The following is a 144,179-nucleotide window of genomic DNA, read 5'->3' on the forward strand; positions in this document are numbered from 1 at the left end:
CCCATTTCTCCCCCTCCTCCCTCCCAGCTGATAACCCGCTAAATGATCCCCATACCTATGATTTTGTTCCTATTCTGGTTTGCTTACTTGGATTTTGTTTTTATTTTTTAGATTCAGTTGTTGATAGTTGTGAGTTTGTTGTCATTTTAGTGTTCAGAGTTTTGATCTTCTTTTCCTTAAGTAAGTCCCTTTGACATTTCATATAATAATGGCTTGGTGATGATGAACTCCTTTAGTTTCATCTTGTCTGGGAAGCACTTCATCTGCCTTTCCATTTCAAATGATACCTTTGCTGGATAGAGTAATCCTGGTTGCAGGTTGCCTTTCATCACATTGAATACTGCTTGCTAGTCCCTTCCTGCCGGCAAAGTGTCCTCTGAGAAATCAGCTGATAGTCCTATAGGCACCCTCCCGTAGGCAACTCTCCACCTCTCTCTTGCTGCCCCCAGGACTCTCTCTTCATCTTTCACCTTTGGCATCTCAGTTATGATGCATCATGGTGTGGTCCCCTCTGGGTCCAGCTTGCCCAGGACCCTCCGTGCGAGGGTTCTGTATGTCCATCTCCTTCACAAAATTTGGGAAGTTTTCCTCTTTTTAAAAAAATTCTTGCTTCCTCAATCTGCACTGGTTGACTGTTTTTTTCTTCCTTATGTTCCAAATCATTGATTTGAACCCCGTTTTTCTTCCCTTCACCATTGGTTTTGTGTGGATTTTTCTTTGTTTCACTTAGCATAGCCTTCACTTCTTCTCTTATGCATTTGCCATACTCAATCATATCTGTCAAGCCTGTGAGCATCTTTATCACCAGTGTTCTGAATTCTGCATCTGTTAGGTTGTCTGTCTCCTCATCCGTGAGGTTGGCTATCTCCTCGTCGCTTACTTCTCCAACTGGAACCTTGATCCGCTTCCCCTTTTGGGCCATACTTCTCTGTCTCCTCATTCTGACAGGCTCCTGTGTTTGTTTGCCTCCGCATCCCAAGTAGAGCTGTCACTCCTGTTATGTTGTAAGGGGCAGAGCCTTAGCGATGCATCAGTACAGGGTGACCTGTTTCACCATATTGTGATGCTGTATGTTGGGGAGGGGCCCGAGAGGAAACAATGCTGCCTGCCCAGCACTTGCCCCTTTTCTAGGCATCTCTCCCACTTCCGCACTGGACTGGCACCTCTCTAGCTGCTGCCCTGGCTGTCATTCCCAGAGTGGGTGGGTCTACGGACGTTCTAGGTCTGTGGGGGCCCTTTAAACAGTGGACTCTGCTGAGACCGGCAGTTTCTGCCTCCACCCCAACCCCCACTGGTCTGCATAGTCAGAAGCAATAAGGCTTGATTGTCCCTTGATTTTCCCCAGTGCTGGGACGGTGGGCTGCGGGGTCCGGTGAGGAGCTGGGAGCACTCCCCAGGTGTGCCTCTCGACTTTTTAAAATGTGTGACTGCGCTTTCTGGCGGCCTGCTGCTGCCACCGCTGCTGCCAACACCAGACCACGTCCTCTTCACCCTGGCTCTGCCCCTCCTACCTGTCTGAATGAGTATTTCTTCTTTATATCTTTGTTTGCTGGGCTTCCGTGTATTTTGGTTTTCTGGAACTTCTGGTTGTTTTTAGTTTTGAGGTAGTCGTATTCCTTCTTAGTTGTGGAGGGAGATGCAGCATGTCTGTCTAGGCTTCCATCTTGGCTGGAAGTTCGAAAATCTTGATCATTATTTTTAAGGCCTTCACCTGTGTTAGGGTGTGGGGAAGAAAAATTTTTTCTCCTACATTTTTAAGTACTTCTGGCTAGAATAATAATCAAAATAACATGAGACAGATTAATAGGAAAAAAATCACAAAATTTATTTCATATGTACATTTGGGGATTCTTTTAAGAGTATGAGACCATCTTGAATTAAGATGAAGGGGGAGGGGCAGTGGTTGTGGTTTTGGACTCAAAGGGCAGGAAGGAAATTCACATAGAAGATGGGATAGCAAATGTTTGGTAAATAAATGTTTGCTGAGCCGTCTTTAACAATGGGACACAGAGAGTCTTTGATTAAATAGGTCTTATTGGTTCCTTCCTACACACTCATAGTGATAGCTCCCTTCCTGAAGCAGGTCTTCTATCTAAATTCTGTTAAGCCATTAGAAGAAAAGTTAAAATTTATTTTTTGTTGTTTTTTTCCTAAGTTTTTCATTTCTTAAAAATAACCAGCTTAAAATCATCAAAATCTCAAAGAGGCATATTTTGGGGTAAAAAGCTCTGCTCTCCTTCAAGGGTAAGGGTTTTCTGTAGTCTTTGACATTGTATAAAAATATTGGCATGTTCATATAAGTCCATTTTATGGGATAGGCTCTAGCTTTTATGAAATTCTCAGAGGAGTCTGTTTTATCCAAAATGTTAAGAGCTATAACAACATACACTTTGCTGTATATTATACCTGAAAATTACTAATGAGAGAAAAGTTTTCAGAGAAAATGTCAAATAAATACCTTCAGCCAAAAATAAATCTATTTGTTTTCAAAACTTACACTACACAGAAATGCAAGTTTTCTTGAGGCTGACTCCATGAGGGCATTTTGGGAGGGGGCAGTATCTGAATAGATTCATTTCCAATTTGGAGAATATCCTATGTTCCATTACCACACAGCCCACAACATGCTTGAGATTGCTAATTAGGGTGCAAATTGTGGTGGTATTTCTGGTGACCTGGACATGTGTTCAATAGAAACAGAAATTAGCCCCTCAATTCATTTTATATGGGCCAGAACACATCTGCCAGATGGTTATAGCTCTCAATAACTATTAAAGTGGATCACATTTGAACAAATGGCTTAAATATATAGTGTTTTAAAGCTTATTCTGAAATTTCTAACATATCCATGGAGATTAGTCTTAATGAAAAACTACATTAATCTACCTCATGTATTGTGATTAGCCTGAAATGGATAATTCCTCCTCCTTCCACCAAAGTCAAGCTAAAAGTGCCTTTATCTACTATCATATAATGCTAACAAAACATCTGGGAGATTTATTGATATAAGTGTATCTATTAGGACATGAAAATTAATTCCAATTCCCTGAGGTATCTTATTTTAATTTAAAAAACACGATCCTCTTCTATTAATTAGCATGTTGAAGGAGTAAGTTCGAGATGATTCTAACAAAGCATTTATCTTCTAAAATAATAAAAAAAGCATTAACAATCTCAATCTAATTTGTTTTATACTTTTAATAACAGTCTTGAAATTCCATCCATAGACTCAATATAGCTATTATCTATTATCTCAAATTTAAAGCTTTATTTTGGAGGTGCATATGTATTACAAGTCTCATTATTAGTGGTACCATAGTTTTAATATCATATCTTTCAAAGATTATTAATGTGAGTGCAAATTCATTCCATCTGCTATTATTAAATTTTCTGTTGACTATAAACCTCATATTTATTTCACTCTCTGTGTTTTTCTCATCAACTGGGTATGCCATAGCATATGACCAGGAGGTAAGCCAGGTATACTCTATAAATAACTCTCTCAAACATATAATTTTTGTGTAGTCAAATATTTTACTCTATAGTTCTGTTATTGATATATACTTGTACTTTGAAGCTAATCTTAAATACAGCTAAAACACTTAAAGAAACAATATGATTAACAGATTAAAGTAACATTGCATCTCATATCATACTAAGAATACTACTATAATGGAGCATGCTGGACCATTTAAAATAATTTTGTCTATATCAAATGATGGCGTCAGATGAACTGGATTGTAAAAACCTAAATGACATCATTCTGAAACTCCTCACAGAATTTTTCCATTTACATATTTGTTTTGTTGCAAACATGTTTGTATTCAAATGTATCATAGAATTACTCTAAAATAGAACACTGGAAACTGGAGTATTTTCAATCATACCAAAATACAAGGACAAAATAAATATTTTTGCATATTGTTTCTGTTTTGTAATCTTTCATACTGATCACCTACCCTGTAAACAGTCAGAAAATAAATACTTTAGGCTTTTTTAGCCAAGATTCAAAATAAAAAATATTATGGAGGTCATTATATAACAAGAAAATAGAATTCCATAAATCTTTTTGATGAAATTCAAAATATAATTGAAGACACTTTTTGTTAATATAGGTCTACTATTGAAAGGAATAGGATACTACTTTAGGAATAATATTTCATCTAATAGTGGTTCAAAGTTGGTGTTACCTAGCATCAAAATCAATTGCAAGTATTCATTTGTCAATGTTGATCTATAATGAGATTTTACGTATTTCTTCATGATGTCTTTTCACTGAAATTGGTACTTCCAAATACTTATACTAACCCATGGAAGGCATTTATAGAATTGTTAGATTTTTTTCAGTTGCCTATTAGCATGTCATATTTCAGATTTTTCACTACCAGTTGAAAGTGAGGTAGAAGCTCCTCGTGCAGTTAAAGGAACTTTGCAATGTGGAAATTTCCTTTGAACTTAAAATTATTAGGATTTAGTTTGAGTATGAAAAGTGTATCTCCTACAAAATTGTGTGGTAATAGAGGTGTTTCTTTTTAATCTTAACTTTTGACAACCTAGGAAATATATAAAGCAGCTTGACAAGTATGTACTCACAACTTACTTATGATTCAAACAATATTAGTTATAATCAAAGTAACTTATGCACTATAAATTTTGTATGTAAATACTGTTATCAGTACTCAATTTTGTCTTGTAATTTTACATCAAATTAGTTAAGAAATATTTTCAAATCTACAACAAAATGCAATTTTAAACTTCATTCAGCATTCAAAAACAATAGTGGATGGTGGTTCTTCTTGATCACAAAAATTTTAATCTTGGCTCTGACCTCAAAAAATAACAATAAAATGTCACTGCTAAATTATAGCATTGCTTTGTGGTAGAGCAAGTCAGGGCAGTCAGCTTCTATTTCTGACACACAGTCACAAAATTGATAATGATTACATACATGACAGCCAACAAAAATCACTGTTGACACTACTTGTAGTGGCTTACACAATATAGTCTTTTATTCTTGAGGCACTTATTAACAATAAGTTGTTGTGTGAGATTATATAATATGTGCAAGAGATATATAAGTCTTGTCCAGAAAATGTCCAACCAAAATTGTCAATATAATGAGAATAGTTTTCATTTTTTGTGACACTGATGTAACCTGACAGCCAAGGAGAGTGGACTAGAATGTGTATGCGTGAACAATGATGGAGGTGGTAGATGACGTTGAGTGAGCTTATGTACTCTGTGGCCATTGCATTCAAAATGACTGGGCAAGTAGAGCAATGAATCTGCATCAAATTGTGCATTAAGCTTGAATATTTCTCCATGAAAACTATGTAGTAATTCATAAGGCCACAGCGGTGGGCAACTGGTTATTGGCAGCTTCATCACAACAACACTCCCACTCATGCATCACGTCTCATGCAGAGTTTTTTCATAAAACATCAAATCACCCAGGTGACTCAGCCCTCTCATAGTCCAGATTTGGTGCCCTGTGACTTCTGGCTTTTCCCCAAACTAAAATAACCTTTGAAAGGGAAGAGATTTCAGATCATCAATAAGATTCAGGAAAATATGATTGTGCAGCCGATGGTGATTAGGAGGTCTCAAGGTGCCTACTTTGAAGGAGACTGAAGCATCGTTGACCTATGTACAATGTTTTTTGCATCTTGACCTTTTCCAATAAATGTCTCTATTTTTCATAGTACATGGCTGGATATTTTCTGGACAGACCTTGTATTGCAGGAAACATCTGAGATGGACAAGTAGGAAAGGACTGGAGAAGGGGAGAACCTTCATAGTAAAGCAGTTCTGATTCCTGAGAAGAAAGAAGCTCTTGTATTGTAGTTTAAAGAAAGTCTTGGCTAAGCCAATGGGAAATACTTGAGTCAAAGTCACTCATCAGAGGAGCCCCTTCTGTGTTCCAACTTTTTTAACAGGGAGAAGCCTCTGGGCAGTGTGGCCCTAGCACAGTCATGCTGATAGATTTCAAATGCAACAGCTGAGGCCACCAGTCAATTACATTTTCTTCAGCAATGGATCTGAATGATGCATCTTTATGGTGCCAGTCTAACACTCCACACAGATTTACTTCTCCACACTTACTTAGGGAGAAGTTCCACTATGGGTCCCTTGCATCTGTCTCCCTGAGGGGAAATTTAAAAGAGAGAATTTTGTAGAATGAACTAAAGCCCCAGTCACTACACTTGATCTTGTCTGCCACTGGTACTCATTCCTCTCTTTCTATGCAATCCATTCCTATTCTCCTTTGTTTTCAGATATCACCTCTGCATATTTTAATTACTTACCTGATCTAGTGACCTAAACCTTCATTCCTGAGCATCTCAATGTTTGATGATCATACTTTTCTCAGGTCTGCGTTGCTGCATGTATCTGTTTAATGAGGCAAGGGAGTACCAAGAGTTGCTCAAGTCAATAACTTGGGTTCCACATGTGTTTCTCCTTGCCCCCATTGAGTGAAAAGCAGACTTATCTTCTCCTGCCACTCATTCAGTTACCCCTGTTAGTATGGTAGTTACTATTCTTACCTGATGGTATCTGGATATAAGGAGTCCTGGTAGACAATGTGCCTGGTGGCAACTGTAGCTTATAAAGAAATGGAATCATTGCTGATTCCCTTGGTGAGAGTATAACTTGTTTGGGTTTCAGGATCTCCATCCCTGCACAGCCAAGAACTATAGAGATGGGAAACACAGAATCCCCCACTGGGTCATTGAGAATGATGGTGCATAGGATCACTCTACTTTTTGGTTCCTGAAATTGTGTATTTTTACTATTGGGGACAAGTGACATATTGAGGTCTCCGATTTAATGCACATAACAGATAACAAAGAATGGCATTTTATCCTTTCAGAGAATCGACTCTGAACTGTTGCTGAAGCTGAACCTTTAAAAGCTGTTCTAGCATTCTGTGAGGTTAGCTCTTTCTGGATGGTTTGGTATGTAATAAAACTACTGGATTCTATAGTCCTGGGCCCAATCCATACCTCTTTCACTGCTAAGTAGATCCCCTGGTGTGATGTTAGGCCATGTAAAAACTGTTGTAGACTCTGACCAGTGGTGTCCACGGTGTTGTGGATGTGACGGACAAAATCACAGGGACTGCACTAATCCGGTGGAGAAAAGGGACAGAACAGCCACTCTGTAAATCAGTGAGAGCACCATGACCTTTGCCTGGACAGGCTTTTATCACTTTCTGGGTGGATCACATCAAACAAAGTTACAAATCTCTTTGTAAAGGTTGCTTTAGATCAGAGGTTCTCAACCTGTGGGTTGTGACCCCTTTGGGGGTCAAACAACCCTTTCACAGGGGTCGCCTAAGACCATCAGAAAACACATATACAATTACAGATTGTTTTTGTGATTAATTACTATGCTTTAATTATGTTCAATTTGTAATAATGAAACTACATCCTGCATATAAGATATTTACATTATGATTCATAACAGTAACAAAATTACAGTTATGAAGTAGCAAATAATTTTATGGTTGGGGGTCACCACAACATGAGGAACTACATTAAAGGGTCGTGGCATTAGGAAGGTTGAGAACCACTGCTTTAGATGATTGTTACAATAGTCCCTCTCTATATCGTGGTTCACTTACCAGGGCCTCACTGTATCGCGGGATTTAAAAAAATATTATATTTAATTATTTATCGCAGATTTTTTGCTATATTGCAGGATTTTGTGGTACTGTACACGTATGTTAAACTTATGTAGGTTTAAGAGTGTAGAATATGTTTAAGAACATAAGTAAGTAGTGTTTATAAAAGTGTGGAAAAGGTTAATAAGAGAATGGGAAAGGTTAATAAGGGACTGGGAACGGTTTATGTGTGGGGGAAGGGTTTATAAAGCCTTAAAATATATATAAATACTAAAATAAATGTAAGGTTCTTACTTCATGGATTTTCACCTATCATGGGGGGGTCTTCTCTCTCTCTCTCTCTCTCTCTCTCTGTCTCTCTCTCTCTCTCTCTCTCTGTGTCTCTCTCTCTCTCTCAATTTTGGTGCTGGGTACAGGCTCTTGACTCTGGCCGTGTTCTCTGCATGGACAGGAACAGTTGTGGGACCAGGCAGATGCTGGGCCCACCAGGGGCTTAGGCCCTCTATGGTTGGAAGCTCGCTCCTGGAGGCAGGGCATGCTTCCCTGGGCTCTGCCTCTGGGGCCCTATAATCCACTGCTGCAGAGCAGGGTGTTCCTGGACTGCAACATGGAGACTGTGAGTAGTGCACCCCAGATCCTTAAGGAGAGAGCTGTTAGAGAAAGATGGCAACTCTGAAACCTGCAAGTGTATATTCCAAAGAGGGTGGAGATCTGCTTGCATGAGCAGCTTAAGGACAGATAAGGAAATGGGGGACTTCTGGGCATGGTTTTGGCTTATAGTCTTTTGGGGAATAAGAGAAGTTCTGGATCTCATGGGTGAGAGGAGCTCAGAGCAGGAGTGCTCTCAACCCCTCAAGATTGTACCCTGTTAAATAAAAACTTGTTTCCTTCAACACAAATCATTGGGTCATATATACAGTTGACAAGTGGCTGAACTCCTTTCTGCACAGTTATAAGGCCTATCTGCCTTTCTCTGTGCTGTGATGTAGTACTTTCTCCTTTAGAATGCAACCAAAAAAGAACTGCCAAGGCTTTTACTATTTGGTCATAATGTCCTTTTTGAGTCACACCCATGCAATCTGTCAAATAAAGACACCGCAGTAACTTAGAGGAGTGAAGCTAAAGGAGAAAGAGTATTGTTAAGCATAACCATATCTGCTAACTAGTATTCATGAGTTTGTACAACAGCAATACCTGCTTACCCTGCATTGTTTTCTTCATCTCCAGATGCACACGTGGATACATATGGATATTGGCATTATTTTGTTTACCATTTTCAAGAAGGAAGAATGGATGAAACTCTTGGTAGTGTGATGAGTTGGCTGGGACCCCTGACATTAAAGCAGAGGCCACATATGAAAATGCAGAGAGAGGCATGGCAAGGACAATAAATGAGTGAAAGGAAACCATAATGCCTACAGAATGCTCATCAGCTTCAGTGTCATCAAAGCCAGCAAGAGTGGTAAGAACATTCTCTATCCTGAGGGATGTCACTACTCAGCTCCAGTAGTTCGTAGCCATGGGAGAATGTGGCCCAAAGTTAAATTCTGATATTTAAAAGAAAGTAGAAATGCATTTAAAAATTATCCCAATTTTTAAATATTGAAAATTGATTTTCATTTATGTGTTATACAATAAAAGAAATAGCTAGACATTAGATACAGCCACAGACTGCCAGTTCGTAACTTCATCTTTAGAGTCAGCCAAACCTTAGTTTATTCTTCTTTTGTAACTAGCTATGCAGTTCATGGGCAAATTTCTTAATTTGTTAAAGTCTTTGTTTCAACACATTTAAATTAGTAATAATGATAAATACAGAGTTTTTTTAAAGATAAAGTATGATTATGAAAAAACCCTTAGTACAGAGACATATTCAATAACGCAGTGGCACACAGTAAGGGCTTGAGATATAGTAATAGTAGTATGGTGATGGTGGTAGTAGTAGTAAGTATAAATGTTTACTTCTTGTACCAGGGATCCCAGTGAGATTTATTATTTGTAGTTAGATTATTAAAATGTTACAGTTTTTGGAAAAAAGAATTTACACATTTTTCTCAAGGCAAAACCAGGCAAAACAAACAAGAAAAGAACAAAAAGAAACAAAAAATCCTCTGTAGGTTATTCTTTAAACCCTTGAATTTAAAAAACAAACAAACTGAGACTGCCTGCAAACATCACATCACATGTTTTCTTTTAAAATATGTTAGAACTTTTATGAAATCCACAATTTGGCTACTTGATAGTAAATCTATCAGTTACTAAGACAGAGAATTCATATTCATTAATCATTTTACTTTGAATACTGTAATGTGATTGTATACAACTGCACAATGAATATAATTATGTAGTCTAAAAAGAAGACATTCTGGGAAAGAAAAGCAATTTTGCTGTTTAACTAGATGAGCCATAATTGCATGATTAGCTCTAATATATAATACCATAGGAGAGCTAATCACATGGTTTTGAAAAAAACTTCACAGTTTCTGAAAAACTAAATGATCTTCAGTACTCTCATTGACCATAGAAAATTTTCTTTAAATAACATAATCTACATGGGGTTATTTATAAACTCTTAAGTATGTTAAATAAATATATGCACTGGGACCAGGCAATATAATATCAAAATATTTTGAGCTTTGATATTTGAAAATCTATTTTAAAGTTTCTTGCAAACTCTAGTTGGCTATTTCAATCTGCTTGCCTAGGAAATTATTTCAAATTGTAGGTTTCAAAGTAAGCAAAAGACATACTTCATAAATAGAATGAGTTTTCTAACAGGGGACTCCCTTTTCAATTCATACATTAATCACCTTCATGGAACTCTATTTTATTCAATCCACACAGTCCTAAATAAAAACAAACTTATGTCCCTTTCTTCTGTAAGAATCCTCTGAAGTCCAGCCACTATTTGTAATGGAAATAAAACTGGAAATAACTATCTATTAATCAGGAATTGGTTGAATAAACTATAGTATATCCACATACATTTGAGTACTATGGAGTACTATGTAGCTGTAACATTTCTCTCTCTTTTTCTCTCAACTTCATTGAATATACTTTGTTCTATGCATTTGACTTTTTTAACCACCTACATATTTCAATAACGATAAAGCAAATTTAAATTTGAAAATTCAATTACTAAAAATCAGACTCAATATGTAATAAATGAATCTAATTGTGTATTTCTATGTGGTATAACCACATAGAGAGTAGAAAGGTCCTTTTCTCCTAATGATTTAGACTTTCCTTAAACTTGCTTTTATAGAATAATTCCAAGTTTTTTGCTGGATTCATTTGAAAATAATTCATTTCCTACCATTTGGGATATTTCCTGGGTCAATGTGACCTACAGGGAATACGTAAATGCTTGCCCACCCCCATCATTCATGATTCTTCCTGCTGGATTTTTAAAAACGTTCACACATCTCTGATGGAGAATCAGACACCAGCTCCAGCACTCCATGAGCTCCAGAAATCCCAGATCAAGTTCTCAAAGTGGGTGGGTTTAACCCCTCCCACTTGTTTTGAGATGGGTAAGGAACATTTTCCCCCTTTTATAGGGCTGGCAGATTGCCTGGCCCTCCTACAATTATCTCCAAAAATGTGTTCTCTCCCAGTCATCCTTGACTCACTCTCCTCACTGCCTTTTCTATACCTTTTTTTTTTTTTTGTGGGTGATGGGCTAAGTATTCTGTCCATTTTGGGATCATTACTTACCAAGTTCAGCAAAGCTGCCCTCATCCCTCTTTTATCCTCTTGTGTTTGTCAGCTTTGGAGCTTCAGCTGAAAGTAAAAGCCCAGGTATTATAAGCAAATGGTTGAAAGGTCCTGGTCAAATTTCTACAAGAGTCAACAGCTGACTAGACTACAGACTGCCATTATTGGGCTACTCAACCACCTTAATGAATATATGCTTAATAGAATAATTTATGTGATTAGTGATAAAGTCATATGTTATTTTTGTGAAGTACCAATTAAAGAATAATATAAATTTTATCGGAATGACATGGAGAATTTCTTTATTGCTTGTGAAGCTCCCACATATCCCAGAGTCAAGAGAATAGAAAGAGATGGAAAATGCCTGATCCTCAGTTTAACCATTAGGGAAAAAAAATGGATAATACCTATAATGTTAATAAAATGTCAGGAAGTAGATATAAAAGCATATAAATTAAAAATAATAAATTACAAAAAGGAAAAAGGAGGTAAAAAATTGGGGATGACTTCACTGGGGATTAAGTAATAAAAGTGGGTGTATTAGCATTATCTTGCCCTTAAATTTACATTACAAAATAAACCTAAAACAAATGGAAAAAATAAAATTAGTCTAAGAATCTGCTCTCAGGGAAATCATGACTGCAATGAGTAAATATTTAGGTTAGAAATTTTAGCTAACTATTATATTAATGAGCAAATAGTGTATGAAAAACAATGCAATAGAGAAATAAAAAGAAAATTAAAAATATGACTGGTGCTCATTATGTGAAAATGTCTAAACCAGCTGAACCTCAAACACTGTATGATGCCTTTCAAAGCTCATGTTTACTCCAAGTAGACCCTTTATTATCTCCTGAATACCCTAGTAATGACTAACCTTGTTTGATACAATCTAGGGTGATGCATGAAAAAGTTTAATTAGAAAGGATAATTAAGTTAACATCTAAATTATCAGGAAAATGCTTATATACAAATAAATACATGATATATGTATAGAGGAGAATTAAATATACTTGCAACCTTGCAAGTTAAATATTTTCTTCATGTCTATCAATTAAATCAGGTGTATATTTGATCTATATTATGAAAGAATGCACTCAGAAATTGGAGGCAACTTTTTATTGAGAAGAAATTCCTTCAAAGAAAGTCCTTTTCTAAACAAAAACATATTAAACGTATTGACTCAGAATTGAGATAGTTAATATTGGATATAAACATTAGGTAGTTTAGGCTATATAGTATATTTACTCAATAGCAAAGTTGATATTGTGGTCGACTTCCCAACATCTGTGCATCCCTCACACACAGTGTAGCTGTCATGCGTTTATAAAATTGTCTAAACCCAAGAGCAAACACTTGAAGGGTCCAAGGCAACCATGAAAATTCTGCTCCTGTGTTTGGAAACTCAGGCATAAGCCAGCCAGTGTATTGCCATTTTCCCCTAGTGACAAAGGTTAGTTTAATATGGCATGCAACCAAGAGGCCTAATCCATCCAATAAAATGGAATTTTGTTGTGGTCTGAGGGAGGAGGTGTTGTCTTTCTCTTGAGCTGGTCATGAATAAAGAAACATGTAGCTTTGATTGGTACTGGTAACTATCTTAAAACCAGAAGGGTGAAAGCTGCCTTAGGTTGAAGCCATTGATGGCAGAATGGAGAAACCAAAAGAGTGAGCCCTTAATGACATGGTAGAACAGAGAGCTTATTTAACTCTGGACTGCCTGTTATGTAGGCCAGTACACACCTTTTTTTGTTTAGGCCACTATAAATTGGCTTCTGTGTAACACGCGGCCAAAATTATACTAATGAATCTGTTCTTAAGGTAAAAGTTTGGTTCTCTTATATGAAGTAGTTGCCATGAAACAGCTAACACTCATTACACTAAAATAAATACTATGTATTTTATTATTTACTTGATTTTGCATGAATGAACTTAATTTGGTTATGCCATCCTTGTGGAAAAATACAAAAAAAGACTGGTTCTATCTTGGTATTCAGTGGGTTGCAAATGAACAATAATACTTAAACAATAGCTTCCTTTTTATAAGGTCCATTCCATATTAGAATAAATTAAGACCCTTCTTTAAAAAAAAAAAAAGCAACTAACACTTATCAAGTGCTTATTATAAGCCAGGCGTTGTACCAAGAACTTACCATGCATTAAATAATTGTACACTTGAAGGCTATATAATTTTATTAACCAATGTCACCCCAGTAACTTCAATTAAAAAAAAAAAAAAAAAAGTCAATGGCTTCATGCATCCTGCAAAATGAACATTAAGTCTTCAAGCACCGATTTGTCAGAAAGTATCTACTGATTTTAACTTTATTTATTTTTGCTTTTTCATATGATACACTGACAAGAACTATAAATATTTATAATTTAAAAACGGGGGGAGGGCATTCATAATAGAGCCACCTAGTGGTAAGAAGCATAAGATATGAAGACAATAATTATTACATATTTTGAGATTTCAGAGCAATTTTATAAAATAATAAGATAAGAGAGAATTGTATTTCTATAATATACAGATAATACAGAATATATAAATTGTATAACTATAATTATTTGGAAATATATAATACTAGTAAATTATGAGGATACCAATTATTTGTATATGTGCACTTCTTATTGGCAATAAACAAATTACCCTGTACAAAATTTCTATGACCCTTTCCCTATTTTCTCCCTACGACAATGGGTCAGTAGCACAAAACTTAATGTTTGCTTCTTTACATCTTATTTGTCTTGCATGTAGATTAAAGTTATTGATATTTCCACAGGTTCTTTATGGAAGAACACTGGTCAAGCATCCTAAAATTTCTAGTTGTCTATGAATTAAAAGAAAATTACTAATATCAACATTTTTTGTGAAATACATTTCTTTTTAGGAATACTTTGAAACATCAATAGTAACAAGAAAATACACTATTATTTCACCAATACAGACAAAATATATATAGTGGTCCTCTATTATATTTTGTTTTGTTAATAAAACCATACAAGTTTCAAGTGTAAAACTCAACAAAATATCATCTGCCGTCAAACACATGCCCCTCTGAGAGCTGTCAGTCTGTTTTATATATCCATATTTCAGTTTCAATTTTGTTTGTCAGTTTATTTTGTTCATTAGATTCAACATATCAGTGAAATTATATGGTATTTGTCTATCTCTACTGGCTTATTTCACTTAGCATAATATTCTCCAGGCCCATCCATGCTGTCACAAAATGTAAGACTTCCTTATTTTTTATGGCCAAGTAATATTCTGTGTGTAAATGTACTGCAGCTGTTTTATTCAGTCATCTATTGATGAGCACTTGGGCTGTTTCCAGATTTTGGCTATAGTAATTAATACTGCAATGAACATAAGAGTGCATATATTCTTTCAAATCAGTGTTTCAGGTTTCTTCAGATAGATTCCCAGTAGTAAGGCACTTCTATTTTTAAATTTTTGAGGAAACTATCCTCTCTTCCACAGTGGATGCACCAATCTGAATTCCCACAAACAGTGCATGAGGGGTCCTGATTCTTCACAACCCTGCCAGCACTTGTTAGTTGATTTATTGGTAGTAGCCATTTTGACCTGTGTGAGGTGATACTTCATTGTGGTTTTAATTTACATTTCTCTGATGATTAGTGACAGTAAGGAGTTTTTCACATCAATTGGCCATCTGTGTGTCCTCTTTGGAGAAGTGTCTATTCATGTCCTTTGCCCATTTTTTAATTGGGTTGTTTGTTTTCTTGGTGTTGAGGTGTACAAGTTCTTTATGCATGTTGGAAATTAACCCCTTATCATTGAGTTAATTCGTCTTGTATCATTGGCAAATATATTTTCCCATTCAGTGGGTTGTCTTTTCATTTTATTGATGATTTCTTTGCTGTGCAAAAGCTTTTTAATTTGGTATAGTACCATTTGTTTATTTTTTTTCTTTATTTTCCTTGCCAGGGGAGAATTATCAGCAAAAAGGTTGCTATGAGAAATGTCTGAAATTTTATTGCCTAGGTTTTCGTCTGGGATTTTTATGGTTTAGTGACTTACATTTAAGTCTTTAATGCATTTTGAGTTTATTCTTGTGTATGGTGTAATCTGGTGATCTAGTTTCATTTTTTTGCATATACTGGTCTAGTTTTCCCAACACCATTTATTGAAGAAGCTGTCTAGCATGTTGTATGTTCTCGCCTCATTTGTCAAATATTAAATGACTATAAAGGTTGGGGTTTATTTCTGTACTGTTGTTCTGTTCCATTGATCTATATACCCATTCCTGTGCAAGTATCATGCTATTTTGAGTACCGTGGCCTTTTAGTATAGTTTAATATCGGGTAGCCAGATACCTCCAATGGTGTTCTTTCTCAAGATTGCTGAGGCTATTTGGCGTATTTTGTGTTTCCACATAAATTTTTGGAATATTTGTTGTAGTTCTGCAAGATATCTGTTGGTATTTTAATAGGAATTGCATTGAATCTGTGGATTGCTTTCAGTAGTATGGACATTTTAATGGTGTTACTTCTTCCTATCCATGAACACAATACATGCTTCCATTTATTTGTATCTTGCTCAATTTTTTTCTTCAGTATCTTATAATTTTCTGAGTACAGGTCTTATACCTACTTGGTTAAATTTATTCCTATGTACTTTATCCTTGTTGTTGCAAAAGTAAATGGGGTTGTCTTAATTTCTCTTTCTGATAGTTTGTTATTGGTGTATAAAAATGCCACCAATTTCTGAATATTAATTTTGTAGCCTGCTACTTTGTCAAATTCATTTATTATATCAAGTAGGGGTTTTTTTGGTGGTGTATTTAAGATTTTCTCTATACAGTCTCATGTCATCTGAGAATAATTGTTAGGTAAGATAGGCAGTAAACTAAGGCAGGGAGGAGGAGGGAGACATGTCTCACCTATTGACTCATCAGTCCTGAGTCTGGTCTGATAAGATTGCTGGGCATTTGAATGTCACAAACAGGGATAGCACAGAAGGAGGGGAGTCCTTGAGACTCTATACTGGGAAAGGGAGCCTCTGTAGCAATTTCACTAACAAAGACAAAGAGTCTTTACTAGCTGAGAAAGAAAGCATTTGTTGCTGTACATTATTCCCAAGGTTTAGAAGGGGAAGAAGGAGGGAGAACCAAAAAGCTGACCAAAGTATATAACACCCGAATCACAAAAGTCAGTGCACTTGGATTAGTTGGGTGCCTACTTGTAGCTTTGGCTCAAATGTATAGAATAAACTTACTAACAAACTTACTAACAAATTTATTTCCTCATTCAGACTAGGTGGGTGCCTGCCTGTAGTTCTGTGCTCATGTATGTTTTGTAAATAAACTTACTATTTCATTTCTACTATACATGTTTATCTTTCACGAAAATTCACCTCCTGCAAGCAAGACAAAACTGAGGACCAAGCTCATAGTAGGGTTGTTCTTGACCTGGGTCTCTCCCTGGTAACATATTGTCAGCTTTACTTCCTCCATTCCAATATAGATGCCTTTTATTTAATCTTCTTGTCTTATTGCTATGGCTAAGACTTCCACTATGATGTTGAATAAAAGTGGTGGTAACAGACATCCCTGTCTTCTTCCTAATTTTAAGTTTTTGCCCATTGAGTGTGATGTTGGCTAAGTCTGATATATAATCTTTATTATGTTGAGGTATGATCTTTATATTCTCACTTTGCTGAGAGTTTTTATCAAAAATGGGCACTCGATTTTATCAAATGTTTTTTTAATCTATTGATACAATCATATGATTTTTATTCTTTATTTTGTATTTATGTGAGGTATCACATTTATTGATTTGCAAATATTATACCAACCTTGCATTCTTGGAATAAATTCCACTTGATCATGGTGTATGATCTTTATAATGTACTTCTGAATTTGTTTCCTAACGTTTTGTTGTGGATTTTAGCATCTATGTTCATCAGAGATATCGGCCTATAATTATCTTTCTTTGTTGTCTTTCTTTGATTTTTTGTATTAGGATATGTTGGCCTCATAAAAAGAGCTTGGAACCCTTCTCTTCTCTTGAATATTTTGGAATAGTTTGAGAAGGGTAGTTGTTAGTTCTTTGAATGTTTGGTAAAATTCACCTGTGAAGCAATCTGGACCAGGGTTTCTGTGTGTCAGTAGTTTTTTGATTACTGCCTCAGTTTTGCTAGTTTTTCTTGGTCAATTCAGGTTTTCTGCTTCTCCCTGATTCAGTTTTGGAAGATTGTATGTTTCTAGAAATTTATCCATTTCACAAAGGTTGTTCAATTTCTTGGCATATAGTTGCTCATAGTAATTTCTTACAATCCTTTGTATTTCTGTGGTATCAGTTGTTACTTCTTTTTCATTTTTATTTTACTTATTTGGGTCCTCTCTTTTTTTTTTCTTGGTAAGTCTGGTTAACAATTTGTCAGTTTTGTTTATGTTTTCAAAGAACCAGCTCTTGGATTCACTGATCCTTTGAGTTGTTATTTTTTTAGTCTCTATGTCATATAATTCAGCTCTGATATTGAATATTTCCTTCCTTCTATTCACCCTTGGCTTTTTTTGTTGTTTCTTGAGGTCTTTCAGTTGTAAGGTTAAGTTGTTTATTTGAGATTTTTCTATCTTCTTTAGGTAGGCCTATATTGCTATGAATTTCCCTCTTAGGGACTGCCTTTCCTGTATCCCATAGGTCTCTAGCTGTGTGTTTATTTTCTTTTTTTTCTAGGTACTTTTTTATTTCTTTTTTGATCTCATTGTTAATTCATTCATTATTTAATAACATGTTACTCATCCTCCATGTATTTGCATGTTCTGAGGTTTTTACTTGAGGTTCTCTAGTTTCAAGACATTGTGATCTGAGAAGAAGCTTTGTATGATTTCTATTTTCTTGAAGTTATTAAAGCTTGTTTTCTGTCCCATTATGTGGCCTATTCTTGAGAATGATTCATGTGCATTTGAGAAGAATGTGTACTTTTCTTCTTTGGGGTAAAATGTTCTATAAATATCAAATAGGTTCATTTGATCTAGTTTTCCATTCAATTCTGTAATATTTTTATTAATTTTTTGCTTGGAAATCCTATCCATTGTTGACAGTAGGATGTTAAAATCCCCTATAATGACTGCATTGCTTTCTATTTCTTAAAGTCCTTCAATATTTTCTTATATATTTAGGTGCATATATGTTTACAAGTGTTATATCCTCTTGTTGGATACTCCCTTAAGTATTATGTAGTAACTTTATTCATATCTTGTTATGGCCTTTGTTTTGAGGTCTATTCTGTCTGATATAAGTAAAGCTTCCCACATTTTTTCATGTTCATTTGCATGGAATATTTTTTTTCCATCCCTTCACTTTCAGCCTGTTTATATCTTTTGTTCTGAGTTGGATCTCTTGTAGACAGCGTATATGTGGGTTGTGTTTTCTTATCCATTCAGTCACCCTCTGTCTTTTTTTTAAAGTATATTTTATTGATTATATTGTTATAATAGTTCCTATTTTTTCCCCTTTGCTCCCCTCTGCCCAGCATCACCCCTCCCCCAGCAATCTCCCCGTACCTTCTGTCTTTTGACTAGAGCATTTAATCCATTTACATTTAAAGTTATTATTGATAGGTACTTATTCATTGCCATTTTCCCCCTTTGTACCTGTGTTCCTCTCCCTCTCTCTCTCTCTCTCTATTTTTCCTTCTTAAGGCAGTCTCTTTAGCAACCCTTTCAGTGCAAGCTTGGTGGAGATGTACTCTTTCAGACTTCTTTTGTTTTGGAAGCTATTTATTTTGCTTTCTATTTTAAATGAGAGCCCTGCTGGATAGAGTAGTCTTGATTACAGGTCGTTGTCTTTCATTACCTGGAGTATTTCATGCCAATCCCTTCTGGCTTATAGAGTTTTTGTTGAGAAATCAGCTGATAGCCTTATTGTAGCTTTCTTGTATGTTGCTTGCTGTTTCTATCTTGCTACCTTTAAGATTATCTCTTTGTCTTAAAATTGTTTTTTTTTGTTATGATATGTCTTGAAGTGGGTCTCTTTGGATTCATCTGATTGGGGTCCTCTGTGCTTCCTGAAGTTGTGTGACTTTTTCCCTCAGCTAGTTAGGGAAGTTTTCTTTCATTACTTTTTCAAACAGGTTTTCTATACCTTGCTCCTTTTCTTCTTTTGGAATCCCTATGATGCAGATATTATGTTTCATGTTCCTATCATGGTTCCTTTTGAATCTTTTTTTTCATTTTGTTGCACTAACTTGGTGTTTTCTTCTACTTTCTCTTCCAGCCATCTTGGAACATCCCCCCATTTGTTTATTGTTGCCTTTACTTCCCTAGCCTTGGGGTCAAATTCATAAAATGTTCTTTAGAACCCTTTTTTGCTATATCTTTTCTGTTATTTCAATGATTCACCACTCCCTGAATTTTCTCTTACTTCTGTAAGAGGGTAAGGGAGAAGTGGGGACTTATTGAAAGAAGGTGGAGGGATTAGGCAAAGAACATATGTGAATAACCCATGGATGTGGATAATGGTATGAGGATTGATTGTGGGAGTGGGGAGGTGGGCTGAATGGAGGGGGAATGGGGAAGAGTGGGACAACTGTAATTGCATAAACAATAAAATACTTAAGTTAAAAAAATAAAAGAAAACCACATTAGGCCCCACAATGAGATTTCCAGTTTTATTTTTCATTTATATGGTAAAATGTTGCCATCTTGTGGCTAGTTCATCTATCGCACCTTTCTTTTTCCTCTGGGATAGGTTTTTTTTTTTTTTTTTTTTTTTTTTTTTTTTAATATGATGCTTGAGTGTTCGGGGGCAGATATTATGTCTATTAGGGGGTCATTATTTTAATTAAATAATAAAATTTAAGCATAGTAATTTAAAAATAGAATTAAAGTAACTTTACTGTTATTGTCAGACAATGGGACTTTAATCTGTATCTTCTAGGTCTCTCAGAAAATTTTCTTTTTTGTGGGCAGATTATTCAAATTACAAATTTGAGTCCAGGTGATTTAAAAAAAGTTTGTACCTACTCTGAAAGTGACCACAAGTTACCAAAATGTCCATATATTTGTATATAATTTAGGAACTCTTTCTAATGCATATCCTATTTTAAACAATAGGGGGCATTATGATATCATGTTTTGGTTTTCTTTATGAAGGCAAACTTTATTTCATAATAAAATCTTGGGTTTTCTTCTTGATAAGAACAGTTCTTTCAATTCAAAAGTACATTGTTGTATTTTGACAGTACTGGCAATGAGTATGAGCCTTATTATATATCCTTGAGGGATATAATTTCTTAAGAGAAAATATTATGCTAATTTGTCACTGTTTCAATATATGCGCACATTTATAAATTTATATAAAATCCAAATCAATTTATATTTAATCCTAATATAATAGTTTTAATACATACATGCTTATTCATTAAACTGAGAAATGTTGCTGTATTCATGTGTTTTTAAATCAATTTTTTCCACTATGTGTTATCATGGATGCACATTTTTTTAAGTTAAACTTTATGTAAGGTTGAAAAATGATGAAACTATGTTCTTAGCATTATAAAATTTTAAAATATTTAGATAACTCAGGTATATATTGTTAAAACAAAAATATTTTCAAAGTTAGTGATCTTCTGAAATTAATTAAGGTGTTCTTTTACTATTTGAGTATTTTATCTTTTCAAAGTTTACACAGTTTCACACTGAATATAGAATGAAACAGGATTTAGTAGATTAAATACTTAAATTCAAAATTCTGTTTTCAATGGGAGACTATCTATTTCAATAAAAGGCATCTCTTTCAGGTTTCATGAAGCAGATATAAGGAAACAAGATAAAGCAACTTTTTAAGACCATAATTTGTCTCTATTCAAAATTGTGTAACAATTGTCAATATTTTCTTTCAACCTGTGTTGAAGTTATACGCATATATATACACACACACAAATGTTATATTACTACATTCTATCTCTTTATAAAAAATTAAAACGTTAAATAATAGTCTAAAGTCAGCTTTTAATTTGCTTCCCCAGTTTCAGCTCTCTTTGTCAGGTAAAGGTAATCATCATAGTGAATTTGTTATATACACTGAATTTTTAATGATTTGGGTAAAGGTAACTATTATATATCTTCATTGCATATTTGTAGGCATTAGGAACCACACTGAACAAAATTTTTATATCCTTAAAAAAAATCATGTTGATAGCTCTAAATTAGTCATGGTAAGAGTATTTACACCATGGGAATCAGAAAATTCCACAAATCTGGGATTTATTTATTTTTCCCAGAAAGCTTGAGCTTATTACCAGTAGTCCAATAGTTTTGTTTGTTTGCTTATTTGTTTGTTTTTTATTTATTTATTTATTCATTTATTTATTTAGATTTAGGATTTGTCTTTCTTTTTTAAAAAATTAATTAGTTTGTTTATTTTTTTTAGAGAGAGGGGAAAGGAGAAAGAGAGGGAGAGAAACATCACTGTGTGGTTGCCTCTCATTTGCACCCCCAACTGGGGGACCTGACGTGCAACCTAGTCATGTGCCCTGACTGGAAATCAAACCAGTGACACTTGGCTCGCAGGCCAATGCTCAATCCACTGACCCACAGCAGCCAGGGTGTTTGTTTGTTTTTAAATTTGGGACCACTCTTGGTGTTTTGGTTAGAACAAATCTTTTCATGCAAGGTTGTCCTCCTACTGCAGAAAGGTTAGTATTTTTGGCCTCTGCCCATGAAATACCAAAATAGCAAATCCTAGTCACTGAAACCACTAGAGGGATGACTAAGCAATATGTGGCAGTACAATAACGAAGTATTAATGAAGCAATAAATTCAAAGGGCCGAGTTAGACACAAAAATAGTGTAACAAGTCAGGCTTAGAAAAATAAATTGGGACTGATAGCGAAAGGGATGTAAATTATCATTGTCTACTTCTTGGGCACATTGTTAGTCTGCTTATTGATAGGACCAGAATGTAGAGAGATGGAAAACAAGGAAACCATTTATGAAGTTGTAATATATATATATATATATATACCTATCTTTTAATTTGCCAACCAATAGCATTCTTTCTCTTCTGATAGCATTATACTTCAAGTGACCTCTTCTCTCCAGAACTGGCTGCCTGGTATGATGGCCACGAGCGCTCAGAATGAGGCCAGTGCAGTTGAGGAACTAAATTTTTAATTGAATTGATGTATATTAGAAATGTAAAATATACACTGGACTTAGAAAACTCTCAAAAAATAAGGCAAAATATTTTTTAATAATTATTTTAATAAGGTATTAAAATGACAATATTCTGGATATGTTGGGATAAATTATATTATATGCTATAATTAATATATTAACTTCACTGAATTCTTTCTACTTTTTAAAACATGGCTACTCTTCAACAGAACATTTAAAATTACATATGTAGCTCACATGTTATTTCTATTAGTGCTGCTCTAGAAAGATCATTATTTTCATGCTAAACCCATGCAATTCTGACCTTTTTGATTTGTAGCTGCTCTGGAGGTAGGAAGTGATGTAGCCCTGGCCAATCAGAACACTGTGTCTCATCTTTTTTAGGGACATTTACATGGCCTAATTTCAATCAAAGAGAACGAGGCACAAATTTTAGCACAAACTGCTGGGAAAGAATGTATCTCTCTCTGTTTCTTTTTTCCAAATTATATACATACTTTAAAAATTTTTAGAATATTCTTAACATTCTATAAAATACCTTCAAAATAACACTTTTAATGATTGCATATTAACATATTATCAGATGCTTTGGTTGCTTTTAATTTTTTTAATTATTGATGGTATTAGAGATGCCCCCCATTTCAGCCTCATTTGCCCCCTCCACCAAGCTCCCCTCCCCACCCTGGCCTTCACCACATTGTTGTCTATGTCCATGGGCTAGGCATATATGTATATATGTTCTTAAGCTAATCTCTCCTAATCCCCTAACTCCCTCATCTCTGAGCTCTGTCAGTCTGTTCCATGTATCCATGCCTCTAGTTTTATTTTGTTCATCAGTTTATTTTGTTTATTAGATTCAACATATGAGTGAGATCATATGGTACATATTTGTCTTTCTCTGACTGGATTATTTCTTACTTATTTATTTGTTTATTTATTTATTTTGGGGGGGAATCCCGCTCTGTAACAATTCCTTCCTCTCAGACTTAAGACCCTTTATAATCTTATAAAGATCAATGAGCGAAGGTCTCATACTCCTCTAGCTGCTTCAAGCTGGACATGGTCATCGTCCTACCTACCCTTGGGTCCAGAAATCCCTAATAAGAGTGGGGGTGTGGAGGGGAGGGTGGCCTTCCCACATGGGGAAGGTTCGTGCAGACTCCAGGTCAGTTGGCGGTCCCTGGTTTAACAAGCTGGCATCCTTGTTATATTCTGGGGGCAACAGATTTGGCAACAGGGTTAAAAGACATCATTAAAACCATAACCACTAGATGACAAAAGGCAGGAATTAATTTTTCAATGTCCCACATTAGGAAAAAAAAAGGCTTCTTTGGAGGAAGGTGTGCAAGTCATGTCACACCTATCCAAAGCCTTTTTGCCCACTATACTTAGTTTGGGCTGAAGGGACTATTTTAGGTTTCCCCCTCTCAAACCTCTGGACCCTTTTGGTCCAAGCCATTAGGATAGAAAAGAGAAACCAGTTTTAAAGTGAAGCCCACAGACCACCCCATACTTCACTAACCCAGCTATTTAGTTCAGCCAAACCATTGTGTCTCAGGAGGCAGCAACACAGACAGGATTAAGTGAGGCCTATATGTACAGATAGTCACTCAGGTAATGAGATCATAGGCTTATGCCCTATGAAAACAGAACACAAATATTAATTTATGTGACATAGCCCACAAATCAGTCTTTAAATCTGTGAGACTGTCTTATTGGGAAGACATCCAGTTGCAAGGTATTTGACATTCTTCTTGCCTGAAAATTAAGCATCTTTGATGATGTCACAGACTAGTTTAACTTTCAAATGAAAACAAACTTTAAATAAAAATAAACTTTAAAGACAGCTGTACTAGTTTATAGTTTAACACTGAGCATTGTGATTTTCCTTGAATTGCAAGTTTTCTCCTTAAGATTACCCTCCTTGTCATTAAAGGGACTGCATTAAGTCCAGTTTTAATTTATCCTCTATATTTGCATAAACACAACAAGAGCAGCAAATGATTACATATGATCTTTAAGTCTGCTTTGCTGGGACTTACACAAGAACCTTTAAGGTGACTCTGAACCTGCCCTTCAGGGCACAGAATCTGACAGAATTATTTCAGTAAGCATAATAACATGGGAATATATCCTAAGAATCCCCAAACACCAATATATACATTCCTATGATCATAGCAGTATTATTTACAATAATCAAGATCTGGAAACAGCCCAAGTGCTCATCAGTAGATGAGTGGATATAAAAGATGTGGTACATTTAAGCAATATACTACTAAACACCTACTAAAAAAAAAAAGAAAAGAAAAGGAACTTTTACCTTTTGTCACAGCATGGATGGACCTGGAGAATGGTTCTCTTTTTCTTTTTTTAAATGTGTTTTATTGATTATACTGTTACAGTTGTCCCAATTTCCCTTCCCTCTGCTCCCCTCCACCCGGTGGCCCCCCTCCCTCCAGTTGTCCCCACCATATAGTCCATGTCCATTGGTTGTGCATATAGTTCTTCTCAGCCTCTTCCTATCTTCTCCATTCCCTCCTGCTATGCTTCTTAATTCCTGTACCATCTCCCTCCCTTTCCCCCTTCCCTCTCCCTGCTGACCTCCCCCCAATATGCTCCCCATACCGATAGTTCTTTTTCCACTCTCGTTGCCTATTTAGTTTGCCTTTGTTTCAATTCCCTAGCTTCTGTTGTTGTTTCTTGTGATACAGTTTTCATTTTAGTGTTCATAGTTTTGATTCTCCTTTTTCTAAACTAGTCCTTTTAACATCTCATATAACAGTGATTTGGATCTAACAAACTCCTTCAGTTTTATTTTGTCCTGGAAGCACTTTCTCTGCCCTTCTCTTCTGAATGACAATTTCGCTGGATAGAGTATTCATGGCTGTAGGTTTTGGATTTTCATTACTTTGAATATTTCTTGCCAGTCCCTTCTTGCCTGCAGGGTCTCCCTTGAGAAGTCAGCTGATAGTCTAATTGGGACCTCTTTGTACATGATTCTTTTCTTCTCTCTTGTTGCTTTTAAGATTCTCTCTTTAGTTTTAACTTTTGACATTTTGATTATAATGTGTCTTGGAGTGGTTCTCCCTGGGTCCAGTTTTTCTGCAACTCTCTGTGCTTCCTGGACCTCTAAGTCTATTTCCTTCCCCAAGTTTGGGAAGTTCTGCTTTATTATATTTTCACTTAATTTTTCAATTTCTAGTTCTTCTTCTTCGCCCTCTGGCAAACCAATTATTCTTATGTTCAGTCTCTTGTAGCTATCCCAGAGGTTTCTGATCCTCTCCTCATTTTCCTTGCTTCCTGTTTCCTCTCTCCACACTGGTTAACTGTTTGTTCCTTCTCTATGTTTCGGTTTGTTGATTTGAACTCTGGATTTTATTTCCTCACCATCTGTCTCGTATGTGGTTTTGTTCTTTTCAGTATGAATGTTTTTCAATCCTTTCTCGTCTTTTTCCAAATCTTTTGTTAATTCTGTAAGCCACCTGATAACAATGGCCCTGAACCGAGCCTCTGACAGGTTTCTTATTTGTTCATCTGTCAGACTCTTCATCTGTCGCCTGGTGAGCTGCGCCACTGGGATTTCTATAGTTGTCTGCCTCATTTTGACAGATTTGTGTTTTGCTTTCTTGGGCTGGCTATGGGGGGTGGAGCCTGTGTACTCGTCACAACCCAGTGACCAGCAGCCATCCACAAACTTTTTCGCTGTGCTGTGGCCCTTTGTCATCACTGCCCAGCGACTGGTGGTGATCCGCAACCTATTTTGCAGCGCTGTGGCGTTTTGTGTGGGGGCGGGGGTCCAAGATGGATTCCTGCCATTATTCCACTAGGAGACCGGGATCCGTCCTCCTGCCCTCTGGGCCTCACCGTCCAAGGCGATGTGGTGGCTGCTTTTCCCAGCGTTGGGGTCCGAGCTGCTGGGGCTCTCCACTGCAGCCGGGATTGCTCTCCCTGCCGCTGTCCCTGGTGCTACCGCAAACAGCACCGCCCACCTTCGCTCTTCTTACCTGCCCGAAGAGCGCCACTGGTTTATAACTTTGTACATTGGGCTTCCATGTAGTTTTATTTTCTGGAATTTCTAGTTATCTTTTGTTTTGAAGTATTGTATCCCTCTCTAGTTGTAGAGGGAGACCGAGCGTGTCTGTCTAAGCCTCCCTCTTGGCTGGAAGTCTCTGGTTCTCTTTTTTTGATGGACTTGAAGCTGTTGGTTAGAAGTCTAGAGTTGGTAGCAGCCATATTAACCCCTTAAGGAAAATGCTGGGTTGGAAATGAAGCTAACACTGGAATGCAGAGCCAAGAAGTAAGGAGAGAGACACTGAAAACTGGAACTTTTAGTTACTTTGATTAGGTAAGACCTTTTTGGCTGGGGCTTCAGCAGTGGCAGTGGTGATGGAAAATACCAGATCTAAGACTCACTGCAGTGACAATGGGCCTGTTCTAACTTCAGGTGTACAAGTAGAGATAGGAAAAAGTTGAGAGTATTAAAAAAACAGCCTGACCCTCAACTGATTGTGTTAGGGATAAATAAAACTTTTATTAGTATGTGATATCACACTTGTGTTGAAACTTAGTGTTTTCTAATGCATAATATGCTAAGATCAAATCCTTAGTAACCTAGTTGTCAGCATTTAAAAGTGACTTTTCTTAGTTTACTGTGTGACCTTCTATTTAGTCTATTTTATTTTTATTTTTAAATAAAAAATTATGTATTTATTCTTACATGTTTAAACTTTAGTCACATTCAAAGTTTTGGGTTGCCCAAAAAGTCCTTTTAGTTTTTTTCCTTAAAATAAAAGACACATTTTTTATTTTCACCAATAACTTCATTGATTTGGGTATAGTCTTTATTTTAAATGTTAGTGTATAATCAATGATATTATAAATATGCTATATATTTTAGGCTCTAAACTAGGAATAGATTGATAGTGATTAATTTATGTGCAAGTATTATAGCTACATATGATCAACCAAACACCAAGTCTTCTCCTTTTATAAAAGTCCTATATCCGTGGCTCAGTCACTATGTGCAACTATTGCAAACTAGTTCTCAGTCAAGTGAAGGCATTATCTTTTTAGTCAAGTGCCTTCTGACAGTCATAAACTTTTTAAAAGTGCCATGTTTTTATTTTTTATTAGACATATTTTTGACATTCTGTTTCAATTAAATTTCTATTCATCAGTAATCTTACAATATTTCAACTTTTAAAGGTTTATTAATCTCTAGATTTTCAAAATCTACTTTTTAAATTATGAAGGTGACATGAAAATGTACTTGACAACTGTGCTTTAGTTTTTACTTCTGCCCTCTAGGTTATTTATGATACTGAAATATTTTTCTAAAATATTTTCTTCTCTCCACCTCCTACCTTGATAGACTCCAAAAGAGCTGATCACTAAGAAGAAGATAGAAAAAGTTGAAAAATATTTCACTGAATAACAGATAACTGAAATAAGATAAACTTTTTTATTATGCTAGAAACTTATTAGAAGTCCTCAAAATGATATTGAAAAAATATGCCTCCAATAATGTACTGATTATATTCAACTCAGATACAAGTAATTGAACAAGTAGAGATAGTTTAGTTCTCTTGACACCAACGAAAACATTACCTATTGGAAGGAAGAAAAATAGATCTTTCTAATTGTATAATAGTGGAGGGATACTTGCATAATTATAGGGCTATAGTGACAGCTGCTTACTATGTCCGCTATCATGCACTGCAGATGGTAATTTACTCATGTGCTTCCCATTTATCTGAATGGAAACAATAGGGGGTGGCTCTTATGTATCCCATATAATTGCAGACATTTTAAGCAACTATCATTGAAGATTTCTCATTTTAATATTGTGTAAAACTTTGACTTATTTTCTTTATACTGGACTCTCCTATCCAACAGAACCTTTTAGGTACTATGCCTAGAGTTTTTGTTTTCTTATTTTTTCTCTGTTATTTATTATTTTTGTATTCTAAGGTATATACGAAGTATAAAAACAACACAACAAAATTTCATTGGGTAAGATATGGATCTAATGCAAATATTGGATAAAAGTTTCTCTTTTTATTAATATTTCTAAATGTAATAAGTACAATAGCATAAAAAGGTAGATAGCAAATCTATTTTGAGGTCAGAAAGCTTGTATTTCATAAAATTGCGTTTAGTAGGCATTTTACCTGCAAATATTTTCAAGAGGCATTTAGTGCTCACTTACAAGGCTGTTCCTGGTTCTCTAATCTCAACCATCCAGAAGAGATGTGAGGACCAGGAAATTAACAAAATGGTTCCTGCACAACTGAAGCTACTGGCTTACGCCTTTAAGGACAAAGCCATACCTAGTCTTTAGGAGAGGCCCTCGTCTTTTGAACTGAATCTATTTTCTCTTACTTAGAAAATTATTCTTACAAACAAAGAAACAACAAACAAATAATAATAATTAAAAAACCCCAAGCAAACAAAAGGCTTTATTTCCTAATATAGAGGATATTAGAAGCATCAAAGGAGAAAAGACTAGATAGGAGAAGAAAGGTTTATTTTGGTAACTTCTGGACACAGACTCACATTTCAGCTGTTTTCTATAGATTTCTTCAATCTCCAGGGTTGGAATTAATTACCTCATCTTTTGGGTTCCTGAAACTCTTTTTAAAAATAAATTGATATTACAGTCAGGGTTGATATTAAAAATATTGAACAGCTGGTATAGATGCTGTCCAAGTGCAGAAGTGAGAGCATGTAGCACAGCTATGCTGGCCATTAACCCTTCAGCTTCTGGATCCTGAGGAATTATAAAATCCCAGCACCTTGGCAGCTGGAAAGCATTCAGGGAATAGTGGCAGTGGTTATATGTCATGCAGTATGGACATATATATTGCCTCAACAAACAATCAGAATGTGAGTCAAGGGCCTATTTCTTGTTCCTCTTAACATCCTCAGCTTTCAGAGAACAGAAGATGTTAGTAACTTAAATAAGTAGTCTTTGAACTTAATGTATTTTTAAACAAAAAAACTTAAGAACAATTTAAACTTATATCAGTGTATATCCAAGTTATGTCCCTATAATTTTCATAAATTAGTAGCCAATGAATATTTACAACATACATGGAATGGAGAGAAAAGGACATTATAGCCAGAGGTCTTGGCTTGGCCAAGCAAACTCTAAGTTAAATTCCATTTATCAGGAGTTGTTCTTGCAGTTAAACAGAGATGCCAAAGTAGGTGTGAACTGATAAAAGTAAACAAGAACAAGAACAACAACAACATTACAGTAGTTCCTCTCTATATCGCGGTCCACTTATCGTGGCCTCACTGTATCGTGGGATTTAAAAAAATATTGTATTTAATTATTTATTGCAGATTTTTTCTATATCACAGGATTTTGCGGTACTGTATATGTATGTTGTTCAAGTTACATAGGTTTAAGACTGAAGAATAAATGTAAGTTTCCTACTTCACAGGAAAGTCTAGAACGTAATACCCACGATACGTGAGGACATTTTGGAATGGTTGGTTTTATTCTTTGCTTTCTGAATAGTGCTCATGTTTTCTTTTCCTTAAAACTTAGTTTTCATTTACCTCTTGTTTTCCTGCTTGTTGGTGTCTTAGTTAACAGAAGAAATGAAAGACAGTTTGTGGAAGACATTTAGAAAAAATCTAGTTTCAACAAAACCTGTCAAATACCAAAAATTATTTGTTTATTTTACCTAAAATTTATAGTCAGTAAAGATAATAGCCTCGAAATAATAACAGGCTACCACTAATATCATACAACAAAGATTATATTGCATAATTTTGCCAGAAACCAAATTATACCATGAGGCATGCTTTAGATACTTAGAATTGAAGGTGATATGGATATATTGAACATTTACATTCTAATTATAATCATGGGTAGATAAGGTTCTTTTCACTGTATATTACAATAAGTTAATGAACTTAGTAAGCAAAACTTGAACAAATCATCAGTTTTACTCCAGTTCATTATAAAATGAAGGAACCATTAATGTGGATTTTAATTTGACTTTACTTAAGGAAGATCTAAGCTTACTTGTAGTAACAGCCCAAGTTGTTTTTCCACCATGTAAATAGTCATCTCTAAGTCTCAAACTACAGTGAGCCTGCCATTGGACTTCTATTGTTTTCATTCCTAATCTAATTCAGACCTGATTGCCCGTTATGGAATTTTGAGAAGTTTCTTCTCTTCCTTCTCTCCTTCCCTCCTCCCTCTCTCTCTTTTTTTCCCTCCTTCCTTTCAACATCTTTCTATAGTTTTTATCATAATTGACACAAAATGTATTATATATATTTAATGTATACAATTTGATGTTTTAACATATATACTCCATGAAGCTATCAGCAAAATCAAGATAATGAGCACATCCGTCACAGCACCAAGATTTTTATATTCCTTTGTAATCCTTCCCTTACACCCCTCCCCAAGAGCCATCCCCTGGCAACAACTGATCTATTATGAAAGTTTTATTATTCTGATAGTTTAGTATTATAGATTCTGATTTACATAAAGAAATTTGATTGCCAATTTTAACATGTTTAGTGTGCAGGTGGATTGGCTTCATATAATAAACAAAACAGCATGAATATACTTTGACCACATGCATGCAAGTTAAACCATGTCAACATAAAATGAAATAAATATGCTCCTTTTATAATTGTTGTGGATATTTTATAACTACAAAAAAAAAAATAAAGAATGTTTAATAGTGAATGTTTTAAAGTAACTACTCAGAAACAAAGATTCTGGCACATTATAATTTCCTCAGGTAAATGCACTATTCAGAAAGTCATAATTTCCAGCCTTACATTAAGACATGTATATTTGTTAATCAGGGCATAATGGATAGTAAAGCTATAGTACATACTGACCCTCTAAAATCTGGGTTTAGATTTGTTGTAATTAAATATCAAATAACTTCATTAGGTGTTATGAACTACTCTTTATTTTTAAACTATTTTTTTCTCAAGCTCCTTCTTTTTATTCTGATTTTGGCAAAAAAGTGAAAAACAAGTACCTTATAATGTTACAGTAATTGTGCTAAACATGCATGCTTTCTGGTAAAGTGACAAAGAGTCAAGCAGCCTGCTCCTGTTTTAGACATGGGAGTGAGGAATAATATTTGTTTGTATCTGTGAGTATGTGTTTGCAAGGAAATATAATTAGAATAGCATTCCATTACTGGTGCCTTCTGTTTCTGTATCTGTAAAATAGAATAACAGTTACAAAGTTATTAAGTATGGGAGAACATGTGTAGAAGCAACCTGGTGCATAATATGAAATATTCAAAGAATTTTATATATTATTAGATAAAAGCATTTATATTTTTGTGCTATTTGAATGAAAATGTACACGTCTTCCCTCCACAACTTGCTTACCCTTTAGGAAATAGTTATTGATTTTTGAACTCTGGAAGCTATACCTGTATCTGGTAAGAAAATACTGGATTGAGAGGCTATTGAGTCAGCTGCTTGGAAACAGCCACAAGTGGGTCACTTCTGATTAAACCTGACATCTAACACTTTTTAAAATGAGTTCCTTCCCAGTCTGCTCATGCAGTCCACTTTATTGTTTATAGAATTGCAAACCCTGTTACTTAAAATAACACAGATGCTTCATTTACTTTCTGCTGACAATTAATGCAATTAAGAATAATTGAAAATCCAGGTACTATTAATTCCCTCATAAAATGTCCTTGAAGCAAATACAGCTACAAGGATTTAAAAAGATGATAATCTCATGCAGTGTGGGGACGAGTGCCCTGTGCTTGAATTGTTTCGATTCTATGAGGAAATAAGTACAGAAATTGAGAATGCCCAGATAGGCAAGTACATGCTTTAGTCTTTCACAAAGCACTGCTCTGATGGGAATTGGGAAGAGGAAGCCTGGGTCCCTCACTACTGTAATTTACAAAGCAATGGTTTAAGATGAAATCTCTGTGCATAAGCGGGTAATAATTTATGTGGTCTGACTTGTGGAGATCCGGGCTGTCCCCAAATCTCTCCTCAAGTACCTGTGATAAAATCTGGTTTTATAGTAAGAATTTCATTTGTTAGGATCATAAACTTGAAGATCAGTGTTAAGATTCTTTTAAAACATTTATGAAAACAGGGATGGGAATTAACATTTATTGAACAACTACTGTCTGAGTTACTTTTATGTTTATTATTATAATTTCTCAAAATACTGACCTGATGCCCTAAACACATTTAGTTACCATGAAGGCCTCTTAGCTGAGCAAATGTTATCAAGGAATAAGAATGTTGTATGTGTGCATCCTGTAAAGAATTCAAAATCAAAATTAGTGTGGCCCCCTCGTTTTGCTTTGTATGTAACTCCTCAGAGATCCTGTTTATTTGATGACTTTGGGATCATGTGGATAACATAACTTTGGATATATTTTTGCTCTTGGGTGGGCTGAGGTGAAGTTGTATATCTAGTCTGATGCTCATGCAGAAGGAGTTGAGCCAGCTGTTCATTCTGTATAGCTTTGCATCATGCTTTACTCTGCAATGTTCTTACTTCCTGAATGTTTTAGGGAGTGAGTTCTGCATGAAAATATCCTGAGCTATCAGAATGGCAAAGGAAGTCATGGATTCTGGACTAGCTATTTTAGTTCAAATATTATACATTTCCTATTTTCTCTTGAGAATGTTTTCTTGTTACGTCAGGAATAATTTTAAGATGAATAGAGAAAATAATCAAACCTTCAAGATTCTCTAAACAAGCATTTCCTACAGTCCTATTTAAAATATTTTCATTTTTTTCCTCACTTATTTTATGAATTTAGACTTTCTAGCTTGGTCAGATAATTCTTTTAAATTTTCTTTCCCATTGACTTGTGATTAAAGTATTTACTATTGCATTGGCTTTGCTAGGATTATTTTAATAACTTAATATTGAAAGTTAATAGAACCTCTGGTACAAAGGTCATTCTGAGAGTCAGACTGAAGGTTACCTGGTCATGGGTATTGATACCTGTGATGGAAGAGGGTTTCTTTTTTTTTTTTTTTTTTTTTTTTTTTTTTTAAGTATATTTTATTGATTATATTGTTACAATAGTTCCAATTTTTTTTTCCCCTTTGCTCCCCTCCGCCCAGCACCCCCCTTCCCCAACAATCCCCTCTCCAAGTCCATGCCCATGGGTCGTACATACAAGCTTTCCCGCCTCACCCTTTCATATATTCTTCTTCTTCTTTTTTTAAAATTAATTAATTAATTAGTTAAATATTTTAACAATAAAAAATAACAATTCCTCCCTCTCAGACTTAAGACCCTTTACAATCTTATAAAGGACAATGGATGAAGGTCTCGAGCTCCTCTAGCTGCTTCAAGCTGGACATGGTCGTCGTCCTACCTACCCGTGGGTCAAGAAATCCCTAATAAGAGTGGGGATGTGGAGGGGAGGGTGGCCTTCCCACAAGGGGAAGGATCGTGCAGACTCCAGGTTGGTTGGCTGTCTCTGGACAACGGCATGCTTGGTTTGACAGGCTGGCATCCTTGTTGTATTCTGGGGGCAACAGGGTTAAAGGACATCATTTAATCCGTAACCACTAGATGACAAAAGACAGGTATTAATTTTTCAATGTCCCACATTAGGGAAAAGAAGGGCTTCTTTGGAGGAAGGTGTGCCAGGTACATCTCACCTGTCCAAAACCCTTTTGCCCATTATACTTATTTTGGACTGAGGGAAATATTTTAGGTTTCCCCCATCTCAGGCCTCTGGGCTTTTTCTGTCCAAGCCATTAGGATAGAAAAGAGAAACCAGTTTTAAAGTGAAGCCCACAGACCACCCCGTTCTTCACCAACCCAGCCACTTAGTTCAGCCAAACCATTGAGTCTCAGGAGGCAGCAATGCAGACAGGATTAAGTGAGGCCTATGCATACAGATAATCACTCAGGTAATGAGATTGTAGGCTTATGCCCTTTGAAAACAGAAAACACATGTTAATTTATGTAACATAACCCACATACAAGTCTCTAAATCTGTAGGACTGTCTTATCGGAAGGAAAATCCTTGTCCTTCTAATATTCACTGAACTTGCATTTCTATTCTTTATATTTTTATTCCCCCCCCACTAAAAAATTTTCTGTTTGTTTGTTTTTCCACTACAGTTGTCTCACTTTTTTTCCCCCTCTTGCTTCCCTGCACCCTGCCCCCCCCCACAGTCAGTCCCCACCCAGTTGTCCATGTCCATGGGTCATTCATACATGTTCTTTGACTAGACCCTTCCCCTTCTTACCCCTTCTCTCCCTCCCATCTCCCCCTTTGTTACTGTTAGTTTATTCCTTGTTTACATACCTCTGGTTCAATTTTGCTCATTTGTTTGTGTTGTTCATTAGTTTCCTGTAACAGGTGACAGCATAAGGTAATTTTCTTTTGTTGCCTGGCTTATTTCACTAAGCATAATTCTCTCTAGTTCCAATCATGTTGTTGCAAATGGTAGAAGTTCCTTCTTTCTTTCAGTACTTATTCATTGTCATTTTCCCCCTTTGTACTCGTGTTTCTCTCTGTCTCTCTGTTTCTTCATCTTCTTAAAGCAGACCCTTTAGCATCTCTTGCAATGCTGGTTTGGTGGAGATGTATTCTTTTAGCCTTCTTTTGTCTTGGAAACTCCTTATTTCACCTTCCATTTTGAATGAAAGCCTTGCTGGGTAGAGTATTCTTGGTTGTAGGCCTTTGTTTTTCATTGCTTGGAATATTTTTTGCCATTCCCTTCTGGCTTGTAGTGTTTCTGCTGAGAAATCTGATGATAGCCTTATTGGAGCTCCCTTGTATGTTATTAGTTGTTTCTCTCTTGCTGCTTTTAGGATTCTCTCTTTGTCTTTGAATGTTGGCATTTTAATTATGATGTGTCTTGAAGTGGGCCTGTTGGGGTTCATCTTCATTGGGACCCTCTGTGCTTCCTGGACTTGCGTGACTCTTTCTCTCGTCATGTTAGGAAAGTTTTCTGTCATTAGTTTTTCAAAGAGGTTTTCTATCCCTTGCTCTTCTTCTTCTCCTTCTGGAATTCCTATGATACGGATATTATTACGTTTCATGTTGTCCTGCAGCTGTCTTAGAACCTCTTCAGTCTTGTTCAGTCTTTTTTCATTTTGTTGCATTGTCTGGGAGTTTTTGTGTAGGTTGTCCTCCAGCTCGCTGATCCGATCTTCTGCTTCCTCTAGCCTGCTTTTAATTCCTTCTACTGTGTTCTTCAATTCAGAGATCGTATTTTTCATTTCCTCCTGGCTCTTATTGATAGCTTCTATGTCCTTTTTCATGCTCACGTAATTTTCTGTGAGTTCCTTGTAGTTTTTCTGGAGTTCTTTGAAGTTTCCGCTGAGCTCATTCAGCTTCTCCATAATCCATGTTTTGAATTCCATATCTGATAGTTCGCTCCCCTCTATTTCATTTAGCACTCTTTCTGGGGATTCTACCTTTCCTTTTGATGGGAGGTTGTTTCTCTGTCTCCCCATTTTTTTGACTCCTATTGTTTGTTGGTGCTTCTTGGAATGATCTGCACTTCCTGGATCTGCCTCTGGTGGCGTCAGATCATGTACCAGTCTGGCCCTAGGCAGCCTGTTGGAGACTTCCAGGGATCTACTGCTGTTGTCTGTCTTCTTTGATTGTTAATCTATTCAATCTGTGATTAGCTGTCAGGCTTAAGGACTGTGGGTGTGGCAGCTTAATTCCTGTAGGCAGGGCTTTTGCTTCCCCTCAGGCTGACGCCACTTGGAGGGGAATGGTCTACCCGCAGTACTGGGGATGAGTCAGCACTGGGACCCAGTCAGCTGCTCCTCCAGTTCTCCCCTCAAAGCCACCGTGCCAAACTCTCCCCAAGTGTCTCCAGTCCTCTCTGCCTTCCCTCTGCTTGAGCCCAGGGTAAGTGGGGGCCAAAATATTTTCGTATGTGATCCACTTAAGAGCTCTTTTTCTCCTGCTGTTTCTCTCCGGCTAGCAAGAAAGCCTGTGGCTTTTCGCTTTTCACAGCTGATGCTATTTTACTTTCCACTCTGTCGCTGTAGGCTGGGAAGCCCAGCTGGGGGTTTAGACCCTGCCCTTCTCAGGGGGAATCCCCGGCTGCTGAGCTGTTTCTCAGCCCCTTCAGCTGCCACCCGTGGGAGCCCAGCCAGCCCTTCCACGTCTCCGCACTCCCTACCGGTCACGTTGTGATGTAGCGGCCTTTTCTGTTTCTCCGTGGTTATAAGACTTCTCTCCAGCTGGTGTTCGGTTCGTTATTCCAGATGATTTCTCCAAAATTACATTGTAAATCCAGACTAGTTCTAGGAGGAAGTTAGTGTAGCTTCCACTTACTCCTCCGCCATCTTGTTTCTCTGGAAGAGGGTTTCATGTTCACTGTTACTGAGATGTTCAATGAGAAGCCAAGTAGCTTATGTCAGTATGATGACTAAATGGTCCATTTATTCTCTTCAGATTAATAAAGAGTTAAAATTAAATTTTACACATCTTTTTGGAAAAGTGTCCTTTAATTGAAGATGTTGCTTTGGAAGAAAAATATATTATTAAAGATAAGTCACTAGGTTGCAAAAACCGTAAGAGCTTTCTCAAAGCAGTTTTCTTATGAAAGTAATTTGGTCCCCATGATGATATTTTTTCTAGTGCATTCTGAGATCATTCCTATTTGGGAATGAAGAAACACAAGCACTCTGGGAGACAGACCTTTTGGTCATGAACTCATGGACCCTGAGTCTATATATAACTTCTAAACTAGAGAAACTAAAACTGCACTAAGTTGAAGTGGAATTTTGTTTAATTAAAATTCTAATAAGCTTTAATTACAGTAAGTTTAGAAAGAAAAACTTAAAATAGTTTATAATTAAAGTGATTATTAAAAAATTTTAAGTATTTTATTGATTATGTTTATTACAGTTGTCCCAATTTTCTCACTTTGCCCCCTCTGCCCAGTAGTCCCCTTCCCTCCAGCAATCCCCTCTGCCTTAGTTCATGTCCATGGGTCATGCATATAAGTTCTTTGGCTTCTCTATTTCCTTTACTATTCTTAACATCCCCCTGTCTGTTTTGTACCTACCAGTTATGCTTCTCAGTCCCTGCACCTTTTCCCCCATTCTTCCCCTTTCCCATTCCCATCAATAACCATCCATATGATCTTCATATCTATGACTCTGTTTCTGTTCTAGTTGTTTGCTTAGTTTGATTTTATTTTTTAGATTTGGTTGTTGATAGTTGTGATTTTGTTGTCATTTTACTGTTCCTAGTTTTGATCTTTTTAAAAAAATAACTCCCTTTAACATTTCATATATTAAGGGCTTGGTGATGATGAACTCCTTTAGCTTTACCTTGTCTGGGAAGTACTTTATCTGTCCTTCCATTCTAAATGATATCTTTGCTGGACAGAGTAGGTTGTGCATCCTTTCTTTTCATCACTTTGCATACTTCTTGCCAGTCCCTTCTTGCCTGCAAAGATTCTTTTGAGAAATCTGCTAGTAGTCTTATGTGACTGTTAACTCTCTGCTTTTCTCTTGCTGCTTTTAAGATTCACTTTTTATCTTAATCTTTGGCATTTTTAATTATGATGTGTCTTGGTGTGGTCCTCTTTGGGTCCAACTTGTTGGGACTCTCTGTGCTTCCTGGACCTTTGTGCCTATTTTCTTTGCCAAATTAGGGAAGTTTTTTTTTTTTCCCATTATTTTTTCAAATAAGTTTTCAATTTCTTGCTCTTCCCCTTCTTCGGGCATTTCTATAATTTGGATGTTAGCACTTTTGGAGATGTCCCAGTGTCGTCTTATTCTCCTCTTATTTTTTTGAATTCTTGCTTCTTCATTCTGTGCTGGTTGACTGTTTATTTCTTTCTTATGTTCTAATTTATTTATTTGAACCCCAACTTCCTTCCCTTCCCTATTGGTTTCCTGTAGACTTTTCTTTATTACACTTAGTGTAGCCTTCATTTCTTCCCTTATGCGTTTGCCATACTCAATGAGTCCTCTGAGCATCCTTATCACCAGTGTTTTGAACTCTGCATCTGATAGGTTGGCTATCTCTGTTTCACTTAGTTCTTTTTCTGGAGTTTTTATCTGCTCTTTCATTTGGGCCATATTTATTTGTTTCCTCAATTTATAGCCTCCCTGTGTTTGCTCGTGTGTATTAGGTAGAGCTGCTTTGACTACCTGCCTTGGTGCGCTTGTTATATTGTAAGGGGTGGAGCTGTAGGTATCCACCAGAGCAGGGCAACTCAGTTCCCCACTTTGTGGTACTATATGTGGGGTAAGAGTCAGAGAGGAAACAATGCCACTTGCTGGGCATTCACCTGTTTCTAGTCACTTCGCCCACTTTGGTATGCAACTAGCACCTCTCTAGCTGTTGCCCTGGTGGTGGTTCCCAGAGTGGGTGGGTTTGTGTGTGTTCTAGGACTGTGGGGGCCCTCTAAATGGACTCTCCTGAGAGACAAGCAGTTTTTTCCACTGCTCCAACCCCCACTGTTTTTCACAGCCAGAAGCTCTGAGGCTTATTTTCCCAGCACTGAAACCCTGGGCTGCGCATTCTGGACTGGGGCTGTGATCACTCCTCAGGTGTCCCTCCTGGTTTTATCAGCCATGCACGAATGTGGGACAGTCCCTTCTACTGGCAGTAGCTGCCACCACCTCACCACTGCCACACCACATCTTCTGTGCCCTGCTTCCCATCTCCACCCCTCCTACCTCTGTGGATGAATATTTATTCTTTAAATCCTTGGTTGTCATATTTCCATACAGTTTGATTTTATGGCAGTTCTTGTTGTTTTTTTTGTTTTGAGGTTAGTTTTTCTTCTTCTTATGGTTTTGCAAGGTAGCAAAGCATGTCTACCTTACCTCCATCTTGGCTGGAAGTCTAAGAAATTGTAATTAATAAAATCTACAACATTATTTTTGCTTTAAGTTCTTGAACTCAGACACAATTTGCTCTACTTTAATTTCCTTTCTTCCAATCCTTTTTCTTTTTTGAGATTTGCATGTATAAAATTTGTTAACCCCTAATTATGCAGATACTAGGCTAAAATAAAATACCTGTATTCTCATTTAATCCTCACAATATTCTAGTAAGGTACTAGAGAGCTTTTTTCTCTTTTTATAGGATGAGGAATTTTAAGTATAATATTCTGATTTACCTTCACAAATGAGGAACATAAAATTCAAGTGGTCATATCCTAATTTATCATTTACCTGTCACCTATATGACAGCACATTTGGCATCAGGTAAGTGAATGTAGTGTGGCTTGTAGGGTGCAGAGCTGAGCTGCTTTCCCCAGTCCTCCCACAGTCAAGTGTGACTGGTTGACTGAGGGAGTCTGAGAGAATGGTAATGAGCCACTTCTAGTAGAAGGCAACTCCATGTTCTTTTCCACTTTCTCCAACAGGGTGAAGATTACAACAAAGCTTTTGGAGACATTGGAGATGCAAGAAAGAAAGCCTTCATTTTCAAAGAGAAAATCTGTCCATAGACCAGACACCTTCAGTAGATTATTTGATTATAAAAACTAGAAATACACTTCCTATTGAATTTGAGTCATTGTATCATTATACATTTATCTATTAAAGCAGATTGTATTATGTTAATGCATGCTTATTTGCATTGTTTCCTGCCTTTCTTTCCCAAAAATTTATATCATATTTCATTAGAGGCATTTAAATCTCTTCCTGGTTGCAACTTAGAAAATGCAGATTTCTATTTGCTATTATAGTGATTATCACTATCTCAACGCAAAAGATTAAAAACTTACTATTTCTTAATAATTTTGTTAAAAGGTTGCTGATAGATTTTTTAGTGCATATCATTAAAAATGCAAAATGAAGATTCAGAACAAGATATATATATTGTAAAAACGCTGTATATGTATGTGGTTAGACTACTACTTGGCCATTTAGATGAAATGTGGTAATTTTCAACAATTCCCAGCTGTGAAAAAATGGTATGTATCAGTTGAGAAAGCTGAGGTTTTATTCCTTAAGTGACATTAGCTTTATAACTGTTACCAAGTCACTTTCAATAAATATTGGCTTCAAATATATAGTAACAACTGATGACACTTATTGATAGCTGTTTCTGTATCCAAAAATGGCCTAGGTGCTCATTCAATATTTACTACAGTACTATGAAATAATACTACTTTTGTACCATTTACAAAAGAAAAAGAAAACACTATGTTACAGATATTTGATAAAAGTCACTCAGCTAATTGGTAGCAATCTGTGACTTGAATCATCAACCTGGCTGTGGAGTAAACACTATTAACCGGTTTAGTAGTGCTTTGCAAACTAGAGTGCATCACTTGAAGAGCTGTTAAAACAGTTTACTAGGCCTCAGCCCCAGAGTTTTTGACGTAGTTGGTCTGGAGCAGTGCCTGAGTATTTGCATTTCTAACCAGTCCTAAGGGATGCAAAGGGTAATAAACATTGTGGAAAATTCTACTGCCTTCCTGCTTCAGAATTTTGATAATCAGGACTTCTTTTACAAAAGTGTTCATTCAAATTAGTTAAATCATATTATAACAAAATGCTTTCAATACTAAAATTTCATATATTCAAAAACATTTCATATTTCAACAGCTTATTCTGTACAGTTATCTGACAAAAGTTTTGATTTATAGTCTTTGAGGTTCATTTTGAATATTATGCTTACTTTTTCTTAGACTTTCATTATAAAATCAGAGATGTAGTTTGGATAGTTTAAAAGGAGATAGAAAATAGAGATAGCAACACCACACAAGTATGAGGAAAAAAACAGAAATAGAAATTAAGAGAGTCTACAGAGTATAGAAGAAAAAGTTATAGAAAATTTAAAAGTTATTCTAGCATACGGTCCCTGGCTGGTTTGGCTCAGTGGATTGAGCGTCGGCCTGCGAGCTAAGTGTCGCTGGTTCGATCTTCCAGTCAGGGCACATCAGAGAAGGAAAACTCTGACTCCAAAAAACCTCCACTGCCTTGCAGCATACCTCTTCAGGGGAAAGGCTAAGGGAGTAAACCCCGACAGAAAATCCGGAGCCGGAGTCCCTAAGGCGGTTTGACGTTGTAGTCAACACCGGCAACTCCTGCGGCGCACCTGAAGCCAAGCTGTATTGACTCCGTCTTTCCCTTGGACCCTTCAGCTGCGAAGAGAGGGGGGGTCTGCTGCATGGACAACAGCAGACCCTCCATATCACCCTGCCCAGGCTTTGTAGCTTCAGCTTCACTGGAGAGGACACTCCAGCGTCATCGCAAGATGTCGATTTAACACGGGAGGGGACAGGTGCCGTGTCACTCCCGAGTCGGACTGCACAGCCATTCTCGGCGGTGCAGATAGACTCTTAAGAAGCTACACCATCGTCTCTCGAGACGGACGGCTGCCGACGATTCTATCATACATATACATGTCATGTATATCTATATACAATACACACATACACACAGATTTAGTGCACAATGTGCTTACATGTATTCAAGCTGTCATAAATTTAAAAAATCTTATATTATTTTTCATAATTTCATTATAAATTTTAGTTTATTTTAAACTGGGAAAGTTTGAGATAGATAGCCTTAGATTATAAATAAAATAAATAACCCTGAATAGAAATGGATGACATATGGATAATAAAGCTTGTTGATTTCCCCGATGTTAAGGGTTTCTGTCTTTAGGATCCAGAAAGAATGTCTTCCTCAGGATTATTTGCCTTCTAAAGCATCTGGGGGTTTGGAATCATGATCAGGGAAAGAAGTTCTGAAATAAGAGAAGGATGAAGGTTGGAATGGTCAAGAGAAAAGAATTAAAAAGTAAAATAAGTAAAGGGAACATGTCATAATTAAAAACACTTTTGTATCTTTTAGCAGCTCCAAAATGCACACAGATGAAAGCAGGGCTGCTTGTTTTATTAGTTGCATAACCAATCAATACCATCCTGGAAGCAACAACTGTATAAACACAGAGCCTGCAGCAAATGCTTTGTAGAGCCACCTGCACTCTGATCTAAACTGAACTGCGGTGACATTTCAAACATTCTCATGAGAAGTTTTCTACTTTCTCAGGATACAACATTCCACATAGCCCATAAGATTATTGGAATGTGTTCAGCAGCACTTTCTTAGTCCAGTGTGTGCAGTACAGATTTTCAAATCATAGCTGGAAAATGTGTTCATCTTTGATTTTGAACATATAAAGCTCAGATATAATGCTGTTACTATTTAAAAAGAATGTGTAAGTAATTGCAATCTGTTTCTGATAATTGCTATTGCATTGTTTCTGATGCATATTATTATTTCTTTATTTTTTCCAAATTAGAATAATAATTAACAAAGTTGTATTTTGTTATAAAGTTTATCTTTTCATGGACTATCATATCAGAGTCTTGCAAAATAGGTCTTTGTATAAACCCAAACCAAAATGTGCTTATGAGAATTAGTCCAAACTTCTAAATAGAGTTTTTTCTTTGGATAAAACAGAGGCATGATCTATCTGTTACTGCCCCAAAACTTAGCCTGATTGGCACTTTGAATTAAAATTTATTTATAGTTTTTAAAATAAAAAGAGTTAACAAGTAACAAACATTTTCTCTTTGCTAAGTATTGTGGTAGGGTGTCATTCATTAACTTATTTAATGTTTACCACATCTATGTGAGGTAAGTATTGTCATGATTTCATGGGGACACTAAAAGTGGGGGGCGGGGGGAGTGACTTTTCTTAAATCCCACAACCAGTAAGTGTCTGAGCTAGAACTTGAACCCAATTCTAATTTTTCCTACTCACTGTTATTCTCAATAGCTACAAATTAACTGTTGAGTTGATGGCTCATTTATTAAATTTGGTTCTTTAGTATAAGATAAATTGTGTGGTAATTGTCTATCTATAGTAATAAAAATCCACAGCCATTAATTAAAATGAAATACAAATGCATCTACAAATAAAATGATAAAGAAGAATTAGTTGGAAAAGGGAGAAGAGTAAGAGAGCAGAAAAAGTTTTATTCTATTTAATTCTCTTCACAAACATACATTTATTCTTAAGATCATGGAAGGATGAAGTTTTGAGGGAGAGACATGAAGCTCATAAAAATTTTGGGAGAGAACTCTAAGAAAAAGGCAAAAATACCACAATTTTCTGTAAAATTTTGTGAAAATAAAAGACTTTATGAACACATTGTGAGCATCCTCCCCAGAGCCTCAAAGGTAGTCCATCTGTGAAGGTTCCTAATGCTTCAACTTTATTATCTATGGTAAATTTGCCTCAGGTGATTTTCTTTATTTTACAGATGAGAAAACTTAAGGTAGTAAGTGATGAAAACAGTATTCGAATGTAGGTGTTTCTGATTCCCAAATCAATGTTTCACAACTTATTATACTTTCAGACACTTTATTAGCAAAAGCAGGAGCTTAGGCATGGCAATGGTCGTATTTTATATATTTTTGTGTTCACCTCAGCACAGCTCAAACAATCTTAAGTGAAATAGGTGTGTTAAACCCAATAACTTCCTAAAAAGTATGTGTCATAAAACGTAACAAATTTTATGTAAGAATTAGTGAGATATAGAAAAAAAAGTGGCTTAGGGAGAGGGCAGTATGGGGGGAGGAAAAGGGAATCAAGAAGGCTTTGGAGAGGATCCTGCCAGATGAACATTCCCAAGCAGCACAGTTTCTGCAATCACAGAAGCTAACACCTCCTTTTATCTTGAACAACTCCTTGTTAATGTGGATCCAGGAGGAATAGCTAGAAAATTTATCTACTCATCTTTCTTTGAGAAGCTAGCGATGATCAGAAACAAGACAGATCATAGACCATACGTAAAAATACACATGCCCATTACCAGTCTACCTTAAAAAGACTAAGTAGGAATCACTTCACAGTTAGATGTGTGTGTGGTTAGTGATATGCCCAAATTTATGGAAGAGTACTTCAGGAAATGCATTTACACATTAATACAGTGTACTTTTCACTTCTTTCCTTTAGTCCCAATTTCTCTTTACTTGTTTGTTGATGATTGAAATTCTTTTAACTAGTGGTAAAGTTTTTCATTCCCCTGAGAGAAGGCTCAAAATGTGAATGCTAGAATCCTAGATCATGAAATAGTTTAGCTGAAACACATTTACCTTAATCAGAAATAGGTGGTTCTGTCTGGATTTAATCAACCCAGAAGAATGTTGCGAGGAAAAGGACGAAAATTGGATGACCCCGGAGCTTGAGGGAAGACAAAGGCTCAGAAAGATGAATGTGATATAAACAAATTTCATATTCCATGATTTACAACTGTATCTGAAGTTTTGCAAATTAAATTACACTTGTATGTACACAAACAAGCTGTATATAAAGGGATTTAAGGCAAGTGTGACAATAAATGTGAGTTGTTAGGTTGAAATGCTTTTGAGTCTCATGAATATAGCTAGGTTCTCCTGGTTCCTTATGGAGTCTCTCCTCTCCCCGTTTTAAAGCAGTCAACCATGTTTAAAGAACAATTTATCCCCAGAAGATATATTTGAAAAAACAACAACAACAACAATCTTCAGATTCAGGATGATTGACAAATCCAATATGGAATGAATTAAAATAAATTCACACACACACACACACGTGTAAATTTATAGAACACCAAAGAAAAAGAGATTATAAAAAATGGGTGGAAAGAAAAAAACCTATGAAGGAATAGCAATTAAAATGATGAATGACTTATTAATAGCTCTGTCAGCTAGAAAACAGAAGAATATTTTCAAAGAACTGGCAGAAGGTAATTGTCAATCTAGATTTTCAGCAAAAATATCTTTCAAGAATAAGAACAAAATCAAGATATTTACCAAAAAGCTGTAGAGTTTACTACTGATCATTTCTCATTTTGAAAATCCTAATATATATTTATAGGAAGTAAAGACTGAGTTTAGTTGTAAAAAGGAATATTGAGTAAGGATAACAACATTGATAAAATAATAATGATTTTTATATGCAGTGTATATTTGTAATATATAATCAGTACCCTAATTCCAATAAATTTTTCTGTCCCATTGGAACATCCTGATATGTTTTCAATACCTTCTTCTCCTTACTTCCACAGGCTTTTCATTATAAATATGACTATGAATGTAACCCTCTTCTCTCAACTCCACTAACTTCTTGTACTTTCATGGGAAAGATAGGATATAATTTAAATCTAACTCACTGCCAGCTGTTTCTCTGCAGCTAAATTGTAGGAGAAAAACAAATTATTATCCTGATTAATTTTGATTTTAAATTAATGACCATCAAACTTCAGTGAGACAAGTACTTCCTGGAAATAATACTTTATTTCTATATTTTATTCTCTCTGCCACTGTCCACTGTCTTAGCTGACTATTGCTTACTTTTTTCTATCTCTTCACTAGGCTCATTTTCTGTTGTTGACATTTCCTCCTCTTTCACTTGGAAAATCAAAGCATTTTAAAGAAAATTTTGTACACATCCTATCATCCACCACTGCCTTCTCACTTATTACCACTGATGGATTATCTATGCTCCTACCGGAAACTACACTCTCTTTTTACGTGCTGGACCCTGTTCTCTTTCACTTACACAAAGACATTGATCCCACCAATTCCTTTCCCTCTCTCCTACATAATCAATTTCTCTCTTCTAAATTCATTGTCCCAGTTGCATAGAGACACACTGTTCCTCTCACCGAGCATAAAAGAAAATAACAAAAACACATCTGGACTTCAAATTCTGTACCAGCTACCACCTTATTTCTATTTCCACTCATAACTAGTTTCTGTAAAGAGTTCCTATATTTCTATATTCAGTTTTTGTGAAGACATTTTTGTCTTTAAAACATAAAACTGCACATATTTAAGTGTATAGCTTGATTGATTGTTTTCTACAAATTGACATAGTCATGAAAATAACATCCAGGGCATAATGATACCAGCAACTCAGAGGACTCCTTATTCTCCCCTCCAGAAAAAACTCCCATGAACTGTGAAGTTTCCTGACTTCTAACAACATAGATTAGTTATGTTTATTTTTATTTTCAAAAATCGAGTTATAGAGCATGTATTCCTTTATGTCTGCCTTCTCTTGCTTAACATAACATTTGTGATGTGTACATATTTTAATATATCATTTCTCTTTTAAATTTGCTCCAATTAGGCCTTTGTCCTCAACCCCCCACCAGTACTATTTTCAAGACACAATCCCACATTGCTCAATTCACTGTTCAAATATCATCTTTCTGGCCCCACTTGATCTCTCTTTTTTTATTTTACTCATGTTCTTCATTTTGTTGCTTGAACACTTTAGTCTTGTGGTTGTCTACTTTCCCCACTCATCAGTCTTTCTTTGTCTCTTTTGCTGATTCCTTCTCTTCCTCAATTTTCTCCTAATGTTGAAGTGTCTCAGAGTTCAATTCTTGGTTTGCTTTTTCCCCTCCATCACTTACTTCCTTGTTTATTTCATGGTTCTAAGTAACATTAGAAAGGTCACAATTCCTAAATTTATATCAAAGCCCAAATTTCTTCCCTGCAATCCAGCTTTGTGTATGCAATGGTGCTCTCAACAGCTCTATTGGGATGCCTAATATTGATAGCCAAAACTCAATAGCTACAAAACTGAGTTCCAAATTTCATTCCTCAAACCTGTTCCACCTAAAGACTTTCCATTTTATTTGTTAGCATTTTCATTCATCTAGGTGCTCAAAGTCAAACACTTAGAATTATTCTTGAATCTTCCCTTTCTCTCACGGCACATGCAATCTATCAGCAAAACTATTCATTTTTTTAAAAAAAACACATAGAAGAACACAATGTTGCTTATCGTCCCCAATGCTTCTATGTAGAAGCCAGCATCATTCTGTGCTTGGCATACTGCAATAGCCTTTCTCATTTCCTCCCTTCTACTCTTGACATCATCCCCCATCTCTTCTCAGAGAAGAAGTCATAGCAAAATATCTATTGTAAGTATAGTTTTATTGAATTATAACATATATTTGAGCACTTAAAAAAAAACAAACAAACAGATCCATGTGACATCTCCAGAAAAAAAGAGGTAGATTTTTGTAAGATTCCTGCGTATTATGACATGTAGCAGTAGTTCATCCTTATTGCAGAAGTGATTCCATTATGTGAATATGCCAAATTTATTGATCGATTCTCTTATGAGTAGATATGATTATTCTTTTGTTTTTTTATTGTTATGAGTAGTGCTGCTATAAATATGCTTATATAACTTTTGTAAACATAAATATATATTCTCATAGGCAGAGAACTACCAATGAAATTGCTAAATTGCTAAGTCAGAGAATATCTATATCTATATATTCACTTTTAATAAATAATGCCAAAGCATTTTATTCATTTCTACTATTATTTAGAGAAAAGGAAAGGGAGGGAAAAAGAGGAGAGAAACATTGATGTGGGAGAGGAACATCAATAGGTTGCCTCTTACACATGCCCTGACTAGGAACCCTACACACGACCCAGACATGTGCCTAAACAGGAATAGAACCTGCAACCTTTCACTTTGCAGGACAATGCCCAACCAACTAAGCCACACCAGCCAGGGCAATGCCAAAGCATTTTAAAAATGATTCTACCAATTTTGGGGGTTGGCCAAAATTCTATTTAGTTTTTTCTGTAAAAGAAAAGACACATTTTTTTGTTTTTGCCAGTAACTTTATTTATTTGGATATTTTGAGTATGTTGGCTATCTCTCACATGGTATAATATTGATTATTCTCAATTAATGTCTCAACTTGGTAGCTGTCAACTTCAACTGCTTTACCTGACCATGGAGAATTGTCCAGCGAGAAATCTCCAGCATGAAACTCTGCAAACCACTTTTAACACATTCTATCAGTCACAGCATATTCTCCATACACTGTACAAATCTTTCTTTTGCATTTCAGTTGCGTTTTACCTTTCTTGAAATAATAATGCATAATATGTTAAGATATTGCATATTTTTTCATCTTCAATATTAACATGGCTGCACAAAAATTCACCAATTTTGATACATGTTTTATAAATGTGTGCTGATGTGACAGCTACCACTATACAATCTAACAAAAATCATTTCAAATGAAGTTAAAGACTACTGAGTGCTACTAGAGCCATCTTAAGGAAAAAAAAAAAAAAAACTTTTTGGCCAACTCAATATATTTCCACCAGAATGTGTGAAAGTTCAAAGATTGTTCAACACTCTCCTGCCAACACTGGGCATTATCAAATTTCCATTTTAGCTATCTAGAAATTTCATGTTTATTTTTCTATTTACATATTTATTAGCCATATAAAATCTATTCTTATGAATGCCTGTTCAAATCTTTTGCCCATTGTTATATTATGTTATGTCTCTTCTTACTGATTTATAAGATCCTTATAGATTCTAGAAAAGAGCTCTTGTCATAAATAGTACTCAAAGTATCTTATGCTACTCTGAAGCTCACCTCTTTGCACTCTTAATAGTAGTTTTGATAAACAAGTGTTAGTTTTAGGAAGTCCAGTTAATCTTTTTTTTCTAATAAATTTTAATTTATTAATCTTATTGCTGCTCTGCTTAAAAAATCTTTCCCTATCCAGTGGTAATAAAGATTTTCTCCAAGAAGCATTTATGTTTAAAAATCACATGGATTTTATTTTTATGTATGATTTGAAGTAAGGGTCAGGATTCTTTTTTTTTTTTTTTCCATGTAAATACCATTGCTTTCTTCAATACACTGTAGTAGCTTCTTTCTCATCATTCAAGTAATATAAATTTGTAGTTCTGTGTCTGAACTCTATTTCATTCCAATGCTTACATTTTTAAATCCCCCCCTTTTTTTTCAAATATAAAGCTTTCTTAATTTATGTAAGTCTTCAATTTGCTCTTCATCTTCACATTTGTCTTGGCTTTTTTGACTCTTTCAAGCAATTTTCATAAACATTTTAGAATCTCTTCAATATGTCTGTCTGTAGTGTCTGTCTATATAAACCAGCTAGGTCAATTGGTTAATTTTATTTAAATCTTTTATAACGTCTTGTTCTATTAGGTACTATCAAATATGATTTAGTTTTGTCTACTTTTTCTTATGATTTTGTTAGTTTTGCTTTATGTGTTTTAAGACCATACTATTAGGTATATAAACTGGGGATTTTATGTCCTTCTATTGAATTGACTCTTATGATTATGAAATATCTCCTTTAATCGCAATAACACTCTTTGCCTTAAAGTCTTTTTCTGATAGTTTATTGGCTCTTTTGGTTAGTATGCACCCAGTATGTATTTTTATATTCTTTATTTTCATAGTTTCTGTAATTTTATAATTAAGGTATATTTCTTACATGCAATGTATGTACTTTTGCTTTTTTTACTGGTCTGAGAAACAGAAATTTTTTAGGGGGTATCTTCTCTATTCATGTTTTTAGCAATTTCTGATGTATTTGGATTTAAATCTACTACCTTATATAGTATATTTTTATTGTTATTGTTTCATTTGTTCTTTGTAGTTTTTACTCCTTTTATGCCATTTTAGATAAAGCATATTTAAAAACTTATCTCATTTCCCCCTACACTAGCTTGTTAATCATATAATTTCTTACTCCTTTTAGCAATTGATTTTAGAGCTACATGGTTCAATACAGTAACTACTAGCCATATGTGGCTATGTAAATTAAATAAAGTTAACAATTCAGTTGACCACACTAGCTACATTTCATGTGCTCAATAGCCACATGGGTCTAATGTCTATAGTGTAGGGCAGCACAGATATTGGAACACAACTATTATTGGAGAAAGTTCTATTCAACAGTGCTGCACTGGGGATATGAACAACACTCTAGGTTCATTACAGTTGACCTTAAATTAGTACTATTTCTATTTCCTGGGCAACTCAAGAACATTCTAAAACTTTAACTTTATTTACCACCTTCATGTCTTTTGAGATGCTGTTTCATAAAGTGAAATTTGTTCAATATTTTATCCTCACCTGGTATTGTTATTATAATTTTAAAGTCAATATTTATTTAAAGTTTTTTGAATATTTATACTTTCTGATGTTCTTCATCCCTTCCTACATGACTGTGTTTCTTTCTGGGAAAATTTCTTATACCTCTATTAGTATTTCTTTTATTTCAGGACTGCTGGTGATGATCATTTTCAATTTTTTTTTTCTTTCTTGAAATACCTTTATTTGAGGTTTATCTTTGTGTGTTAATGAGGTACAAATTCTAACTGGCAATTGTTTTCTTACATCTCTTAAGCTGTTGCTACACTGTCCTCTGGTTTTCATTTCTTTCTTTTTTTTTCTGTAGAAAAGTTGGTTGTCATTGTTATTGCTGCTTTTTGGGGGGGGGGTGTCTGTTTTACAATTCCTTTCCTTTCTCTTTACTTTTCAAAACTTTTGCTGTAATATCCTTAGGTGGCATTTCTTTTAGGTATTTTTCTTGGTGCTTGAAGATAGCTTGAATCTCTGGCATGATGTCTTTTCACATTTGGGAAATTCTCAGCCATATATATTTTTAAAATATAGCTTTGTCCCATTCCTTTTTTCTTTCCTTTTGTGACTTTAATGAAATATAATCCTATTTACCATCTTCCATATATGATTTTTTTCTCTAAATTTCCATCCTCTTTTCTTTTTATGCTTCATTTAACATATTTTATACTGGTCTGTCACTAACATGACAAGTAATTTTTGACCAAATGTTGGACATTATGTATGGAAAATTATAGAAGCTCTGATTTTATCTTCATTCAAAGAGGATTTGATTTTCTTTTTGAAGGCTGATAGCTTCTAGACACTTCATTTTAATCTCATCAGATGGGCATTTTAGGTTTTTTAGGCCCTGAAATTTTTCTAGCTTATTTTTAATCCTAGGGGAGTCCCTATCACTTCTATGTTGTAGTTCTTCTGGGTCTCAATTGAAATACTCCAAAGCTATTGGGGCTATTTTACCTGATTGAGCCATATTTGTCGGACTCCTCTATCTTTGCTCAGTTCTTTAGGCTCCCAGCTTCAGCATTCATATTAGTTCCTGGGCATTTACATTGAACATAAGAGGCTAGGAGTCAGCAAATGTTTTGACAAGCAATTGCATATAAAATTTAGAATTCATTATGCTAAGGTTTCCTTCACCTCTCAAAGACAAGTCTTTAGAAATACCAAATCTTGCTTTTGCCTCCTGAGAGCAATAAAACTTTGTAAGTTCTGGGTTCCTCTTAGTGGGAGTTCTCTGTTTCCCACACTGTAAATCAACAAATTCCAAAAGGAAAAGGAGTGGCATGGTGGAGCTCATGCCATAGATTATCCTTCCTTTCTTTCTAGTGTTTTTGGTTACCGTCAAATGTCCTCAGATTGTTGCATTCTACATTTTGTCTTAGCTTTTATAGTTATTCTTGGCAGGAAGATTAGTCTGATAAAGCTAGTGTACCATATGCGATAGTGCCATGTGAGACTGGTGTTATTTCTTGAATGATTGATAAAATTAGAGTGAATTCTTATTGAGGACTTTAAATCTCTTTTCCAGTGAATGTTTTAATTATTTATGTAATAGATGTAAGACTTCTCATGCATTCTGTTTTTCCTTGAATCTCTTTTGGTAAATTGTATTGTTTTGCTGGCAATTTGTCCATTTAATTGAAGTAGTTAAATTTATTTGCATACATTTGTTCACAGTCTCCATGTTAGTTATCTATTGATGAATACCAAACTGCTTGGAATCCTAGTGAACTTGTTGCATTAAAACAACAAATTCTTGTCATATTTATTGTTCTGCAGTTTGGGCTAGACTCATAAGGTCAGCCTGTTTCTATACATGTCAATAGAGTGGATTGGCTGGGCTTGAAAATTAACTTTCATTGAAGACTCATTCAAATTGGCGCTTTCTGGGAACTCAGTTAGAGCTACAGACAAGGTAATCGTTGTTCTTCTTTTTGTGGTCTTCTCCAAGGTCTTTTTAGATTTAACCTGAAATAGTGATTAATTTACATGTTATGACTTTGTTAAACTGACATTTGATAAGTGAAGCACGGGGTGTTAGGTAATGAGCTATAGTTCACCAAAGACTACAAGAGATATTGAAATAGAGAAATTATTATTCAACAGGTCTTGGAGGAGGTACATGGTACACCTAGAGGGGCCATCAAGTAATGGTGCAAGCAGAGAAAAAGAATCTGGGCACATACCTGTGGATGGAGTGCTTTGCATTTCCAGGATAAGGCCATTGGTTTATTCAACCCCAAATGAGTGGAGTTTTGATAAGCTCTGAGGAGATCTTTTCTAAGAAGTGCAAAGGAGAAGGTCCTGGTAGCAAGGGATGAAGGGAACTGTTTATCACAAGGGCTATTGGGGGAGTTATATTAGTAACTTGCATTTACTTGTTACTTTGAAGCTTTCATCTAGGGCATGTGCTTGTATGAGGAAGTTGGTGTCAGTTTAAGACCCCTGCAGGTCACTTGGCCAAGCAAAACGGATGTCAAGACAGAAATATCAAGCAGTAGTTTAAACTCTCACCATTACAACCTTTATCCCAAGAGAAGCAACCAGAAACTTATGACTTTCTGTAACTTAGTCATAGAAGTCATAACCTCATATCTTCTATAGTCATGAATGTGCCCAGATTCAAGGGAAGGAACACAGACTCTCTGAATGGGAAGAATGTCAAAATTATGTTGAAAAGTGGGTATGTGACATGGAGATATTTGAGTCATTTCTAGAAAATATAATCTTCCCCAGCACCCTCTTACTGGTTTTTAAAAATATTTTATTTATTTATACTTAGAGAGGGGAAGGGAAGGAGAAAGAGAGGGAGAAAAACATTGATGTGTCAGAGAAACATCATTGATCTATTGCCTTTCACACGCAGTCCTGCAAACCTAGGCATGTGCCCTGAGCTGGAATCAAACAGGTGACCTTTTGCTTTGCAGGACGACACCCAACCAGCCGAGCCACACTGGTCATAGTAAGTTCTTATTTATTTTTATTATTTTAATTCACACGCAAGGATGTGTTTGTTGATTTTAAAGAGAGAGGAAGGGAGAGATAAACATTGATGTGAGAGAGAGAAACATGGCTTCCCATACATTCCCTGACTGGTGATGGAACCTGCTATGTAGATATGTGACCAGGAATACCTGAATATGTACCCTCTTTTATAGCCTCGAAACTTTTAAGTTTTAGATATGGAAAATGTATTCTCTCAATTGCTAGAAGGAAGATATGGGAGCTAGTGAGTCAGGGAGAGATGCAATGCATGTACCTGTTTAACTCCACAATGATGTTTCACATGTTCAAGGCTGAGATTTCCTCTTCTGAATCTCTGCACCATTCATAGTCTTAAATCACTGTATTTAGCACTGATATTTTACAGTTTTTAATGCATGAAATTTTTATCAGTAAGAGTTTAGTCAGTAATACAGAACTCACTATTTTTTTGAGCAATAATGCAATAAATTAGAAGCTTATGCAAGTTTCTCAAAAGTCTTTAACTATGCAACATTGAAGTGAATGGATGGTTGGCCTCTCAAAGCTCTCAGGGTAGTTTCCTTAGACCATTTCAGCCAACGGGATCAATGTTTATTATTCTCAAAAAGCTCATCTGGAAGTTGCTTTGAACTTCACATCTGCCCAGGTATCTGACCACAACTGCATCCAAGCAGTATTGCCTCCCCTGTCTCTTCCTCCTTCCAAATCACCTGTGAGTCTTTCTCACACAGGCCTCTAACTCAGAACCAAGTGGGCAAGGGGATTCTGAAAATATAGTTGCTGGCTTCTTCTCTGCTGAGGAGATTTTAACATCAAGAAATGTTGATAACTGGATGACTATAGATGATCCAGCAAATACTTTTTTCTTATAATGTATAAAAATTATTTAAGAAAAAGTATATTTTGAAGAACAAATAATAATGTTCAGATTTTTGATTTATCAGAGAAGTAATGCATGTTCTAAATGGGTTACAATGAATATATATAAAGTGTTTCATTAAAATATTATAAAATTATTTGATAATATCTGCTTTATATACTTAGGTGCTCTTGCATTGTAAATGTTTACAAAGGTTATATCCTGTTGTTGAATTGATCCCTTTATCATTATGAAATGCCTTCCTTTGCCTCTTGTTATACACGTTTATTTCTATTTGCATGAAATATCTTTTTCTGTCCCTTTACTTTCTGTCTGTCTGTGTCCTTTCATCTGAAGTGGCGTTCTTCTTTTTGTAGGCAGCATATGTTATGGGTCTTGTTTTTTCCTCAAGTCAGCTACCCTTCGCTTTTAATTGGAGCATATTTTTTTTAACCCCCACCTGAGGACATGCTTATTGATTTTAGAGAGGGGGGAAATGCAGGGAGAGAGAAAAAAAGAAACATTGATGTGAGGGAGAAATATCACTTGTTTGCCCATCATACATGCCCTGACAGAGGATTGAACATGCAACTTTCCAGTTTATAAGACAATGCTCTAACCACCTGATTCTCACCTGGGTTATTTGGAGCATTTAGTAAATTTACATTTAAAGTAATTATTGATAGGTATGTAGTAATTGCTATTGTGTTTTTTATATCTTTATCTTATTTTTTCCTCTTTCTTGAAGAGGTCCCTTTAACATTTCTTGTGATATTACTTTGTTGGTGATGAAGTCCTTTCACTTTTTCTTATCTGGGAAATTCTTTATCTCCTCTTCAATTCTAAATAATAGCCTTGCTGGATAGAGTAGTCTTTCTCATAGGTCCTTGCTTTTTATCAGTCTGAATATTTAACGCCAAACCCTTCTCACATGCAAGCATTCTATTGATGAATCAGCTGATAGTTTTATGGCCTTTCTTGTAGGTAACTAACTGCTTTTCTCTTGCTGCTTTTAAAATTCTCTCTTTCTCTTTAACTTCTGGCATTTTAATTTGTCTTGGTGTGGACTCCTTTGGGTTTATCTTCTTTAGGACTTTCTTTGTTTCCTAGACTTGTATTTCTAACTGTTTCACCTGGTTAGGGAAACTTTCCAACATTTCTTCAAATATGTTTTCTATAGCTTTCTCTCTCTCTTCTCCTTCTGGGACCCCTAAAACGCAAATATTGGTACAATGTATGTTGTCCCAGAAGTTCCTTAAACTTTTAAACTTTCCTCAGTCTTTTTGATTCTTTTTTCTTTTGCTGTGTGCGTGTTTTCCAGTACCTTGTCTTACAAATCATTGCTTTGATCCTCTGCTTTATGTAATCTGTTGTTGATTCCTTCTAGTGTATTCTTCATTTCTGTTATTGTGTTCTTCATTTATGACTGTTTCTTTGTTATGGTTTTACATCCTTTTAATGTTTATGTGTGTGTGTATATTTTTAATGATAATTACAACTCCATGTAATATATCAAATATTTTCTATCTTTACAATTACTGAAAATTTTTCATTTGTCTTTTTTTTCCACTGAACTAAATAATTAGTTTTATTTTCCTACATTTGTGTCTCACTGCTGGATATAATCCAAATTGGGTAATAACATTCAAACTAATAAAAATTCTGAAATTTCAACAAGAAGTGTTGGTCTCTATTTTCTCTGCTTAATCCTTTCCTTGAGACTTACTGGGACAAATTAACAACTTTTATCATATTTTGGAGGTGATATTTCATTTTTAAGTGTAACCAATGTAATCTATTAATTGCTGTAAAAATGAGACCTCCCTCTTGATGCCATGTAAAGAAGGATGTGGATTATTTTATTGCCATAAGAAGTATGGTTAATATAGTTTCTAAGGCCTAAATGTGGGAGGCAATTCAAGAAAAGAGGAAGTAGCATGCCTAACAGAATTGAATTTTCTCCCATTTTTCCTTTTCCTGTTGAAGATGAGAATCTATATTGCTGGTAGAATGTGTTAGCTAATATATTGGAGTTTTGCTTTTGCTTAATGCTCTGTGAGGGAGACATTAAGGCAGCAGTGAGTATTTTTAATCTACTTTCAGTCTTTCTAACATTCAACATTGGGAGCTGTATCGCTTCAGGTAATTACAAAAAATGTTTCTAACTATCCAATTCTAAAGATATGACTATAATTTCTGCTACTTAGCCTAAATTAAATGACCTTAATTCAGAACATCCTGGTTTCTTCATGACTTTTCTAAACTTAGAGTTTTATTTTTAAGTGAGCTTATTGAGTTATAATTTACATAGTATATAATTCACTTATTTTAGTGTACAGTTCTATGAGTTTTAACAAATGCACATTATTGTGTAACTGTCACTTAAATCAAGATACAGAATAGCTCCATCACACCAAAAATTTTCTTGTGTGTGTTTATAGTAAACGTTTTTTTCCCACTTCCAGCTCCTGACAACCACAGATTTTTTTTTTTTTTTTTTTAATCTCTATACATTATGTACCTTTTTGAGTCTGGCTTTTTTTATTTCATGCAATTTATTTGATATTCATCTGTGTTGTTAGTGTATCATTAGATACGCTAGAGTTTAAATGCAGCTATATCTTGTTCACACTTTAAAAGCTAATCTATAATTTGGAAGTGTATACATACTACTCTCAAATTCTTGAGCATAACATCTGTCTGTTTCACTGAAAATTCACAGGGAAAATATAAATTTAGAAAACATGAAGCCTTAAATTAATTAAACAAACTAAATATGAAGGTTAATATATAAATTCTATACTTTTTCAGGTTGAAATAATGCCTTTATAGGTTTAGAGTGGTGACTATTTATGTGGGTCTGTCTAGAATTGCTGTATTCTCTTTATGCCTTCAGGAGAATTTTAGGTTGGGTAATTGAAATCAAACATTAATCAGAATAATTGTTGCTTGGATAAATATCAAATGAATTAATTATTCACTATTCTTTAGAAAGTGTTGCACTTCTTTTACTCCTCAATTCCATATCATCTGGTTATGATAAATTAAATCCCAATCATATGATGATATTTAATTAAGCTTAAATTTGATCTTACCTTTTAGAGTAACTAATAGACAGTGGAGTTGCAACTATTTTCTAATTATACTTTGCTTTGATTGATCCAAATTCATTATGTGATATTAAAGTATATATCACGCCTACTAATTGTAATTGGGTTATTCAAATACATTAACCAGAATGTTTTTTCACATTATATTTGCCTTGTATTAATTTTAATGGAGTTTTAGAATTTTTAAATACTTTCTGTGTTGTGGGATTAATTATAGGATTATAAATTTTATTTATCTCCTCCAAGGGAAAACCTTGTCAGTATATTTTAAAAGGAAGTCTATATAGAAAATTCTCCTACCATGACGAGATACACTACAAAACAAAACCCTTTGAGAATTCCACCCCCAGTGTAGTATCAAACCATTTTATAAAAGCATCTTTTCCTTTTTGTCTCCTTGCCTGGGAATCCTTGTGTATTTTATTTCTATGCAAGTGAATGGCAGTTTACTGTGTCCCAGAGGACAGAGTATTAATGATCATTTGCTTCCTGCTGTGAGGCCTGTCATAATTTTGTAGTCAGAAGAGTGACAGAAGTAATAGCCAATCAGTGTGCTAATACTCCCTGAAAATGGGTAGTTAGTGCATTTTAACCAAAATAGACAATTTTTTTTGCTGAATACTTAAGTAATTTTCATTAAAAAATGCAAATTTTGATAGCATTGCAAACTGTTGGATGAAACAGTTGAAGAAACCATAAATATATTCCTTTTTTGTGGCAGTCAGAGTAATGTCCTAGCAGGTGTGTTCTATGGGAAAAAAAAAAAAAAAAGAAAGGCTTCTAATCTAAAAGCTCATTTGGTTACCAAGAATCAATAACTAAAATACTCACCAATTTGTTATGTCAATATCTTACAAAAATTAAACTTAATCTCAGACAAGTAAATAGATAGAATTCAGATTCTTTAAAAGTGGTAGTAGTAATCCAAATGTTAAAAACTGTGCAGATTTGTACAATGTGATGTCACTCATTTTTCTCTTTACTGGTCTATTTATTTATTCAATTTCTACAACTTAAAAAAAATTATATGCCTAATATGATAACTTTTAATGCTAATATTGATAAATTATTATGTAAATATAAATATTCAAATACTTTATTAGCCATTTTATAACATATAGCCAGTAATGAGTATAATATTAACTAGGGGAAAAAAAGAATTTTTAAAAATTATTTTTGAGTGTTTGCACAGCACGTGAACACATGATTACAGAGTGGATTAGTGGATTAAGGTATCGACAGTTGGCAGCCTTAAGGCTATAGATGAAAAGAGCTTGACTTTCTCTCCATAAAATCATGTTTTATTCTTACCCACATACAAACAATACCAGCTATGTAAATTATAATCAGAATTACTTTGAAAATACTATTGTCAAATATTCTCATCATAGAAAGCAAAATAATCGACATTTCACATATGTATATAACTATACGAAATACAAGATAATATCATTGAACATCACAAGTATGTTTGAACAGCTCTGATTTGTCCCTGGGGCTGGAGAGAAAATTCTTCTATAGCTCAAGATTTTAGTTTAGTTATTTCCAAATGTAGACTTGTTAGACTATAGTGATGATCAATGCTATTGCCAGAAAAATCTTTAATGTATTTTAATAAAAATTGAGAAGATATTATATCGAATGCAATTTTACTTTTTGGAAAACAGAAATAAAACTTGTTTGCTGCCTGCTGTTTTTTTATTTTATTTTTTTGTTTTTTCCATTTTTTATATGTTACAAAACGACCTAGCTTCCTTTCACAATCCCATAAACATTTTGCTGTCTTATGGAATGTTTGTAATAAATGTGATTGATGATATTTTTGTAATTGTCTATTAGAAATACACTGTTTGTGATTAAGTACTTAGAGATAACTGTATTCCAAGTCATGTGATTACATGCTAAGAATTGACATGAATGCGAAAATACATGTTTAGTTTGCTATGTAAATTTATTTGTATATTTATTTTATGTAACATTTTTCTCACTTTACAAATATTTTGCATTTCAATCAATGGTAAACCTACCTAAAAATACTACAAGTGAGTCTTGAGGCAGGAAAATGACTTTAAGCTGAACACACATATAGTCACACGGGTGAATAGCTATAAATATATTGAAGTTCACCTAAGAAATCAGCTATTTTGTTTACACTTACTGCCTCCTCAAATTTATGTGCACCTCAAGCAAACATAGTGTAAACTGATTTTAACATTAAAAACTTTTGACCTTGATAGTGCAATTTATTGGCTATTTTTCATGTTGCTGTTATCTTCTAAAGTCTAAAATTAAGGTAAATATTGATAATACTTTAATTTCAAACCATAGCTTTTCTCTTAAGATTTAAAGAGACTCGGCTTAATGTAGTAAAAGACAATTAATAAAAATATAAAAATGAAGTCTTACTTTAAGGTCCTTTAAAATTGGAATGGTCTACTGAAGACTATAATTAAAATAGACACTGAGGTGTGTTTTAAACTAGCCTGGAAACAGAGTTTGGTTTATGTCCAAGCATACACTCTAGGTTGGACTTTAGAAAAAGAATAAATGAAGGCAAATTTTAAACTATTCTAGGTTTAGGTGATGAAGAAAGGAATCTTATATTTAGCCAAGCATTTGCTAAAGTCTAATTTTACCATTTAAATCTATAAGGTATTTTAAAGTTTTTTTCTCCTTTCAATTTACCTTTAAAAAGAAACATTGATCTGGGCCATGGTTAAAACCCAACAGCAACGTTTAAATTTCCCTTCAAGTCATACTCCTTCGGAATTTCACATACCTAGCATAACAGGGAGGTCTAGAAAGGCCCTCCTTTTTAGGTTTGTATTCCAACCCAGAATCCACAGTGGAAGCCTTCGGAAGGAAGCAGAAAGCAGGAAACTGGCCAGATGACAGTCTATACAGGAAGACCTCTGTGGCTGGTTCTGATTCATTCTCTTTCAGCAGGTGTGGACACTGGGTTTGGAGTCCAGAGCCACACGTACTAATACATTTTTTTTAAATTGAGATGTAATTGACATAAAATTGTATAAGCTTGAAGCATACAATATGATGAGTTAATACATGCATATATTGTAATTTTTTTTTTTTTTACCACAGTAAGGTTAGTTAACACATCCTCTACCTCACATAATTACCATTTTGTTATTAGTATGATGAGAACATTAAAGCTCTATAGTCAGAGCTACTTTCAAGTATATAACATGGCAGCAATAAGTTTTACTTCCCCATGGGTTCAACTGTTTTGTATAAATTTTTTAAGTTATTAAGCAAGAAGGTCATCAGCAACAGCAGATATTTGAAAGATATCACATTAAATACCTTTGTACTTCTTTTTTTAAAAAAATAATTTATTTGTTTGTTTATTTTTAGAGAGAGGGGAAAGGAGAAAGAGAGGGAGAGAAACATCACTGTGTGGTTGCCTCTCACTCGTGCCCCCAGCTGGGGACCTGACGTGCAACCTAGTCATGTGCACTGACTGGGAATTGAACCAGCGACACTTGGCTCGCAGGCCGACGCTCAATCCACTGAGCCACAGCAACCAGGGAATCCTTTGTACTTCTTTTTAAGTAACAAGATTATACACTTCAGTTTTATATTTACTGAGAGGCTGCCTTAATAAACTATCACGGAAAAAGTTAACAGTCAGTTCATTGTCTTTCACCTACTATAGTCATTTATTCAAAATAATGTAAAGCAAAGGGCAGTGATTCTGCTTGGATTTGAAATCCATTCTGCTGGTAAGAAGCTATGTGACCATGGTAAGTTTTGTAACCTCTCTAGGAATCTGTAGCCTTATTTATTAAATAGTAAAATAATAGCATCTACATTATAGGGTAGTTTTGAAGATTAAAGTAGCAATGCATGTATAGAATTTAAAACAATATCTCTGACATTAGGTATTATGTATCTGGTATTAATAATATTATAATTTATTCAGTCACTCATTCATTCACTGAAACTATCCAACTTTTTAGTGATTTCACTCTGGTAGTAATCTAAGCACTGTGAAGAATTCTGCAATGTATATGCAAGATGGTTTATGTCACTGAAGAATCAACTGTCTGGCAGAAGAATTAATACAGATGCCAACCTCTAACACATGATTAACATCGTGTGTACAGGAGAACAAAAATAAACAGAATAGGTACAAGTTATTATGTCATAATGTCATGCACTATGCTAGACATTCTACATAAATTGTCACATTAATCCAGCTCTTGGATAAAGAGAAAAAGATAGATTTAGTGCAGTAAACAATAAATAAGATAAGTAGTAAAGGACTGGGTGAATATGAATTTAAAGAGAAGGGAGAAAATCATTGCATTTGGAGAAGAGTGGATATACTGTAACACATAGACTGGGGCAGGGAAACACCAAATGGCTCTGTATGGTGAGAAGAGAGAGCACAAGGAAAAAAAGTAAGTGCTGTGCTTTTACTTCAGGGTTGTAGAATCATGTAAGGGAGACGCCAATGTATCATCAATCTTAATTGGATTAACATAATAGAAAATATAGCACTTTATAGATATTTAATGTTCAAGAATATAGATATTTTTGTAGAACATTGATTATAACTATTTCCTGCTGAACTACATAGCAGGAAGAGAGCTAATAATTTTATCATTTTTATAAAAGTCTTTTAAAAAGTTTTGCTTGATTCTTGTCAGGAGACAATTCTACATGAATATCTGATATTTCTGCATTGTCTGGGTACTCTGACCAAAGACATTTACAGCTAATTTAAGAGTACTTGTACAAGGAGATATTCCAGGATAGTAAAGGTTAAAGATATCTGCCTTTCCAGACAAGATTAGTAAAGATAGAATTATCTTCTCACTCTCTTCAAAAATATTTACTTATATTCCAGAATTAAGATTATATACTTTTTTTCTCCAGAGGGTGGTTGGACAAATCCCTAGCAGTCCTAATTGAGATGAACTTCCTGATTTTAGGTTCCTTTTCCATAATGCATCCCATTGCATGTTCAAGTACCTCCTGGTCACTAACATATTGCCCTGTGGAAACTGGGGTTTGGGAATAGACACAAATGTTGCTCTGACAGATGCTTTGCTTTCAGTAACAATTTGTTTTTGTTGCTGACCAATATGTGTGTGTATTACACACACACACACATTTTACCCAATGCAATATATAAAAAGCATTTAAAATTTTCTTAAAATAAAATTTAGGAAACCATGACAAATAAGAATTTGAGATAAATCAGAATGCAACATTAATGAAAAAAAATTATGTATATATAAAAGCTTGTCACACATTTTTATACACACATATAATGTAAGTATATATACGGAATATTATATACAATGTGTATATATAAGTATATATATACACATTGTAGGCCCTGGCTGGTTTAGCTCAGTGGATTGAGCGTCGGCCTGCGAGCTAAGTGTCGCTGGTTCGATCTTCCAGTCAGGGTACATCAGAGAAGGAAAACTCTGACTCCAAAAAACCTCCGCTGCCTTGCGGCATACCTCTTCAGGGGAAAGGCTAAGGGAGTAAACCCTGACAGAAAATCCGGAGCCGGAGTCCCTAAGGCGGTTTGACGTTGTAGTCAACACCGGCAACTCCTGCGGCGCACCTGAAGCCAAGCTGTATTGACTCCGTCTTTCCCTTGGACCCTTCAGCTGCGAAGAGAGGGGGGGTCTGCTGCATGGGCAACAGCAGACCCTCCATATCACCCTGCCCAGGCTCTGTAGCTTCAGCGTCATCGCAAGATGTCGATTCAACACGGGAGGAGACAGATACGATGTCACTCCCGAGTCGGTCTGCACAGCCATTCTCGGCGGTGCAGATAGACTCTTAAGAAGCTACACCATCGTCTCTCGAGACGGACGGCTGCCGACGACGACGATATACACATTGTATATAAATATATTATAGATGTCAAGTTGACTTTTTAGCTTGTAAGTAGGGTACATTTTCAGACCCTTCACAATTTCTGATCCTAACTGTTTTGGAGGCCATAACTTACTGTATCATGTATTCTCTAAACCCATTTTCTTTCTTCCCCAGAACTCAACTAATTTGCATTTTCAATCCCCTTGCAGAGATATGTGTCCATGTAACAAAGTATTACCAATGGAAGATGAGCAGAAAATGCTATACCACTTCTAGCTAACAGCAGATGTCTTCTCCATGTACTCTTTTGTTTCATGGAGACCCTGAGGCTTTGTTGAAGAAGTCAGCAGCTCCAGGTGGAAAGAACCTGTATCCAGACCAACTGTGTGGAGGGCACCCTACCGCCTCTGGCAAACCTAGTAGACTGTGGTACAGTCAGGCAGTAAATGCTAAGCCACTAAAGTCTTAGGATTGCTTGTTGTAGAAGCTGGCCTTTTACTTTTAAGGTCTTATTTTAAAAATCTCATTGGTTTCCTTTGGAGAACACTAGGAGACAGGTTTGTTATTATGTCAATTGGTAAGTGAAGAAAAAGAGTCATACATGTATGCTGCCTTCATGTACGTTAGGATAACTAGGTAATTAATGAAAAATGTTATCCTTTTATGAAATTTACTAACTATAGATTTATAATTATAGCTTAGTGATGTTAACGAGTTACAGTTAATATTTTAGGGATATTATAATAGTTTAAAAATAGTCCTTTTGCTTAGCAATAAATATTGACATATTTATGTACAGTAAAAAACAATTACCCTAGTGAGCTTATCCTCCTATAAACTAGAATGGATACTAAAGAAGAATTATAATTGGACATTAAAGTCTTCTTTTAAACACATTTTTCCCTAAAGGTATTGGGTTGGCCAAAAAGTTCATTCATTATTTTTTTTTGTAAGATAGCTCTAGTAATGCTTAGTTATCTTTAACCTCATTCGAAACAATTTTGTTAGTATTGTGACAGCTATTACATTAGCATACGTTTACAAAAACTTATCAAAATTGATGAATTTTTGTGTATCCACTTTAATATTGGAAATGGAGACTATGCAACATTTTTGGCATATTATGCTTTATTATTTAAAGAAAGGTAAACATGCAACTGAAACACAAAGTTTATGCAGTATATGGAGAAAATGCTGTGACTGATCGAGTGTGTTAGTAGTTTGTGAAGTTTTGTGCTGGAGATTTCTCACTGGATGATACTCCTTTGTCGGGTAGATCAGTAGAAGTTGATAGAGACCAAGTCGAGACATTAATTGAGAACAATCAACGTTATACCATGCAAGAGATAGTCGACATACTCAAAATATCCTAATCAATAAAGTTATTGATAAAAATGAAAAACTTTTATTTTAAAGAAAATATATACAAACATTTTCGCCAATGCAATATCTAAAAAGCATTTAAGTTTTTCTTAAAATAAAATTTAGGAAACCATGACAGATAAGAATTTGAAATAAATCAGAATGCAATATTCATGAAAATATAAAAAAAGTAAACTAAATGCATGAAATGAAGAACACGAAGAAAAAAAAAGCACATCCAAAATGAAGCAGAAGAAAGGGGTTAAAAAAGGTTAAAATAGAAGTTATTAATAGAAAACAGTTAAAATATAGAATCAATAAATTGAAAGTAGTTTTATGAAGTAATTGAAAAGACAAATAAACCACTGGTTAACACAAACAAAAATACAGACAAGTAGAGAAAGCACAATTGTATAAAGTTAAAAGTGAAAGAGTGCTAATAACCTTAAAAACTGAGAAATCTAAAACAAAAAGACAGGGAGTTACTTTGCCCAATATATAAAAATAGATCTAAATACACACACACACGTTGCTGTATATACATCATATGGTATATATGACATAAACACATATATGATGTTTCAGGAATGCAAGGTATTAATATTAAGAAATAACTACACAATATACATTGAGTTAAAAAGGAAAACTATATTTTACATATAGAAGAAAAATAATATAATTTAACACCCATTTGTATTTAAAAGTATCAGTAAATTCAGAAATAATAAATACTTATAAGTATTGAATTAATATTTCCAAAACATGTATATCAGTTCCCAAATTCAGCATTTTACTTAATGTAAAAACAAGACTCTTCCCTCTAAAATTACACAATATAAGGTACCCACTTTTTAGACTACTATTATCTGAATAATTTAAGAAGAGAAACTATTTAGAGGCACAGAGACTGAAAGAGGTTAAAATGACCTCTAGCTGCAGACAATATGACAATATCTGAAAAACAGAAACAGAAACAAATTCAAGGAAACAGCACAAAAATTGAGAACATTTGTTTGAGAAGTTATATAAGCAATAGCCAATTGGAAGATTAGACTACTTTATTGTAACAAAAATCCAAAACTAGACACCAAAGAAAAGAAGAAAAAGAGGACCAAAAAAGCCTAATTTTTAAAGTAAAAAGTTAAGTCTGGTACTAATTTCTCATTTGTGAAAATGGGTCCACAGACTTTGAGAATAAAGGATTGCATTATATACAATTAAATTTTCAAAAAATTAAAAAATTGAAAACAGCAGAATAAGATTTTGTAAAACCATATCTCTTTTACTGTTTAACAGACTTATTAGTAAAAAAGAAAAACACAGGCTTCCTATGACTGTGATGTCATAGCTATAAAGAATATTATAGCTCTGGCTAGGTGGTTCTGTTGATTTGAGCATCGTCCCATATATCAAAAGGTTAGGGGTTTGATTCCCAGTCGGGGCACATACTTAGGTTGCTGGTTCAATGTCTGTCCCTCTTTCTCTCTCTTTAAAACCAATAAACATATTCTTGGATGAAGATTAAAATAAAATTATATTATATATTTCAAAATCAAACTATTTTTATATGTCCAGATAATTTTTTGATAATTGCCACAAATAAAACCTTCCATATATTTAAAAGTAGAGATTATACAGACCATACTCAATAATTAAAATCCCCTCCCCACAGTTTATGAGATTTAACAAAAACAAAAATATCTTACCCATGTCAAAGCTAAGAAACACTGTTGATAAAAATCTTTCTTTAGAGAAGTAAAACTGAAAAATCAATGAAAAGATCTATAAAGGTAAAAACTTTTGGAACTCAATAAAACCTCTAATTAGAAAAACATTTATGTTGGGTAGGGGAGAGAAATTAGGGGAAAAGGGGACAACTGTAATTGAAAAACCAAAATAAAAAAAAAAAGAAAAACATTTATTATCTTTCTCTCTTTAATATTAAATAAAATGATTGAAAATTACTTATATATATATATTTATTTTAAGATACTATGAAACTGAATGGCAAAATAATCCAAAGAAAATTAGGTGTTGAGAATCAGCAAGTATAGGAAAATTATTTTGCTGCTCCTGAGCCACAGTGCAGCTAGGGCTGTGTGTGGCTGCCCCTCTGTTTCCAGGCTTTCCTGCCTTCTCCCCTAACAAGTAGCTCCTGGACTTGGACTCAGCTGCTGAGGATGGAGTTTCCTTTCATCCGTTACCTGAGAAGGCAAACCTGGGAGAAAGAGCAGCTCAGGGTTAAGATGTAAATATGGCTGAAAGGATAAACCACGGAACAGAGGAGCAGGAAATGCCCTCCTGAGTCTGCCCAGCTTTCTCTTTTGTCCTTTGGCAGGTGCTGGTGAGGAGTCGGGTAACAGGAATTTGAAGGGAGTGGGAGAAGACAGCAACGTGTTTCTTTTCAGGATGTTTGACAACAAATCTTCTGGAACCAATCCTAATGTGTCTGCCAAGTAGGAGTACAGTGATCCCTCACTTATCGCGGGTATTATGTTCTAGACCCCCCCACGATAGGTGAAGATCTGTGAAGTAGGAACCTTACATTTATTTTAGTATTTACTGTACTCCAAAAAACCTCCACTGCCTTGCGGCATACCTCTTCAGGGGAAAGGCTAAGGGAGTAAACCCCGACAGAAAATCCGGAGCCGGAGTCCCTAAGGCGGTTTGACATTGTAGTCAACACCGGCAACTCCTGCGGCGCACCTGAAGCCAAGCTGTATTGACTTTGTATTTCCCTTGGACCCTTCAGCTGCGAAGAGAGGGGGGGTCTGCTGCATGGGCAACAGCAGACCCTCCATATCACCCTGCCCAGGTTCTGTAGCTTCAGTTTCACTGGAGAGGACACTCCAGCGTCATCGCAAGATGTCGACTCAACACGGGAGGAGACAGATACCGGTTATAAGCTCATCCGATTGGCGAAGGAAACGAGTGCCAGGGGTCTCCTCTGACGGTGGGAGAGGTCATCGCACCTCACTGGACAGCTACCGTCTCGCCATGGCTCGCCTGCCCCACTGGGTGCGTGGGGATCAGAGAGGCGCCTCTCGAAAAGTGGGCCACAAAACACCCGCACCAGTTAATTCCAAGCAAACAACAAGAAAGAAGCCTCCAGCTCTTCGCCTCGCTAGCTGGAACATCAGGACCATGTGCCCCGGACTTACTGCAGACCTTCCGTGGATCAATGGTGCCAGGAAAACCGCTGTCATCGATAGGGAACTGGCACGACTAAACATCGACATTGCGGCTCTACAGGAGACCCGGTTGGCCGACAACGGAACTATCAGAGAAACCAACTACACCTTCTACTGGCAAGGGAAGTCTCCGGACCAACCAAGACAGCACGGTGTTGGGTTCGCCGTGAAGAACACGCTTGTTAACTCCATAGAGCCACCCACAGGAGGCACAGAGAGATTACTTACCCTCCGATTGTCAACAACTTTCGGCCCAGTCAGCATTCTTAGCGCGTATGCCCCAACCCTCTGCGCCACCATCGAAGAGAAAGAACAGTTCTACCATGCACTGGACGAAGCGTTATCCAAGATCCCCAGAAGTAACGCTCTCTATCTCCTTGGAGACTTCAACGCAAGAGTAGGAGCCGACCACATGGCCTGGCCCACCTGCCTTGGAAACTTTGGGAGAGGAAAGATCAATGAGAATGGTCAGCGACTGCTTGAGCTTTCGTGTCACCACGGCCTGTGCATGACAAACACATTCTTCAAGTGCAAAGAGATCCACCAGGTGTCATGGAGGCACCCCCGCTCCCGCCATTGGCACCAGCTTGACCTCGTCATCACCAGAAGAATGGATATTGGCAGCACCCTCCTCACCCGCAGCTACCACAGTGCAGACTGCGACACGGACCATGCCCTCGTGGTAAGCAAGGTGCGCATAATGCCGAAGAGGTTACACCACTCCAAGATGAAGGGTCGCCCACGCATCAACACCAGTTGTGCCAGCAACCCAGTTAAGACCCAGCAATTCATCAACAAGATGGAAGATGCACTCGGTGAGGGAGTGGCGGCAGATGACTTTATCGAATCCAATTGGCCACGTCTCTGTGACGCCATATACAACTCCGCCATTATTGCTTACGGGAAGAAAGAGCAGAAGAACGCTGACTGGTACGAGGCTCACTGGGAAGAAATGGAACCCGTGATCGAGGCTAAGAGGAAGGCCCTACTGGCTTACAAGGTCACACCCACTCCCAGTACACTTCAAGCTCTACGGGCTGCCAGGAACAAAGTCCAGAAGACCGCCCGCCACTGTGCCAACACCTATTGGCTAAACCTGTGCAGAAGCATTCAGGAAGCCGCCGATATAGGCAACGCACGAGGAATGTATGAGGGTATCAAGAAGGCAACAGGCCCAATCCCCTCCAAGATCGCCCCCCTTAAGTCCAAGACAGGTGAGGTCATCACTGACCAGGAACAGCAAATGCGGCGGTGGACCGAGCACTACCTCGAGCTGTACGCAACGAAGAACACCGTAACAGACACTGCTCTTAACGCCATCCCAGACCTACCAGTCATGGAGGAGCTAGACACCCCACCTACTGCGGCAGAGCTCGGCAAAGCCATCGACCGCCTCGCTTGCGGGAAAGCACCAGGAAGCGACGGAATCCCTCCAGAAATCCTAAAGAGCGGGAAGCCAGTCCTGCTACAGCCGCTCCACCATCTACTCTGTCTCTGCTGGAAGGAGGGTTACATCCCCCAGGATATGAGAGACGCCAACATTATCACCATGTACAAGAACAAAGGAGACCGCAGCGACAGCAACAACTACCGGGGCATCTCTCTCCTCAGCGTCGTCGGCAAAGTATTCGCCCAGGTCGCTCTTGCCCGCCTGCAGACCCTTGCTTCCCGCGTCTACCCAGAGTCCCAGTGTGGCTTCAGAGCTGGCCGATCAACAGTGGACATGATCTTCTCCCTACGCCAGCTGCAGGAGAAGTGTCACGAGCAGCATAAACCACTCTACCTCGCCTTTATCGACCTCATGAAGGCGTTTGATCTGGTCAGTCGAAGCGGACTCTTCAGCTTGCTACGGAAGATTGGCTGTCCACCACATCTGCTTGCTGTGGTCATGTCCTTTCACGACAACATGCACAGCACGGTGTCCTACAACGGCGCAACCTCTGAGGCCTTCCCAGTCAGCAGCGGAGTAAAGCAGGGCTGCGTCCTCGTGCCTACGCTGTTCGGAATCTTCTTCTCCATGCTCCTCCAATACGCCTTTAAGGACTGCAGCGAGGGTGTCTTCATTCACACCAGATCCGATGGCAAGCTCTACAACCTGGCCCGTCTACGAGCCAAGACCAAAGTCAAAGAGGTGCTCATCCGTGAGATGCTCTTCGCCGACGACGCAGCCTTGACATCACACTCCGAAGAGGGACTCCAGCAGCTAGTCACTTGCCTTTCCCACGCATGCAAGGAGTTCGGACTAGCCATCAGCCTGACGAAGACGAATGTTATGGCTCAAGGCACGGGGACTCCCCCATGCATCACCATCGACGGATACACCCTGGAGGTTGTCAACGACTTCACTTACCTCGGGTCCACCATCTCGAGCTCTCTGTCAGTCGACTTGGAGGTCAACCGGAGAATCGCCAGGGCAGCCACAGTTATGGCCAGACTGAACCGGCGAGCGTGGAACAATTCCAGCCTCACTGAGAAAACCAGACTGCGCATCTACCAAGCCTGCGTACTCAGCACTCTCCTCTATGGCAGCGAGACATGGACCACCTACGCAAGGCACGAAAGGAAACTCAACAGCTTCCACATTAGGTGCCTGCGACACATCCTGCATGTCGCCTGGCAGGATAAGGTTCCCAAAACCGAGGTGCTGAAGCGAGCCAATATGAGCAGTTTGCATGCAGTTCTTAGCGAGAGACGCCTCAGGTGGCTCGGCCATGTCAAAAGAATGGATGCAGGCCGTATCCCCAAAGACCTCCTCTACGGCGAGCTAGCAGAAGGCAAGAGGATGACAGGGCGCCCAAAACTGCGGTTCAAAGACATCTGCAAAAAGGACATGACACAATGCTCCATCAATCTCAACACATGGGAAGTTCAAGCAGACGACCACCTAGCCTGGAGGCTCGCGGTCAGGCAAGGTACGTCACGTGCAGAGGCTGCGCGCAACGAGGAGGCGGCCCAGAAAAGATCGAGGCGGAAGCAGCGTCAACAGCAGCAACAACGGCCATCTGCCTTCACCTGTAACAAGTGTGGCAGGGATTGTCACTCCCGAGTCGGACTGCACAGCCATTCTCGGCGGTGCAGATAGACTCTCAGGAAGCTACGCCATCGTCTCTCGAGACGGACGGCTGCCGACGACGACGGAGGAAAATTATTTTAAAAATTAGATGGGATAAATGAAACATTAAAATATTCAAAATCCTGATTAAGGAAAAGAGAGACAACTAAATTATACATTTGAATTAACATTGGTTAAATAACTACAAATACTAAAATGTTATAAGAGAATTATAGAAGAGCCATAAAAAAAACAAAAACAATATAAGCCTATGTATGGCTCCATATTTTAATACCTCAAAAATACAGAGTATTTAATAGACAACATAAATGATCAAAGCTTACCTAAGAAGGAAAAAGAAAACTTGGTTAGAGAAGTTACCTATGAGAATTTTAGAAGGGCAATTGAAGATTCCTAATTTAAAAGTTAAAATTACCAAGACTAGATGTCAAATATTAGGGGAAACTTCCAATTCATATAATAAACCCAATAAAAACAACAACAAGAACAACAACAACAACAAACAACAACTGTAGACCTGTCTCATTTATTTAGAACTGTCTCATTTATGTAGGCAAAATAATTCTAAATAAACTACTCAGAAACCAAAACTTAAAGTGATAAATATGCACTGGGGTCATTAGTATTTATACCAGGAAATGAAAGATCTTAAAATATTGGGAAAATCTTTCAGCTTAATCTATGGCATCATTCAATTAATGGAGAAAACCTAGTTGACCAATATCAATATGTGCTATAAAGTTATGTGATAGATCCAGATGACATCCCAAATAAAAATTACTAGTAAAATAGGCACAGAAAGCACCTACTTAAATATCATAGAGACTGCCAAAATCATCAACAAATGAACAAACGGCTGCATTCTCCCTTACTATTCAACATTATTCATAAGTTTAGGTACTTACAATAAAACAGGAAAATAAAATAACTATTGGAAATATTGATGTAGACTATTAAAACAGATATTTCAATTTGTTGGAAAACATGATTTATTTATTCAATGGTAACATTTCTCAGGAGAAGACAAACAGATGGCCAATAGACAAATGAAAGGATCTCAATTTCACTACTCATCAGTGCATGCAAATTAAAACCACAATGAGATATCACTTTACACTCATCAGCATGGCTGCTATCAATAGATCAACAAACAAATGTTGGTGAGGATGTGGAGAAAAGGGAACTCTAGTGCACTGGTGGTGAGATTGCAGATTGGTGCAGCCATTGTAGAAAGTAGTATGGAGATACCTCAAAACAAAAAAAAAAAAAAATGGAACTGCCTATGACTCAGTGGTTCTACTTCTGGGAATATAGCTGAAGAAACCCAAATCATTAATTCAAAAAATATATGCTTGCCTATGTTCATTGCAGTATTTTTTTATAATAGCCAATATTTGGAAGCACCTCAAGTGCCCATCAGTAGATGAGTATGGTAAAAAGCCATGATATATTTACACAACAGATTACTACTCTGCCATTAAAAAAAGAAAGGAATATTTTGTGATAGTATAGATAGATGTGGAAAATATTATGCTATGTGAAATAAGCCAGTCAGAGAAAGGAAAATACCATATGATTTCACTTATATGTGGGATCTAACGAACAAACTAAAGTAACAGACAAAAAAGAAACACTCTTAGATTCAGGGAACAGATTGACAGCTGTCAGAGGAGAGGGCGTTTGGGGGTGAAAAAGGTGAAGAGATTCAGGGGAAAGAAAACCACCTCATAGAAACAGACAACAGTATGGTGATTACCAGAGAGAAAGTGGGGAGAGAGGAGGTATAAGAGGGTAAAGGCAGGATAAATGATGATGGAAGGAGACTTGACTTGGGGTGGTGAACACACAATACAGTGTACAGATTATGTATGATAGAATTGTACCCCTGAAGCCTATATAATTTTATTATCAAATGTCATCCCAATAAATTCAATAAAAAATAATGAAAAGAAATAATGAACCTATACAGACCAAAATTTAAATACATAAATAAATAAATATTTTAGAAAATAGAGGACATCAGAGAAAAGCATGAAGCGATTCTCCATTCATCTGTTAACAAGTAAATCTAAATTATAGTATAAAGTTACATGATTTTATGTAGTTCATATCGGGAAAATTAAATCAAGTGATAACACCTGCTGCTTGCAGTGATGTAGTATTCTCATACATTGCTGATGAAAACATATGTGTGTTTTCATAATCAGAGGAACTTGCACATTTTTTAATTACGGGAGAGGGGAAGTACACAAGCCTGAGCAGAAATTCTGCTTGAAAATATTTTAAGAACAGAAAGATTCTGTTAGCATGGAGAACAGAAAGTGAAAACCTGAAGAACTAGAGGTGAATAACTCTCTCCAAAAAGTGACTGGAGAAATGGTTCCAAGGTTTAAATATTCAGGGTCAGATAGCTAGGTGTGTCCAGGAAAAAGGCATACAATGATCAAATTGTGATTTCATTATCCTTTACATAACTAATATATCATCATTAAACATTGATAGCTAAATGTCCCATCTACATCATTCTGCAGCGAAATAGGCTGCTATGTCCACATAGGCATGCTATACAATGGAAGGTGTCTTTTTTCCTTGTATTTCTCTCAGGCATTTTTAGCAAGAAGTAAAAGTCTTGTGATCTAGACTAAGGTGAAACTGATAAAATTATAATCTTAAATCCTAAAGCAGAAATCCATATCCTGATCTAATAAAACCAGGAAGATGGATTGTATTATTTCGAGGCTCTTAGCTATGTAGATTCTTAGCAACATCTTAACTACTGAATTCATCTTCTAAAATACACCCATTTCTTCCTTCTTTTCTTTGTTCACTTTTCAATTTCCAGTCTGAATCTCTCCTCTGAGCTTCATAATTTTTTATCCAGCATTTTCTGACATCTACAGTTGGCTGTACAAATTCTGGTACACCAAAAATCCAATGATCTCGCATCCCTTATCCACTCCCAAATTTTGTCTTTCTCTAGTTTCCCAGTTTCATTATGTGGCATTGCCAGTTGAACAAGCTAGAAAATGAGGAGTTATTCTTGATGCACCCCCAGGTTTAATTCATTGATGGTTCTTTTGAATTTTTCTCTTACATATCTCTCAAACTAATCTATTTCCACTCCATCTGCTCTTTCAGCACAGCATATTAATCCATATTACCAAAAGCTCATGCCGGATCTGTTATAACAACCACCTAGCTGGTTCCCCTTTTGTTTCAAATGTCCTACCCCAAATACAACCTCCACTCTATAACTTGAATAATCTTTTACTAAGAATCACCTCTGCATAAAACATTTCAGTAATTTTCTTTTATAATTACAATAAAGATCCAAATGTTTCAATGGCCAACAAGAGTCTAAATACATTGACCTTCAACTATTTCCCTGGTCTCAACTTATGATGGTCTTTACCCCCTCTTTTAACATTTCAGACATACTTTTCTGCCTCTTCTTCAGATGTGCTTTGCTGCCTCCTGCTTCAAGACCTCTTTCCATGCCGTTGCTCTCTTTCCAGGAAACATTTCCTAACCCCTCCCTTCACCAAATATACCCAGTATCTTCTGTTCACACTTAGATCTCAGCTGAGATTAGACTTCCCTGTGCTTACAGCCCAGCACTTTTTATAGTTTGTATCCCTGTCTGAAATGATTACTTAATGTCACCCTCACTCCCACCAACTCTTAGTTCTATGAAGGCAGAGTATATCCTTTTTAAACCACTTTGTCTTTTGTCCCCCTCACAAGACCCAACACAAAGGCAATGCTCTGTGTATATCTGCTGCACAAATAATTTGGCTGTGGTCTGTCTAAATGTGACATAACCATAATTCTCTTCTACTTTCATCCTTGGGTAATTAATCCTGGGCCTAGTCACTTTGATAATTCTGTTGTCGTCGGCAGCCGTCCGTCTCGAGAGACGATGGTGTAGCTTCTTAAGAGTCTATCTGCACCGCCGAGAGTGGCTGTGCAGTCCAACTCGGGAGTGACACGGTATCTGTCTCCTCTCGTGTTGAATCGACATCTTGCGATGACGCTGGAGTGTCCTCTCCAGTGAAGCTGAAGCTACAGAGCCTGGGCAGGGTGATATGGAGGGTCTGCTGTTGCCCATGCAGCAGACCCACCCTCTCTTCGCAGCTGAAGGATCCAAGGGAAAGACGGAGTCAATACAGCTTGGCTTCAGGTGCACCGCAGGAATTGCCGGTGTTGACTACAACGTCAAACCGCCTTAGGGACTCAGGCTCCGGATTTTCTGTCGGGGTTTACTCCCTTAGCCTTTCCCCTGAAGAGGTATGCCGCAAGGCAGCGGAGGTTTTTTGGAGTCAGAGTTTCCTTCTCTGATATTTCCCATATTATTGATACAAAGAGATCTGATTAAGATCACTGGAGATGTAAGAAACAAGGACATAGTGACTCCCAAACCAGTAGAAAGTCATTAGTAACAAAGGGCAAATGTAATTAAAGGATCTCTGAGAAGGGAGTTGACAGCACTGGCATATCTACAAATAACCGTGTTAGATTGTAACTCCGGAGTAACCAGTCATGGAGAAACGGGGGAGAAGCAGAGGGGAGGGGGAGCTAATTGCATTAGGGTGGGGAAGCTAATCACTTTAGGGTGGCAATTTCAGGGTGGGGAAGCTAAGACTATAAAACCAGTTTCCTTTGTCTACTTGGCACGCACATTCTCCTGGCTGTGAGCATCCACCCAGCTCTGCAGACTGGTGAATAAAGGCCTCGCTTTACTGCTCAAGTCCTGTGTCCCAGTTTTTATTGTGAGCATTTCTCACAGAGAGGAGTAGGAGGGGCCATAGGAGGAGTTTACCAAGGCAATGGAAGGCAGTCTAGGAAGGGATCGGCTGAAAGGCTGAATGCCTCCAGAACCATTGAAAATAAAAAGAGGGCTGGCGTTTGGCTAATAAGCTTTTCTGGCTTCTGAGCTGGCATTCTTTCAGGCTCCGGCTCTGGCTCAGGCTCGGGCTCCGGATCAAGCTCAAGCTGCAGCTGCCTGCATTTCCCAACAGATGGTATTTTGTATGGAAAGGAACTCCAGGCACAGCCTAGGATCAGGCTGGCCTGGCAGAGCATGGCAGGTTTATTCTTTGGGTGTCCTAGAGGGAACAGGCTCTGAGGCCGAAGCCTGCCATTTTTCCAGAATTGTGTAGCTTTTGCGTAGTATGTTATTTTATTTTGTAAACTAACCTTATAAAAACTAACAGGGGAAAATCGAGGAGAGCCCAGGTGTTAGGGTTTAGCCTTAATTGATAGGATTAAGTAATTAAAGTTGTGACTTGATAGGCTTAAGTGTCTGCTTTTGAATAAAGACTCCCTTCTCTTTTCCTTTATCACCAAAGCTTTGCCTCTGGAATTTTGCCTAGAGCAGTGATTCTCAACCTGTGGGTCACAACCCCTTTAGGGGTCGAACGACCCTTTCACAGGGGTCACCTAAGACCATCTGAAGACACACATATAATTACATATTGTTTTTGTGATTAATCACTATGCTTTAATTATATTCAATTTGTAACAATGAAAATACATCCTGCATATCAGATATTTACATTATGATCCATAACGGTAGCAACATTAGTTATGAAGTAGCAACAAAAATAAATTTTATGGTTGGGGGTCACCACAACATGAGGAACTATATTAAAGGGTCGTGGCATTAGGAAGGTTGAGAACCACTGGCCTAGAAGGGTGGTGATGGGCAGTGAGATCCCATCTTGCTGTTTGGTAACATTATCAATATGTATATTATAATCTTTATTCATTCATTCTCTGTTCTGTGGTTTTATGATTTATGTTATTACATTTTAAGATTCTAAATTAAGGGTTTTTTTCTATAAACATGGTTATATTTAAGTTTTCTATACAGTAGGCTGTATATATGTAGTCTCTATCATAAAATAGAAAGTTGAGCAAATGTGATATCATATACAAGAACTATGAAATAAACAGAAATTTATATTTAAGAAATACATGCAAATGAATATAAACTGTCTTTATGGGCTTGAAGTTCCTGGGGGAAGTTTTGTATCTTAACTATGTCTGTATATTTTACAACACCTAATATAGGGGCTTGCACTTATTGGGTAGTCTATCATGTATAATGAATTAAATGTTTCATCTTTAAAAACTTTTGCAAGAAATTAGCATTTGCTATATAAACATTACATGTTGAGCTAATTATTTTGTCCCTATTTAAATTATCAAACAAATGAAATGAAATGAGAACTTTCATATATGAACACTACAAATAACCCATTTATGTAGCAATACATATTTTCTTCAAGATTAATTTAAATGTGAACAAATTTGTCCCTATTAAAAAATAACTCAATTTAGACTTAACATATTAACTTGAGAAGGCTTCAGATCAAATTTACTAGGTTCATTAAGCTGAGGGAATTTAATTTCAGAAATTTGTATTTCTTACTAATAGATTTCAAGAGTAATATTTAGCAATTTGTCAAATATGTGTTTATTTATCATGTAAAGTGACATTAGAAATTAGAACAAACAACTACTTTTAAATAGATATTTTTTGCCGATTCACCAAGTGTTTATAACTAAAATTTTAATAAAGTAGTATGCTACTAAACATTTTAATACAATAGTACATTATCTGCCTGAGACAAAGTTGCCTCACCTACAATAGGGATTAATATTACTTCTCTTTAGTTTCAACTATATAAAAAATATCAGACTATCTCTGAGTTATTCTGTTACCAATCTTGATTCACCAGCTGTGTCTGGATTGGCTGGTTTGCTACTAGATGGCATTACTAAGTGAAGCTAAAAATATTTATTAATATTGATTTCTCATATAAGAATACATTGAACAATTTTAAAGCAGCCTGAACTTTGTGACATATGCAATAAATGCAGTGGAAATTATTCTTATTTGTAAATTTTTCCAGGAATATCTTGATGTGCTTTAAAGTAGCTCTGAGATTGCAAAGAATTAAAGTAGCATGCAGATGAAAACTATATTTATTTAAAAAATAGACATAATAAAGTTACAAAGGCTCTACTTTCTCTCATAGTAACAGAAAAACACAGATAGATAGTAAGTTTCCATCACAACACTCAGATTTTAACTCTATATCTTTCGGTTTTTTTTTTTTTTTTTTTTCAGATTTAATGTGTTTTATTGATTAAAATATTACATTTGTGCCAATTTCCCTTCCCTCTGCTCCCCTCCACCCGGTGGCCCCCTCCCTCCAGTTGTCCCCCCCTTTTAGATTATGTCCATTAGTTGTGCATACAGTTCCTCCCAACCTCTGTCTATTCCATTCCCTCCTACCATGATCCCCAATTCCTATATCATCTCCCTCCCTCTCCCCACTCCCCCTCCCTGTTGACCTCCCCCCACTATGCTTCCCTTACCCACAGTTCCTTTTCCACTCTCGTTGCCTGTTTCGTTTGCCTTTGTTTCATCTCCCTATCTTCTGTTATTTAAACCAGTCCCTTTAACTTCTCATATAACAGTGGTTTGGATCTAATGAACTCTTTCAGTTTTATTTTGTCCTGGAGACACTTTCTCTGTCCTTCTATTCTGAATGACAATTTCGCTGGATAGAGTATTCGTGGTTGTAGGTTTTGGATTTTCATTACTTTGAATATTTCTTGCCAGTTCCTTCTTGCTTGTAGGGTTTCCCTTGAGAAGTCAGCTGATAGTCTAATTGGGACCCCTTTGTACATAATTCTTTTCTTCTCTCTTGCTGCTTTTAAGATTCTCTCTTTATCTTTAATTTTTGACATTTTGATTATAATGTGTCTTGGGGTGGTTCTCCCTGGGTCCAGTCTCTTGGGAACTCTCCTTGCTTCCTGGACCTGCAGGTCTATTCCCTTCCCCAAGTCTGGGAAGTTCTCCTTTATTATGTTTTCACTCAATTTTTCAAGTTCTAGTTCATCTTCCTCATTCTCTGGCAAACCAATGATTCTTATGTTGGGCCTTTTATAGCTGTCCCAGAGGTTTCTGATCGTCTCATTGTTGCTTCCTATTTCCTCTCGCTGCATTGGTTGACTGCTTCTTCCTTCTCCATATTCCAGTTTGTTGAAATGAACTCTGGATTCCTCACCATCTGTCTCGTACGTGGTTTTGTTCCTTTCGTTATGAAAGTTTTTCGCTTCTTTCATATCTTTTTCCTGCTCTTTTGTGAATTCTGTAAGCCACCTGATAACAATGGCCCAGAACTGAGCCTCTGACAGGTTTCTTATCTGTTCATCTGTCAGGTTCTCTATCTGCTGTCTGGTGAGCTGCACCACCAGGATCTCTATAGTTGTTTGCCTCATTTTGACAGATGCGTTTTGTTTTCCTGGGCTGGCTGTCGGGGGCGGTGCCTGTGTACTCGTAATGACCCAGCGACCGGCGCCCTTTGGCGTCACAAGTCAGCGCCCGGCGCCTGTCTGCGACCTATTTCGTAGCCCTGTGGTGCTTTCTTTCTTTGGGGGCGGGGGTCCAAAATGGATACACACAGTTATTCCGCTAGGAGACCGGGATCCGTCCTCCCGCGCCCCTGGGCCTCACTGTTCAAGGCGATGCTGCGACTGCTCTCCCCAGCGCCCGGAGTCGCGCACCGGCAGGGGCTTGATTGGAGTCGCGCCAAGCCTCCGGGCTTTTTCGCCGCCCCGCCCCCGCCGCCGCTCCGCAGACAGCTTTGCCTTCTTTAACTCTTACCTGCCCAAATGGCACCGCTGGTTTATAACTTCATGTGTTGGGCTTCCGTGTAGCTTTATTTTCTGGAATTTCTAGTTATCCTTTGTTTTGAAGTAGTTGTATTCCTATCTGGTTGTAGAGGGAGACCTAGCGTGTCCGTCTAAGCCTCCATCTTGGCCGGAAGTCCTATATCTTTCGGTTTTTATTTTGTTTATAGGAAGCCTGAGTCTGGTGAGACTTCCCTGTCTTAACAAGAAGCAGTTGTTTTGGCTTTTCACTGACATTGTCTCCTTTTCACTCACTTCCTTTTTGATTAGTCATTCTCTATCTAAAATAATTAGAATTCACTGCCTACTAAATATAAATATCTTTTTTATTTACAAGACCTGAATCAACTCATTTCAAACAACAATGGATTTTAAAATCACCAACCAGATTTCAAAAAGATCTGATCACTCAGGCTTATACTTTTGGGCTGGTAAATGCAACTGCACCTCAAAGTAATAAACAAAACTTTTAGTGAGGGGTGTTTTCAAGCATCCATTCTCATTCAAATCTTTATGGTTTCAGAGAAAATCTAATCTGATTATTATTTTCATCATTCACTATTTAGATAAAAACCATGAACATGGTAGAGTGAATTGGTGTAGAAAGTTTAGGAAATAAAAGGCATATGAAGTGAAATAAAATGCATACAAAATAAAATGCATATAAAATGAAATAAAATGACAGACCTTTTCAGTATTTAATATATTCAGCTGAATAGGGAGGCTTTACCTTTTCTTGTAATCATTGTTTGTACATTACTCTTCTCCATGGTATGTGATTAAACATTATTAGATTTTGAAGTCAAATAAATAATGAGACTCAGTGAAGAATGTTTAATTTCAGTGGATGTGCAGGTTATCAATGGTCAATCATATTTTTTCCTGCTGTTTCAATAGATGCCCAAGATTGCTGTGAGAGAGGCTTTTCCCAATCCTGGGTAGGTACCTACAGATGCATGTGTACGGGGTGGGGTGGGGGGAAGGGTGGTTTTAAAAATTTGGAAATATATACTTTGTATGTATCTGTAATAGTTCTCATATTTCTCGGTGAAAATTTTACATCATAAGAAAAAATTCAGAATTTAGGTATCACCTAAATTCTTATGTGTTGACTTGTTCTTGACAATTTTCCGAATAGCCTAGAATCTGCCTTGTATAAAGTTTTGGTCAAATACACATAAAGTTTCCCTATTATGAATCAGTTCTGTATACACTCACCACTAGGACACTCAAATTATTTGTTTTTTTAGAAATAATGTAATATATTGGGATTGGATCCAAGCTCAACTGCTTAATAGTTATGTAAATTTATATGTGTCATCTATCTGCCTGAGATAGACTTGCCTCATCTATAAAATGAGGGCTAATGCCATTTCTCTTCAGTCTTAGTAATACATATAAAGAGCCAAGTATATAGCAAGGAATCAATTATTTAGCTATTATTTATCAACTGAAAACAAAGGCCCATTTTTGTGTGTGTGGGTCTTGAATGATTGTCACATTGATTACAGGAGTACTCTTAAATATTACCACACCCTCCTCATCATGGACTATTTGGGATCTTTCCTGATGAATGCCCACTTTTATCATTTTGGATTTCATTTATTATCTATAGGTATATGAAGATGTATGTTTACTTAACAACCATCAATCTCTCTCTTTTTATACTCAACTAGAGAAAGAAAGGTACTGCTTTAAGTAGTATAAAAGCCTAGCTACATATTGATATAACAGTTTTGTTTTGTTTGGTTTTTGACAGCTGAAATGATTTATGAGAGCGTAAAAGAGCCTGTCATAGAATTCAGTATTTACACTTTTGAGAATATTTATAAATTCTAATACATCTTTACATTACTTCAAGTACATCTTTTAAATCAATTATTATCAAACATTTTCTGTTTTGGACCCTACATACTATTTCTACTGCCCTACAATTACCTCAAAATACTACCACTTTTGAGGAAAATATATATTTGCATAGACATAAACAATTGTTTGATGCTTGTTATGCAGAGCTTCCACCTGACATTAGCTACAGCATAAGATTTTAGAAGTAGGGAGTTTATTGGAATTAACAAAGGTCAGTCGATTCTAGTCACATGCATGTGAACTACTCCCAGAGAAGATTCATCTTTTTGGTGAATTTATTAGAATTTTATGGACTTAGAGCCAAGACTTGTGATGTGTGGAATTTGGTAAGTTTCCTTTGTCTTGCACAGTATGAAGCATTGTACTCTCTTACTCTATGCAGTGTCTTATGTCATACTTCATTAAAAAAATCATATAGGATTTAACTTGAGGAAAAAATTGATAAAGACAATCTACATAGGATACTTAGTGCTAACAATATTTAATTTCAAATACATTTTCTCATAACTGCCTATTGTAGTTCCTGGCATACAGAAGGTGTTAATGTGAATAGTTACATCTTTTTGGTAACAACTAACTGCCACATGGCTTTTTGCTCCACCAAGAGCCCATTGGTGACTTAAAGGTCATAACTTAAACTTTTTCTCCAAAGAGAATAACTCATAAGATCAAATGTACAAATTTTGAATTTAACAAATTACTAACAGAGTTTGCTTTTAAAATTATTAAGATATATGTAGTAATAAGGAAATATGAAGTACTCAGAATGTATTGGGTGTTCTAACACAAAGTTAGTGAAAGATATATGTATGCATTTATTTAACAAATTAGATTGATAGAGTTGCTTGACTATACCCAGTTCGGGAAAGAAAATCTATTAGTAGGTAACTTTTTAAACATAAATACAAGCAGTTCAAGAAATCACTGCATAGTTGGTTAGAGCACAACCATCAGACTTGGAAGATTTCTAGTGGCCTGTCATGGATATATACAACAATAGCAATAAAAACACAGCTTCAGTGAAGAGAACAAAAGAAACCCTTAAGTTTGGGATGAGTAGATTATACTCATATCTCTAGTTGAATGCTGATGAGAATTAGAAGACAAAGTCAGTAAAATAGGCTGGCATATCTCTCTTTTATATATATTTTGTAAAAATTAATGGTTATGAAACCATATAAATTTACATTAACAGTTTAATTAAACTCTGCAATGTATTTCCCAACCTTATGCATAAGCTAGGAGATTTGGACTTCATGAAGAGGATGATGTATTTTTTTAAGTATATTTTATTGATTATATTGTTACAATAGTTCCAATTTTTCCCCCTTTGCTACCCTCCACCCAGCAGCCCCCCAGAAATCCCCTCCAAACCCATGTCCATGGTTTGTACATACAAGCTCTCCTGCTTCACCCTTTCATATATTCTTCTTTTTTAAAATAAATGATTAATTATTTTAATAATAAAAAATAACAATCCCTCCCTCTCAGATATTAAGACCCTTTATAATCTTTTAAAGGACAATGGGTGAAGGTCTCAAGCTCCTCTAGCTGCTTCAAGCTGGACATGGTCATCGTCCTACCTACCCTTGGGTCCAGAAATCCCTAATAAGAGTGGGGGTGTAAAGGGGAGGGTGGCCTTCCCACATAGGGAAGGATTGTGCAGACTCCAGGTCAGTTGGCTGTCCCCAGACAACAGCATACTTGGTTTAACAGGCTGGCATCCTTGTTGTATTCTGGGGGCAACAGATTTGGCAACAGGGTTAAAAGACATCATTCAATCCATAACCACTAGATGACAAAAGGCAGGGATTTATTTTTCAATGTCCCACATTAGGGAAAAAGAAAAGGGCTTCTTTGGAGGAAGGTGTCCCAGGCACATCTCACCTGTCCAAAACCCTTTTGTCCATTATACTTAGTTTGGGCTGAGGGAAATATTTTAGGTTTCCCCCCTCTCAGAACTCTGGGCCCTTTTGGTCCTAGCCATTAAGATAGAAAAGAGAAACCAGTTTTAAAGTGAAGCCCACAGACCACCCCATACTTCACCAACCCAGCCACTTAGTTCAGCCAAACCATTGAGTCTCAGGAAGCAGCACTGCAGACAGGATTAAGTGAGGCCTATACATACAGACAATCACTCAGGTAATGAGATCATAGGTTTATGCCCTTTGAAAACAGAAAACACATGTTAATTTATGTAACATAACCCACAAACAAGTCTCTAAATCTGTAAGACTGTTTTATTGGAAAGACATCCTGTTGCAAGGCTTTTGACATTGTTCTTGCCTGTAAATTAAATATCTTTAATGATACCACAGACATAGTTTAACTTTCAAGTGAAAACATATTTTAAATGAAAAGAAACTTTAAAGATGGTAAGCTGCACTACTTTATAGTCTACCACTGAGCATTGTGATCTTCCTTGAATAATGATTTTTCTCCCTAAGATTACCCTCCTTGTCATTAAAGGGACTGCATTAAGTCCATTTTTAATTTATCCTGTTCATTTGCATAAACACAACAAGAGCAGCAAATGATCACTTATGATCTTTAGTTCTGCTGAGCTGGAACTTACGCAAGGAACATTTAGGGTGACCTTCAGTCTGCCCTTCAGGGCACAGAAGCTGAGCCACATACCCGCCATTCAGCCTTGCCTGTGAACACCTGTCTTTTCCAGGTCCTTCTGGTTTCCCATTGTGCCTTAAGGTCCCTTCTAGCCATCTTTCAGGAAAACAACCTTCATTCCTTCCCTGGAAAGATTTCTGTGGACCGCACAACCAACCACGGTACCAAGCCTTTTATCTCATGGACTTTTATTACCTTCGAAAGTCATTCTCAGTTCCTCAGGGCTTTTTAGTAACAACCAGAGCCCAAGCATGTCTCCTTTAGTCATAACATTCCAGTCAAAGACTTGGTTAAAAAAAAAAAAAAAAAAAAAAAAAAACTCTATTAACAACTGGTCTTATTAGTTTTATGCAAAGAAACTTATATCATTATTTACTTCTTTAGCATGCCAAACTCTGGAGGGATCAGATAGGGAGAAAAATATACAATGTGAAGGAAAATCCTTGTCCTTCTAATATTCATTGAACTGACATTTCCATTCTTCATATTTTCATTTTTCCCCCACTAAAAAATTTTTTTGTTTGTTTTTCCATTACAGTTGTCCCACTTTTTTCCCCCTCTTGCTTCCCTGCACCCTGTCACTCCCTTCTCCCACATTCAGTCCTTACTCAGTTGTCCATGTCCGTGGGTCATTTATACATGTTCTTTGACTAGACCCTTCCCCTTCTTACTCCCTTCTCTCCCTCCCATCTCCCCCTTTGTTACTGTTAGTTTATTCCTTGTTTACATACCTCTGGTTCAATTTTGCTCATTTGTTTGTGTTGTTCTTTAGTCTCCTGTAATAGGTGATAGCATAAGGTATTTTTCTTTCATTGCCTGGCTTATTTCGCTAAGCATAATTCTCTCTAGTTCCAAGGAGGAGGATGTATTAATGTGAGTCTAGGTTTATAGAACTATGTGAAAAAAAATTAATAGCCAACTCATTTCTTTCATACGTTCGTTGCTGTTAGCTAAGAAAAAAAGACATATAAAGCCAGAATCAAATATATATCACTTTATGGTTCATATAATTTTTGTTTTATAAAGTTATACTGGATATATGCATAGTAATTTAGCATCTTAGGTTTTAAATAAATGTCCTTACAATCAACATCAATAATAGCAGATTCCCATGAATGTTAGTTTAACCATGATGCAACCTTTATGTTACTTTTTAAATATAAAGTCAACATATCTTTCTCCATATAAAGATCTTTATCTGGCCTATATTGGTTAGAAAACATTTCTTTCGTTTTCTTGTCGACCCATGCTTCACCACAAAATTTGAATTTATAGAATAAAATTACTTATTCATTTATACAATGTGTAACCATAAAATCTGGGGTAAGACTGATTTTACAATAGTGAAGAATATAGTTTGGGATAATAAAGTATCTACTGATTTTTTTTTTCTCTCTGAAAATTCATGAGACTTACAGTGACAGTCTAACTAATAGAACCCTGCTTCTATACAAAGATGCTAGCTGATTAGGTGCAGTTTTTTTTCCATTGTGGAATTCCAAAGACCATTCTGACATTATGAGGATGCCCACATTAATCTTTGATAATTTTTTATTTACTGTCTAATCTGAGGTCTTTGAAAAAAATTAATTTATTTATTTTTATTGTTTTTCAATTACAATTACAGTTGTCTCATTTTCCCCCCATTGCTCCCCCCCACTGAGCCCACCCCTTCTCCCACAGTCATTTATACATGTGTCATTTATACATGTTCTTTGACTAGACCCTTCCCTTACTTATCCCCCTTCTCTCTCTCCTTCCTCCCCCCTGATAACTGTTATTCTGTTCCTTATTCAATTTTGTTCATTTGTTTGTGTTGTTCATTAGTCTCCTGTATCAGGTGATATCATATGGTATATTTATGAGGTCTTTTTTAAGCTAGACATTTTTGTGGAATAGGGTGGAATAAAGCACCACTCCTCTACCTGCATACACAATATACACAAGCAAACACTAACTTCAGTAGGTGATAGAATTTTGAATATAATCTCTTTAGATCTTAAACAGTGTTCAGAGTTCTTCTCTAAATGTGATCTGCACATAAGGAATTGACAGACAAATGAATCCCTTGCTTGGAATTAGGTTTTTGGCTTGAATAACTAGATGGATGATGGTGCCAGTTACTGAGGTGAGAAAACGAGAGGAAAAGTATCATGAGTAAATTTTTGCAATGCATTTAAGACTTCCATGAGATGTTTGAATTCATCTGTGTGAAGCACTGGGTGAGAGGTATATTGAAGATAACAACTTGGCTACAGTATAGATCATAACTGAAGTCATGGACCAGATTGAAAATATCCAGGGAATGACAATAGGGGAAAAATAAGAGTATTGTGAAATTGCATCATTTAAAGATGTGGTAGAAAGATTATTTTAGGTCACAAAAGAAGCACCATAGGAGTACAAAGAAAACCAGGAGTGTATGGTGCCAAAGTGATTAAGAACAAAGTGTTTTAAGCAGAAAAGAGAGGTTGGTAGTACATAATGCTGCCAAGAGTTCAAGTAGGATAAATAATGAACTATGGATATTGGATATAAAATGGCAGTCTTAGGCAAGTTATTTCAATAGATATAGAGGCATAGACATAAAACCTGAGGGGGTTGAGAAGTAGATGATGAGCAAATTGAGGCAATAATATTTTTGCTAGAGTCTTGGGTTGGGTCTGGAATAGTATAAGGGATTTAATGAGTAATTCTTAAATTAGCATCTCAATTAGCAGTGTAAATTAGCAGTATCCACAGCAGAGAAATTTTTTAATAAGCAAGAGACAGGGTCATTAATAATGGACAATTTCTTATAAGAGGTAAGAGAGGATGGAAATAAAGAAGAAATGGACAAATTGCTATCAAGACAAGAAATATTTGTTCTTAGTATTTAGAGAAATAAACATTGGATGCTCATGGAGCAGTAGTCCTCAACTTCGCCTGAAATACTTAGTAAGATTACCACTCTCAAATTTAGAGTCCAAGTAAAAATGACCAAGTTGTACACTACAAAATTAGTCTTGGGGTGTAGAAGAAGGAATACACTAATGACATAGGAGAAGGTAGAAGTAGAATTTGATGATCAAGTGGATGATTTCTCCTGATATTAAAAACACAGGAGAAGTTTATTTTGGCAAACACTATACTCTGACCTAGATCACCACAGTCTTTCAATAGATACTGAAATTTAAACTCTTTGGTATGGGATGCAAAGTCATTTATAAAAGGCACCCTTTCCAGTTTCCCTCTTATTCTCCTTCATTTGACTTTCTGTGTTGCAGTTGTGCAAATTTCTTTGCCACCCCTTGCAGATACCGTACTTTAGCATTGTTTATCATCCTCTCCTCTTAAAATCATCCAATTCCTCACCCTTATTCATATTGAGCAAAGGAAAGTTACTGAGTCCCTCCATGTCTCTCTTTATAAAGTAGTTACAATTTCCTTCATAAAGACTTGAGAATTAAAAAAGGTAACAATGTGTAGAACCATTTTAGAAGAGAACATAGCACATAAGTGCTCTGTAAGTGATAGTCTTTAGCTATACTTTAAACATCTGAATTAGGGTTACCAAAGTCAGAACTACTTCTTTTCTGAGAGTGCTGTTAGTACAATTACATACACGCTTTACTGTAGGGATTTATCTATGACAAGACAGGAGACATTTTCAGCTCTCACAACCCAGTGAGCAATAGGGCTTCAAGAATTTCTATCTATCTATATTTATCGGTCTATAAAGATCATATGTAATAAACATGTACATATAATTTTATTGTTAATAGTCTAACGTCATGTTGTTTTGATGTTTCTGTAGGCATTTCTTTTTTTTCATTTTAAAGATAGGCCTTTGGACTGATATGTAGAAAATTAGATTAAAAAGGTCATAATATTAACCCCCACTTAGAGAGTTATGTTTACTACACTCAGTAAGCCATATTCTAAAGCTTTAAAGTAAACTTCAAAAAAAAAAAAGCTCTTTCTTTATACTTGAAAATTCTCACCTCTTACTATACAAATCATAAGATTTTCTCCTTTTGTCCCAATCTTCCCCATTCATCACAGTCTAAACACCTGAACAATGCCTTTTCTTCATTCTCCACAATGTTAGGCACTGTCACTTACCGTTTTATAGATCTTACCACATCATTTTATAATGTTCACAATAGTAATTTATAATAATATTTCTACTCTTCCTTTGGACTAAACTCTTTGGAAACTGATATCATGGCCTATTAACTTATCTCAGCTCCTCATGCAAAGCGTGACACAAGATGAAAAGTCAACAAAAGTTTGTTAAATTAATAAGTAAATGGCAACTTTGACAAATAAGAAGCATTTCAAGAGAAAAGCCCCTACTCTATTTTCCGTCAGGATCTATGGAGGCACTGTTTATTCTTTATTCTGTCACTATTCCCTAAATTACACTCCTACTTTTGGAAGAAAACTGTACCTTTTACAGCCATTTATCTCATTCTTTGTTAAAGAAACTGGCTCAGATCCTGTGATAATTTCAGTGCCCTATATAAATGTTTTAGGGACTTGGAAAAAAAAATATCCAGGCCTATGAAAAGTGTAATGAGTCCCAGTATGGCCATTTTTGATGGGGATTTAACTGCTTTGTTTGTGAGCTTCAGCTAGGGAAATAGATTACCTTCATCATGTGCTAGTACTCCAGAGTCAATCTAAACTGCTCTGCCACGAAAAGGCATCATAGGGATGCCAGCAAACACCCTAAAAGCTGCTTCCTCTAAACCTGTCAGCTGGGGAACAAAAAATTATTACTGGTATCCAATTTCCACTCAACACTCTTCTTCCTCATTTGAAACTTAAAACTAATCAATAACTCATCATGGATGCACTTAAAAATCAAAATCTTATTTCCATAATAATTGAAATAGTTGCATAGAAAGTATTGCCCATTGGATGTTTAAGAATCTGGGTAATAACAGAAATATAATTAATGGGCATAGTTTTAAATAGACTAACTTGTTATACTGTCACAAATGTCAAATATTACTTAGTTAATGTTATTTTATCACAAAAATTTCAGTGTATATTTGTTTCCCATAGACTTCTGCTTTGCTTATTTTCAAAATGTATTTGTTCCTGTTAAGTGATATTATGTTTTCAACATAAGATTTAAAAATTGTGAGAGCTCTATTCAAATGCTTGATGAATATACTTCTGCCCACTTTTCCACCACCAACACACAGTACTAATGTATTATGAAGGCAGTAGTCACTGCATATTAAAAATTTAAGAAAATAAGTATGATTGTCATAAGTAAAACCATAAGCCAAATTTCAACTTTGTAAGAAGTGTTAAAAAAATTCTTTTATGTTTACTCAACAAATGGTTCCTAAAATATTTTCCTTGAAGCAAAGCAATTTAATTTTCCTTTTTCATATTATTCTCAGTGGTTATAAACTTAATTAGCTTTGTATGTTTCACATTTATTTGCATTCATGATAAATTTAATCTTTTCTTAGCATAACTTTTTGAAATCAAAATATGAGCTAAGAAGATGTAAGTTTGATTAGTGGAACAAGAACAATAACAAGTAATCATAGTGATGAGATGTTAATTGATGTCTGGGTGGTTCTATTCATAGTAACAATAGGACATAATATTTCTGTGTCCTTTACTGTTCAGCAACACTTTGCCAGATCATTTATTATAATACCAATTATATTGCACTTGTAATTCACAGGTATTTTAACAGCATAATAAAACATGGATGGAATAAAAAGACTTTTATTCAACAGGGAGGTAGTGTTTATTTTGCCAAAACCTCCTTGTCTTAAATTTTGAAGTTCAAAATAAGAAATATTTGAGGATTTTAATTTCTCAAAAATCTATGTTAGTGCATATTTACATTTAGATATTGACCAATTTTCTGAACAAGAAGCATATAAATTGAAATGCACATAGATTTTTTTTTTTGAAGTTAGAGTAATTTTAGCATGGAGCAGCATCTTATGTCAACAAAAGAACATGCAAACCTATAGAAAAATTTATGAGTTTATTTGAGCCAGATATTTGTGGACATGCCAGAGCAAGATCTCAACAGGCTGAGAACATGCTCTGGTGAATAACAGCTTTTCAGTTCCTTTTATTCATTAGGAGCAAAGGAGAAAACATAAGAAAGGTATATGAAATTCATTGGTGGTCAGTTAAGGAGATGGGAGAAAGCAATGTGGGGAAATCTCTAGAACTGGATAAAAAGCAAAATGGAGAAACACATACTTCCCTTACACTGGTGGGCACAGTATAGTTAATAATTAACTTTTACAGCACATAGAGATGCTATATGGGAAACAAAATAGCAATGAGGGGTTCTGTGGTTTCATGCTCTGGTGGTCTTGTGCTCTGGTGCCTGCAGGGGTGATTTCCAGGGGTCTAGAAAAGAAAATTACTCTGACATTTTCTAAAGATATATTAAAGAAAACAGACGGACAGCTGTCAGAGGGGAGGGTTTGGGGGACTGGGAGAGAAAGGTAAAGGGATTAAGCAAAGAAAAAATAAAAACAAAGACAAAACTCATAGGCACATAACAGTATGGTGGTTACCAAAGGGAAAGGAGGTGGGGGGAAGGAAGTAAATGGAGAATAATAGTGATATTTGGGTGGTGAATCCAAAATACAATAGACAGATGATGCATTATTGAATTGTACACCTGAAACCTATATAATTTTATTAACTAATATCACCCCAAAAATTCAATAAAAAAGATATGTTTTCTAGATGAATTTAAAAAAGTGGACAGGAACCACTTAAAAGGTAAAGATTGACCTTTGCTAAGGAAGCCATAGGCCAGAACTGTGACTACCCACCATGACCTGCCCAATTAGGAATTTGTGTTCAGACTGCCCTGTGAGGTTACTTTCTGTCACTGATCTTGTTGTCAGGCCTTCCACAGCCCCCCTGAGCTTGTCAAGTTTATCACATAGTCCTTGTTTCCTTCACACTTTGATATAGCGGCTGAGAGGGAATCTCGATTTGTTGCTTTGTGTGCCAGCAAAGCTAGTGGATAGTTTTTAGCTCTATCAGTTCATCCAAAAGTAAAATGGAGTTGGCCATTATTTAGCAAACTATATTTTTCTATAGTAGTTTTAGACAATTACAGGGTGAATGAGGACTGAAAACATTTTCAGTCAGGATACTTCAGTGTATCTGCCTGTATAACTTCACTTACCAGGTAATGATAAATTCCGAAACATTTTTAATGATTTTATAAACTCTGCCTTAAATCTGTTAGAAATATGAAGAAAGCCCATTATAAATAAATAAGCTTAGCTAGGAAACTCTTCAATAAAAGGTACTGTTTATTTTGTCAAAATATTAATTGCAATTATAATTGGGTCCCTCTTATTTATTTATAACAAGACTTGAAATGATATTGCTAACCTTAGATTTTATTATAACATCATAATATTGGTTATAATACCAAAATAATAGCTATTAATTTATTGAATACTTTCTATGTTGCAAGCACTATAATAACCACTTTAAGTAAATAATCACATTTCATCCTCCCCCAAACTGTAAAGAATCAGGCATTATCCCCAATTTACAGATGAAAAACCTAAAGCTTAAAGATTAAGTAACTTGTCCAAGATTTCATAATTAATAAGTGTATGTACTTTATAAAAATAATTAAATTAAAAATTTGTCGTTACACTCAATTTTTATAAACAAATATAAAAGTGAGAAAATATGGGCTTGAGTCCCCACAGGGATGAAGCCGATCCTGCTTCAAGGCCATGAGCAGTCCATTACGCAGATTAAATACAACCGCGAGGGAGCAAGGACCCTATTGTCAATGTTTGGTACTCGGTGAATGGTGAGAGGCTGGGAACCTACATGGGACATACTGGAGCTGTGTGGTGTGTAGACGCTGACCGGGACACCAAACATGTCCTTACCGGCTCAGCTGACAACAGCTGTCGTCTCTGGGACTGTGAAACAGGGAAGCAGCTGGCCCTACTCAAGACCAGTTCAGCTGTCCGGACCTGTGGCTTTGACTTTGGGGGCAATATCATCATGTTCTCCACGGACAAGAAGATGGGCTACCAGTGCTTTGTGAGCTTCTTTGACCTGCGGGATCCGAGCCAGATCGACAACAAAGAGCCGTACATGAAGATCCCTTGCAATGACTCCAAATCACCAGCGCCGTGTGGGGACCCCTAGGGGAGTGCATCATTGCAGGCCACGAGAGTGGAAAGCTCAACCAGTATAGCGCCAAGTCTGGAGAGGTGTTGGTGAACGTTAAGGAGCATTCCCGGCAGATCAATGACATCCAGTTATCCAGGGACATGACCATGTTTGTTACTGCATCCAAGGACAACACAGCCAAGCTCTTTGACTCCACAACCCTTCAACATCAGTAGACTTTCCGGACAGAACGTCCTATCAACTCAGCTGCCCTCTCTCCTAACTATGACCATGTGGTGCTGGGCGGTGGGCAGGAAGCCATGGACGTAATCACCACCTCCACGAGGATTGGCAAGTTCGAGGCCAGGTTCTTCCATTTGGCCTTTGAGAAAGAGTTTGGAAGAATCAAGGGTCACTTTGGACCTATCAACAGTGTTGCCTTCCATCCTGATGGCAAGAGCTACAGCAGTGGTGGCGAAGATGGTTATGTCCGCATCCACTACTTCGACCCATAGTACTTTGAATTCGAGTTTGAGGCTTAAGAAGCTGGATCTCCATCCTGCCAGGGAAAAGTTCCCAGGCCAAAGCTCATAGAAACTTTTGGACTCTGAGAATTAATAATTTAGTTTGGAAATAAATGGTTCCTAGACAGAAAAAAAAAAAAAGAAAAGAAAATATGGGCTTGAATAAAGTAAATAAATGGAATCTCCTAGAGGTGACAACTGTTAACAATTTGGTGCCTTTATTCACATATACAGGTATAAAATATTTTTACTAAAATGGAGTATGCAATACTAATTATTTGTGTTTTTGTCTTATTGAAGGATTGTATTGTATGTTTTATTGAAAGTGCATATAAGATTACTTTGTTCTTTCTCTTGGCAACCTAATAATATATTGCATCAGTTTATCATGATTTATTAAACTAGTGCCCAGCTTATTGACACTTAGGTTTCTTTCAGATTTCCTTCTACAAATAATAATTATGTTGTTTGTACACGTGCCTATTTGCGTATATCTGCCAGAATTTTTACAGGTGGAAAAGCTGGGTCAGGGATTATACATGAATTGAAAAAACTGTTTTATTTAATTTTTTTTTATTGATTCTAGAGAGAGAAAGAGAGGGAAAGAAACATTCATGTGAGAAATATCAATCAGTTGCCTCTCATAAGCACCCCAACCGGGATGGAATCTACAACTCGGGTATGTGCCCAGGTCAGGACCATAATCAACCCGAAAACTTTTGGTTTGTGGGATGATGCCCATGCATTGAAATTTTTGATACATACTTCCAAATCACCCTCCAAAATCACTAAACGAATTAACACACTATCCAAAAGTTTTTTTTTTTTTTAATCCTAATTTTCCACACCCTTTCTATATTGTTTCTCTAATCTTGTCATGGTAAGTGAAGAATAATGGTTTGAAATCTGATATGATAAATTGCTAATAATTTTCTAATGTGATTATTGTTTATTGTAGTTTCATTTTATTGTTGTATTATTTATGCCAGGTTATTTATATTTATAATTTTGATTTGAAATGTTATTTCTATTTGCATGTTAGTCCTTTTCATGTGTGTTGCCAATATTTAATAATTTTTCTCTCTTTGATGTGTGTTTTTCTCTATGTAGAAATTTTAGGCAATCACACATGTTTATATTTTCTTTTATATTTTCTGTATTCTGTAATAAATTTAGAACAGCTTTATGTAGTCTTAATATTATAAATAATTTTAATCAATCTTTTACTCTGGTACTTTTATAGTTTAATTTTTTTCTTTAAAAAAATTTAATTAAAAAAGTGGTAGTTCATAAAAAACTTAAAAAAAACAAAAATACATTTATTCATCTGGATTTTAGTGTGCTGTAAGCAGTGATATAGTTTTTTAGTTTTATTTATTTTCTTAAAAAGGTTGATCAGTTGCCTTGATACCATAAATTCAATAGTTCATCAAGTCATGTTGATTTAAAATATTACTTTTACCATTTTAAAAATCTCTGTATGAGTTGTGAGTTATTTCTACTTATTATTTCAAGCTTCATTGATCTGCTTAAGCAACTCTGTGCAAAGGCAACTTCTAAAATATTTAACTTATTTTGTACTGGTACAGGCCACTCCAAGCAGGTCATTGACTAATTAGAAAAGATGCCAGCCATCTCAGACTGCTGAATATATATGGCTACATCTGGCTAAATCATGTACTTATTAAATAATATATATTTGAGAATAAGTAGCTCTTAAAACAATACAAAATAAACTTACATAATTTGCTAAAATTATAATTTTTATTTAATCCTCACCTGAGGACACATTTATTGATTTTAGAGAGAGAGGAAGAAGTGAGGCAAGAGGGAAGAGAGAGAGATGTTGATGTGAGAGAGAAACATCAAATCGCCTCTTATATGCACCTGGACTGGGGATTGAACAGCAATGTACGTATGTGCCCTGACCAGGATTGATCTTGCAACCTTTTGGTGTATGAGCCACCCAACCAGGGTGGCTAAAAATTTAATTTAATATTATTGAAATGTGCATTGCACTAACAAATTATATAGGGCAGTGGTTCTAGTGAAAATGGGGATGGCGCTCACTTCTGCCCATGTTTCTCCCTACTCCTTGAGAAGGGAGTTTAAGACAACCTTGAGTGCTTGCTTAGTTTTAAAAAGCATATTTGGGCAGAGGCAAACACACCCAAATCAACAAATCGGAACATAGGAAAGGAAGAAACAGTCAACCAGTGCAGAAAGAGGAAATGAAAAGTGAGGAAAATAAGGAGAGGCTCAGAAACATACGGGACAGCTATAAGCAGGCCAACATCTGAATCATAGGGTTGCCAGAAGGTGAAGAAGAAGAACAAGAAATTGAAAAGTTATGTGAAAAAATAATGAAGCAGAATTTCCTTAAGTTGGGGAAGGAAATAGACTTACAGGTCAAGGAAGCACAGAGAGTTCCAAAGAAATGGACTCAGGGAGAACCACACCAAGACACATTATAATCAATGTCTTCCTGTCTACTCCACTCCCTCAAAATGTCAAAAATTAAGGATAAAGAGAGAATCTTAAAAGCAGCAAGAAAGTAGAAGAGAATTACGTACAAAGAGGTCCCAATAAGACTTAGCAGCTGATTTCCCAAAAGAAACTGCAGGCAAGAAGAGACTGGCAAGAAATATTCAAAGTAATGAAAATCTAAAACCTACAACCACGATTACTCTATCCAGAGAAGCTGTCATTCAGAATAGAAAGGCAGAGAAAGAGCTTCCAGGACTAAGTGAAACTAAAGGAGTTCATCAGATCCAAACCACTGTTATATGACATGTTAAAGGGACTTGTTTAGGAGAAAGAGGATCAAAGCTATGAACATTAAAATGAAAACTGTATCAAAACAACTAACAACAGAAGCTAGGAAATTGAAACAACGGCAAACTAAGTAGGCAACGAGAGTGGAAAAAGAATTATAGGTATGGGAAACATTATGGGGGGAGGTCAGCCGGGAGGGGGGTGGTACAGAAATTAAGAAGCATAGTGGGAGGGAGTAGAGTAGACAGAAAGATGTTGAGAAGAACTATATGCACAACCAATGGGCATAGACTAAGGGGGGTGGACAATTGGAGAGAAGGGGGCCACTGAGTGGAGGGGAACAAAGAGAAAAGAAATTGGGACAACTGTAACAGTGTAATCCGTAAAGTGTATTAAAAATAAAAAATAAGGACTTCCGGCCAAGATGGAGGCTTAGACGGACACACTAGGTCTCCCTCTACAACTAAAGAGGAATACAACTACTTCAAAACAAAGGATAACTAGAAATTCCAGAAAATAAAACTACACGGAAGTCCAACATATGAAGTTATAAACCAGCGGTGCCACTTGGGCAGGTAAGAGTTAAAGAGGGCAGTGCTGTTTGCGGTCGCACCCGGAGCGGCGGGCGGCGAGGAGTCCCAGCTGCGCAAGCCCCTGGCGGTGCACGACCCGGCGAGGAGTCCCAGCTGCGGCCAAGCCCCTGGCGGTGCGCGACTCCGGCACTGGGGAGAGCGGCCGCTGCATCGCCTTGAACAGTGAGGCCCAGGGGGGCGGGAGGACGGACCCCGGTCTCCTAGCTGAATAACTGTGTGAACCCATCTTGGACCCCCGCCCCCAAAGAAAGCACCACAGGGCTGCGAAATAGGTCGTGGACAGGCAGGCGCCGGTCGCTGATTTGTGACGCGTACACAGGCACTGCCCCCTAAAGCCGGCCCAAGAAAACAAAACGCATCTGTCAAAATGAGGCAGACAACTATAGAAATCCTGGTGGCGCAGCTCACCAGACAGCAGATAGAGAACCTGACAGATGAACAGATAAGAAACCTGTCAGAGGCTCAGTTCTGGGCCATTGTTATCAGGTGGCTTACAGAATTCACAAAAGAGCAGGAAAAAGATATGAAAGAAGCGAAAAACTTTCATAACGAAAGGAACAAAACCGCATACGAGACAGAAAGAAAGGAAATAAAATCCAGAGTTCATTTCAACAAACTGGAATATGGAGAAGGAACAAGCAGTCAACCAATGCAGCGAGAGGAAATGGCAAGCAACAATGAGAGGATCAGAAACCTCTGGGACAGCTATAAAAGGCCCAACATAAGAATCATTGGTTTGCCAGAGAGCGAGGAAGATGAACTAGAACTTGAAAAATTGAGTGAAAATATAATAAAGGAGAACTTCCCAGACTTGGGGAAGGGAATAGACTTGCAGGTCCAGGAAGCAAGGAGAGTTCCCAAGAGACTGGACCCAGGGAGAACCACTCCAAGACACATTATAATCAAAATGTCAAAAATTAAAGATAAAGAGAGAATCTTAAAAGCAGCAAGAGAGAAGAAAAGAATTATGTACAAAGGGGTCCCAATTAGACTATCAGCTGACTTCTCAAGGGAGACCCTACAGGCAAGAAGGGACTGGCAAGAAATATTCAAAGTAATGAAAATCCAAAACCTACAACCACGAATACTCTATCCAGCGAAATTGTCATTCAGAATAGAAGGACAGAGAAAGTGTTTCCAGGACAAAATAAAACTGAAAGAGTTCATTAGATCCAAACCACTGTTATATGAGATGTTAAAGGGACTGGTTTAAAAAAAACAGAAGCTAGGGAGATGAAACAAAGGCAAACTAAATAGGCAACGAGAGTGGAAAAGAAACTGTGGGTACGGGAAACATATTGGGGGGAGGTCAACAGGGAGGGGAAATGGGGAAAGGGAGGGAGATGATATAGGAATTGGGGATCAAGGTAGGAGGGAATGGAATAGACGGAGAGAGGTTGGGAGGAACTGTATGCACAACTAATGGACATAATCTAAAAGGGGGGGACAACTGGAGGGAGGGGGGCCACCGGGTGGAGGGGAGCAGAGGGAAGGGAAATTGGCACAAATGTAATATTTTAATCAATAAAACACATTAAATCTGAAAAAAAAAGAAAAAAATAAAAAATAAATGTAAAAAGCATATTCGAGTTAATGAGCTATGTTTGTTACTGTGCGATTTATATTGAAATCATTTACAAATTGGCAAGATATTTACAAATTGGCTTGATTTTGAGGTCTATTAAGGTAAGGTCATGCTCTATTTCAGTTTCTAGATTTGAAACTCCTATGTCAAGCAAACCAGTTAGTTTAACTCTCCACGTTGAAAATTTAAAATAAAGGCATATTTGCTACTTTCAGAATTATTTTTGTATTGTTTTTGGTACTGACTTGTGAGAAGTCTAGATAACACTAAGAGTATGAGATTTTAATTTTTATCCAAAGGAAACCAGAATTTAAAATTTTGTAAAGCTCTTTTTAAAATTTAATCTTTATTATATTTTTCCATTACCAGTTAGTTCCCTTATGTCTCCCTCCCCTTAGCTATCACTATACTATGTCTATGTCCATGAGTCCTTTTTCTTTTTTGTTCAATCCCCCAACCATCACCAGCTGCCTTCATGCTCTCTATCTGTGAGTTGGTCCACATTTTCCTTGTTAGTTCAGTTTGTTCATTAGATTCCACATATGAGTAAAATCATATGGTATTTGTCTTTTTCTGACTGGCTTATTTCATTTAGAACAATATTGTCCAGGTCTATCGATACTGTCACAAAGGATAACATTTTATTCTTTTTTAATGGATGAATAGTATTCCATTGTATAAATATCCCAGAGTTGTTTTATCCACTCACCTACTGATGGACACTTGGTCTGCTTCCATATCTTGGCAATTGTAAATAACACTGCAATGAACATAGGGGTAATTATGTTCTTTTGAATTACTGTTTGGGGTACCTTTGGATACCTTCCCTCAAGTGGGATCACTGGGTCAAAAGGAAGATCCATTTGTAATTTTTTGAGGTACAGTATTCCCTTACTTATCGTGGGTATTACATTCTAGACAGCACCCTGCCCCGCCCCCGTGAAGTAGAAACTTTACATTTATTTATTTATTTAAATATGTTTTATTGGTTATGCTGTTACAGTTGTCCCAATTTCTCTTCCCTTTGTTCCCCTTCACCCAGGGATCCCCTCCCTCCAGTTGTCCTCCCCCTTAGTCCATGCCCATTGGTTGTGCATATAGTTCTTCTCAACATCTTTCTGTCTACTCCACTCCCTCCTACTATGCTTCATAATTCCTGCATCATCTCCCTCCCTTTTCCCCCTTTTCTCTCCCTGCTGACCTCCCTGCAATATGTTCCCCATACCTATGATTCTTTTTCCACTCTCGTTGCCTACTTAGTTTGCCTTTGTTTTAATTCCCTAGCTTCTGTTGTTAGTTGTTGTGTTACAGTTTTCATTTTAATGTTCATAGTTTTGATCGTCCTTCTTCTAAACAAGTCCCTTTAACATTTCATATAACAGTGGTTTGGATCTAATGAACTCCTTCAGTTTTACTTGTCCTGGAAGCACTTTCTCTGTCTTTCTATTTTGAATGACAGCTTCACTGGATAGAGTACTCGTGGTTGTAGGTTTTTGATTTTTATTACTTTGGATATTTCTTGCCAGTTCCTTCTTGCCTGCAGAGTCTCCTTTGAGAAATCAGCAGCTAGTCTAATTGGGACCCCTTTGTACATAATTCTTTTCTTCTCTCTTGCTGCTTTAAGATGCTCTCTTTATCTTTAGTTTTTGACATTTTGATTATAATGTGTCTTGGTATGGTTTTCCCTGGATCCAGCCTATCTGGAACTCTTTGTTCTTCTTGGACCTGTAAGTCTATTTCCTTCCCCAGATTGGGGAAGTTCCGCTTCATTATTCTTTCACATAATTTTTCAATTTCTAGTTCTTCTTCTTCACCTTCTGGCAACCCTGTAATTCATATGTTCATTCGCTTATAGCTGTTCCAGAGGTTTCTGAACCTTTCCTCACATTCCTCACTTTTTGTTTCCTCTTTCTGCACTGGTGGACTGTTTGTTTCTTCCCTGTGTTCTGATTTGTTGAGTTGATCCCTGGTTTTCCTTTCCTCACCACTTGTCTTGTTATGTATTTTCATTCATTTCAACAGGACTAGCCTTCATTCCTTCCCGGTCTTGTTCAAGATCTTTCTTAGTTCTGTAAGCTACCTTATGACTATAGCTCTGATCTGAGCTTCAGAAAGATTATCTATTTGTTCATCAGTTAATTCATGTATTTGCTTTCTGGTTAGCTGCGTCACCAGGATCTCAATCATGATTCCGGCCATCCTGACAATTTTCATTTATCTTTTCTTCCTGGGCGGGGCTGTCACATCTCCTACGCTATAAGGGGCAGAGCCCCATGCACTCGTCACTACTGGGTGACCCTTCTCACCATACTGTGGTGCTTTGTGTGGGGGCGGGGGTCCAAGATGGATCCTGCTGTTCTCTCTCCACTGAGACTGGGAGCTTCCTCCTCTGTCCCCATGCCCTCTGGGCCCCACATTCCAATGCAGTGAGAGTCTGCTTTCCCTGGCGTTGGAATTTCGAGCTGATAGGTTTAGTCTGCAGCCAGGGGTGGTCCCTGGGAGCTTCTCTCCTCCCTTTAAATATGGGTGTCTGTGCTTACTGCATCCTGCTGCTTGTTGTTGCAGCTGCCACCGCCAGCACAGCTTCACCTCTCCACCCCAGCTTTGCCTGACCTACCCGTCCGGATGAGCACCACTTGTTTATAACTTCATACGTTAGACTTCCATGTAGCTTTATTTTCTGGAACTTCTGATTATTTCTGGTTTTGCAGTAGTTGTATTCCTTCTTAGTTGTGGAGGGAGATGGAGGGTGTCAGTCTAGGCCTCCATCTGGGCCAGAAGTGGAACCTTATTTTTATTTTACACTCTTAAACCTATGTAACTTTAACAACATACGTATACAGTACCGCAAAATCCCACAATATAGTGAAAAATCCGCGATAAATAATTAAATATAATATTTTTTAAAATCCAGTGATACAGTGAGGCAGCGATAAGTGAACCGTGATATAGAGATGGACTACTGTATCTCCATATTGCTTTTCACAGTGGCTGCATCAGTCTGCATTCCCAACAACAGTGCTAAAGGGTTCCCCTTTCTCCACATACTCACTAGCACTTGTTTGTTGGTTTATTGATGACAGCCATTCTTACAGGTGCGAGGTGATATCTTGTTGTGGTTTTAATTTGCATTTCTCTGATTAGTAACATTGAGTGTCTTTTCATTTATCTACTATATACCATTTGTATGTCCTCTTTGGGGAAGTGTCTATTCATGTCCTTTGCCCGTTTTTCAATTGGGTTGTTTTTTGGGGTGTTGAGCTTTGTAAATTTTTTATAAATTTTGGGTATTAACTTCTTACCAGAGGTACTGATGAATATGTTCTCTCATTCTGTGGGATGTCTTTTTGTTTTGTTTATGACTTCTTTTGCTGTGCAAAGACTTTTTAGTTTGATGTAATACCATGCGTTTATTTTTTTCTGTATATTCTTTGCCTGGGGAGCTATATCTGATAAAATATTGCTACAAGCAATGTCTGAGATTTTTCTGCCTATGTTTTCTATGATTTTTATGGATTCAGGTTTCATCAAAGTGGGATCAGAGGGAACATACCTAAACATAATAAAGGTTATATATGACAAATCCACTTCCAGCATCATACTCATTGGGCAAAAACTACAAGCATTCTCCTTAAGATCAGGAACAAGACAGGGGATCTGCTTTTACCTCACTTATTCAACATAGTATTGGAAGTCCTAGCCACAGCAATCAGACAAGAAGAAATAAAAAGCATCCAAATTGAAAAGAGAGATGTAAAACTGTCATTATTTGCAGATGATATGATACTGTACATAGAAAAACCCAAAAGTTCCACCAAGAAACTACTAGAACTGATAAATAATTCAGCAAAGTAGCAGGATACAAAATTAATATCCAGAAATCAGTTGCATCATTAATGTCAATAACAAACTAACAGGAAGGGAAATTAAGAAAACAGTCCCATTCACAGTTGCTACAAAAATAATAAAATAGGAATAAACCTAACCAAGGATGTATAAGGCCTGTACTCAGAAAATTGTAAGACGCTGAAAAAAGAAATTGAAAAAGATACAAATAAGTGGAAGCACATGCCATGTTCATGGATAGGAAGAATTAACATCATTAAAATGTCCATACTGCCCAATGTAATGTCTATCAAGATTTCAATGATGTATTTCACAGAACTAGAGAAAATATTTCAAAAATTTATATGAAACCACAAAAGGCCCCACATAGCAACAGTGATCCTGAGAAAGAAGAACAACATTGGAGGAATCACACTACCTAATACCAAACTATACTATAAGGCCATAGTAATCAAAACAGCATTGTATTGGCATAAAAACAGACACATAGATCGATGGAATAGAATAGAGAGCCCAGAAATAAACCCACACCTTTATAGACACTTAATATTAGACGGAGAAAATAAGTACATACAGTGGGCTAAAGATAGTTCATTCAATAAATGATGTTGGCAAAATCGAACAGATACATGCAGAAAAATGAAACTAGACCACTTTCTTACCTTACACATTAGAATAAATTAAAACTGTATCAAAGACTTAAATGTTAGATGCAAAGTTTTGATTTGAATTAATGTTCTTTCCTCACTAAGGAGCAGAGTAACTTCTAGCTAAAAGTTTATAAAGGAACCTCTGTCCTCCATTCCATATGCTGATGGGTCTCTTTTTAGATCTCCCAGTTCTGTGTGAGTCCATCTTGTCACACAGGGCTAGGAAAAAATGAGCCTATGTTTCTAAAGAAGAAACTATTGTGAGTGGAGTAGAAATAAACTTGTCTTTAGGCAAATATCTCTCTCATCCTTCACTGTGATGCAGTCTTCCATAGGTTTGTCTGGTCTTGCCTTTTATAGCAACCAGTGTGTTAACATAAACAATGTGTGGGTTTTTGGGAAAAGGGCCAAGTGTCCCAGCAGCTTGCATTAAGCCCAAGGTCTAAAAGTGAAAGGAGTCCTTGCCACCTACCTATTGCCCAACTCACCAGTAGTCCACATAGAATGTGAGGTCAAAGTCATGTGTAGTAAAATGAAGCATTTGTTTGGCATGTACTTGTGTATATCTCCCTCCAGAGTCAGTAGAAGGCAGCAAGGCTCTAATTGCTGGCTTGGGGCTATATTGAGCTCAACTATTTTTGCCTGTCTCATATGTTCTCTTTTCTTTTAGTGATCAACTTTTGTGTTTTGGGTGAATTTAACTTCATTTCTAACATTAGGCACAAGCATGTGGTTTAGGTTTAACCAATCAGAACATAAAATTCCCCTCACTTAATAACTGATTCAGAGATGAACAAATGTCCCCTGCTCACCCAATAAAGGTGTTGAAGTTTTTATGAAGTTAGGTAGCACCTAGGAATGAACAACCAGGAGGGAAATAAAAGCAGGGCCCTCACCATTACAATCTAACAAAGAATATAGGAGGCTAGAAGCAAAATGAAGACATGTTCAACAATTAACTCAACAGTGCTGAGCTTGGTTTGATAAGATTGCTGGGTGTCATGAGCATTGCAAGCAAAATAGCACAGGAGGAGGGGAAAGTCCTTGAGACTGTGCTGAGAAAACGGGCGTCTGTAATAATCTTACTATGATTGCCAAGTGCTCTGAACATTGAAAGTGGGAACTGCACAGCAGGAAGAGGGGGGGGCCTATGCTGGGAAAGGAAGCCTCTGTAACAATTTCAGTAACTAAGACAAAGCTGTTGTTGTTAAGGAAAGCCTTTGTAGCTATACATTATTCTCAAGATTTAGAAGGGGGAGAAAAGGAGGAAACCTAAAAACTGACTAAGGTATATAACCCCTGAACCCCATTAGTGTGCATACTTAGATTAGCTGAGTACCCACTTGTAGCCTCGGGTCAAGTGTATAGCATAAACTTACTAACAAACTTACTAACAACTTTGTTTCCTCTATATGTGGGGCATGTACTAGCCAGGTGCCTGCCTGCAGCTTCTGCTTATGTGTGTTTTTCATAAATAAACTTGCTATCTCATTTGCATTGTATGTGTTTGTCTTTCGCTTGAATTATTCCCTTGAGAGTAAGACAAGAACTGAGGCAGGGGAGGGAGCCTCTTGACTTGGTTTTCTCTCTTTCCACCTGTAACAATGAGGCTATCAGCAGACAGACACAGCCTAATATTTTGATGAATATGAATCTACATAATGTGAGGTGAAATATGATTTGAAATTACTAAAAGCTATATCATGGAGCCAACTGGTAGAGAATAAACCGAGATATCAAGACAGGAACCTAACGAACAAAACAAACAAACGAGAAAATAGAACCAGAGGTATGGAAACAAGTAACAGACTGACAGTGACCAGAGGGGAGGTTAAGAGGAGGGGGGAAAGAGGGGAAAGGGTCTAGTCAAGGAACTATTATAAATGACCCATGGACATGGACAACAGGATGGGGATTGACTGTGGAGGGGGGGGGGGCGCAATGGGGAGAAATGGCGGAAAAACTGAGACAACTGTAATAGAACAACAATAAAAAAAAAAGAATTAAAAAAGAAGAAAAAAAAAGACAAATCACATCCTGGTAGTTTAAATGCATCCCTGAATCAACACACATATAAAGCCACTAAACTTGGACTTTTCTAATGCATAAATGCACACCTTTTTAAATTCCAAGTTTGAATGGTAACTTATCTTTCTTTACAGAATCCTAACTTATATAGAAAGTGCAATATTATTTCCAAGTATATTTCCATTTAAACATGACTAAAAGATTCATTTTCTCTTTTTTATCAATCTAGTATTTTCAAAGATCAAAGATACTTTAAGCTATTACTCATCTTATGCTATATTATGATGGATTTATTATATATTTCAGGACCAGATAATTTATATTAATTTCATGGAATTTTTAGAGGGCAATAGGCTAAAATTATGACTATTTCCTTTAATGCATTTTTAAAAGGGATGAAAATATATTTATAATTTCATGCAAATTCTGTAATTATTAATTCTTACTGTATAAAATGTCTGTTCCCTATTAATCTGGGATTGGCTGGTCTCTTTTCATTATAGCCTCAGTCTCCACTCTTCCTTTTCTCGGTTTTGTATAAGTTTTCTCTCTGCCTAGATGGCAGGAGTTTGGTAACTCCAGTAAGTTATATCTCAATTTCATTCTTGGCGGAAAGTGAAAATCTCCCTGCTTTGAAGTTAGAGGTCTAGATGCAAATTAAATTCATGTCATTTTTTTAACCTTATATAAGAGGTAGAAGGCAGAAGTGGAGGTTGTACTTTTCCTGCTGTGGCAGATGGCAAGCAATGTAGTAGAACAATGAATATTTAGAAAGAGGCAGTGGCATCTAATGTTCAGTTCAATGTGTATAAAAGAAAGTTCAGTAGTATCTTTGGTAGCAACAACAACAGCCTCCTGATTGCTGAAATGCCATAGGATATCCTGAATTCTGACCTTCCATTTCTTTCAATAAATTCATTATTAAAACTCTCAGCAAAGTAGGAATAGAGGAAACAGACCTCAATATAATAAAAGTCATATAAGACAAATCTACAGACAACATCATACTCAATGGGCAAAAAGTAAATCTGTTTCCTTTAAGATCAGGAAAAAGGCAGGGATGTCCACTTTCACCATTCTTATTCAACATAGTCCTAGAATTCTATCCATAGCAATCAGACAAGAAGAAAAAGCAAGGGACATGCAAATTGGAAAAAAGGAAGTAAAACTGTCATTATTTACAGATGACATGCTACTGTACACAGAAAACCCTAAACGATTCCACCAACAAACTCCAAGAACTAATAAATTAATTCATTAAAGTAGTATGATACAAAATTAATATTCAGGAATCAATGGCATTTTTATACACCACTAATGGACTATCAGAAAGAGAAACTAAACAATCCCATTTACAATTGCAACAAAATATAAGGTACCTAGGAATAAATTTCACCAAGGAGGTAAAAGAGTTGTACTCAGTAAATTATAGGATACTGAAGAAAGAAATCGAGGAAGATAAATATGAGTGGAAGGATATATTGTGCTCATGGATTGGAAGAGTTTACATCATTAAAATGTCCAAACTACTCAAAGCGATCTATAGATTCAATGCAATTCCTATTAAAATATCATTGATGTGTCTCACAGAACTACAACAAATATCTCAAAAAATTTATATGGAACCACAAAAGACCCCAGACTCAGTAATTTTGAGAAAGAAGAACAAAGTAGGAGATATCATGGTACCTGATATTAAACTATACTACAAGGCCATAGTAATCAATACGTCAAGATACTGGCATAAAAACAGACCTAGATTAATGGAACAGAATAGAGAGCCAAGAAATAAACCCATGCCCTATGGCAAACTAATATTTGACAAAGGAGGCAAGAACATACAATGAGATAAAGATACTTTATTCAATACATAGTCTTGAGAAAATTAAACAGATGCATGCCAAAAAAAGAAGGAAAAAAAAAAAAAGAACTTTACCACCTTTTTACACCAGATGCAAGAATAAACTTACAATGGATTAAAGAATAAATGTACACTAATTGTGTTTAATAATTATTTATTGCAAGTCAAATAAAAATAATTTTAATAAAAAAAAAGAATAAATGTAAGTCACAAAACTATAAAAATCCTAGAAGAAAACATAGGCAGTAAAATCTCAGACATTACTCACAGCAATATTTGTTTCTCATGTATTTCCTTGGTCAAGGTAAACAAAATAAAAAAATCAACAACACCTAAGATTTGGAAGCAGTCCAAGTGCCCATCAATAGATGAGTGAATAAAAAAGCTGTAGTACATTTACACAATGAAATAGTACTGGGCCATACAGAAGAAGGAAATCTTACTTTTTGCAACCACATGGATGGGCCTGAAGAATATTATGCTAAATGAAATAAACTAATCAGAGAAAGACAAATACCATATGATTTCACTTATATGTGGAATTTAATGAACAAAATAAACAAAACACAGACAGACTCATAGATACAGATAACAGAGTACAGCTTTGGGAGGGTGGGTTGGGGACTAGTTGAAAAAGGTGAGGGATTAAGCAAGAAAACCAAAAACAAATAAAGAAACAAACAAACAGGAAAACCCAGAACACACAGATGCAGACAACAGTATGGCAGTATGGTGATTGCCAGAGGGAAAGGGGCATTGGGGGAGTTGGAAGAGGGCCAAGAGAGGAGAAATTGTAACTAAAAGTTACTTTACTTTGGGGAGTGAGCATACAGTGCAGTGTGTAGATGATGTGTATAGAGTTGTCCACTTGAAACCTGTATGATTTTATTAACCAATGCCACCCCCCCCCAATAAATTCATTGAAAGAAAGAAAGAAAGAAAATAATGGAAAATAATGGAATGAATTTGTAGGTATCTGAAGTTACTATGCAAGGCTAGTCATTTGAAGATTTTATTAACTACATATATATCTTTATTGTTGTCCTTACATTATGAGAGTATTTTTACAGAATGATGTCTGAACATCAACAAAGTAGTCATTTAATTTTTACCCATTCCTGTGTTTTTTCCTATGAATGTAAATGAGGTTTTACACAGCTTCCTGACCTATTTCTCAATGAAATAATAGAAAGGGGAAAACCTGGTGGCAAAGGATTCTTTTTTCCTTTTTTTCCTCCCTTTTCTTCTTTTTAGTTCCAGGATATCTTTCCTTTTCTTACATCAGGTAGTTATTATCAGACCCTGGTAATAATACCACTAGTCCCTTCTTGAAACATCATTTTGATTTTACTGCCACTTTTGAAATTTACAAGCATCTTAAACTTAAGGAAATGTAGAAATTGTAAATTACCATGATGTGAGTTTCTTCCCTTTACATGATTAATACTTTTGACAAGACAAATGGAAGGAGTAAAAACTATTGTGCATGCTAGAATTTTATAGTCACTCAGTGTACTTTGGGTGTGTGTGTGGAAGTTGCAAGAAAGCTCAGATTTCTGCTCTTTATATATATATATGTATATATATATATATATATATCACGTTCTTAAAAGAAAGTTCAGTAAGTCCAGGGAAGAGATTACTGAGTCTGTTTGGTCCTGCTGGTGTACACCTGCTGAGATGGGGTACAGGGTCACACATATATCCTAGCCATGCTCCAGGAAGGAAGCCTGCTGTGGCTAAAGTGTGTGTTCTTATTAAATATATATCATAATGTGCCTCTGTTGATACTGTTAAACTCCTACCATAAAAATATTGCATAATAAACAACACAGTTAAATTAATGTTTCCATAAGAACCTTAGCATTAACAGTTGCTTAATGTGACATTAAACTAAAAAGTAGCTGTTTTTGGCCCAGACATAAAGATACATCATATATACATGTACAATTTTAATTATTTGTAGAATCATAACAAACTACATTGAGAACATGAAGTTTTATGTTGTTGGTTGCTTTGGCCAAACCTTGGTTTCCCTATTAAGAACAATATAACTGAAATTCTCACAGCTTTCTGACAGCTTGTAGGAATATCTTGATTCCTATAGAGAGATTCAGTTTCTTTGAAAAGAAAACAAGAACAAACAAGTTAGTTATATGCTGCCTAACAGATTTAGATGGTGCATTGTAAATTTTGTTGACTTGAACTTGACTTAAGATTGTTTATTTACAGTGGATTTTATTGAATTGTTGTCCCTAGTATGGGCAAGTGAAAGCTGTGTTGTTAAACCTAAAATTTAAAGAATGAAATCACTATGTAACATAAAACATGACATTGACTTACTTTGGCAAATATTTCTGGCTCTAGGTTCAGGGGTCAATATATTCTAGCATAACTGCAAAAGCTCTAAGGAACTGTCATGCCAATCATTGATATATAAATAGTGATATTCATTTTTATATATTTCAGTTATATGAATCATATTCATTTTAATATATTAAAATTATAAAAGTCAAAATTATCAGTACACTAAGGGAATGAATTAATGCTATTATGAATGAATTAATGTTATTATCTTCATGTTCTGTGACTTTAAACCATATTTTCTTTAAAAGGCCACCATTTAGAATTACCATAGTTAAAATTAAATCTTGCTTAGATGATGGGATTTCCCTCCCTGGCATATATTTCTAAAATGAAGTTATTTTTATCCCTTGTCATCATACCGCCTTTAAAACTGTAGGCCGTCAGAAGTTTAGCATGGCCGATTCGCAGACCCACAGCAGTATTTCGTAACAGATTTTCAAAGTAGTTCAGAGTCCAGTTTCCATCTGTGTTTGGTGAATGGTGCATAAACCTTGAGGCCATCTGAAAACTCAGCTTCATCTCTAACACTTGGAATAACAAAGGTGTTATTTTTCAAAGCTGTGGTCTCCCCTCCTGGGGTGGCTGTGCAGATACAGTTCAGGGAAGGTGGGAAAATTCATGGTAGGTATTCTGCTTCTAGACTTTGCAGAGTTCCTTTGAGGGTGTCACAATGGTGGCATCCTGAATAGGGGTTATTGGCAATAGAGGCCCAAAGTTAATGAACCTTATAGACAAATCCTTTCTGGTTTTATGAGTAAAATATCTGCCTAGAACCAGCATCTCCTTTCAGTCTACGGTTGCTATTTAACTAGGAGAAAGTAGAGGGTGCTCTCTGCCCATATTACACCAAGGAATGCAATATGAACATCAAAACTCCATTTATTTCAGCTGTACTTCTAAAACTAAAGCAAAAAACTGTTAGGAAAGCAATGGTTGAATATCTTGTCTTTGGTTTTCTACAAGTAAGTGTAAGATTTCAATAAAATATATGTTTTTTTCTGCTTATTTAAAAATAGCTCATACATTAAATATCTGGAACACTTTTGATATATAGTTTTTACAAAGACTACCTAACATAAATTGCATACATACACAATTAATGGGATAATAATGGAGTTATAGAAAATGTGCTATTTGCTATCTTTTTGTGATACGTTTTCTATCATTCTAAGATGGAAAAGTCAAAAACAATGTGAGCAATTTAGTAAGAAATGCTATTTAATTTTTTGATTTAATGAGTTATTCTGATAGCTCAAAACTGGTAAAAAATATATTTCTTGTAGCTAATTCAAAGACATTCCGAATTATCCTTTTATATACTCTAAGTTGTAATAATTATGTGAGTAGTTTATGTGAAAATGTTATTTGAAAAAATATATTTCATAAAATTTCTGGTTAATGTATATAACAAAAACTTATTTTAAAGGGTTGACAAAAACACACTTTAATGTGATAAAGGTGAAATTTAGTAATTGAGGTATTAGAACTTATTTATAAAGATTATTCCTTGTTATATCAAGATTTTTTTACTTTTAAAAATCCTCCATAAATAAAAGCAGTAAATAAAAACAATGTTTTTAGTACAGTAAAGTAAAATAAATAACAAAAATTCTTAGTAGGTAAAAAAAATGTGCTTCTGACATCACAATGAGAATAGATTATTTTGACATGACAAGGCCTTCTATCTGAAGTTAAAAAATAAATTTCTCATGGTAACATTTTAAGTTAATTAAGATAGATAAACACAAATGTATTAGACTCAAACAGTGAGCTTCATTTTGGGGACATTGGAATAGAGAGGGATTCATCAAGGCTGTCCTGCTCCCTATCAAGTCTCCAACCACATCCTCACTCACCCTGAGGGCAGAATAGAAGCAGCAGCAGTCATAAATGGAGAATAATGGCACAGAGCAAGACTGCTGTGCCAGAGAACCAATGTGAAAGGGGCCATAATGGTCCGCACATCACTGCTGCTTTTGCATGTGAAACTGGCTTTCCTGTCTTATTAATTCCTTACTATCAATGCCTGTACGAAGAACACTAAACTAAAGTGGAAAGCAAGGGTGTAAGAGGAGGTCATAAACAGATTATATATAAAGTGGGCCACTATAAAATAATGCAAGATAAAGTACCTAGGAAATGTTGTGATAGTAAGTACATAATCACCTTCCATGCATATATAGCCTTCCTCTCAGCACTTAAAGTGTAGTGAAAATGGACATTTTAAAAACAATAGTGTTGAGTATAGTAATAATAGAAATAGTGTCCTTGCTATATAGTGTATATAGCAAGGACACTAATCTAAAAACATTTGGGCAATGTAATTATAGAAAATGGATTGTCATTTGAGAGTCCAATTTTTGAAGTTCAGTTCATGCTTCATCAGTTGATTTGAATGTATTGTGGTTTTTCTACCCACTGGATCATTTTTTCTATCCTGTATCTCTGAGACCTATTTTCTTAAAATTATGATTTCTGTCCAAAACTATTCTTATGTAATCATTCTAATAGTAAATGCATAAAGGCAGTTAAGAACTTACTTTATGGACCCTTTTAAATAACTTAAATTTATAACTTGTTATGAATCATGACCTTGGTACGGGTACAGGTTGTTGCTTTTTTTTTTTTTTGCCTCGTACATATAGTTTCTGGTAAAAATTATGAATATATTCATGAATGAGTCAATAAATCAATTAACATTGGAATTTCAGAGATGAAATTTTCATTAGCTTAACTTCAAAAAGATTCAGAAAAGTAAAGTGACGCAAGGACAGTGAAACAAAGTGACATCTAAGGTCACAGAAGGAGGTTTCAAAAAGTGATTCAATTAAAACCTAAAGCTCAGAACTAACTGAGATTTAGGGTTGTAGGCATGCATAAATTTTCATGGAATGATGCTTTGACCCAAGGACATCAGATATAAGAAAGATCAGTTGGGTGTTATTTTTCACCTTTAGTACCTTCTATCATGTTATGCAGGCAACTTACTACTGTCAAGCCCATTCATAAGTACGGAGAGTTGATTTTCTTTCACTGATACAATTTCTTGTAGCCATGGTTCTCAATACTTGAACATTTATAAATAGTGAAGGTATTTTATTTATCTCAATGACTAGAGTATGCTGTGGTGAAGGGGAACCAGCAATGATCCAATTCCTAGGGTAGTCCAGCCCCAGGAAGAATCATACCACAGAAAGTGCCAATAATGTTTTCTAGAGAAATCTTTTTATAAAACCTTTATCACTTTACTAATACAGTTCAATAATTTTATTTTGGTTGCTATATTTTTTACATTATAATGTATATTTAATGCCACAAGTCTATACCCATTACCCCACATTAAATCTACAGTATATTTTTGCAAAGCTCAATGTTTATGCATATGAGTTAGGTTTTTTTTCCAGTTGCAAATATATGGCATTTCACAATAGAAGTGTACAAGAAACAGAATTAAAAATGAATGTAACATATCATCTAGAGATTCACACTATTAACATTTTGATGTTTATCTTTTCAGGCATGTATGTCTGTGTATGTACATTTAGAATGTTATCAAATTATATATATTGCTTATAATATGTTTTTGTTAACTAACAAAATAAATCAAGATTATTTTTTTAAAACCCTAAGATAGCTTTAATGCAATTATTTTAGATGGCTGCATAGCATTTCATCATGTAAACATACTTTTTTTTATGTTATAAATCATGTTGAGTACATCATTGTATTTAAGTCATTGAGACTGCCTCATGTTATATGCAAAGGGTAAATTCTAGAAGTAAAATTCATTATATTTCACAATGACTTAATAGCAATTCTAAATTATTTTGCTTTCTCATGGACTTTTATACAAATTAAATCCCCGATACTTTTAATAGCACGCTTGATGTCAGTAATGAGCTATGGCCAGAGCAAAATGATGAACAGATGATAGAGAGAGAGAGAGAGACAGAGAAAGAGGGAAGAGAGGAAGACAGAAACAGAGGAAGAGATGGAAAGATAGGGATGGAAAAGAGGGAGGGAAGGAGAGAGAAGGAAGTGGGGAGAGAGAGAGAGAGAAAGAGAGAGAGAGAATGAGCGCATTAAAAAAATGTTTTCCTTTATTGGAGAACAGTTGAATGAAAAGTGTTCTTGTTTTATTTGTATTTGTCCCAGTAATTTCTGATTTTTAATATGCAAACATTTACTCATTAACTCAAATAAAAAGTTGTGTTCAAAAGATGTAAAAAAACATTATGACTAAGAATTGAAAACAAGAGCTGAAGAGTAGGGTGCTGAGGCTTTTGGTTCAGGCTAAAGATCCCCAGGTTCACTCATCTTCTGTGTAGGAATCCAACTCAAGACAGATTGAGGAATTAGATAAAAGATCAGTGACAGAAGTAGAATTATGATGAAGTTCACCTAGTTTCATGGCTCAGGTTTCTCTTATTCTCAGTATATTATTGGCCCTTTGACTCATTACTTATAAAGATAAATTCTTGGTGAGCAGCCACTATCTCTCTTATTCTCAGAGATTAAGACATTAAAGACACACATAAAGGATTGCTACATGGATAAATACATGCACAAATAAATAGGTGAATGTATAATGTGAGTATAAGAGGCAGCATTTAGTAACGAAATGCGCAAGTCCAATCCAAGAATGACACCTTACTAGGCTATCAAATTTGATTACCTGCTTGTAAGAGTAATTGGGTTATTTAATTTTTTAATTTTTCTTCCTAGATACATGTTTTAGAAAATGACTGAATGAATGTTAACTCCTACAATAATGATAGAAAAAGTAAACTTTAATGCATTGTGATTCCAGGTAGTCTAGGCAATAATTCCTATGAATGGTAGAATCTTGTATATTTTCAGACGGAGAATGAGTGGGTCTTCTAAGGATATATAGTACTGTGCAGTGGAAAACATCACTGGACTGGGAATCAAGAGTTCGGTGCCAATCCCATCTCTACCATTAAATTACTGTGTGACACAGAGTTAAGGTTCTCATTTTTTTCTGTCTTTAAATTTCCTCAGTACTTTAAAAATCAGATTATATATGAATCTTCTCATTTTAAATATCCCTGAACATAAAATTAGAAATGATAACATGTAAACAATTGGATTCCCCACTTTTACTCCTTGAGAACCTTATCACCTGATGCTTTTCAAAAATTGTCTCTACAAGAAGAGACTGAATCTCTGCTAATTAAAGAGTCCAGATTTCTAGAATAATCTAACTTCCATAAGAAGCAATTAAGGGATTATTGAAACACTGTGTTCACCTGTCTATGACCGTCCCTGTGATAAAGGCAAATAATACACATCAAATATCCATGTGCTGTCCTATATTGTCCATCATCTGTTGTAATTGGTTCATGGGCATGTAATTGTGTTCTGGAAAACAGAAAGGTAGTGGAAGTAAAGGTTACTTGTGACCTGTACCTGTTAGAGACCATGTCTCTCCTTGATCTTTCTTTTTCATGCGAAGGGAATTTAGAAGACCACATGTTAGGGTTGCAAATTTCAGATTACTGTGGGAGTTGGTCTGGATATCTATATCCTTAGAGGAAGGGTGACATTCCAGACCCTAGACCACACTACCGCTTACCCTGCCTGCAGCTTCCTGTGAGAGGACAGGATGTATCTATCAGACTGAAACCGCGTCCTGTTTTGATCAGCCTGTCGCACCCATACCTGCCAGAAGGCCAGACCGCTGACAAGGCTCACAACCCGCCCCCCACCTCCCCTCTCTGTGCTCTCCCTCTTTAAAAGAAACCTCCTTCTCCCCTAGAAAGGTGGAGTCCTGACTACCCATGGCAGGTCTCCCTGCTTACTGATTTTTCCAATAAACCTCTGCTTCTCAGTTCGCTGCGTCTTAATGGTAATCTGAGTGACTCCGTTCTTACAAAGGGTACTTCCTATTTACCACAATGGACTTTGTATGAGGAAAAAATAATTTCAGCTCTTCTAAGCAATTGAGAAGAGTATATTTTATTATAGTGTAAGTTAGTTTATCTCAGCTCATATAACCTCTATATTACAGCTTTCCTATCAAATCACCCTTTAGGAAAATTGACATAAATTTAGCAAGGATATAAAATGTATATAGTTAGAGCAGTATTTAACTATTTTGTATAGTTTCTTAGGATTATCTTATTAATCTTCCCTTTAGGGCAAACAGATCAAAGTTTCTGGAACTTTTACTTAAGACAGTTAGCTTTCTAATTGCTTACTAAGTCCTGAGCACTCATTAAGTTGCCATTGATCTGTGGAACAGGACTTGACATAATGCCCTTTTAAAGAAAAGGAAACTACTTAAATATAAATTTCTCAAATTTTTTACTGTTTGAAATAAGATAGCAATTGTTTGTCATGAATAACATACATGCTGATTGATGAAGAGTATTTTACATGAAAAACATTTGTAAGTGAACATTTAAATCACAACTAAATATTTACTATTAGTATTTTCTAAAATTGAAAATAACCCTACGAGATCATTCCTACTATGTACTGAATATATAGCTTTACTTGGATGTCCTAAGGTGAAGTGTTTTGAAATCCATCCCTTCATCTTACTTCTTTCATTTTCTCCCTGCACAACCTTGTTTTCTCTCCTCTTTTATCAGATAACAAAGATATTATTTATAGTCTGTGTAGCTAGAAGCCTTTGCATGTTCTAAATTAATTTCTTTCCTTATATCCTAAATAAAATTCATCCTAAAGTTCTGTTGATTCTACTTCATAATCTCTCTACTAATTACTTTAGTTAAAGTTATTAATATCTCCTACTTGGATTGTAGAAATAGCGTATCTTGTTTCTCCTACTTGATTCATCCTGCGTAATTCTACCCCAATACTCACATTATCCTGTGCTTAAAAACCTCCCAGATATCATTGCCTTTTGGATAGATGCTATTCACTCCTTGTTTGGCAAAAATCCTCCTGGTCTGTCAAGATATTTCTCACTATCTCTCTGCCAGGTTACCACAAATTCCTTTTGACATTATAGGTTCCTTTTTCATCTAGACTCTCAAGGTGCATTTCCCACACCTCCATTATATCACTTAAATTTTTAAATTAACTTTTATAGTATACTTCATTTTTTTTTTATTATGAATTCTAGAGAGCAGAGTATTTTTATCTTTGCACCCCTAGTACTAATCAAAAAGAAACCTTCAAAAATGAAATAAAATTTTGTATTTTCTTACTCATGTTTTTAATAAGCAATTGTTGCTCTAACAGGACCCTGATAACTATAAATCTCAGTTGAGGGAGGAGAGATTCACTCTGAGGAATAGGTACTTTAATGTATTTTTGACTAGAAGTTGTGGCAAAAAGAATTCTGAAATGTCTGTTGGAATTTAAGGATGCAATAGTTTCTGATTAGATATTGTTTAGATCATGTCCAGTGATATAAGAGCCACATGGAATTTTGAGCTCAGCTCATATACTTCATATAAGAATACATTATCTATTGCAAAAATGGCTTGTATTAGCTTTTTGGGTAGGTACAGAAAATCCTAAAGCCATAAAATTTTTGACAACAATCTGAGGGTATAGATGGAATGGAGATATTCTGGCTAAGAAAATGCTAGAAGCACCAAACAGCCATGATTACCTGTGTGAACTAATATAAAATGGGGCATAAAATAACGAGACCTCCGTGAGTATATGACAGTGCTAAAATTCTTTTTGAGACAGGACAAACTTGGAGGGTACAATGTAATTTGTATTCAAATTGTGTTCATTTTAGTAGTAGTGCATCTCTGGAGGATTTCAGTATTAGGACTTTAGGCTAATTGAAGATCACTGTAATCAAAAATCCTTGAAAATTCCTCATAAAGGTGCCACATTGGAGTTCAACAATCTATCAATATTTCCAACCTAGCTAATATTCCCACATTAGGTAGGATGTATTGGTGTTTCTTCATTTGACATTGGATAAAGAATTCAGTCTTCATTAGTGGGCATTTTGTATGGAACAAGAGCTAACTTATACCTCCAATTTTACATTCACAATGGTATACACACTCATTGAATAGAATTGTGAGCTGAATTTCTTTCACCATTTAAATTGTTTTTCTTTCCTTCTTTAAGCGTACTACAATCTCTTTGCTGATATGGCAGAAGCCATGATGCCAAACTCTTGTAAAATGCATCCTGCGCCTAAACGTGAGCTTGATATTTTAAAAAATTTTGACAATGAGGGAGCAGAGCAGGGAACTTGTCTTCGAATTCAAACCAAGAACTGATCTGAGAACACTAGTTCAATAACATAATCTTGGAATAGAAAGAGGACACTTTCTACTTATTTAAATATTTATAATGAGTACTTTTTTTGCTATCTGGAAATCACAAATTTTCTAAGTCAAATTAACCAATGGCATTCAATTTTTAAAAAGAGATAAACCTGCTACTTCAAAGAAAGCACAGTTGACATTTAATAATGATCTTGTTTTTAATATGACCCAAGCCTGATGCCAACTTACTACTCTCTTTTCTCTAATTAAATTTTAATTCACGTTCAGGAAATTTTTACATAATACCACCTTCAATAAATTATTTGATTCTCCTTGTCTACATACATTGAACAATCGTTTTTATTCTTTTAATAATACACTCACTAGAAGAGAAGCAGAAGGAAAATAATGGAGTCATTATTGTTTTAATACTTTATTAATTTAAAGCATAAATTTATTCCTAATTTATGGAATTAAAGCAGAAACCATATGTGGAAAGCTATGTAATACATTAATAAGATATGATACGATTAATATTAATAAAACTTTTACTTAAAATATTATTTGAATACAGTGTGTTCCTTGTTGATAATATGCTGATAACATGACTGATGTTTAAATGAATTATATATAAACATATCAAACAATCCCTGAGAATGGATGGTACATAAGAAATAATCAAAAAGGGGTAAGTGATTATTAGTTCTAGCCCAATCCTAATGGTTACTTGAAAAACCTGAAGTCTATTTCCACTCCTGAGTTATCATGAGGTTGTTGAAGTCGCAATGTGACAGAAGAAAAAGACCATGATTTAGCATGATGTACAGTTCTTGACAGGATCTTTCAGAAGCAAAAATATATTTCTAAAATTTTTGAAAAAATTATAATGTTATGAACTCCATAAAATCAAAAACATGTTAAAGAAATTTAGGGTAGAAATAGAATTTGTTTTAGATGGGTTATGTAATGCAGATAGATGCAGTGACAACAAGTAGTAGTTAATATAAATGTGTAATTACGTATATTTGTTGCTCGAGGTCATAAATCCTAAGCAGATTTTAGAGTTTTGTCATGGATTCTTCTATTCATCCTCATTACCTATGGAAGTAATCTATGCTTGAGGTAAAGAAGAAGAGGGCAAAGGGTTGAGTGAGGGGAATGAAAGGGAAGAATTTGAAGGGAATGACCACAATATATTCATTCACTTTTATATGATTTCAATGGAAATCGTACGTGTCTAACCAAACAAGGAAATTAATTGATAATTTTATTTAGTTGGAACTAGCCCAGTCCTACAAAAGTAATAAATGACTTAAAATGACTCTTGTAAACAATATAACACAAAACAAACACAAGCAATTAAGAAAACGACAGAAAAGTAGTGTTTTCCCTTCCCGTGCAAGTTTTTTTCAGCTACAAAGCATGCTTAAACAATGATAATGACAAAAAGTGTGCAAAAACAGCTACAATTATTAAGACTCTGAAATATAGATTTGTATTCACTATCATAAACACTGAATTTCATCTCATTTGTATATATTTTTCCTTGTGTATAGTTTATGCTGTACATATTGTGCAATGATAGGCACAGCATTTTCATCTATGACTGTTATTACTACTAAAGAAATAAACTAAGTTCAAAATCTGATATTGAATTTTATCCACAAATATTAAACAATAATTTTAAAAACATGAATCATATTAATTAAACTGCTCATAAGAAAATATATAGTTAGAGCTCATATAATTTTCATTTTAAAAAGGTTTTGTGTTGTTAGATACTAAATGGAAATAAAATAATATGTTAATAATATAATATATAAAGTTAAATGATAATAAATTATATATAATTATTTATTTTTATATCACCTTAAACTTTTTGTGTATTTTTATAATGTGTATGATATATTAATAAAGTAATATGTTATATGATTCACAGATAAATAAAATAATAAAATGCGTACATTGGGGCGGTGCTCAAAGACTTGATTGCTAAAGATCAAATATGTTTGAAAATTTTTTTAAGATATAAAGATAAATATAATTTATAGGTCTCCTGGTAAAAAATAAATAAAAATGGTGAAGTGAATATTAACAATGTCAAGGTAAATGGTGAAGCCAGAATTTAAATTCAGGTCACTGAATTCTTAGAATAGCCTCTTTGTTATCTAATATTCAACATCATCTGAAGTCCAAGCTCTTAGGATGCCTGACTTATTTCTCGTGATGTCAGAAACTGTAGTCAGTTGTCCAGCCACACGGAAATTTAGTGTCATGAATTCACTTCTGGACTGGAACGTGCCATTACTCGTGGCCAAAACACTTGTTGCACCCCAACTTCTATCTCCTTATGTCCTGGGTAATTAGTTATACGTCCTGCAGAATTCACATTCCTATTACTTTTTCGTGTTTCAACCTAAATGTCACTTTCTTAAAGCAACCTTAAACTTATTTCCCCCTAACACTCTTACAAAAACACACCATCCTAGCTGAGATTGAGTGCAACTTCTATAATCCCTAGACCTGGTTACTATCCATATTATATAGGAAGTACTTAACTGCATGGCAAACATCTATTTTTTAAGCTCTACTCCCAGTGCTTTAAAATTGTGTATCTTTTTCACTGTGCCATTCTGTGACATAGTGCAATACCAGACCTTGAGTATATCTTCAATAAATTCATATTGAATGAAGAGACAAGAAGCAGTATGAGACTGCTCTACTAGGTTTCCGCATGACCACAGTCCCTTTACATCCCCCTACAATTTGGCTTAACTGAAGATACATTAACTGTGTGCAAATAGCCTACCACTCACTGATCTACCACTGAAAGCAATGACAATGACTAACTCTAAATTAGTAAGTAAAAAGAATACTGTTACTGGTATAAGACCTTGCACCCAAATGTGATTTCCTCTTGGCCCAGATTAGACAGAAAACAGTGCTAGGAAATGGTAGAACTTGGAGGAAATGGAATCCAGTCAGAAGAAGTGTAATGTTTAGTCATTTTTTCTTGTCGTCCCCTCCAAGTCAGAAAAGTGAGATAAGAAATGGAGGCTTTGGGAGTGTAAAAGTCTGGTGCTTTGTCTTCCACTTAGAAGAGTGTCCTCAGTATCTCATCCTAGAGGAATTGGCAGGGCACCAGAAGTGGTCCAGTCATGTTTCTGTGTTTGCTGTGAATTTGGAAGAGGTGTTAATATTGTCACAAATCCAGGGCAGACTCAGAGGTGATCTTGAGATAGAATCAGTTCAGCACCGAAAAGAGACAGACAATAGCTGACTTCCTATTTAAACTTCCTGACACACAAGCTTTGACACTGTTCTACCCAGAGATTAGAAGCTGGGCAAGATGTGGATAATGAGAACATCCACAGGTGAGAGAATTTAATCTTGGAATAATTTGACTGATTACTGCAGAAGTTATCAAATTGGACTGAATGTCTGGTATGAACAAGTTAACATGTTTGAAACCAAGGTGAAAGAGGAACTTGTGAATACATATTAAATCCCCGACTCTTGTGAATTTACTTCTTAGTAGAATATGAAGCTTATATCAATAAGATAACCCAACTAACTCTGACAAGAAGCCATTACCACACCATTTTAAAGAAAGCTGAATTTGAAAGAAGATAAATCAGAATTTCCTAATGCTCACAGACACATGTATATTATTCCAGGTTTTAAGTTACAGTATTGTCATATAGTTGATAGTACCCTTTCTGGGAAAAATTTGATGACTGCAAACAATGCTGCATTTAATGTTTTTGGTAGGGGAAAACTGCTTCTTGCCTACATATAGTTCTACTCATGCCAAAAAAAGTATATGAGGTAGAAACATTTTTTAAACCTGAAAAATGGTATTTAGGTTATTTACAGGTTAAAAGAGTGTAAAAATTAAAATGGTTGGTCTATTTCTATCTTTAACCAGTTGTTTCTGTTGAAGCAAGATGGAACTAATAAAATACAATTAAAGGTATGCAATGTGCTTCTTTAGGGTTTTATTTCATTCTGGTTATCAAACTTATAGTTTAATATTGATCCTTTTAAAGCCTTTAAGTGAAGATTAAAGCACTCTTACATGCTATCTATCTACAGGTGTGCCACAGTGAATTATGATTCTCGTATAATCCAAGGAATGAAAAAGCTACAGTAAGTAACAGACTGTTAATCAGTACAGCAGCACAGAAGATCAATCTCGGATTCTTCTATTCACAAACCCTGTTTATTTGGTCACATTAGAAAACAAGCTGGTGCTTTGGAATGGATTCCTAGAAATGATGGATGTAATTGTCAAAACTGCCAAGGTCAATGTATAATGTTCATAAAAGAACCAACCCAATTCAAGCACCTTTCATTTATCATTCATGCTGTTTGACCCCCATTCTCTTATAATAACATACAAAGGAGGAACAACTGCTGTGTTCATTCCAATGGAATCTTGTACACTTTCACTATCATTCCAATCACAGCCTTTCTCAGACTGGGATCATTTTTACACACTTTTCCCTTCTCAGAGAATGTTGGAACTATTGAATGAAATATGAATTTAATAAAGAAAGATAAGAATCTGTATGTAATCACTATGTTGTTATGTAGAATGTTTTGAAATTTTAAATCAGGATGATTTAGATGATTCTGAATTATCATCTACTTACTTACTCTTGGAATACATTCTCAACTTTGACATTGAGGGTATTTCAATTTTTTTTGAAAACTATTCCAATACCAGTATCTTACAAATGGAGCTTTGTACGAAAACTTACAAATGCTAAGGTGTTTTGTGTATTCAAATTAAAAAAAAAAACAACCCTTAAATCTGTATTATAGTTATTGTCAATTGAGAAAAATATAGAGGATTTTTCAATTATTTTTCTTGAATAAACAATTTTCTATTTTAATTAGTGAATGCATGAACACTGTCAAAGATGATGTCAATTAAAGTTGTACATATCATTTCTGTGGTTTTATTGAAGAAGCTATTTGAAATTTCTGACTGTTTCTTGGTCTTTAAATTTTTTTGTATTTGCAATGCTTTTCTAAAAGTGGGTTCATACTTGATATTAGAACTAGAATTTAAGCCCCAGGAGGGTAAGTCTTGTTCATGGCTATATCTTGGATTCCTGGAAAAATTAGTACATTGTAGATACCCAATACTTGTTTATTGAAAGAAGAAGAAAGAAAAGGATAAATAAAAAGATGACAAAGTCAAAAAAGTAAAAATGTATATTTATTTTAAAATATGTAGGTATTAAAATGATTATGGGGGTATTACTAAAATTACAAACAATTTACTATGAGATTAGTACCAGTAAGACAGTATTACTCAATGTTTCTAAAAATAAAACACTGTATTTCCTAAATTAGAATAGACATGTAACACTTAAAAAGAAGACATAAGATAATATCAAGGAAGATGCAGCTAACGTGTAAAAAGAAGTAATCACAATGGTACGAGATAACATTGAAGAATACCTTAGTGGTTATTTTCCACTTGAAGATAAATATACTTAAATATACTTTAAAATATTATAATAAGAAAAAGAGCTCTTCAAACTCAAATACTAAATAAAATTATTAAGTGACCTATAATGTATACTTGCTTGAAAACATTACAAACATTCAATAGATAGTCTAAATGCTAGGATGGTTTTGGCTCTGTGAGGTGCTCAGGAAAAACATGTCCCTGTCTTTGCATAGCATATAGCTCTAGCAGGCAGATAGCAAAATAAGGGATAACAGTAAGTGTGGCAAATGTTATCAAAGGCCAATATCGGAAACACAAACTGAAGGCAAGGGAAATGGTTTTTATAAATTTAACATTAATAAACAATTGAAACTGGAAATAAAAAGGAGAACAAATGTCCTGCTCCATTGGCTGGCTGACATAATCATAAAGAGATGTAACAGTACTGATTTGTATTACTGACACTCCATTTTCTCATTTATGAAAATGGTTTAAAAATTCTTTTGAAGGTCAAAGGAGAGTATTTGATACTCTGTGAAAACTGTCAAGTGTTCCACAAATGTTAGTTATTACTTTTACAGTTATTTCTAGCATGTGCATGTCACATGGTTAATGTGTAATTTTCACAATAGAAACCTTGAAAATATCTGTTAAGAACAATTATATCTTAAATATATAATTCCTATATTTTTATATGTTTATAACATGCTTTTTGAGGGGCATTTACATTTAAAAAAGAGAGACTAAAAAGAGGACTATTAAATTATGAGACTATAGTCATGACAATTTTATAGAAGTAACTTAATTATTCAAGAGGCTAAATTACATGAAATGCAAAGATTTTCTTAGAAATTCTAAAATGCCACACATCCATTTCAAAAGTTATACAACTATTACTGAGGGTAGAGTTAACTTTTATAAGTTAACTTGTCACTGTATCTTATCACTGTTAAGATACAAGGATATTTTCATATGACAAAATAGTGAAAATAAGATTTTTAGTGTCACTCACTCTTACTAGAAATAATCATAAAATTAAAAAATGTATTTTATGTTAAATTAGTTTTATCTCATGTTTGAGATGAGTTATTAATTAATTAATTAATTAATGTATTTATATACTTGTTTTATGCTCTTCTTAGTCCTTTATAATCAATCACCAATATTGTCACAGCACAATTATATTTTATTTTATTTTATTTGCTCCAAAAGAATCAGAGGATAGAGTCATATATGCACTTATATTTTTCACCAACCTTATGTCAGATAATGATGCATATATTACTGTGGACGTCAGATATACAATTCCAAAGAGAGAGGGAAAACAGGAAGAAGAAAGTAGCTTTAAAGTCTATCTGTTCCTTGACACTACATTAAGAACTCAGCACTCATTGTGAAATCAAAGAGTGATCACACTCAATTCGATGTCAGACCTCAACTGCAATATAAAACCTTAAGAAAAGAGAAGTTAAGGTAACCAGTTCAAGCAACTAAAAATTTCCCAAGATAAATTACATTATCAGCAATTTTTAATGAGAAACACATATAAAACTCAAATTTTATGTGTATAAAAATAAAATATTTTTTTCTATCAATGATAACATCTAAAAATAAACAAAACCCTAAAAGTACAATAAAATAAAATACAAGAATACCTCAGTCTCAAGAAATAAAACCACTGAGACTTAATTTTATGAAAACTGTGAAGAACTTTTTATATAACTGTTATACAGTAATTTTAAATATTTTATTTACATTTGAAATGATTAACAATATACAGGTAAACCTTAAATATTGATTTTTCCAATAGTGTTTTTCTACTTGAAATCTCTTTATTATTTTCACAGCAACACTGCTTTTAATGTCAAAAAGTGGGCTAATCATAAATGTTCAACAAAAAAACAAGTAAATAAGTGGTGATATAGTCATATGTTTGAATACTATAGAACAATGAAAATTAACTAATTATAGCTACATACAATTTCCTGGATGAAGAATACATTGCTTGGTTCCATTTATTTTTGTTTTTCTTAGAATTTTATTAAATTACAGTTTATATTTAATATTATTCTATATTAAAATCCTGTAGTTTTAGGATTAGATGTGACCTCAAAAAGCTATTTGCTCTAGTCCTCTGCCATTAAAACAGGTAACATAATATGATCCTACTTGATACACCTGTTATTTAAAAGCTGTTAGTGAATTTTGTTCCAAGTGTAACTAAGGCTATTAACAGCAGAAACTGCATAGTGTTACATTATTGTCTGGCAGTTCCTTGTCTCTGTGACAAGAATTCTATATCCTACCATCTTTGATATACAGTTCTGACCACTGGAACATAAATGTTTACAGGTCTTTTCTTTTTATAATCTCCCACTCTACTCCTTCCTCTTACTCAACAAAGATACTTAGATTTCTCTGTTTTAAAAAAAAATCTTCATACACTACACACCTTTTAGTAAATTATCTTACTTCCCTTCCACTCACCACCAAAATTTATTACCCTCCGTTTTCTCAGCTCCTATTCACTCATTCATTATAGTGTAGCGGATCCCTCCCCGTGAACTGCCAGATGGAATTTACTTGTTTATTTTTGGGGGTCTTGCTTCTTCTTGAATCTTGTGTAGCATTTACTCGTAGCCCAGCACCTTCCCCTTGACCTGCTCCCCTCCCTGCGTCCTCAGCTTGTTTCCCCTTCCTCTTCTTCCTCTCTGACTCTTCCATCCCAGGCTCTTGACAGTTCCCTTCTTCTCTTCTGCCAACCACTCTTACCTGTTCATGCTAAATATTCACCCAGAGTTTTCTAGGGTGACCTCATGGCCCCCCCACCCCCAATTATCATCCTTGAGAAGGACTTCCAAATCTAGACCTACATTTTCTTGCCAGGCCTCATCTGAGCTGCAGATCTGTGTTCTCATCCATCCACAGATGGGTCATCCTGCCTACATATTCCGTAGGTCCCTCAAAGGTAACATCTCAGAAACTGAACTCCATGTACCTTCTCTCCTAAACTCCCTCCTCTCATATCGGGTGGCTGCCCTTAGCTCCGCCTTTCATGTCCTTCAGGACTGGGCTTCCCAGCTCAGATTAGCCGTCCTCGGGGCTGTCCTGCTTTGTGTCTCCTGCCTGCCCCATTGCATCCTCCTACTTGTTCAACACACCCAGTCCTTGAACTAGCACAGCAGTCCTCAGTCAAATCTAAGAACTAGAAGGACTTGTTGAGTACTTTATGACAGTCTAAACTTGAAGTCCTACCAACACATTGTATTCTTTGCCTATAGGCAAAACAAATTTTTCAGCCAGTAAGAAAAGGGTCACATAGTTTACCACGAGAGAACTAATAGCCTTAGTTGAATCCTTTGGAGACTAAAGATGCATCAAGGCTTATTTTGGGGGGAATAAACAGCATTGTTTGATGATGATGTATCTTATATTGTTTTAACACCAGAGTAAACATTTTAAAAGAATAAAACTACTTTTTATTAAAACTTATATTGCTATTTCCACCGAAGGAACCTCTGGAATTAATTACATTTTGCCACTTCTCAAAGTCAACTCTTACATTTATTAATTTATTTATTTATTAATTCATTTAACCCCTGACTGGTTTGGCTCAGTGGATTGAGCGTCGGCCTGCGAGCTAAGTGTCGGTGGTTCGATCTTCCAGTCAGGGTACATCAGAGAAGGAAAACTCTGACTCCAAAAAACCTCCACTGCCTTGCGGCATACCTCTTCAGGGGAAAGGCTAAGGGAGTAAACCCCGGCAGAAAATCCGGAGCCGGAGTCCCTAAGGCCGTTTGACATTGTAGTCAACACCGGCAACTCCTGCGGCGCACCTGAAGCCAAGCTGTATTGACTCCGTCTTTCCCTTGGATCCTTCAGCTGCGAAGAGAGGGGGGGGTCTGCTGCATGGGCAACAGCAGACCCTCCATATCACCCTGCCCAGGCTCTGTAGCTTCAGCTTCACTGGAGAGGACACTCCAGCGTCATCGCAAGATGTCGATTCAACACGGGAGGAGACAGATACCGTGTCACTCCCGAGTCGGACTGCACAGCCATTCTCAGCGGTGCAGATAGACTCTTAAGAAGCTACACCATCGTCTCTCGAGACGGACGGCTGCCGACGACGACGATTATCTTTTAATTTATTTATTGTTTTTCTATTACAATTGGCCCACTTTTCCCCCCATTTCTCCCCCCCACCTCACCTACCCCTTCTACTACAGTCAATCCCCACCCCATTGTCCATGTCCATGGGTCATTTATACTAGTTCCTTGACTAGACCCTTCCTCTTCTTTTCCCCATTTTCCCCTCCTCTCTTCCCCCTGGTCACTGTCAGTCAATTCCCTGTTTACATGCCTCTGGTTCTATCTTGCTCATTTGTTTGTGTTGTTCATTAGTTTCCTGTATTAGGTGATATCATATGGTATTTGTCTTTCGCTGCCTGGCTTGTTTCACTAAGCAAAATACTCTCCAGTTTCATCCATGTTGTCGCAAATGGTAGGAGTTTCTTCTTCCTTTCTGTGGCATAGTATTCTGTCATGTAAATGTATCACAGTTTTTTGCCCCACTCATCTGTTGATGGGCACTAAGGCTGTTTCCAGCACTTAGCTATTATAAATAGAGTTGCTATGAACATAGGGGTCAATAGGTAGGTTCTTTTGAATTGGTATTTCAGGATTCTTTGGGTATAATCCTAGCAATGGAATTGCTGGATCAAAAGGCAGTTACATTTTTAGTTTTCTGAGGAAATTCCATCTTGTTTCCCACAGTGGCTGCACCAGTCTGCATTCCCACCCACAGTGCACTAGGGTTCCCTTTTCTCTGCATTCTCGCCAGCACTTGTTGATTTGTTAATTATGGCCATTCTCATGGTGTGAAGTGGTATCTCATTGTGGTTTTCATTTGCATTTCTCATGGCTAGTGAGGTTGAGCATTTTTTCCTATGCCTATGGGCCCTCTGTCTGTCCTCCTTGGAGAAATGTTTGTTCAGGTCCTTTGCTCATTTTTTAATTGGATTGTCTGCCTTCTTGGTGTTGAGTCATATAAGTTCTTTATGTATTTTGGAGATCAAACCTTTGTCTGAGGTATCACTGGCAAATATATTTGCCCATATGATTGGTTCCCTTTTCACCTTGCTGATATTTTCTTTTGTTGATCAGAAACTCTTTAGTTTGATGCTGTCCCATTTGTTTATTCTTTCCTTTATTTCCCTTGCCCTAGGAGACATATCGGCAAAAATATTGCTATGTGGGATATCTGAGATTTTCGTGCCTATGTTTTCCTCTAGGACTTTTATGGTGTCACAGTTTACACTTAAGTCTTTGATCCATCTTGAGTTTATTCTGGTGTGTGGTGTAAGTTGGTGGTCTAGTTTCATTTTTTTGCAAGTCTCTGTCCAGTTCTCCCAAAACCATTTGTTGAAGAGGCTATTTTCATTCCATTTAATGTTCCTTCCCCCTTTGTCAAATATTAGTTGTCCATAGAGAACTGGGTTTATTTCTGGGCTCTCTATTCTGTTCCATTGATCTATATGTCTGTTCTTATGCCAGTACCAGGCTGTTTTAATTGCAGTGGCCTTGTATTATAGTTTAATATCAGGTATTATGATTCCTCCTACTATGTTCTTTTTCCTCAAGATTGCTGCAGCTATTCATGGTCTTTTTTGGTTCGGTATAAATTTTTGAAGTATTTGTTCTAGGTCTGTGAATTATGCCATTAGTATTTTAATAGGTATTGCATTGAATATAATATTATTGATGGTGCCCCCTTATGCTGTAATTTACATTTCTATGACTATCTTGTAACTAATAATTTATACTTATTAATCCTCTTACCTTGAAATCTCTTTAGACCCCTTATTTTAATAAAACATTAAAAATATATTTCATAGACTAATTTTTACTTTAGGTGGAATAATTCTTTCATATCTATAGTGTTGTCTAGATTCACTTTCTCCTCATATATAGAACTCCTATGACACAAGTGTTATTCTTTCCCCACTGTAAGCACTGTGATGTCATTTTAGTATATCTATATAGTATGTGCCTCCAAAGAGTAGAGTTCAAATATTTGGGGAAGAATACATTTGGCAAAATCTAGGGAAGGGAATGATAAAGTAGAAGACTGATTTCTTATTTTTCTAACTCTGGGTCAATGGATCTGGATGCATTTAAATATATTCCCATTGTATATATTTATTTGGTTTTATCCAAAACATATGTATTGTATAAATATTTAATTAATCCACAATTTACCTTTATGGAATCTTATGAGGGACTAACTTAGCTGTACTCAATTTAATGTAAAACCAACAAAATTATTTAATTAATTCAATAATATTAACTACTGATAATCACTTTATTTTCTCTCTCTCTTGTTGGCAACCTGAATGCCATTCTCACTCTCAGTTCCCATGGTGCCATCTGCAAGAGATTGTCACCTTGCTGTGGAGAGTGAACACTGACCCTGCCACTTTCTTCCCTTAACACTCTTACTTTTGCACATATAATGAACTTTGTACAGAGTTAAAAACATGTCTGCATAGAGAAATGTTAGGTCTTGCTGTGAAAAGTTCCATTATTTCTATACATCTAATTGACCCTTTATATTATAGAAGAAAAAAAAATCAATAGGGTTACTTAGTAGCCAGCCAGGCCAGTGCAATCTTTATTATTAATATGCTAAACACATTGCTTTCAAAGCATTGACACCTAAACACTGCTAGAAATATCAAAATGGTTTTTCATTAATAACCATTATATTAATCACTGTTGCCCAGAACTAGAATCTGACTGCGAAATCCCCTGGTGGAAATTGCTATAATCATTCAAACTACAGGAATGAATATTTTCCAGCATAATTACTGCTGCCATTTTATTGAAAAATATCCCATTAGAAGGCAGCTTTTAGTTACGTAAATCGTGTTGATTAATTTTTAATTTCTAGCATTTATATGACATTGCACAAGTAAAGATCTTTGATAATTTAAATGGTTAGCTGAGCAATTATTAAAATAACTTACAGCAATTCAAACATTCATTTACTTACTAGAAGTGCCATACATCATTAACTCCTGATTAAAATAAAGTTTAGGAAATTGCAAGTGTTGAAATGATCACTAAAATATGTCTTTCAGGGTGTTTTATAGAAATATTCATGCAATATAGGATGCCTCAACAGCAATGATAAAGCTCTTGCATAAATGTTTCAAAGCAAGGGAATCTAAATTACGAGCAATATGGCATCCCAGCCATGTGCTCAAGTACACATTCATTCCTTCAGGCAGACAATTTAAGTGGACTATAAACTTACAATTTTTAGCCACCCTAGTACCTCTTTTATTTAAAACCAACAAAAAGTTGCAGTACTTCTAAGAAAAGAAGAAATTCTCAGTCTTAGCTGTGTGTTTTGTTTTTCATTGACTTGTTGAATCTTCATATTAACTGTGAATTCTTAGACAACCTTTAATTCCTTCTTCTGTAAATTGGAAACATAACTATACTTAGCTCATAATGTTGTACTATGAGTTACATGACTCAAGGATTATAGAGTGCCTAGTAGATATGGAATATATTAAGCAATAAATAATGATTCTCATATTTTAATATTTTATATCATAATCTTGCAAATATATGGCCATTACATGAAGATATTTTTATATATAAATAAAAATGACTTTTTATCCTTAATATCTCTCTACATTATTCTCTATAATTAAAAACAAAAACAAAGAGTTACTATCCAAAATATGAGAAGAACCCATATAACTCAAAAATGGAAAGCAATCCAATTAAAAAATGGACAGAAGAACTGAACAGGAAGTTCTCCCAAGAAGATCTACACATGGTCAACAGATATATAAAAATATGTTCAATTCACTAGCTATTAGGAAGATGCAAATCAAAATTGCAATGAGATGCTACCTCACTTCTGTTCGACTGGCTATTATCAACCAGACAAGTTGGAGAGGTTGTGGAGAAAAAGAAACCCTCATTTACTGCTGGTGGGAATGTAGAAGGGTACAACCACTTTAGAAAACAGGATGGAATTAAAAATAGAGTTATCATATGACTCAACAACCCCTCTTCTGGCTATCTACTTGAAAAATTTGAAAATATTTATTTGTAAAGATATATTCATTCCTATGTTCACTGCAGCAAACTGTATTTTCTTCAGTAGATGATTGGATAAAGTAGATTTCATACAGGTATACAACAGAATACTACTGAGCCATAAGGAAAAAAATGAAACACTTTTATTTGCTACACCATGGATGGATCTTGAGAATATGTTAAGTAAAATAGGTCAGATGGAAAAATTCAAAAACCATATGATCTTACTCATATATTAGATATAAAACTGAAAGCAACAAATGAACAAATATGACAAACAATAACTCATAGATACAGACAACTGTATGTTGATTACTGGAAGGAAAATAGTAAAGGGTAAAGGAGGTCAAATACATGATGGTGGAAAAAGATTTGACTTTGAATGGTAAACACAAAAGGCAATATACAGATTATATATTATAGAATTGCACACTTGAGACCTATATAATTTTTTTCCACTTTTTAATTGTTGTTCTGTTACAGTTGTCCCATTTTTCCCCATTGCTCTCCCTGCCCTGCCCACCTCTCCGCTCTCCCACAGTCAATCCCCACCCTGTTGTCCATGTCCATGGGTCATTTACATTGGTTCCTTGATTAGACCCTTCCCAAACCCATATAATTTTATTAACCAATGTCACTTCAATAAATTAAAACAAAAACACCCATGTACTTGGTGTTGAGTTGAGTTGCCTGCCAATTTTTATGGGTTGAGTAAACAGAATAAAGATTAAAAGATATCTTAAAACATGGCAATGAGAATTAAGAGCTACAGTGATAAACCATGTAAATAATAATCACTGATAGGTACTAATCTCTAGTGCCAGACGATGTTCTAGGAGTTTGGTGTACATCTTTTTCTTTTAATCCTCACAATGGCTCTTCGAAGCATGTCCTCTTAGCTTTATTTATTTATATATATATATATTTGTTTGTTTGCTTTTATTCTTACCCAAGGACATGCTTATTGCTTTTAGAAAGCATGGGACAGAGAGAGGGAGAGAAAGATCAATGTGAAAGAGAAAAATTTATTGGTTGCTTCTCTTATGAGCTCCAACCAGGGACTGAACCTGCAACCTAGGCATGTGCCCTGACCAGGAATCAAACCTGCAGCCTTTCAGTTTATAGAACAATGCTTGAACCAAGTGAGCTACACTGGCCAGTGCAATACTCTTAGCCTTATTTTGTGATGAGAAATTGACTCTTAGAGATCTTAAGATTACCATAAGCAAGCTCAGGATCAATGGGTTCTCTTATGTTTTGACTTTTATTATCTTTCCCATATAACTTTATTTTTAAAAACTGTTAATACAAACTTGCTTCTATTGTTTTAAAGGCTTCATTCTAGTATAATAACAAAATATTTACTTACAGAATATTTTTAAAAATTGCCTTGTGTTATTAAGATAATATTTATAAGTTTAACTATAAATATTTATTTCAATCAAGTTTCATCATTTTACTAACATAATCTGAGGTTTGAAAATACAATATATAGGTCAATAGTGCCATCTGAAAGTCTTAAGAGAATACGTTTTGCAGCTAACAAACTATATGTTAATAGGTCCAGTAATGTAATAAAGCTACATTAAAAACACCTTTTCTAAACATTGAGCATCTTTATAGGACTCGATATTAGATTTTTAATTATCATTCAACAACTTAATAATTTTGTTTTTATCATATTCCCAGAATTAAGTGAGGCAAGTAAACATTCATATATCTGTGAAAGCAACTGTTTATTTAGTCCACTTGAAGTGCTCAAAACATTTATCACAGTACCTAAATGAGAAAATAAGAGACACATTTTTGTACAGTTAATTTATTTGAACAGTTATATATATTGCATAAATCACCTGATTTAGTTTCACAATAAACAAAATGCTAAGACACGAGATTTCTTCAGAGTTTACAGGACTAAGATAGAATTGGAAATATTTTTAGTATAATGTTACTTCTTAAGTTAACCTTAGGTTATTTGCTTTTGATTTTAAATTGTTGTTTTTTAGGCAGTTTTATAATCAGTATTTTGAAATTTTGAATTTATAGTGTGCTGTGTAGAGGGTCCAGAGACACTCACATTAATTCTACTTCTTATGAAGTGGTAATGTCATTGAAAGAGGAAAATATCCCTTTCAGTAATAAAATAAGTGATAGATGTGTCTCCTGTCATCTGTTGGAATGGTCATGTATTCTAGGTTTCCAATATTGCAACCAATTCAAAGCATTTTATGAATCCTTTCTTGGTCAGTATTAACTTTCTAAAATCTACCATCCAGTCTTTGCTTAATGTTTATGTTTTCCTAGCTATAATTTTACAATATGTAACCAAAAGAAATAATGGAACTGTATACACATATACAAAAAAGAAGTTTAAGATATAGCTTTTAAAAATCCTTCTACATGTGATTTCTTGTTGATGCCAAAATGGTGAACTAGCAAGAGTTAGTAGCTTTCCACATCCAAAATCCACTTAAAGAGACTAGAGCAGTGAAAGATAAATAAGAGCTCCAAGAATTAATAACAACTACCAATAACAAGATAGTTCCATTTGGAAATCCATTAGAAAGAATGAAGGGTGCTTTTATCTAAATTTGTGACTATAACCAGAATTGCTGGGAAATTAATGAGAAGACAGGCTAGAAGAAATCATTTTAAACTCATCTCCCTCCATCACACAGCCAGGTGCTGGAGTCCTTTGGTTAATATTAGGATCCTGAATTTGTAAGTAATTTAGTCGAAATGTGGACTGATCAATGTCTACATTCACTCCTCCAAAATCTTTGAGGCGGATGGATTTTAACCAGGTACAAGACTTGCAACCAATGTTGTTCCACCTTAAGACTTAAAGGTGCAACCATGAACATCATTTTTGTCTGGTAGAGTGGCTTCAAACAGGTGAGATAACTTTAAGAATTGTCCTGGACAATTTCCCCATACTACAGAGAAAGTAGCTGGTAAACCAAGAAAGAAATGAACTCACAGTAAAAAATAAACAGCTATGGGAAAAACCTCCTCAAAAGAAAGATAATCAAAATGAAAAATCTACATTACCTGCCACAGAGTTATTGGAACAGGTGGACAAGTATTTAAAATAAGTTTAATAAGTATTTTCAGGAATTAAGGGAGTTAACAGTAATATAAAGCAAGATTATTCTCATTGTTCATCCAATGCAGATTAATTTCTCTAACTTTTGAGTTTGATAGAACAAAATATTTGCTACTTAAATTAGAGGTAATCTATCATAATCCCCTGCACCCCCCCCCCCAAGTGTGGGGTTTTTTTTTTGTTGTTGTTGGTTTTTTTTGTTCCTTTGACTTTTTGATGATGTGGTATGATCACTCAGGGGGTCAGGGCAATGTTACCTCCCAGAGTATCTGTAGGAGGACAGTAAGACAGAGTCAGGCCCGAACAAGAACTCCGTGGATTGTCTTGTAAGACATATATACAAACATATTTACCTATATATTTATTTTTCAAGTAATATGTATACACTATTTAAAAATAGAATTCTATGTGAAGAATAAAGTCTAATGCAGTTATTGTCTGCATCATTCTTCCTTTCTCCAGGTTCTCTTCCTACAAAAACTTTAGCAGTTCCTTTATATTCTTTTAAAATACTATAACCTCCATGAGGGCAGAGGCTTTTTGTTTATCATTCTAGCATATTGGACGTTTTCAAGCGTGTTGGAAGGTTTCTTTAAATATCTGGCTATCCTTGTTTGTTCTTTCATATTTAAGATTGATGAAAGAAGACTCTGACTAAAATCTTATATGGGGCATAGTTTGAAGACTAGAATGTTTGAGAGTCAAATCAATTATTTTTATTTTTTCCAGTTTTACTAAGATACAATTGACAAATAACACTGTGTTTGGTTGTACAACATAATGACTTTTATATGTATATACTGTAAAACGATTACCACGCTGTTTAGTTAACATCTATCACATCACATAGTTATATAAGTTTTCCCATAATGAGAACTTTTAAGATTCATTCTCTTAGTAACTCTCAAATATACAATACAATATTGTTAACTTTATCAGCATGCCGTACATTATACCCTCATGATTTATTTTTCTATAACTAGAAATTTGGTTCTGACCACTTTTACCTGATTTTTCCACTTCCCACTCACTGCCTCTATAAACCACTAATATTTTCTGTATATCTATGAGTTCAATTTTTAAAGATTCCACATATGTGAGATGATATAATATTTGTCTTTCTCTGTTTTATTTCACTTAGTGTTAATCCCATCAAGTTACATCCATGTTTTAGCAAATGGCAGACTCTCCATCAATTTGTGGCTGAATAATATTCCATTATGTATTCCAATTAGTATATTACATTTTTTGACCATTCAATCATTGAGGAATATTTGGTTGTTTTCACATCTTGGCTATTATAAATAATACTGCAATAAATATGGGATGCAGATATCTCTTTGAGGTAGTGATTTCATTTCCTACAGATATCTATCCACAAATGAAATTGTGAGGAATTTAAATTGGCATGCCCACCATGCAAGACAGTATGGAGGTTCCTCAAAAATTAAAAAAAAGAGAACTACCATATGATCAAGTCAATTGTTAAGCTGAGATTCCCCTAACTGAGAGGAAATATAGGACTCTAAGTAGGTAGACGTTGAATACACATACAAGGCATTTAATTCAATAGAACAGAACCATTCTATTATTTAGTTTGGTGAAAGATAGTGACAAGACATACTTAATTCCAGATGTCAATTCCTAGGGTAGAGGAAAAGGGTGGAGTGCTCAATTGTTCAATGCTGATATCATACAGCCCTAGGCCTTATTCCTAGTCTCAGCAAATGTTCAGTTGCCAGATCTACAGGTGGTCAGGGATTCCACAGGTTTTAGTTTCCTCTAGCTGAATTTCCTTCAGGCTTTTTCTAGGCTGCAATTTTAAATGTCCTGGAGGTGGAGGTGGCTTTCTCCATTTGTTTTATGACACCCAGGTTGTTTGTCAGTCAAAGTAGATTTGTTTTCTTTCTCTTTTTCTTCTTTTTTTAAACTGTCATTTAAGATATTATTAATGTGGGTCTCAGAAGAGGGAGGAGAGAAAAAAATCTTGTGGAAGTCATCAGTAGGTCATCACTTTTATAGGTAGTTCCATGAAATTTTTCTGATGTGGCTTAGTTTGGGGGTTTTTATGTCACTGTGGAGCTGCTATTTTAAGAGACCTTGATTTGAACCATCAGTTTATGTTTATTTCAACATCTAATAAGCAAGGAAGGGCATTAAGTTCTCTACAAGACCATTTCAAACGATATAAAATGAAGGGTGGCCAACAATGAGCAGTCATGTTGTGAATGCTTAAGTACAGGACAGAGAAGCCAGAGGGGAGCAGGTTTTTGAAGACCTGTTCCTGCTGTTTCAGATAGATGATGCTTTACATATGGGTCTCCAGGCATTTCTGAAAATCTGGAAAGAGCTGATTATTTGAACAAGGTTTTATTTTACCATTCCATTAAATAGAAAGACAAACAAAAACAAGCAAAAAAACCAAACAAACATGGGAATGTGAAAATGTCTTAGATCATAGAGATGTTATAAATTATACAACATATTTCTTATTTCCTAGTTGATCGTAAAACATAAAGGATGTAGCTTTTTAAAAAATGTGCCACATAATAAAGCTACAGAGCAAGAAGACACAATGGAATGGAATAAAGAAACATGCTATTCACTGTGGTAGCATTTTGGTGGGGAATAGACCGGGCTCTGAGCAGTTAGGAAACAAAGAAAGCATGGTCAGTTTCACAGACTTTTGACTCAGAAGTATGGTAGTATGCCACTTACTTAGAGAAGCAATATTTCTTAATTTTTTATGGACTTTGTTTTTAAGTTTCTCTGATGTCAGTAAATTTTTCATTTGTGTATCAGTAATCCTGGGAGAAATACAGTAGGATTTGCGGGGAAAAAAAGTTTGGGAATGAGATAAATTTATTCTTGGCATTGCCACGTGTTGCCTCTACTGTCCTTATGAGATTCTCAAAGTTTTACTTTTCATCTTTATCTTTTATGAGTTTAATTGTATGTTATGCCTCTGATACAGGATTCAGTAAAGGCTACCTAAATTTCCCAGAGCTGAAATACACCACAGACACTATCACTTTCCTGCCTCCCTCTACAATCTCACATTCACTTGTAGTTTTCCTGCTTTAATCAAAATTTGAATTCTTTATCCTTAAGATTGATTGTAGATGCCATTTGAGATCGGTGCATTGAAGATACACAGAAGGGAGTTTTGAGTCTTCTTTCTAGAAGAGGGGGTAGCCACAATTTCTGATATAGTGTTCACAAACACCAACAGTGTAGCATAACTTTCTTATGTGTCATACTTAATAATTTTGTTATAATTAAGACAATAAGAAAATTATCAATGGAAACTCCCCTGGTCTGAGCACATTGCCTTGGTTTTCATGCACAGGTATTGCTTCTATAGAATACAGATAGAAAGAATAACGACTCTTTCAAGGCACCCTTGAAAATAATTATTCCCATGTCCTCTTTCTGCCCTTTTTCTCCTTGGTGGTCCTTACACATTCTTTTTCTTTAATAGCACCAGAAGTAGTAGGGGGTAAGAAGGGGTAGACAAGGAGATTTTTGTGTACAGTTATAGATATGGCCTTTTGTAGTTTAATTTTTGAAACTGCAGCCTTTGCTTCTTTGTATGTATTTACACAGATGTTGGGGAAGGCAGCCTGTAACCATCTACCACTGGCCTTGTGGTCACCTTTGCCTTAAAGCAATCTCTGGGAGGTACATTAAAAATGATTGTGTTAGACACTTACTTCTAAGATACCATGTTTTTATTCCACATTGTCCTTTTGGAATGTAACCTAACCCATATTCTTTAGACTAGGCATGTTTACTTAGTATTACATGATTAGTTCATTTGGAGACCTATGGTGTTCTCATGCTAATATCAGTAGTCTATACAATATTTATTGGGCAGGCTAACACATACTTATTATGCTACTTAAACAATTATTTCAAAAATGTTCAAACTGAATTTTGATATAATGTCAATAATTAGCAATAAGAGAAAATAAATCTTACCTGATTTTTAGGTTTCAAAGTTTGATATTAAGAAAAATATCTTCAGAAGGTCATACTGAATAAAACACTAACTTAAATATAAAAATGTTTAAAATAATCACTCAACAATATCATTAAAATTAGCAAGATATTTTGTTAAGACACATTTTAAGAATGCAAAACATCTTATTTTCTCTCTTGTTTTTAAATATGGAACTAAATGATCACATCCTTCCTGATTCTTTCTTTCTGTTGCTTCAGATTTTGCAGGTGCACATGTCCTGCTGCTATGCCAAATGTTTCTTCCCACCGGGAGTTTTTACCTGGCCAGGTGTCATTGCTGCCAAGTTGAAGGAAGAACATTAAGTCAAACCCTCAGGGAGTTGTGTGCAGTGTAGTTTCTACCCACCAAGTTGGAGATATTACATGTGTGATAGCACTGGGCAGCCTTCAATAATGACTGGGCAGTTTCTCTATTTTAACAAACTCTTCTCTTACTCACTGACTGGTCATATGGACCTCCTGCTGCTATGCCCAATAGCTGCAGCTTAGATGCCTACATATTTTCTCACCTTTTTACCAGGAAGGAAGCATTGTCTTTGATTGTCCATCAGGACTAATCCTTTCTCAGCATGATACTTGTTAGCATAATTGCAAAGAAAGAATAAAAAAAAGAGCATTAGGAGTTGTTCCTTTTTATTTGAATAAAAATGACATTATATCAATTTTAGTAGTTAAGGTTTGTTTAATTTTCATATTTTCATGCATTATATTTACATTATTAGGATATATTAGAAACCTTACTAAACTACAAAAAAACTTTCATAATAATCTCTATTTTTTGACATTTTTATTTATTTATTTATTAAAAATATGTTTTATTGATTATGCTGTTACAGTTGTCCCGATTTCTTTTCCCTCTCCTCTCGTCCACCCGGTGTTCCCCCTCCCTCCAGTTGTCCCCCCCTTTTAGTCCATGTCCATTGGTTGTGCATATAGTTCTTCTCAACCTCTTTCTGTCTACTCCATTCCCTCCTACTATGCTTCTTAATTCCTGTACCATCTCCCTCCCTTTCCCTCTTCCCCTTCCCTGCTCACTTCCCCCCAAAATGTTCCCCATACCTATAGTTCTTTTTCCACTCTCGTTGCCTACTTAGTTTGCCTTTGTTTCGATTTCCTGGCTTCTGTTGTTGGTTGTTGTGATGCAGTTTTCATTTTAATGTTCATAGTTTTGATCTTCTTCTTCTAAACAAGTCCCTTTAACATCTCATATAATAGTGGTTTGGATCTAATGAACTCCTTCAGTTTTACTTTTTCCTGGAAGCACTTTCTCTGCCCTTCTATTCTGAATGACAGTTTCGCTGAATAGAGTATTCGTGATTGTAGGTTTTTGATTTTCATTACTTTGAATATTTCTTGCCAGTCCCTTCTTGCCTGCAGGGTCTCCTTTGAGAAATCAGCTGATAGTCTAATTGAGACCCCTTTGTACATAATTCTTTTCTTCTCTCTTGCTGCTTTTAAGATTCTCTCTTTATCTTTAATTTTTGACATTTTGATTATAATGTGTCTTGGAGTGGTTCTCCCTGGGTCCAGTTTTTCCGGAACTCCCTGTGCTTCCTGGACCTGTAAGTCTATTTCCTTCCCCAAGTTAGAGAAGTTTTGCTTCATTATATTTTCATGTAATTTTTCAATTTCTAGTTCTTCTTCTTTGCCCTCTGGTAGTCCTATTATCCGAATGTTTGATCGCTTATAGCTGTCCCAGAGGTTTCTGAGCCTCTCCTCACATGCTCCTTCCTGGTCTTGTTCCAAACCTTTTGTTAAGTCTGTAAGCCACCTTATGACTATAGCTCTGAACTGAGCCTCAGAAAGATTTCTTATTTGTTCATCTGTCAGGCCCTACATCTGCTGCCTGGTCAGCTGCATCACTGGGATTTCTATCATGGTCTGCTTCATTCTGGCAGCCTTGTGTTTAGCTTTGCTTCCAGGGCAGGCTATAGCGGGCAGAGCCCCATGCACTCGTCACTACCCAGCGACCGGCGGTGATCGGCAACCTTTTTTGCCTCACTGTGGCACTTTGTGTGGGGGCAGAGGTCCAAGATGGATTCCTGCCGTAACTTTCCGCTGAGAGATCTGGATCCTCTTCCTCTGTCCCCCTGCCCTCTGGGCCTCACCGTGCAAGGCAATGGGGGCGGGGGTCTGCCTTCCCCAGCATTGAAATCACGAGCTGCTGGGTCTCGACTGTAGCCCAGATTGCTCCCTTGGTGTTGCTCATAGTCCTGCTGCTATCCCCGCTACTACCACAAACAGCATTGTGGTTTCTCGCCCCTCCTACTCGTCCAGACGAGCAATGCTGGTTTATAACTTCATACGTTGGACTTCCATGTAGTTTTATTTTCTGGAATTTCTGGTTATCTTTTGTTTTGAGGTAGTTGTATTCTTACTTAGTTGTGGAGGGAGACCGAGCGTGTCAGTGTAAGCCTCCATCTTGGCTGGAAGTTCGTAATAATCTCTGTTAATGTTATCATAATTCAGAGAATTTTAGCTACTATTTTTGAAGACTCTCAGCTCCAAGAGAAGATGGATTAGGCACAATCCAGTTACTTTTGAATTACCTTTGGTCGTACAACTGGGTTGTTCATGACTTGTAAAAAAATGGAATAGAAGAAGTTAGTTTTGAGACTTCTTTTCAAAAGAGTTATGAAGTCACTAAAATCCTTTTTACCCAGTCTCAGAGGATAATTTGAGAGATGAAAGTGTTCATGTGTATTAAGGGAATATGCTGCCAGCCCAGAGATCAAGATGAAATGAGTTGCAAATTATGTTTGCATGAGTAGAATTTCTATTCACTAGAATAATAATATACTTTAACTTTTAAAAAACAGAAAAGACTTCAAAGTTTTTATTTACTAAAAGGAAAAAAAACATAATTGGTATTGATCTCTGTTTAAAGAAAATATAATTTACGATTAATGTCAATGTTTTAAATTAAAAAAATATCGCTGAAGAAATTGTAGGAATTAAGTTTCAAAATATATGTTTATCCATGTATTATTACTATCTTTTGTAAGCCTATAATAACACTTTGTACGTTTCTGTACAAGGTTCAGAAGGAGGTACAATGTCAAGAAAGTTATTGAAGTTGAAGCTTTGTTTGATACAACTTGTAATTAAAGAAAAAAAATGGTTTTAAAAATGATGTTAAAAACTGTATTTGGTACCTAAGACACATCTTGACAAGTGTCAAAAAGTATAATGAAGATTTCCTGAGTGTAACTCAAGTGAGAAGTTTCTACTTCTGTTTCACATTCCAATAAAAACTGGGGCAGAATCTTCTGGTAATATTACTCTATTTTTGCCAAAGTTTTGTTTTTGTTATTTTGTAATGGCATTATCTGCCTTTAAACTTTGAAGACATCATTTCCATAATCACAGTTTAAAAAAACAAACTCTTGTTCTAGAAGAAAAAATTTTGCAGTGTTTACCATTTAGCATGATGATCATGGTGCCACATAGAGGGAAAATTCTAAGAAGGTTTTGGTTTAATTTTATCATCTTAGCATAAAAATAAATTCATGTTTGTCCCAAGTTAAGTAGCAAATTACTTTGTAACTTGCTTTATCACAAATAAGACACAGAGAGAAGACAGTGTCCCCTCTTACTCCGGGATAAACCATCTTACATCACCCACATTCCTCTCTTAATATTTTTACCTTGCATGAGTTCTCCATGTTTGACCTCCCATAAACAAATATGGCAGGGTTCATACATGCATACAGTCACAAAACCCAATAACAATTTGTAGAGATAAATCTACACTAAAGAATGAAACATTTCAAAACAGGAAACAATTTCTGGGAATGCTGCATTGGTTATAATTCAGACAAACTTGAATATTAGGATATTATTATACCTAGTACTTTCCAGTGAAGCCCATTGTCCTGACTGCATTACAGTCCAGTTCTTTTGTTTGTTTTTTAACCATATCCTAACCAGATATTCCACTAAGTTAGATTATCCAGAATAGAGTGTTTGACTGAAGAGTCAATACCTCTTACAAAAGAAATCTTCCTTTTGGTTTTGAATTTAGTTTAACAAAGGTCAAAGATCCCAAGGCCAATCATTAGGGTTCAGACTCCAATTCCATTGATGTCTTTCCAGAACAGTGGCTCTGTGTAGGCAGACATTTTCAAGTTTTGATCTTATGGTGGAGAGACTAGTCCTAAAGTTATGAGCAGTAGATGTGCTTCTTCTTTCTATGACAATCCTGGGACTGAGTTAGAAAGTCATGACCTTTTTTTTATTATGAGAATTAATGCTTTGTAATACACAGATTAAATCAAATTATATATATATATATATATATATATTTATATATATATGTGTGTGTGCGTGTGTGTATTGAAATGTTATATATATATATATATAACATTTCAATACATATTAAGCCTTATAAAATTACCTCCTCTGTTGTAATGATTAATTGGCTAATTTTATATTTTGACTTAGCTAGGTCAAACATTATTCTAGATGTTTCTGTTAGTTGTTTTTTGTTTTTTGTTTTTTTTTAGATGAGGTTAACATTTAAATCGATAAACCTACAAACTTAAGTTAAACAGACTGACTACTTTTCAAAACATTGGGTGGGCCTTATCCGATTACTTGAAGACCTTAACAGAGTAAGACTGAGCTCCCTAGAAGAGAAAATTTTACCAATAGATGCCTTTGAATTCAAACTGCAATACTGCCTGTGGTTTCTAACCTGCTTGTCTACCCAGTAGATTTCGGACTTGCCAAACCTCCATAACTGTGTAAGTCAATTACTTAAAATTCATTCTCTCTTCTCTTTTCTCTCTTCTCTCTCTCTCTCACACACTTAATTCTATTTCTCTGGAGAACTCTGATTAACACAACTGCTAAAACTTTTATTATTTCTACTCTTAAAAAAAGTCTTTTGACCTCTGGCCAGAGTGACTCAGTTAGTTGGAGCATTGTGGTGTGCATCAAAAGGCTGGGGGTTCGATTCCTGGTCAGAGCATATACCTAGGTTGCAAGTACAATCTCTTCAGGTACTTATGGGAGGCATCTGATCAATATTTCTTTCTAACATTGATGTCTCTTTCTCTCTCTCCCACTTTTTCTCTCTTTAAAATCAATTAAAAAAATTAAAAAATAAAGAAAATAAATAAAAAATCTTCTGATAGTCTCCAATATCCTCACCTGTATTGAGATATAACATTATGTAAATCTAATGTGTACAATGTGATGATTTGATACACATATATATATTGCAAAATGATTGCCACAACAATGTTACTCGACACATCTATAACCTCAAAAAACGAACATCATTTTTTTGGATGGGGGGTAGTGAGAACATTTAAGATCTATTCTGTCACAATGTTGTGAATTAGATCCACAGAACTTATTCTTCTTAAAACTAGGAGTTTATATCCTTTGACAAACTTTCCCTAACTCCAGTCTTGTGAAAGCATCGTTCAACTTCATTTCTGTGAGTTCAGCCTTTTAAAGATTCCACATATATGTGATAAAATATAGTATTTTTCTTTCTCTGTCTGACTTATTTCACTTCATATGATATCCTCCAGGTCCATCTATGCTGTCGAAAAATGAAGCAAGTTTTTCTTTTTATTGTGTGCATGTGTGTGTCCACAATTACTTTATCAGAAAGTGACTGTCAATGGACACTTCGGTTGTTTCTCTGTTTCTATTACAAATAATGCTGCAATGAATATTGGGGTGCAGATATCTCTTTGAGATAGTGATTTCATTTCCTTCAGCTACATACCTAGAAAGTTGGTTGCTGCATCATATGGTAGTTCTTTTTTTAATTTTTGGAAGAACCTATTTATTGTTTTCTACAGTGGCTATACCAGTTTATATTTTGATATTATTTCTATTATTAGTCTGATACCTTAGTCTCCTGTGGAAAAAACTTTGTGACTCTTTCAATAAACAAATTCTCTCAATTTCATATTACAGCCCCATCGTTTCACATTTCTATTATGATAGAGAAGGATAGAAAAAGAGAGGAATCATACATTTCATTGTACTGGAAGACATCTGGGCTCAGTGTTTATAAAATTCTCAATTGTTTTAAGGTAGATCCATGTAAAAAACTCAATTTATTTCCCATTACTAATGAGTTAATCCTTATTTTATGTAGAAACTCAAATAATATTTCATACAGCATATTAGCTCTTTAGCCTCATGTAATGTTGTTAATTAAAAGAAAAACTGAAACTACCTGATATATTATTTACACTAAAAATATTTTTCAGCTTGTCTTTTTTTCATTCTGTGTAAATGATCAACATTCTATTTTAGACAAATTTAAATTTAAAAATGCTTAGAACTTGAAAATAAGTCTTTTTTTAAAAATTAAAGTTTAGCCAGTACCTGTCTCTAACAACAAAGCTGACCATTTAAAATATATAATTCAGTTTCAAAGAAAGTGTACACATATATAAATCATGTTGCTCATATTGTATGTACTTTCTTTAGTGATGTCCTATGAACATTAGTAACCACAACCTTAATGCAAGTAGTACTCTAAAAAGTTTTATGAAACAGAGCACATGCACATTGGATGGTGCTCCAATTGTACTGCTTCTTTTGCATACGTGTATGTCTCTGTGATATTAGATATTAACAGATTAGATAAGGGTCAAACAATTTGAAGATAAGTGAAATTTCTTTTAAATGGAAAAGAAGGGATAATTTTATTTTATTTTTTAGTTGAAAGGAGGTAATTTAAAATGAATTTGCAGTTAAACAAGAAAACTGGATAAAGATTTCTCTTATTTCATCAAAAAGCTGTAGAACACTTCTCAAGCAGAAAGTGCTCTCTCCTGAGTGACCCAGGGTTGGCCTTTACTGCAGGAATAGGTTTG

General features: G+C 35.7%; 1 pseudogene; it reads left to right on the forward strand.

Moving 5' to 3' along the window:
* The first annotated feature begins 91,739 nt into the window (after positions 1 to 91,739).
* On the forward strand, positions 91,740 to 92,817 carry LOC150021166 (eukaryotic translation initiation factor 3 subunit I pseudogene; annotated as a pseudogene).
* The last annotated feature ends 51,362 nt before the right edge of the window (positions 92,818 to 144,179 follow it).

The sequence above is a fragment of the Furipterus horrens genome, unplaced genomic scaffold (assembly GCF_987537825.1).
Source record: "Furipterus horrens unplaced genomic scaffold, mFurHor1.1.pri manual_scaffold_1, whole genome shotgun sequence".
NCBI classification, from domain to species: Eukaryota; Metazoa; Chordata; class Mammalia; order Chiroptera; family Furipteridae; genus Furipterus; species Furipterus horrens.